Below are 130,951 nucleotides of genomic sequence, written 5' to 3'. Positions count from 1 at the left end.
GCACTAAGTCCATGTCCCAGGGAGCACAACAATCAGCCCTGCTTTGATGTAAGCCTTGGGTGCAGGTACTGTATATTGCAAGAGCCAAGAGTCTTATGCTATGTGAGTACAAGTAGGCCTTGACTTATGAGCGGTTGCTTAACGACCATTCAAAGTTATGACCTATCTGCAAAAAGGCAGTGATGACCTAGTTCCAAAGTTCCTGTGGTTGTTCCCCCAGCAGTCATGTGATCACACTTCAGGCACTCAGCAGCACTGTCCATTTACAGCTGTTTGTAGCAACCACGCTTTACGACGGTATTGCTGAAAACTGAAAATTACTTCTGGTTTTTGGCCCAAACTGTGTCATAATGAACAACAGGTTCACTTCATGACCATGACGTTCAGTGTACGACCCTGGAGTTCAATTAATGACCACTACAAAAAATGTCATAAAATCTTCACAGTTTATGACCACCATGACATACAACTCTAATGGGCAGTCTCCGTTACGGTCTTATGTCAAGGACCATAAGCTTCCTCTGAACCTTTTGAATTCAGCTTGGCAAAGGTTTTGCTCCAGACTGGAGGGACCGGTGATAGGTGGTTGAAACCACCACTCTCTCCCTCTGTCTTGTCCCCTGCCTGGAAACCCTCATCCCTCTTCTGGTGATGTTTCAGAGGAAAATGAAGACAGGGAATTGCCAGGCACAAGAAATTGGGAACCAGGACTTGGTTCAAAATGAATATAAGTTTATTTCATGCTATGTCTAAACAAGAATCTGAATTACTAACTGTCAAGGCAAATTGGCAGTAGATAAGAGAACTCAGCAGAACTCAAGATGTGAGCATGAAGGGAGTCTAAACCGATGACACACTTGACGCCATCCTGAGGCTCAGCCTGGTCATCTCCTACAGCAGACATGTCAAACTTGCAACGTCACGTGACGTCGCGAGATGTATCAGGACTTGTTTTCCCATTACCGGCAATGGGGTGGGCGCGGCTTCTGGATGACGTATCCAGCCCGCGGGCTGGCAGTTTGACACCCCTGTCCTATAGGAAGCCACCCATCCTTGTTCTTAAACAGTCTTGCATCCTATAAATGAGGACAGCAGCATTTGCCAGCATCTTGCCTGTGACAGGATAGGGTTCACCAGGGCGGACCCAAAATTTTAAGGAGGGATACTTTTTGGTGGTTTAAGAACTGATGGAGAACACTTCAAGCCAGCCACAAGGATGAACTTAAACACAACTGTGTTATCAAAAAGTGTTGCTGAATTTTGAGGACTGTCAAAAGTCCCTTCAGCACCATCGTAACAGTCGCTGAACAACTTGTATTATAAAATCAATATCATTGAACAATCTTTTTGTTATTTCAACAAATTATCATTGGTAGTTTCACTGTTTTATTAGTTAGTACCTATAGGAATCTTTAAGTCACTTTAAATGTTCCTGTTGTGATGGGTAATGGGGTCATACATTATTACCGAAAGAAAAGCCACTTTTATCCAATTTTGGGTAATTTCTTCAGATTTGGGAAGCACGGTTGTAAAGGTTATTTCCTCTGTTCAGTGATTTTTCTGCTAACGTGACGCATGTGCACATGTTAACATACCTCTATAAACACACCACGTCCTTCTCAGCCCTATGTATCCTTGCCATTTTAAACTGAGTGTGCAAACAGTGCTCCTGTGGTTACATTAGCAAGCTTCGCACAATTAAGTAAATACATGAAAAAACCTCCAGAGATCATGATTCTCTTCCACTTTGTGATCTCTGCTCATTTCTACTGTTCTTTCCTTTGCAATATTCATTGTTATGAATCTTTATTATAGTTTATTAGTCAGCAGGAAGCAAATGCATCCATGCGGTAAATGTAACTCTGGATCAATGCTTTTCAACCTTGGCAACTTTAAGATGTGTGGATTTCAATGCCCAGAATTCCCCTGCCAGCATGAGTTAGACCTATGGGTTTAAAATAAATACAAAGAGCAGCATAGAAGAAATTTCAACTAAAAGGAATATTAGGAACAGAAAAGGCCAAGGTTAATGAGTCACAATAACGCTAGAGTCCCCTTAAAAATGAAACTAAAAAATTCAGAGTGAAATTCACAAAAAAAAAAGACTGTGGACTTCACTTACAAATCAGCCTCTGACAAACCCAGCAGGAATATATAATGATTAACTGGATACAGAGAAAACAAAGCATAAACTCCATCGAAAAGTCTAAGACAAAAATCAGTGGTAAAGTTGAGGTCAAGCCATGTTTGGCTAACCGTGATGAATTGTGTTCAGCTCCTCTTAGTGATGAACATAAAGATTATTTTATATGCATCCGTGCAGAGCTAAGCTAATTGTCCATAATCTCAAGATTATTGTCTGAAAGGGGAAAACGCTTTGCAAGATTGCCATTAGGTATCGCTCTTCTCACTAGACCCGAAAAGGAGAGGTTTCACGCAAGAGCAACTAAAGTGATGAAACTGGAGTAGGCAAGTCAAAGAGAGAGGGGCCAGAGGCTCGGAACATCGGGCGTGGTATACAAAACATGGGAAAAGCCATTCTTCCTCCTTTTTCACAATTCAAGGGAGAGTTAATTTATGCCATCAGATATGGTGACCATCCCTGGTGTACATGGATCTAAAGAAGAATTGGTCGTGGAGAATCAGGCCGTCCATAGCTACCACCCTTAATCATGGCACCTTCTTGAAAGTGGTGGGTTATTGTAAGCACTGTCTATAGGGGAGAAGACAGAAAGGGGTTGGCTGCTCTGGGGGAGCTGCTTAGCGGACCAGGTGGGCCCTTGGACGGTAGTCCTCCTTTCAGAATGTCCATGGAGGACTGTCAAAACAGACAGTGTTTGAAATCTCGCTGCAAGGACATCCCTGCTTTCTTCCTCCTGTTTATTTATTTATTTACTGTACTATCAAATTTATATTGCTGCCTGTTGTGTTTCGGGTTCGAATGAGCAGGAAAGATGCCAGGCATGTGAGTACAGGGTAACAGCAACTTTACTGATAACCATAACTGTACTGAGAGGTTTAGGGTGTACATGCACTCTTTATATACCATCATACTGTTCTGGACCAGCTCTCTTCTCCCAACCCCTAATTAAGAGACGAGTCTGGAAAGCGTCCAAGGCTAAAAGGCTTCTGCCAAGGTTTAATGACGCAGATAACAAAACACAAGAGCTTGTCTTCTCAAACGAAAAAGTTGCTTTCAGCAACTAGCCCCTCCCCAAACACTTCTTTTATAGAGAGCTCAGGGCGTGGTCTCCCTGTGCCTCCTCCCGAGGAGTCCCATAGTCTTTCTTTGTTTGTCCCTGCTCGTCTGCCTCCTACGTCGGGCGTCCTTGAACAGGGCCAGCTGTGGGTCATCATCCTCCGCACTCTCGGGCTCACACAGCTGAGAAGAGGTCCCCGGCTGAGGACTCTGCAAAGCCTCCAAATCATCATCAGCCGGTTCGTTTCTCTCCTCCCCCACATCTGAGTCCTCCGATACATCGGACCCACCGGCTGGCCCTGAGTCACAACACTATCCCGCACCGCAGGGCCCTTCCCTCGGGTCTGCCGATCCGGATGCGGTCGGGATGGGAACTGTTCGTGAAAAGCAGTCACCAACGCAGGGGCATGAACGGCGGTCGCGTCTTCCCATGTGAAGTCCTCCGGCCCGTACCCTTTCCACTCGATCAGGTACTGGAAGCGACCTTTCAGCCAGCGGGAATCCCTGATGCTGGCGACCTCGTACTCGGGGGTGCTGCCTCCATCACGAGTTCCTGATGGTGGAGGTTCCGCCTGGCGAAGTGGACAGGCCGGTCGTTCGGGGACCAGCAAGGACCGATGGAAGACGGGGTGCACGCGCAGGGAACGTGGCAGAGTTAAACGATAGGCGACCGGGTTGATGACGGCCTCGACTGGGAACGGTCCAAGGTAACGGTGGTCCAGCTTCCTCGCCGGCCGAGTGGATGGTAGGTTCCTGGTGGACAGCCAGACCCGATCCCCCACCGATAGTGGAGGCGTATCCCTTCTCGACCGATCGGCGAACCTCTTGTAGTCGGCCTTGGCCTTCTCCAGCTGCCGTCGCACCAACCGATGGATCGCCTGTAACTCCGCCATGAATTCGTTCGCTGCCGGCTCCGGTGAGTCCACGGGAGAAAGAGGGAAGAACCTGGGGTGATAACCCACGTTGGCCAAGAACGGTGTCATCTGCGTGGAGGTGTGTTGCGAGTTATTAAAGGCAAACTCGGCTATGGCCAAATAGTCCACCCAGTTGTCCTGCTGCAGGTTAACATAGCAGCGCAGATACTGCTCTAAGATGCCGATGACCTTCTCGGTACCCCCGTCGGTCTGAGGATGATGCGCGGACGAGAGGCAAACCTTAATGTCCAACGCCCGCATCAACTCCTGCCAGAAGCGGGCTGTAAACTGGGCCCCCCTATCGGAGACGACCCTGTCGGGAAGGCCGTGCAGCCGGAACACCTGTTGGATGAACATGCGACTAGTGGCGCGAGCTGACGGTAAGCCGCGACAGGGGATGAAGTGCGCCATCTTGGTCAACATGTCCACCACCACAAACACTGTCGTGAAGCCGGAGGATGGGGGTAGATCCGTCAGAAAGTCCATGGACACAGCCCCCCAGGGTCTCTTGGGCGTTGGCAAAGGCTGCAGTAAACCAGGCGGGGCCCCTGTCGCTGACTTGGCCTGCCTGCATGGGACGCAGGAGGTGACATAAGACTGGACATCGTGTCGGACTCGGGGCCACCAGAAAGTACGGGAGACCAGGTTCAGAGTCTTGAACAGGCCAAAATGCCCCGCAGCCGGGTTATCATGACATTGGCTGAGGACGAGTCCCCTGAGTGGCCCTCCTGGAACATAGAGCCGGTCACGATAATACAGGAGTCCATCCGTGACCGACCAAGGCGAATCTGGCCCCACCTCTTCCTTCCGCTGAGCCACCCACGCCTCCTGCTGCTGCGCCTCCCGGATCCGAGCCCGTATATCCACCGGCTCCCGTACCGCAGCGAAAGACTCGACGGGGATCACTGTCCTGGGCGGAAGCTTGTCTTCCACTCGGGTGTACTCGGGCTTCCTGGACAGAGCATCCGCTCTCTGGTTGTGCCCGCTTGGTATATATCGCACCCGAAAGTCAAACCTCGCAAAGAAGAGGGACCACCGGATCTGGCGTTGGTTCAAATTCCGAACGGTCTGCAGACTTTCCAGATTCTTGTGGTCCGTCCGGACCTCGATTTGATGCCGCGCCCCCTCCAGATGATGCCTCCAAGCCTCGAACGCCGCCTTGATGGCCAGCAGCTCCTTCTCCCAGATGGTATAGTTGCGCTCCGAGGGATTCAATTTCCGAGAGTGATACGCGCAAGGGAAAAGGGTACCGTTGGGCGTCGCTGCCTGGAGTAACACGGCCCCAATGGCAATGTCGGAGGCGTCCGCCTCCACGACAAACGGCCGTTGCGGGTCAGGATGCTTCAAGATGGGCTCCTTCATGAAGGCGTCCTTCAAAGCTTGGAACGCCTGTTGTTCGGGGGCGTTCCACTGGAACCGAGTCTTCTTCTGCAGGAGCCGGGTGAGGGGGGCTGTCAAGGCAGCAAAGCCAGGGATGAATGTCCGATAGTAGTTGGCAAATCCAAGAAGTCGCTGAACATCCTTCACGCGACGCGGGGGTTGCCAACTCTGCAACGACTCAACTTTACTTGGATCCATGGCGATGCCCTCGGGAGAAATGCGGTGGCCCAAGAAATCAATGGTCACCTGGTAGAACTGGCACTTCTCCAACTTGGCAAACAGCCGATGTTTCCGGAGGCGCTGCAGGACCTGACGGAGATGCTGATGATGCGCTTCACGCGATGGGGAGTAAATCAGGATGTCGTCCAGGTAAATCACAACAAACTGGTCCAACAGATCCCGAAAGATGTCGTTCATAAAATGCTGAAACACAGCGGGGGCGTTGGTCAGGCCAAACGGCATCACCGTGTACTCGAAATGTCCATAGCGAGTACCAAACGCTGTCTTCCACTCATCACCCGGCCGAACCCTGACGAGGTTGTACGCTCCACGCAGGTCCAGTTTCGTGAAGATCTTAGCCTCCCGGAGTCGGTCCAAGAGCTCGGGGATGAGGGGCAGCGGGTAGCGGTTACGCACCGTGATAGCGTTGAGTTTCCGGTAGTCACAGCAAAGCCGTAACTCGCCCGACTTCTTTTTGACGAAGAGCACGGGCGCAGACACTGGCGAGGACGAGGGCCGGATGAATCCACGAGCCAAGTTCTTTGTCAGGAAGTCCCGCAATGCGGCCAACTCGGGCTCCGACATGGAGTACAAACGCCCCACTGGGAGAGGCGCATCAGGGACTAGGTCAATGGAGCAGTCGTAGGGCCTGTGCGGGGGTAATTGGTCCGCCTCTGACTCGCTGAACACGTCAGCAAAGTCGGACAGTACGGGAGGCAAGGAAACCCCTGAGGAACCCTCCACCTGGCCGGCACAGATATGGCGGGTGTGGTCCACGCACTGCAAACTTGGGAAGGTGACCAAGTTCTGAGACCAATAGATCTGTGGATCATGCGCCCGGAGCCACGCCAGTCCCAAGACCACGGGGAAGTGCAGATCCGAAGTGACGTAAAACTGAATGGCCTCCACATGGGTACTGATGGCCATACACACGGGTTGCGTGGCGGCCGTGATAGGCCCGGACAGGAGCACTCGACCATCGATGGTCTCCACAAGCATGGGCGGATCCACCGGACACTGGGGAACAGCCCATTTGGCCACAAAGGCCGAATCCATAAAGTTAGTGGTAGCCCCAGAGTCAATTAAGGCATGGACCGGAATCCCCTCTGGCTTGCCAGGAAGGATCAGTCGTGCCTCCAAAATCAAATGCCGTGGAGGTTCACAGGCACCGTCGGAACGGCGTCGCTCGGCGTGATCGTTGTGGGTCGCCCGATCTTTCACACCGTCTAGATCGGGCTCGGGCCGTTTCCCGATAGCAAAGCAGGGGACTTTCTCGGAGCAGGCTTGGTCACTGACGCCCGCTGACGCTTCTTTGGGCAAGAAGCAGCCAAATGTCCAGGGTCCCCACAGTAAAAACACAACCCCTCCGATCGTCGTCTGTCCATTTCCGTCACCGATAGACGGGACCTGGCGGCACCCAGCTCCATTGGCTCCTCCCTCTGGACTGGGGCCTCACGCACAACAGGGGCGGCAGGGGTCTGTGGGGTGGCACGGCGACTCTTACGCTGCTGCAGCCGGGCATCGATCCGCAGACAAAGATGGATCAGCCCATTCAGATCTGAGGGAATGTCCACGCGGGCCAGCTCATCCAACATCTCCTCTGACAAGCCATCCTGAAAGGCATCCACGAGCGCAGCCTCATTCCAGGCGGAATCCTGGCTAAGCAGCCGGAAATCGCTGATATAGGCCTGTAGGGGGCGCTGACCCTGCCTCAAAGCTTTCAGACGTCGGGTGGCGGTCTGCGCCTTAATCGGGTCCTCGTACATGAGGCGCATATGGTCACAAAACCCCCCAAAGTTATCCAACAAAGGGCTAGGCTGTGCCAACAGAGGCGTGCCCCAACGAGCTGCATCTCCCGACAGAAGGCTCAACACGAATCCCACCTTATCTCGGTCAGTGGGGAAATCAGCTGCTCTCACGCTGATATAAAGCTGGCATTGTCCCAGGAAGGCAGGAAACAGTTCTGGTTTACCAGCAAACTTATCCGGCATAGCTAACTGACATTTCCTCCTGGGTGGGGGGGCAGCATGTACCTGAGCCTGCAGTTGTGCCACCTGAGTGGCCAGCAAGGTGAGTTGCTGGTTGAGCTGGGCATTCTCGGCAAGAAGCTGCTCCATCGTAGTATTAAGGGGTGAGTGGCTGAAAGCAAACTGTTCTGGACCAGCTCTCTTCTCCCAACCCCTAATTAAGAGACGAGTCTGGAAAGCGTCCAAGGCTAAAAGGCTTCTGCCAAGGTTTAATGACGCAGATAACAAAACACAAGAGCTTGTCTTCTCAAACGAAAAAGTTGCTTTCAGCAACTAGCCCCTCCCCAAACACTTCTTTTATAGAGAGCTCAGGGCGTGGTCTCCCTGTGCCTCCTCCCGAGGAGTCCCATAGTCTTTCTTTGTTTGTCCCTGCTCGTCTGCCTCCTACGTCGGGCGTCCTTGAACAGGGCCAGCTGTGGGTCATCATCCTCCGCACTCTCGGGCTCACACAGCTGAGAAGAGGTCCCCGGCTGAGGACTCTGCAAAGCCTCCAAATCATCATCAGCCGGTTCGTTTCCCTCCTCCCCCACATCTGAGTCCTCCGATACATCGGACCCGGCTGTCGGACCCACCGGCTGGCCCTGAGTCACAACACATACAACCAATCAGATTGAACCCACTATTCCCGCTATTTTGGTTCCCGCCTGAACTGTTAGAGCTCAGTACATGTGCTGGAGAACTGTTAGTTCTCAGTATGCAAGTGAATGGATGTTTTACCAAACCTCAATACATAACTCTGCCCATCTTGGAGATGTGACTCTGGGCAGTGTACAATAAAAAAAATTAGAACAAGTCTAAAATCTAAAATTAAACCTTCCTTCCTTCCTTCCCTCCCTCCCTCCCCCCTCCCTCCCTCCCTCCCTCCCTTCCTGAAAAGAAAGACAGAAAAGCTGCACACTATTTTCATTGGATCCATTCTGTGCACAAGTTCTTGTTTTTTCCAATCTACTCACCGTCCTCATCTCTCCACCATAGAGTCCAGTGCCCTGGTTTATTTTTTTAATTTATCCTCACCTTCCTAGCTAGTTATTTCATTGACATGTTTTTGTGAGAAACAAACATTCCAAGTGGGCCTTATTCATCATCTTCATCTGCAAAACTCCCCCCACCCAGGCATTTTGTTCCAGAAAATGTCCATAAAGACTATTCCATTTCAAATGAAAGAAGAAACCTGTGAGTCATTCAGCCACCAAGTGTTGGGTGTGACTTATGAATGAAGCTTAAGTAGTAACAATGTCAGGATGAGGGGCCAAAAACCAATGTGGGTAGCAGGGCAGTCATCCGAACTTGGTTGCGGCTGACTATGTCACCAGGTCCAGTAGAAGAGCAATTTTTTGCATCATTTCCTGGCTAGTCAGCTGCCCCTTTCAGAAGGGAGGAAAATCAAGCCAAAAGAATGCAGTGAGATCCCTCTGGAGCAAATCTAGAGCCTGGAGCAACCCTGACACTTATGTGAATGTCTGGAAGCATTCCTGAAACATCCTTTGAATCCATACCATCTCTGTCTTCTTCCCACTGTAATGGTTCCCAGAGTTCAAAAGGCACAACCCGTGCCATGTGTCAAGGCTGCACACCTTGTGGCTCAGGAGATCCATAGGGGGCCAGGTGCAAGATTCATCCCTAGAACTACAGAAGGCAGGGGGTTGACGTTGGCAGGAAACTTTTGGGGTTGGTAAACTGCTTTAGAACTTTTTGTGGTCAAACAAGTGCTACAAACACACTTCTGGTGCTGCCTCTGCAGAGATCTTAGAGGGCAGGAAATCAGCAAGAAAGGTGGTGTGTGTGTGTGTGTGTGAGAGAGAGAGAGAGAGAGAAAGAGAGAGAGAGAGAGAGAGAAAGGAGAGAGAAGTGAAGAAATGCTTGTTCTTTTCGTCTGCAAAGTTCTGTCTCTGTCTAAACAGTTAATGTGGATTAAATCTGCAGTGTGATGAGGAAGACCTTTCCCTCCCTTTCAAATTGTGGGAGCTACGGAGAAATTGGTTTCCCCCACCCTGACTAAAAGTAAGTAATAGAGAAGAACTGAGAGAGGGCTTTGTTCCAACCCAAGAGCAAGGCTGGGCAATGGCGGCCCCTTTATGACTTGTGGATTTCAATTCCCAGAATTCCCCAGCCAGCAAGAAGAAAGCCTTGGCCTTTCCTTGGCTCTCTAGCTGGAATTTTCTTCCAAGGGAGCTCCTCCAGATGTTCTTCTAACATTTTCTTCTTTGGGAATTGTAGGTCACCATTTGAGAAAAAGTGCTTGGGCTATAAGGGAATATTATTGTTTACATACCTTTTTTGGTTGTTGGTTTCTAAGGATTCAATTCAACACTGACTCTCTAAAAGTTGTAGTTAAATGAGTGGTTTAACTACTAACGATAACTATCTGATTTGTAAACAAGAAGTAGAAGATGTTATGACTGCAGTCTTGGTCCCAAAGGAACTTTCTTTCAAAAATGCAATTGGACAGAAGAAAGTCAAGTTGCCTTTTTGAAAGAAAGCACCTTTGGGACAACCATTTACTGGATGACTGAGAATCTCCAAAGACCGCAATCTTTTCCCCCTATTTTTAAATTAAGGAGTTATATATGAAGTGTATTAAGTTTGCGTGTGTACGAGGGAGAGATACTAACTATATTCGGGCATTTGTTCAACTTACATCTTTTGTTTGGGTTGAATTTTCAAGGCACCTTACAGCATAAAGCACGCCATAAACACAAGACAAGATGGGCCCGTGGCAAACAAGCACATCTGTAACATAAAATATATGTGATCAATAAACAAATGCTTGTCTGTAGAAATATTATGAAGTAAATCTTAATGGGGAAACACTGCAATTTAGTGACAGCAAAAAAGGCATCTGAGAAATACAAGGGGCACAGGAAGCATTCAGGACTTCAAGCAAATGAATTTAGAGATTACATGAAATGTTAGATAGACAACTAGTTGTCTTCTAAATGTGTTGAGCTTCAATTGCTTTCAAAATCCAGCAAATCTGTTAGGGAAGGAAGATACTACACGTACCTTACAACCATTCACTTAGTGACTGTTCAAAGTTACAACGGCCCTGAAAAAGTGACATACAACCGGTCCTCACACTTATGACCATCACAGCATTCCCACGGTCACATGATCAAGATTCAGGAGCTGGGCAATTGGCATGTATATACAATGGCTGTAGCATCCTGGTCATGTGATCACCATCTGGGGCCTTCACAGGTGGCTTCTGACAAGCAAAGTTAATGATAGAATCCAGATTTGCTAACAACTGTTTGATTTACCTAATTGTGTCGATTTGCTTAACAATCAGCAAGAAAGACTGTACAATTGGATGCAACTCACTTAAGAACCACCTTGCTTAGCAACAGAAATTCTGGTCCCAATTGCATTTGAAAGTCAAGGATTACCTCTATTCTCTAATAATTTAGTTTCAAATTACCAATATCTTGCAGTTACATAGCAATGTAGGATACCATACATTTCTAAAAATTGGTGTCCCTGAATTTGGGTGACAAGGCGACTTTGGGCCTGTTATTTTCTCCAAGCCCTAGCAAGAAGACAAGGACAATCTACCTATGAACTCTATTATCAAGAAAATGCCATGGGCTTGCCTGTGATCAAGACTGATCTGAAAGCAGCAATAAAACATTGCTCTGGGACCTGTAGCGATCCTGCCAGATTACCTTTGTTCACTCAATCTCATTCTCTTTGTATTGGTCAGAAATACATCCCAAAGTGAATAAGATAATTTATTTGGTAAATATGCTTAAAGGTAATGCAGAGCCTAGGAAAAGTGTGGTGTGACTGAAGATTTGAACTTAGGGCTCAGCCAAGATGCTTTTCCTGGCTAAAGAACAGAGAGAAAGTGTCAAGTCAAAGAATGAAGGGAGAAAAATATCACATTTTTCTTTCTCTCCTTACTTGGTAGGAAACATTAATTGCCTAGCTGAAACAAACTAAATCTATTGCCTGAAGCATCCAGTTCACTTTGTGTCATAGAAAGGCTGATTCTGTAACTCTCTACCCTGTTTTATCGACCTTTATTTTTTATAAATATACTTCCCTGGCAATGCCCTGTGTGTTTTGAAACAGCCTATATGATAGATCCAGTTCCATGTTTACATTCCTGAGGAAATGTTTTCTATTGATATAACAAGATTGCAAAAATGCCTGTTCTGAATGCTGAACCTTGGAGGAACTTCCCAACTAGAAATGGTGGGAATTTTGTGGATCAGTTATGGTGTTCAAGGAGATATTAGAAGGGGAACCATACTTAAAGCTTCCAACATCTGTTCTTATTCTCTTCCAATGAAAGAAGGCTATTTCAGAATGTGGAACTTGGGGAAAAAAAAAGAAGGCAGGTTACAGAATTGAAATTAAAGTTGCAGAATGTAAAGAAAAGCAACCTTTTCGGAATTAATCTTGCTTGCTATTTGCTGCGCGCAGCATTTCTACCTTCAAGCAGGAGGGTGAGAATTCAACAGACGCCATTTTGGAAACTGCATTGATGTGGCTCATTTAGATAAAGCTATTGTTTAAAATGCAGGATTATTAGCAAGAAACAAAGTATTACCAACTTGCTTGTTAGATGTTGGGGCCATTTTGTTTATTTTGTAGAGTAGTTCTCTAAAATGGTCTTCCAGGAAGTGCCAGAGGCTATTCGTGTTTAAAATCTATTTCAGAATGACACATTTGGAAGCAGTCATTTAGGCCATGGCTTACACCCACACCCACACTCTTAGGCATCAGTTAGTTGAGATAGTGTATTGCAAAGCTGTCAGAAGTCCAAAACCTTTAGCCTGCTTTCTGAAATTAGTAGTCCTTGACTTACAATGGCAGTGAAAAAAGTGACTTATGACTGTTTTCACACTTATGACCATTGCAGCATCCCCATGGTCATGTGATCAAAATCTGGGCACTTCGTGTCTCAGGGTCATATGATCCCCTTTTGCGACCTTCTGACAAGCAAAGTCACGCTGAAGCCAGATTCACTAAATGACTGCATGACTGACTTAACAACTGTGGTGACTTGCATAACAACTGTGACAAGAAAGGTCGTAAAATGGGACAAAATTCACTTAACAACTGTCTCACTGAGCAACAGAAATTTTGGGCTCAATTGTGGTCATAGGTTGAGGACTACTTATACTACCCCTTGAGGGATATCATGTTACTCCAGGACTGAAAAAAAGAATTGGTTGATATGAGAAAATGTGATTTCCAAGTATTGCCCCCATTCCACCAACTTAGTCTACCCACTGCAATATGACCTGCTCTGGGCAAGGGATTGTATTGCTGCTTCTAGCACCTGATAGTTAATTCAAGGAAGATCATGGATGATGGGTAATGTATTTTGTTACCAATTGGTTTCATTTTGCATTTATTTGTTTTCATTTCTAATTTCATGCGTTTTGCTGAAGATCTTACTTAGATGTTCAGAGTTCTGAACCTGGGCTCGTGACTTGATTGTATCTCGGTCTCTTCTCCTGTCTTTGCAGACATTATGGGTTGCTGCTGCAGTTTAGATTATGATGATGACTGGGCTATAGATGCTGAAATTTGTGAGGTGTGTCATTATCCTATTGATCCAGCCACCAAGCCACAGGTGAGAAATCTCACTCATTGCTCTGGTTTGTTCATTTGCACATTAATCTCATAACTCCTTTTTGAAAACGCGTTAGGGACCTATTGTATGCATGGGACACTGGACTGTATAAGTAGCGTTTCCTGACCTCGGCAGTTTTGACATGCCCATCTTAAAATGGCCAAGGTTGGAAACACTGGTATAAAGTCTCACGCCAAAACTCCCACATCCTAACTTGTATGTTCCAGCTTTATTTATTTTTTAAAAAAAACATGTTCTATCTCTGACCCAGTTGTACACCTGATTTCACAGCTGGCAGAATCAATTTTCATTTTAGTCAGATTAGGAAATATGGGGTGTCATAAGACTATCAGAGAATAATAATAATTTCATTTGGGTGAGGAGGAAGCATTTAAGTTCTGGCCTTCTTCCATCACATTTGAAAACAGTTTTACCTCACTTTTCACCTTTCTTGCAATTAAAGGATGTTTGATTTTAGCATTGTTTCTCCTGCAGAAACCCACTTTAAATGGTCCTGAGTTGCACACTCCTCTGTTGGTGGCCGAAGGGATTCTTCCTCCTAGTTCACCCCTTCAAGGTGAGTGTTTTATTTTCCTTTTGGCTTTGGATGTTGGCCAAGCTATGCAAAGACTATCTGGTTTTCTTAGCAATGCCATAAATCTGTGGCATCTGAGGATTGGTTGGCAAGTTCAGGGGTTGGGGGCAAACGTAGGGCAGAGAACAAAATAAGGGGACCACATCAGTTTATCAACAGGTGGGAGAGATTGCAGAAGTATGGCCCACATCTTAGAAAAACTATTGCTCAAATATATTCAGAAGAATATTCAGATGAATCTCTCCGATGCTTGATTCCTCTAACCATCCCCTCTAACCAATTGTTTCAGTTGTTTTAATTGGGTCAAATTTTGTTTCTTTTGTTAGTTCCTCAGAATTTGGGTGGCTGGTGGGTGTGTTTGAAAATATAAAAATATGATTCATAATGGCTGTCAGGAAAACAAAAGCAATTCCCAAGCAGAAGGCTTTCTCGCCCTTGCTTAGGTCTCCCCTCACTAATACAAGTCTCTACAGTATTACGGTAATATAATTCTTTGGCATGTCACAAGTCAGACTGGGCAGGAACTCAAGGACAATTCTGTACCTTTTTTATTATTATTTGCAAGCATACTCAAAGAGCTCATTTCTCTTCCAAATATTAATGAAAGATTGATGATTCCAGAATAAGCTTAAAAGATTACGGAATAAAGCTGGGGAAAAAACAAAGATAAACACACTTTCTATTTACAAACTTTGCTTTGGGCTCAAAGGATCTTTACCTTTGCCAAATTCTAATAGACTACCAGCAAGATAAGAGCCAAGCTGATTCAACCTCTCATTCTTTAGAACTGTGGCTAATCCTTGAGTCTGAACAAGATGTGTGTGCATGCATGTGCATTCATTCCTTCAGGTCAATTTTTGACATCTGATGACCACCTGGACAAGTCTTTGCGGTTTTTTAGCTATTTTTTCAAAAGTGGTTTGCCTCCTTCCTAGGGCTGAGAGAGACTGGCCCAAGGTCATCAGGCTGGCTTTGTGCCTAAGACAGGATGAGAAGTCACATTCTTCTGATTTCTATTCTGCTCCTTAACCTCTATACCAAACCATCTCTTGCTGGTTCCCAAAAGTCCTACAGTATTGTGGACTCTATGTTCTTCCATATAGAACCAAAGACATTTTTCTCATCTCATCTCTAGCCCTGCAAACCATGTTTACAACTGTTTACAATCTTTACAACTGTTGCTGCAATAATTTGTAATCAGTCAACAAAATAGCATTGTTTACATGCATACACATTGGTCCACAACCAATACATGTCTAATGTCACCAATAGCATTTTTAAAAATATTTTTCCATAAACTGATTAAAAAGCAAAAATGACAATAAACTTCCTTTATTTATTCCTTGGTCAAATATTAACTACTTGCTAAGCATTTAACTGATTCTCACGCTCTTTGCTTCTGTCATATACCACTCTTATTACTTTCAGAGGTTGATCAATTCCACATTCTATAACTGTTTGCTTTAGGATACACTTTCTCTAAATCAACAAATGCATAATAAAGTTCCTCACATTCATACATGCTTTAATGACTTGCTGAAAAGGACAACTCTGTTCAACCCTTGCCTAGAATAAAGCCACACTGCACTTTCTCAATTTCATTGATTGATAACTTGCATACTCATTCAGCTGGGCATCACCTTCCAAGGCAGAGTAATATCCCTGTAGTTTTGCAAATTTCTTACTACCATCCCTGGATATAAGGATAACAGCAGGATTTCTCCAGTCATAGACACAGTCTTCACATGTGTTTTAAATAAATTTTGCACAGATGATCCATAACCATATTTGAACACCTGTAGCCTTATTTTCCAACATACTCACGGCATTCGTGACTTTTTTTTTCCTTCTTATTGAATATTGATTGCATTTCTTTTTATTCCATTCTTCAACACATCACTTTCCGTTCCATATAAATATTTAAAATGCTCCTTCCAGCTTCCCCTCACTTCACTTTCACTCCATATGATTTCACCACTTTAAGTTTTAAATTGTTTCACTGTGTTAGAGGTTTCTTACTTAGCCCTCTTCACCCACTGAAAACAATATTTTGTGTAGGAGATGACCAGGCTGAGCTCGAGGGAGGGGCCAAACATTCCTAAGACACAAGCGCCATCCAAGTCCAGCTCACCTTGAATGCCTCTCTTACCTCCCATTCATTTCCCTTAACCGCCAGTTGGTCAAATTCTTGTAGACAGCTTAAGCTTGCAATAAATCTTTATATGAGCTACCTGAATCTCCTGAGTTCCTCGGCGCTTGGCATTTTGTTTCCTTTAGAATCCTTCCTTTTGGCTCCTTTAATTGTAAATGTTGTGCTTGAGTGTGTTGTTTGCAATTATTTTCTCTCTATATATATACTGCTCAAAAAAATAACGGGAACACAAGATAAGACATCCTACTATTAAATACAGTACATTGTGTTGTTTAAGTGTTCCCTTTATTTTTTTTGAGCAGTGTATTTATTTCTTGACTGATTTTTTTTCTGGCTGCCATCCTCTTCAATATACCTTTCTTCATCCCCATGTTGCATTCTCATAATATCTTTCCCCATGGTCTTCACACATGTTCATAGTCTTCTGCAACTATGTCCTTTCCTTCTATTCCTAGCAGCCTTTTCTCCGAATCCTGTTTTGTTTTCTAAAAATATGTCCATGCCCTTTTTAGATAAACTGGTGGTTGCCCTCTATGACTATGAATCAACTCATGAAGGCGATCTGCTGCTTCGAACCGGAGAACAGCTGAGGATAGTAGAAGAGTAAGCTGGTTTCTATTGTGGGGCACTATGTGGTTCATCAGCAAAAGGGATTAACTCTTCTGTCTGAAAACAGCTCAAGTTGCACTGAAGGCTTGCATTTCCACCAGGAAGAGCAGCTTCTAATCATGTTACTATCAGTAATATGGGCCCATGAGGATTTAGACGTACATTTATACTGTGAAAGGTTTCTAAGTGGGCTGTGAGATCCCTCAAAATTAATTTAGCTCAACTGATATAAAACTGCAAGAACTTGTAAGTATGTATATGTAAACATACACATGCATGCAAACACACACAAACACAAAACAAAACAATGTGAGAATTCCATGGTTTTCCCATGGTTGAATTCAGTCTCTGAGTAGGGACTTTTTACCAAGGCACACAAATTCATTTACTGCCTCTAATGTTTTGTATATGCATAAGTTGTGCAGTGTGTAAAAAAGGGGGTTGGGCTTTGTTTGGCAAGCTGCTATAGCCATCTTGATCTATTGGACACTTCTGCTCTCCCCAATGGGTACTCTGGTTCACTATCCTGGGTGGAAGGATGGTGGGGTTCCTTTTGATAAAACACATCACAAAAATTCATTGTGCAAATGTTATACTGTGATAATGGAAAGGATTTGTTTGGGGATGACTGGTGCCTGGCATCCAGCCGACATGGCTAAAGGAACACGAACTGGAAGAAGGAGGAATAGGGTTGTCCAAGCCTAAGTTGGGGTTCAATGTCTGCCTTTGTCTCTTGGGTAGGGATGGGATTGAAGAATAAGGAGATGGACAGACAATTCTTCTCTCTTTTAGGACAGGGGAATGGTGGAAAGCTCAGTCTCTCACCACAGGGCAAGTGGGCTATATACCATGCAACTTTGTCGCCAAGTTGAACACACTGGAACAAGAGCCGTGAGTAGCAAGAACTGTTCTTCTCCATGCCTGTAGCCACAGACAAGCTGTGTTTTTAAGGGTATCAAAACAGGTAAACCTTGATTTACAACCATTCATTTAGTGACCTATCAAAGTTACAATGGTGCTGAAAAATGTGACAACTGGTCCTTGAAATGTAGCATCATATAATTGTGTGATCATCATTTGCAACCTTTGTAGCCAGCTTTTGACAAGCAAAGTCAAGATCACGTGGTGCCTTACTTAACAACCATGGCAAAACAGATTGTAAAATCAGGTGTGATCACCTGATGCTTCATTTAACCATCACAGCACTTAACAACAAATCTTTGGGTTGTAATTATGGTAGTAAGTCAAGGACTGAGTGTAATGATAAGAGGCTTAAACCTCAATCCAAATCATCCTTACTCAAGTTCAGGCCAGTGGTAAATGAATGTATTGAAAAATCCGTCTAACTGTTGATTGCATTTAGAAATTTTCATTTGTTTCATTTTTATTTTCGCAGCAGAATATAAATGTTACTTATGCAGGTACTCTACTAAAGGAATGCATGTGCTTTTGTGTGTTTTATATAGTTTTCTGTGGAATAAAAACTTGTGTGTCTATTGTAGTTTTCTTTTTTTAAAAATGTAGGCATTCACGCAAATATATACAGCTGCTAAAGCCAAGTCCTTCTCTGTCAGCTCAACTCCTCTTCTCTAACCTGGTACCCAGTAAAAGGAGTAAAACATTCCTAATATGAACAGCAAATCTGAGTAGAGCTACAAAAGGGGAAAAATCTGCACATATCACAAGAGCACGTGAACAAATGGATTCAGGAAACTAGAGCCCTATCAGCCTGACGTCAATACCTGGGAAGAATCTGGAAAAGATAATCAAGCAACGAATCTGCAAACACCTACTGTAGAGGCAAACAAAGTCATAGCCAAAAGCCATCATTGGTTTGTCAAAAACAGATCATGCCAGACAAATCTTATTGCATTTTTTGACAAAGTGACAAAATTAGTGGGCCAGAGAAATGCTGTGGATATAATTTACTTGGACTTTAGTAAGACCTTTGATAAAGTAGACCACAACTTACTACTTCATAAGATAGAAAAATGTGGATTACACAGCATCACCACTGGATGGATTCATAATTAGCTGACCAACCGCACTCAACATGTAGTAGTCCTCAATGGAACTGCATCTATTGAGGGAAGTATGCGGTGGGGTATCCCCAAGAGGCCCCATACTCTTCAATATCTTCATGAATGATTTAGATGACTGGATAGAGGGGGGAACTCAGTAAATTTGCAGATGACACCAAGCTGGCAGGAATAGCTAACACTACAGAAGATAGGATCTTGACAGACGTGAACATTGGGCCCTGTCTAAGAAAATGAAATTTAATGGTAAAAAAAAAGTAAGGTTCTACATTTAGGCAAAGGGACGCAGTGGCTCAGTGGGTTAGGATGCTGAGCTTGTCGATCAGAAGGTCGGCAGTTTGGCGGGTCGAATCCCGAGTGCTGCGTAACAGAGTGAGCCAGGCGCTACTCGTCTCAGCTTCTGCCAACCTAGCAGTTCGAAAGCACGTAAAAATGCAAGTAGAAAAATAGGGACCACTACGGTGGGAAGGGAACAGCGTTCCGTGCGCTTTTGGCGTCTAGTCATGTCAGCCACATGACTACAGAGTCGTCCTCGGACAAGCGCTGACTCTTCGGCTTTGAAACGGAGATGAGCACCGGCCCTTAGAGTTGGAAACGACTAGCACGCATGTGCGGGGGAACCTTTACCTTTACCTTTACATTTAGGCAAGAAAAACCAAAGGGGTGTGTGTGTGTGTGTGTGTGTGCGCGTGTGTGTGCGTGCATGTGTGTGTGTATATATTAGTAACTGTGAGAGGGATCTTGGAGTCCTAATGGACAATCGCTTAAATATGAGCCAGCAGTGTGCTGCAGCTGCCAAAAAAACCAACACAGTGCTAGGCTGCATTAACAGAGATCAAGATCATGTGAAGTGTTAATACCATTTTATAACACCTTGGTAAGGCTACACTTGGAATACTGCATCCAGTTTTGGTCACCACGATGTAAAAAAGATGTTGAGACTCTAGAAAGAGTGCAGAGAAGAGCAACAAAGATGATCAGGGGACTGGAGGCTAAAACATAGAAAGAGCATGCAAAGTCGCGTGGTCGCACAGAGAGACAGACACTTGAGCTGGGTAGTATTTCTTTTATTCGGATCAGGAATGAATCTGAGACAAAGGGGTTTACCTGGTGTTTCTTATACCTGCCCAGGTGAATGATGGCCAATAGAATTGAACCTGGGCTTCCCGCCAGTGCATGTGGCCAATAGGTTTAAACCCTGGCTTCCCGCCAGAGCTGACCATGCCGGGGGCTGTCAAACTTGTTCCGTCCGGCTTTTCCCGCCTCAGCAGTTATCGCCTGGAGCTGTCCAGCCCCCTGCTGCGCTGGCATTTCCTGTGTATGCTAGCAGCATACACTACACCCCTTCCCCCATAGTGAGGATTTTCCTCTGTCATACCATCTCCAACTATATACACATATTTACAAAACATGGTTACAATGGATACACTTGTTGATCTGTTGCCCCCTTATGAACGTACATAGTCAGCGAGGTAGCTTGGCGCTTTGTGTGGCCTACTTGACCTTCTTGGTACATGTTCTTCCGGAGGTATGGTGGCGTGGCTATTCATTCCTTCCTGCAGCTCCTGTTGAGGAAGGTTGCTGTGTGTCTGTGTGTGTGATTTGCTGATTCCTGGTGACTGCCTGGTTTCTCTATCAGACTCCTGCCTGTACAGGGGTTGCCATTGCTCCCCCCCAACCATCCTCCTTGGTGAATGTGTTTGTATTGGCTTTTGTGTTGGATCATCCTCCTCACCCCCCAGTGTGTCCTCTGCCCCCCTTTCAGGAGTCCTTTTCCTCAGTTGATCCAGATGCCTTTTCCACAGGAGTCCCCCCTCCACCCTTACTCTGTAGGAAAGGGGCCCTGTTTGCTCTATAATTTCCCCTGGCACCCATGGATAACCCGTACTGTAGTTCCTGGCCCAAATGAGGTCCCCTGAGGTAAAATGTGTCTTGATGTTGGGGTTCCCCGTGTCTGCGGCTACTCTGTCTGGATGGAGCCTGTCTAAAGTTGTAATGAGGCGTCTCCCCCATCTGAGTTCCGCTGGGCTTTTGCCTGTGGCAGTGCAAGGTGTTGCGTGTTGGTGAAGGAGGAATGTGGCTAGTCTTTGCTTCCAATCTCCCTGTACTATGCGCTTGAGTGCATCTTTTGTTGTTCTCACGAATCGTTCTGCCAATCCATTACTGGCAGGGTGGAAAGGGGCCGAGGTGACGTGTCTAATCCCCAAGGTCCTCAGGAACACCTGGAAATCCGAGGAAGTAAATTGCGTTCCATTATCTGACACGATTACATCAGGCAACCCATGTGTAGCAAATATCCCCCTCAATGCTTGGATGGTCCCTGCTGATGTCATGCTGCTTACAGGTACCACCTCAAGCCATTTAGAATGACTATCCACAACTACCAGAAATGTGTGACCTTGGAATGGGCCAGCGTAGTCTATGTGCATCCTGGACCAGGGTGAGTGTGTTTCCTCCCACTTATGGACTGGTGCATGTGGTTGTTCTGGCCGTGTCCTTTGGCATGTGTAACACCCCGCTACCTGTGCTTCTATCTCCTTGTCCAACCCTGGCCACCACAGGTAACTCCTTGCTAGAGCCTTCATTCTTACTATCCCTGGGTGTCCTTCATGTAGTGATTGGAGAACTCTTTCCCTGAGCCTTGTGGGAATTATGACTCTGTTTCCCCACAAAAGGCACCCTTTGTGTGTGGACAGTTCAAACCTTCTTGAGAAGTAAGCAGTGAACTCTTGCCCTGGTGATTTGTCTTGCCACCCACTACTCACCCACGTATGAACCCTGCTCAGAACCTTGTCTTTTGGTGTCTCTGTGGCTATGTCCTTCGCGTTGAGGGGGCATTCTGGCAGTTCTTGGATTGCCAGGATTTGGGCATACGGTGCTCCCTGTCCATTAGGGGCAGTCTGCTGAGACCATCAGCATGCCCCATCTCCTTCCCTGGTCTGTGTATCAATTTACAAGAATATGCAGAGAGAAATATTGACCATCTTAGCATTCTAGGTGACAAAATCTGTGGTGTTTGTTTCTCTGTTGTGAATAGTCCTAATAAAGGTTTATGGTCTGTGAAGATTATGAAATCTCTGCCATACAGGTAATCATGAAATTTCTTTACTCCAGCAACCACTGCCAGTGCCTCCTTGTCTATCTGGGCGTAGTTCCGCTCTGCAGCTGACAGGGTTCTGGAGTAGTAGGCGATGGGAGCCTGAGTTCCATCCTCCTTGAGATGGCTGAGCACTGCTCCAATCCCATAAGGGGATGCATCGCACGCAAGACAGATTGGCTGATCTTCCCTGAAATGGGTGACAGTGGCATCGCTTGCTAACATGTTTTTTAGTGTTTGGAATGCTTTTGCATGTTTGTCAGTCCATTCCCAAGGCGCTTGCTTGTCAAGTAGCCTATGTAGGGGTTCTGCAATTGAGGCTTTGTGAGGCAGGAATGTGTGGTAGAAATTGAGGAGCCCCAAGATCGCCTGCAATTCAGGCTTGTTTTTGGGAGCAGGGGCTTCTTTGATTGCCCTCACCTTTGATGCAGATGGGTGGATGCCTTGAGCATCTATCCTGAACCCCAGGAATTCTGTCTCTGGGACCCCAATCCTGCACTTCTCCCTTTTGAGTTTGAGACCTGCCCCCCTGAACCTCTCAAGGACCGTCCTTAAACGGGTCGCCAGCACGTCCGGGGAGCTGGCTGCGATCAGGACGTCATCAAAATAAGGGCAAACCCCTGGTATTCCCTTAAGCGTCCTTTCCATCACCTCCTGAAATATCCCCGGCGCTACACTAACCCCAAACTGCAACCGGTCTACCCGGAACGCTCCCTTGTGAGTGATGATCGTTTGTGCTCTAGCAGCCCCTGGGTCTACCGGCAATTGCTGATAAGCTTGGGCGAGGTCCAATTTAGCGAACACCGACCCGCCTTGTAGGGACGCTAAGATGCTGCTGACTGCAGGGACCGGATAGGAATGGGCACTTAAAGCTCGCTTTATAGTCCCTTTATAATCAGCACAGATACGAATTTCCCCATTTGCTTTAATTGGAGTTACGATGGGAGTTTCCCAATCTGCTCCATCAACTGGTGTTAACACCCCCTGGTCTACCAGCTTATCCAATTCCCGCTCTATCTTTTGCTTTAACGCGAATGGAACACGCCTCGCCTTCATCCTTATGGGTTGTACCTGGGGATCTAGTCTAAATGAGATTGGGGGACCCGTGTACTTTCCCAACTGCCCATCGAACACGTCCGCGAATTCCTCGCAGACTGCTTCTAGGGACAAATGGCTCCGTGTCTGATTAATCCCTGTGATTTTGATGCCCAAGGCGTTAAACCACCCTAACCCCACAAGGCTAGTCCGCTGGCCCTCGACGACCAACACACTTAATTTACCCTTGAATCCCTTGTACTGCACCCACAATAACGCCTCCCCCCAGATTTTGATCGGTGAATTTTGAAAGTCAGAGAGGGTCAGTCTGGATGTCCTCAAGGGAACCCGTTGGCCGCTCCGCTTGCAAATGTCTAAAAACGTTCTGGCGGAGATGATGGATACGGCTGACCCTGAGTCCAGCTCCATCAAGCAGGGGACCCCTTGCAGCCTCACCCTCAGTTTTATTTTTCGGGCTAGCGCCGCAGGAGCCCCTGTTTTGAAAACGCCCGGCCGTCCCGACATGTGACTCACAGTCAGCCCCAGCGACCGCTTCCCAGTACCTGTGGCATACTGGAACTCGGCTTCCACCTCGTGTAGGCTGTCCCGCTGCTTGCTTCTGCAGACCGCCGCAATGTGCCCCGTCTTTCCGCACGACCGACACTTCGCCGACTTGAAACGGCAGGTAGATCGGGGATGCTGTCCTCCGCAGCTTGCACAACGGGTAGACCGGGAGCCGCTCGCGCCGCAGCCGGAGCACTGGGTAGACCGGGGCTGTCCGTAGCCGCTGTTCTGGGTAGACCGGGAGTTGCAGCCGCATTGCTGGGTAGACCGAGGGCGATTCGCGCTGTGGCCATGAGGCTGGGTAGACCGGGGTCCGCTCGTTCCGCATCTGCACTCCTGGTCTCTCTCGCCTGCCGTGGCTGGTCTCGGTTCTTTTCTGTTGTCTCGGTCGGGGTTGAGGGATCGCTGAGGTCGGTTGATGGCATCCACCTCCAGCTCTGCCCCGTCTGCGTCGGTGCCTCTTCTCACCTGGTGGATGGATCCGCCTTCCCTCGTCTCGGGCTCCTCGGCTGCATCCCAGGCTAGGAGTTCGTCTTGGACATCCCTCAGGGTCAGTTTCTGCTTAGCAAAAAGTTTCTGGTGCAGCTTCCTGTCCCTCACCCCACAAACGAGCCAATCCCGCAGCCTAATTTCTAGATTTTTGAAATTGCAGAGGCGAGCTGCCCGCCTCAGAGCTGCCATATACTGTTTGGCAGACTCACCTGGTCGCTGATCCCGTTTTTCAAAACGATACCACCAGGCGATCTCGGACGTCTCGGGCTTGAAATGTTCAGACAGCTTCGCCAGCAATTCGTTGTAGCCGACGGAGTGGATGTCATCAGGTGCGCAGAGACCGACCGCCAGCTGGTAGGTTTCTGTGCTGCAGCTGCAGAGCAGTACCGCCGCTCTCTGCCGGTCCTCCTTCACCCCGTTCGCCCTCAGGTAGCATTGTATCTGCCCCACGAAGGCTTCCCACTCCTCGGGGCGGCCGCTATTGAAAAGGGGATACTGACCCAGTTGTGTCATCCCGTCGTCTCGGTTGTCCTGCGTCTGGATCCGGGGCTGCCGATTGGATTCCGTCCGCGGCTAGCGTTGTCCGATGCAGAATCCCACCTTCGTCGCCAGTGCAAAGTCGCGTGGTCGCACAGAGAGACGGACACTTGAGCTGGGTAGTACTTCTTTTATTCGGATCAGGAATGAATCTGAGACAAAGGGGTTTACCTGGTGTTTCTTATACCTGCCCAGGTGAATGATGGCCAATAGAATTGAACCTGGGCTTCCCGCCAGTGCATGTGGCCAATAGGTTTAAACCCTGGCTTCCCGCCAGAGCTGACCATGCCGGGGGCTGTCAAACTTGTTCCGTCCGGCTTTTCCCGCCTCAGCGGTTATCGCCTGGAGCTGTCCAGCCCCCTGCTGCGCTGGCATTTCCTGTGTATGCTAGCAGCATACACTACAGAGCAGTTCCTGGAATTGGCTAGGTCTAGTTTAATGTAAAGAAGGAGTAGGGGTGGCATGATGGCAGTGTTCCAATATCTCAGGGGCTGCCACAAAGAAGAGGGAGTCAAGCTATTCTCCAAAGCACCTGAAGGCAGGACAAGAAGCAACGGATGGAAACTAATCAAGGACAGAAGCAACCTAGAACTAAGGAGAAGTTTCCTGACAGTTAGAATAATTAATCAGTGGAACAACCTGCCTCCAGAAGTTGTGAGTGCTCCAATACTGGAAGTTTTTAAGAAGAGATTGGACAATGGTTTGTTTGAAATGGTATAGAGCAGACATGTCAAACTTGCAACATCACATGACGTCATGCAACATATTGGGACAATTTTTCCATTGCCGGCAATGGGGTGGGCGTGGCTTCTGGATGACATGTCCAGCCCGCGGGCCGGCAATTTGACACCCCTGGTATAGGGCTTCCTGCCTGAGCAGGGGGTTGGATTAGAAGACCTCCAAAATCCCTTTCAAGAATCTTGAAAGATTGACTGAGATTTTCTCTTTCTCCTTCTTATATTCAAGAGGGTCAAGGCCAGATTAACTTGAGTTTCTCCTTCATGCCTGGCTCTGTTTCAGGCTAGGCTGACATTTTCCTTCTTTAAGGCCATCCTCATACTTTTCTACCCTACGGAAGTAGATGGTTCCTTTTTCACCGCAAGGCATCTGTCCACCAGAATCATTTTGGCTGATGAGATTTGAGGGCATGTTGTGGATACCACAAGGGAAATGGTCACAGGGACTTTGGTCTTTGTGGGAACCACACTGGAGGCCTGACTGCAAGATGTTCCACAGAAGCTAGACTTGGAGAGCATTTAGAGGCTATACAAAAAACACAACCTCCATCTAACCAAAACTAACCAAAGAGAGAAGCAACCTAGAACTAAGGAGAAACTTCCTGACAGTTAGAACAATTAACCAGTGGAACAACCTGCCTCCAGAAGCTGGAGGTTTTTAAGAAGAGATTGGACAGCCATTTGTCTGAAACGGTATAGGGTTTCCTGCCTTAGCAGGGGGCTGGACTAGATGTCTTCTTCTTCTTCTTCTTCTTCTTCTTCTTCTTCTTCTTCTTCTTCTTCTTCTTCTTCTTCTTCTTCTTCTTCTTCTTCTTCTCCTCATCATCATCATCATCATCATCATCCTCCTCCTCATCATCATAATATCATCATCATCCTCATCCTCTTGATCCATCAGGATTGTGGTCTAGTCACCACTGACAAGTACAATTCCTTGGGATGTTTACTTTCTCTGCTCTAAAGTTGAAGATTTTTCTCAGGGTAAAATGTTCTCAACTTAGTTCTTCAGGCGTTCTTGTGTTTTACTCTTCACCACTGTAATTGGGTCCCTCCTTCTTGTTGCTGCTTGTCCTCTTCTTCTCCTTCTTCCATCTTTCCCAACCATATGGACTTTCAAGAGAGCTGGGTATTCACCTAATATGTCCAAAATATAACAATTGAAGCTAGTCCTTTGTGCCTCAAATGTAAAATCTGGGCTGATTTGTTCAGTGATCCATTGGCTTGTTTTCTTGGTTGTTCATGACAAAAAATGACAAAAATATAAAGGGCAAAATTTACAGGTTGAAAAGATATTTACTGGGCAAATGGTAAATGGTTTTGTTCTTAAGGTAGATGGACTAATTTGGGAATGGTTTCTCAAGAAACAAAATATTTTGCCCTTTATATTTTTGGATTGTGTGACCCTACAGTTCTCTTCTTGTAAGCTCTCCTTTGTTCTTGTGGATCAATATAAATATATGAATTAAAATAGTATATTATATAAGCTGTAGTAGAAATATTTACTGTACGTCATTCTGGGAGTATTCATTTTGCAGAGTGGCCAAGAAAGGTTTCACATTAAAATGTAAATGTGGCTTTTTCTTCTGCAATAAACAATATCCTCACCTTGTTTCATTTTAAGGCAGAATAGCTGCGGTCGCTTACTTAAAACTATAGAACACACAATGGGCTGTGGATAAAACTCTGTAAACAGTGTGTCATTTCTTGCAGTTGGTTTTTCAAAGCCCTCGGCAGGAAGGATGCTGAGCGCCGCCTTCTCAGTGCTGGTAATACACATGGTGCTTTCCTCATTCGAGAGAGTGAATCCACCAAAGGTAATTTGTTTAGATCACCCTTTCCTCTGTATTAGGAAGATGACAAAGAGATTGGAGAGGCAAACTTAAAAGCAACTTTGGAAAAGTTTCATTGGGTGCCTTACATGATAGCAGTCTTCCAACATTTGAGTGCTGTCACAGAGAAGAGGGGGAGGGGTCGTCCTATTCTCCAAAGGACCTGAGGGCAGGACAAGAAGTAACTGATGAATTAATGAATTATAAACTCAGTTCACACGTTGTTTGGAAAATTAACATATGTATGTAAAGAATAAATATATATACTTAAATATAAATATAAATACTTAACAAACATTTAACACACACACACATACACACACACACACACACACACATATATATATATATATATATATATATATATATATATATGGGACGCGGTGGTTCAGTGAGTTAGGACGCTGAGCTTGTCGATCAGAAGGTCAGCAGTTTGGCGGGTCGAATCCCGAGTGCCGCGTAACAGAGTGAGCACCTGTTCCTCGTCCCAGCTTCTTCCAACCTAGCAGTTCGATATATACCGTATATATTCGATATTCTTTATATATAGTTCGATATATTCTTTATATATATATAAAGAAGTAAGTGGTGGAAGCTTATCTATGGCCAACTTGTCACAGTCACAACACAGCTAATTCACTACAGCCAACTTGCCACGACCAATTTGCCGCAGGACAACTTGCTGCAGGACAATTCAACAATTCAATGTAATCATGTTAAATGTAATGATTTTGTCACTCACATTTCGTTGGGTCCCTCATTTGGCATCCTTTCTTTAATGATTCTATTCCACAATTTCTTCAGTGTTAGTGAGTTGGCCATGGTGAGTTGTAGTAGACCCTGTCAAAGGGAGGTCCAACCTAGAATTGAGAAGAAATTTCCTGACAGCGAGAACAATTAATCAGTGGACTGCCATTTGTCAGAAATGGTACAGGGCAGGGGTCTGCCACCTTGACAACTTTAAGACTTGTGGACTTCAGCTCCCAGAATTCCTCAGCCAGCATTCTGGAAGCTGAAGTCCACAAGTCTTAAAGTTGCCAAGGTTACAGACCCCTGGTGTAGGGTCTTCTGCTTGGACAGGGGATTAGACTAGATTAAGGCCCCTTCTCTTATTGTAGCCCTCTTCCTACAATATACATCAGTTTGAACCCCTCTTCACTCCCAAGGCCTTTCTTAACTGTCCCCCAAATTTCATATTCTGGTTACTGCTTTGCAGATACCAATAAAGATTTCCCTTCTGTCTTTTATTGGGAAGACAGAGATGGAGGTGTTAAAAACTCCTCCACCTGAAATGGAAGCAGTTTCCCCCTATCAAAGATTTGAACATGTTGGGGTGAAAAGATATCAGAAAACAGAGATATTAAAAGGCCTCAAATTAGCAGAATTATGGGTAGTTGTCAACTTACAAACATTTGTTTAAAGACCATTGCAATAGCACTGGAAAAAGTATTTTATGATTGGTCCTCACATTTATGACCATTGTAGCATTCCCACGATCATGTGATCAGAATTCGGGTGCTTGGCAACCAGCATGTATTTACCACAGTTGCAGCATCCTAGCATTATGTGATGGCCGACTTCTGACAAGCAAAGTCAATGGGGGAAGATGGATCTGCTTAACAACTGCACAGTTCACTTCAAAACTGCAGTGATTTGCTTAACAACCATGGCAAAAAAGGTCATAAAATTGGGGGCAACTCACTTAACAACCATGTTGCTTAGCAAAGGAAATTTTGGTTCTAACTGTGGTTGTAAATGTGTGCCTTAGGCAACTGCTCAAAAATGTCAAGAAGGCAGCCACAACAAAAAGCGGGAAGACCTGCCCCATTTAATCCCATAAAAGGGATGGAGCTTTAATTGCTTCAGTGTGGCTGCTATTGGGCACCCACCTTTTTCACCAAAGGGAGAAGATTTTGTGAGCAAAAATGAGAAAAAAATATTAAAATGTATCCCCTTGAATGTAGCTCTTTTCCTACAATACGCATTTAGTTTGAACCCCTCTTGACTCCCAAGTCCTTTTTTACTTGTCCCAGCCAGGAAGGAAGCATTTTGGAGGAAGGAAAGTGATGCCTGCCTCTTTTGCTCTGAGAAAGGGACAGAAAAGTAACAAAATTCTGTTTCTCCCTAGGCTCCTTCTCCCTCTCTGTGCGAGATTTTGACCAGAACCAAGGAGAAGTTGTGAAGCACTATAAGATACGAAATATGGACAACGGCGGCTTCTACATCTCTCCTCGTATCACCTTTGACAGCTTGCACAGCCTGGTAGAATATTATACCAGTAAGGCTAAAGACACTGCTGGAGCCTCTTTTGGGTGGGACTGGGCTGTCCACTCTTCTCATACAGGGAGAGTTTGGGTCCCCCAAGGCCAAGGTCTCTGAGATACTAATGTAAGGGCTGTCAAGTGCCCCGTGATTCCTGTGGTTTTAGCACCTAATGCACTAACATAGTTGCTGTCCTGGGATTTGCACCATCCAGGGCAGTGTTTCTCAACCTCAGCAACTTTGAGATGTGCGGCCACATGACCACGGAGACGTCCTCGGACAAGCGCTGGCTCTTCGGCTTTGAAACAGAGATGAGCACTGGCCCCTAGAGTCGGAAACGACTTAGCACGCATGTGCGGGGAACCTTTACCTTTACCTTCATTCTAGAAGATGCTTTTTGATTTGTAAAAATGGCTCCACATACGAGAAGTTGCCCTTTCTGAGGATAGGGAGATGTTCTTGATGACCTTCCATGCCTCTCCACTCCTTGTGAAGCTCCAGTGTTATGTGCAGACATGGTCCAGCGCCATCCCTTTGGCCTACTTACTCTTCTCCTTTGCACCATCCTATTCATAGATAGCGCTGATGGGCTCTGCACCCGCCTAACCAAGCCCTGCCAAACTCAGAAGCCACAGAAGCCCTGGTGGCAGGATGAGTGGGAAGTGCCCAGGGAGAGCCTGAAGCTGGTGGAGAAATTGGGAGCAGGGCAATTTGGTGAAGTTTGGATGGGTAAGTGGGGTGTGGATTCATGCGTACTCTGCTCAGTCATGACTTTCAGCAATTCAAGAAGCTATACTTTCATTAGAAAAGACTGTTGTTGTTACTACTACTACTACTACACTACTACTACTATTACTATTTTATCCCATCTTTATCCTTTGTATATCCTTCTATGTAATCCTTCTTCGTCCTGCTTTCCCCATAACAACCACCCTGTGATGTGATGTGGGGCTGAGAGAGAGTGACTGGCCCAAAGTCATCCAGCTGGCTTTCATGCCTAAGGCGCAGTGGTGGGATTCAGCTGGTTTGCACCACTTCGGCAGCTAATTTTTTGTTGCCCAGGCCCAGAATGGACTTCCAGAAGTGGCATCCACACAGAGAACCGGTTGTTCACCTATTTGAATCCCACCACTGCTAAGGCGGGACTAGAACTCACCATTTCCTAGTGACTGGCCCAAAGTCACCCAGCCGGTTTTCATATCTAAAGTGGGACTAGAACTCACTGTCTTCTGTTGATTGGCCCAAAGTTACCCAGTCAGCTTTGGTGCCTAAGGAGGGACTAGAACTCACCACCTCCTGGTGATTGGCCCAAAGTCACCCAGCTGGCCTTGATGCCTAAGGCAGGACTAGAACTCATTGTCTCCTGTTTCCTAGCCTGGTGCCTTAACCACTGAACCAAACAGGCTCTCATGATACCAAAGATTAGTTTGGAAAGAGGCCATCTATACTTCCTGATATTTTTCAATTGACAATAAAGAACTTCGTGCAGGTGTTTAATATCCATTTTACGCACCAAATGTCACTGTCTTAATTTTACAATTTTACATAATTTTACATAGTGATGAAGTAGGATTTTTAGTATGGATCAGCTTTGCTGCTGAGCTTTTAATTTAGTTTCGATCACAGTACTGTATGTAAACATTAGCATTTGCTCTTTCCTGCAGCCTGAACTGCCACAAATTGTTTGTGGCAGGAAATGACTGCTGAAAAACAATGGTTGTCTTGGCATCACAATGTTAACCAGATCAGTTACAAACTTGGAGGCTACATTTGCAGAACGTGCTCGTTTTGGTTAGCTTCAATCTCAGGTAGCTTCTTCATGGCTTGTGTGAATCCAACTCAACTGATTATTGCGTGTAACAGGACATTGTGCAGGAAATGAGTCAATCTCATAACCAAGTGAAGTATGTTGTATGAATACAGCTGCTGGGTTCAAAGAGGCACGAAGGGCTCAGGACTTGTTGTGTCATCTGAATAGAGGCATCCATGTGGTTTGTGTGCTGAAAAGGTCAAGATGGCAGTCACAATCACGCAACTGAAGTCCTACTCTGTTTTTACATACACTGTGTAATACATGAAGAAAAATGCAGGGCTTCAGTTGCGTGGTCCTGCTCACACAAAATTGGCCATCAAGAGTTTGAAACAAGGCAGCATGTCGCCTGAAGCTTTCCTGACCCCCTTTCCGCACAAACAGGCCTGCTGCTAGATCAAAAGGGTGGAGAGGCTGCTTTGATGACCAGAAGAGCTTCGCCTTCAACTGTAGCATTATGTCCAGTGATGGGGAAATCAGGCTTAGCCCTGGACCCATATCTTCCCTCTCTCCCTCCACAGGCTACTATAATGGACACACAAAAGTGGCCATCAAGAGTTTGAAACAAGGCAGCATGTCGCCTGAAGCCTTCCTGGCTGAAGCCAACCTGATGAAGAAACTGCGCCATGCACGGCTGGTGAGGCTCTACGCAGTGGTGACTCAGAGGCCCATGTTCATCATTACAGAGTATATGGAAAAAGGTGCGCTTCTGAGAATGTTTCCTCCCATTTCACCTGGATGAAGTTTGGTTCTGACTTGGATGAGGGAAATTTTGCAGGTTTATTCTGATTCTATTAGGCTTTATTTTCTCAATGTGTTCCACATTTCATATTTTTTTCCAGGGAAAGTCTCTTCTCCTCTCCTCTCCTCTCCCCCTCCCTCCCCTCCCCTCCTTGGAGTCCTTTTGATATGTTGAGCAATCCATTCAAAGGTCATAAAAAGTGTTACTTTCTGAGCTCTGTTCTTCATCAAGGTGGCTGGGTGTGAGGGAGCGAAGGCTAGCGTGATCAATAAGATACATAAAGCATATATAAAAGGAAATTATTAGTGCAAACTGCAGCAATTTATATCCATTTCAGCATATGGAAGGTCTTCCTAATGGTAAGAGCTCCACAACAATGGAGCAGCCTACCTAGAGTCTCTGGGTTCTCCATCTCTGGAGGCTTTTAAGAAGAAGCTGGAGATCCATCTCCACTGGATGGCTTAAATAGTTTTCCTACACACTGCAGAGGATTGGACCAAATAATCCTTGGGGGGTCTTCCTGCTCTATGGTTCTTTCACTCTATGATCCTAAAAACCAAAAAAATATTATCAGAGTCTTTGGATGGAAAGTAGGAGATAACTGCAGATTTCAGAATAGCCTGTCTGGGGATGTGATGGTTACTCACTTCTGGACTAATCATCTAGCGCAGTGTTTGTCAACCTGGGCAACTTTAAGCTGTTGTGGGCTTCAATTGAAGTCCAGATACCTTAAAGTTGCTGAAGCTGACAAATGCTGCTCTAAGGGGCTTTCCATCATGGCTGAGTTTGTCACCAGTCATTGAGCTGACTATATTACTATAATATATAGTACGTACATAAAATTTTATTATATATAGATTAGAAATAAAGTGCAACAAATAATATTTCATTTTTACCCTCAGTTTCAGGAAACTCCTTTCTCCCTTCCAAGGATTGTCCAAATTGGGGCTCTACCACTTTGGTGGTAGCGGATAGGCAATCTTGGCTGATCTTGGAAAACTGATCAGGATTGGCCCCAATTAGAACCTGGTTGGGGGACAGCTAGGAAATCCCAGGACTTGTAAGCTGGATGGGAAGTTGAAACGTAGCTGCAGAAGATAAGACAATGGGAAACTATTTATATAATATTTCCAAGAAAAAGACATGGATATTTCCATAAACTTCTCAGGAACGGAGCTTGACATGACCCTAAATAAAACTGGTGAACATTTCAAGGGATCATTGCCAAACGTCAGTCCTCTCCCAGAGAAACACAATAGAACACAGAGGAGCCTTTTTATGAGGTCACCGACTAATATAGATAGTCCTTGATTGATGTCTACAATTGAGCCCAAAATTTCCATTGCTAAGCAAGATAATTGTAAAGTGATTTTTGCCCGGTTTTGCAACCTTTCTTGCCACAGTTGTTAAGCGAATCACTGCAGTTTTTAATTTTTAATTTAATTTAATTTAATTGGATTTATATACCGCCCTTTCCCGAAGGACTCAGGGCGGTTTACAGGGTAATTTAAAACAAGAAATACAAAAGTTAAAAACAATTAAAAATAATTACAACAGTCTCCCTGAAAAAAGTTAAAAAAAACCCAATTAAAATTAAAATTCTCAGCCTGGGCCAGAGAGCTCGAAGAATGAATTGTGTGGTTGTTAAATGAATCTGGCACTGACTTTGCTTATCAAAAGATTGCAAAAGGTGATCACATGGTCGGGGACACTGCAACTGTCTTAAATACATGCCAGTGCCAGTTGTCTGAATTTTGATTATGTGACCACCGGGATGTCGCAACAGTCATAAGTCAAGGACTTCCTGTAATACCAAGCAGGTCGCCCCAGAGCAAAGTACAACTACCTGGAAATCTGCATTGAATGGAGTTGGGTAGCTGCTTATCTATATGTCTGTCTGTCCATATCTCTCTCTCTCTCTCTCTCTCTCTCTCTCTCTCTCTCTCTCTCTCTCTCTCATCATCATCATCATCATCATTTCCCACCTTTATTATTATACCTACATAGACACCAACCATGGTAATCAAAACCAGGCCCCGTGAATGAACTGATAACTTCATTCACACATGATGTTGAACCAATGTTTTTTTAAACTATGGGTTGCTGAGTAAACCACCAAGGAAATGTTCACACATACAAAGCCAAAACTGAATGTCTTTGGGCTGCCTTTGCCTTGCTGAGACATCTGAGACAGGATGGAGAGCAACGCAACCAAGCCAGGAATGATGATAATTACCAATGGCAAACAGAGAACACCACCTTTGATCTTCCAGCACTTTTTCTCTGCCTCTTGCTGGGGGTATACAGCTAGTCCTTAACTTATGACCGTAATCGAGCCCAAAATTTGTGCTGTTAATTGAGACAGCTGTTAAGTGAATTTTGCTCCATTTTACAACCTTTCTTGTTAAGTGAATCACTGCAATTGTTAAGTTGGTAAATATGGTTGTTAAGTGACTCTGGCTTCCTCATTGACTTTGCCTGTCAGAAGGTCGCAAAAAGTAAACACGTGACCTTGGGGCACTGCAACAATCCTAAATATGAGTCAGTTTCCAAGTGGCCTAATTTTGACCGTGTGATCATGGGGATGCTACAAGGGTCATAAGTGTGAAAAACAGCCATAAGTCACTTTTTTCATTGCCGTTGTAACTTGGAATGGTTACTAAATGAACTGTTGCAAGTCGAGGACTGCCTGTAGTCTATTATTCCCCCTGTTCTTTCAGAGCCAGCTGAGTTATTTTGCAGAATTCCCTTTGCTCTAGATAGTTGGGCTTGGAAGAGATCTTGCAGGATTTGGCACAAGGCCAGGGAGAAAAGGAAGGAAATGAAAGGCGCTTGCAATTTAGCTAGCTACAAAAAGGAGCAAAGCCTTCCAGGATACAAAAATAGCTGGGGGATCTGGGAGGGGTTTCCTGCTAGCTATTCTCTCCATCTTCAGGAGGCTGCAGCAAACCTAGGCTCCCTCCAGCCCTGATTAGCCATCAGGCAGAAAAACAGCATGCTTAAGGGAAGGGAGGCACCATGGAGTACCCTCCAGCTATCCTGCCATTAACTCTCTCCTGGCCACAGTTAGCATTCAGCCTCCAAGGAGTCTTAATGTCTTGTCAACTAAACCATGGAACAGCCAAATGGCATCGTTGCTTAGGGCAGCGTTTCCCAACCTTAGGAACTTGAAGATGCGTGGACTTCAACTCCCAGAATTCCCCAGCCAGCTATGCTGGCTGGGGAATTCTGGGAGTTGAAGTCCACGCATCTTCAAGTTCCTAAGGTTGGGAAACACTGGCTTAGGATACCAATTGGCCTTCATCCAACTCTGGGCTCTTCTCTCTATGGATTAAGCTAGTGGTGGGCTCTTGTATTTGAACTTTATAGAGCACCAAGAGTAGCCCATTCCCTCTTCCATTCCAAAGCCAAAGGCTCAGATGTTCTGCATGTTTGACACCAACCCAGAGACTGATATACAGAACAGTAGACAGAATCCACATGGTGGACCTTTCTGCACAGGCAGTACTGAAGTGGCAAATCTTTTCCAAAATCCGCTGGGCATGAGGCAGATGATGAAGGGGGCAGCACAAGCTATATACAGTATACTATCTTCCCCATTAAGTCTAAAATACACACACCCAAGCTGCAGGAGGGCAGATGTGCAAACAGATTCTTTGGCCACCCATAGACCTGTGGGTGTGTGCTCTGATCGTTGCTGGGTTGGTATATTTCAGTTTAACTTTCTGTTCCTGAAAGTGCATTGGGCCAAACTTTCATTGCTCTGCGGCAGTTTTTTCTTTCCTCAAAGAATTTTCTTCCCCATGGGAGAAACAGCCCCTGTCTGCTTGGCTCTTGGACTTTCTGTGGTTCAGTTTCACCACCTGCCTGTTTTATCCCATCTAGTCCATTTCATCCACCCCACCCCACCCCATCATTTCACAAAAAGCTCCCAGATTTGATTTGCCAGGGGGATCTAGGATCCTTGCCCCGTGTGGCTAGTCCTTATTTAGTGACTTTTTACAGTTATGATGGTGATGGAAAAGTTATTTTACAACCATTTACCACCTTCATGATCCAGTAAAGCAAAGGACAGTTGAAATCAGATCATAAGCACAGTCACAGTTTCACTTACTGACCATTTTGCTTAACAAGTTGCTGGTTCCAATTTTGGTTGCTAAGCATGGAGTATCTGGACCCTAGCATGCAAAAGTGATAATGTTGTCGTTTTAAAGCATGTGGCAGACACTAGTGTCCAACAAATAAATCTCTTGTAAAAAAAAGTGTGTGGAAAAAAGTCTGCCGAAGGTGGGGGTGGGCGTCAAGAAAGTCAAGATGGCAGCCACAGTTTTATGATAGAAGCTCCAATCCTTTATGTGAGTTGTACAAATATGAAAAAGGGACAAGGTTTTCGCTGTGCAGTTGCAGAGCTTGACTTTTAAAATCATATCTGCACGTGCCAACAAATGATCCTTGAAGGGGAAAGATTGTAGTAACTGTTGCAGCATATGCTATGAGTAAATCAGCTTTTACAGTGACAGAATAAAATGCCCATATCTTAAAACTGGCCATCTCGGATGCCCATAGACATAGCCAAGCACTGGGACTAGCATGGGAGGGCTGGATATTCCACGTCTCGGGGAGCCATGTGCACCAAATCAGCCATGATGAAAAACTTTACTCTGCCTGCTGTTTGACCCTACAGTGTTCAGCCTTGGGGAATGCGGAATTCTTGCTGATTTATTACAGCTGACACCCAGATATACTAGCTGATATACTAGCTGATTTCCATCTCTTGGCTTTGGGCTGCCAGGGTTTCAAACACATCAGTGAGCATGATTTTACTCCGCTCAGCTCAAGAACTGGCAACTGGGTGGGGGTGGATGGCAAAATTTTCTGGCTCTTGTCTGTCCAAGGGACGGTCTAGCTTTTCTGCTACTCCACTTTCTTTCTGGAGTTTGAAAAGAAAACCAGAGATTTTCACTCTGGTTTAAGGCATCTGGAACATGGTCACATTTTTTTTCCTGTGAGATTTTGCTGCCCCAGCAGAAGAACTTGGCTTTGAATCAGAACTGAGAAGGCTAGATTAGGGGAAACACACACGCACGGGCACACACACGCATACGTGCAAACATTTGCTTACCCAAATTAAGGAGGATATTTTGGTCTCTTCCTAGGTTGGCAGAATAGATAGAGGAAGACATAAAAGGACATGGAAGAAAAGTGTTTTTACCCCTAAAACAGTGCTTCTAAATCTGAGATGCGAATTTCTACATCACCATCAGATAGCAGCAGAGGGATGCAGAACTTTTTGGCTCACTTGGCCCTCTATTGGCCATCTTGCATTTTACATCCTACTGCTGCTTCAGCTATAGTTTAATTATCCCTGAGGGGGATTTGGGCCACAAATCATAAAAGGGCCAAGTTTGAAGACCCCTGACCTTCCTTAAGATTTTGCCTGCCATTTTGTAGGGAAATAATGCTTCAAGGGCAACTTTTTTTAAAAAAAAATTAACCTTCTGAGCCAACTTCCCCCAGTGGATATCCAGCAGATGTATTGGCTCAGCATTATGGGAACTGTGGCGATTACATCTGGAGAATACCTTGTAGAGGTAATTTGACGTAGGACATAATGCAAAAACAGTTTTTTTTAAAGTTAATGGGTAATGCACAAAGTAGCAAAATAAAGAGATGTCCTCCTACCCCAATGCTGGATTAGATCTCCCCCCCTCTGCTGGGAATGATGACCAGAAGATTTTTTTCCCCCTTTGGAGCCATTTTAGAATCATGGTTTCTCCAGAGAAAGAACCTTCCTTTTTATTATTCTGGAAAGTACCAGCAAGACATCTCAGGCAGTCTTCTCCAACTTTTGTTCTCCAGATTTGCTGGACTATGAATCCTTGTCCATGCTGTCTGGGAATTCTGGGCACTGTTGTCAGGAACAAGAGTGTCCACAGGGTATGGTGTAAAAAAATAATAATCAAGATGGCTGTCACAACACAACTGAAGCTCCATCAACTTTTTAAACCACACCCTGCAGACACCCCTGATCGAGAACCAAATTGTTGAAGGATACATCAAATGGATGATTACAATTATTCCATGGGTGGGAAGAGTCACTTCGCTATGTTACCAGAGAAATTCTCTAGAACAGGGATGTCCAATCTTGGCAACTTTGTGGACTTCAACTTCCAGAATTCTTCAGCCGGTCTTGCTAAGACTCAGTTGTAAGACATCGCATAGCTCTCCATGGGATCTAACTGTGTAATGTTTGAGTGTAGCTTAGTTCATATTTGTATACTTAAACCACCACACAATCTACCATGTCCTGTTCCGGGTACTGCTGGGAATGAAAGGGATTTATACCCATCTATATGCAAACTATTTTCAAGCCATGTCTCTTTGAAGTATATCAAATTCAGCAATGTAATTTATAAAATCAGAATCTTGGAATTTAGCCTTCCAACCTGCAATATTCGTTGAGAGAACGCTTAGGGGTTTAAGGGCATCCAAATGTCGATCTGAGTTCCCAGCAGTCGCCATTCTTAGAGGCACTCCTGAGGAATGGTGGGAGCACAGATTTGTTGCTAAGGTCAACTACTGAATAGGCGAGTGCATTCTGTGAATCGGAGAGGGCAACATCAGTGTCAAAGATAGTCCCAGAGATAGCACAGGACTTGAAGCCAGGCTTTTGGCTCTGCCAGGTGCTGGAATGAGGGTTACCGGTTTGATCTTCAACATTCCCATCTATCCCCCATAAGGATATGCAGACGTTTTCTGGGGGAATGCAATAGGGGTACCATACTGTAGGTAAATGTTGGAAGCACATCTAGATTCAAAGAAAGCATAAAGTGAACTTTTCCTTCGGGGCCTTTGAAGTTAGAATTGTCTAAGTAGCAGCAATTTTAAGAGAGCAAGGAATCTAAGGAGAGTTTCTTCAACATAGAACAGCATCTTTAAAAGAATCTGGAAGAAAGGAAGGAAGGAAGGAAGGAAGGAAGGAAGGAAGGAAGGAAGGAAGGAAGGAAGGACTTGGCAACTTTAAGATGCATGGACTTGCTGGCTGGGCAATTCTGGGAGTTGAAGTCAACAAGTCTTAAAGTCAGGCTTGCTCGTCACATTTATGTGGTAAATGTGAATAACACAAGGGAATATTTTATAAGCTTTGGTGAAGATGTAAAAAAGTTAGAATATTTTAGATAAAACTGTATACACCAATTCTGAGGATTTTAAAAATCAATATACCCCTCCTCAGGGTACCGCCGGTTAAGGAATGCCGGCGGGTTATTCCCAGGGGAAGGGCATTCTCTGTGGGCGCGCCGGCCCTATGGAACCAACTTCCCACGGAACTAAGGACTGCCCCCGACCTTTGCTCATTTCGCCGGGACTTGAAAACCTGGTTCTTCGAGCTGTTTGGCCCAGACTGAGGGGTTTTAATTTAATTTAACTTAATTGGGTTTTAGTTTAACTTCAGGGACTGTAATTTAATTAACAGTTTTAATTGATTTTAATTTTGTATACTATGTGTTTTAATTTTCCCTGTAAACTGCCCTGAGTCCTATGGGAATATGGCGGTATATAAATTTAAATAATAAATAAATAATAAATAAATAAATATACAATTGAAATTGGAGACTTCTTTGGGGATTGATGGATAAATAGCTAGAAAAAAGTTATTGAACTTTGTTTTCATACAGTATATGACAACTGCAGTGAAATTATTATATGTACAAAAGGGGAAAGATTTGGCACAACTCACAATGGAGGAATGATTGGTGAGGATGATGAAGCTTGCAAAGATGGCTAAATTGACTTCCTTGATTAGAGAAAAAAAAATCTACATTTATGGCTGACAAGAAAACCCTTAAGAGACTTTTTGTGAGAAACAAAGTTGATTTTAATGATTAGAAAAAGAGATAACAGAAAATAGAGCTTATAGCTCTTGTAAGCATTACTAATTTTGTATTTGTGTACTTATAACTGAAGGGGCACTGAGCATATTTTGACTGATGATTTCCCCTTCTTCTTTCTAGGCAACCTGGTAGATTTTCTCAAAGCTGCAGAAGGCACTAAATTAACAATTTATAAACTGCTAGACATGTCAGCACAGGTATGAACAAAATAATACAAGGGGGTGAGAAGATATAAGCAGACAGAATGGCTGAAGAGGAGCAAACAGTGAAAATGCCTTTTATTGGGGGTGGGGGTGTTAATGGGTAGAAAACCCATTTTTAGGCATGAAAAGAAATGGTAGAAACAGCTTCTGCTGAACCAGGGAATTTAGTTGGCTGTAGCTAGAATCTCTTTAGAACAACAATCCCACAAGATCCTTAAAAAGAGATCTAAGGTAGAAAAGTAAGGAGAAACTTTTTGATAGTGAGAACAATTGATCAGTGGAACAGCTGGCCTCCAGAACTATCACTCTTCTAACAAGAGATTGGAAAGCTATTTTACTGGGATGGTATGAAGCCCCTGCCTTGAGCAGGGGATTGGACTGGAAGACCCCTGAAGACCATCCAGCCTTATGATTCTATGTTCTACGGTATGGTGTGTGCATTATTCATTTTCATTTCTGGGCTGGCCAAAAGCCTTGACTTTTCCAGGGAGCGTTTGCTGCGAGCATGTCCACCTAGTGATCTTCAGGCTAGGCCATTATCCAATTCAGTTTGTTAATTGAAGAAACCAGCCAAACCTATTGTCTGGAACAAATGTGTCCTGAGAGTCACAAAGGCTGCAGGTTAAAACAAAAACAGGCCTTGCTCATGAATGCCTCACGTTTGGCTGCCTACCTCGGAGCAAAAGAAAGAGGAGGAGGATTCAGAGGGATGTATGTATGTATGTATGTATGTATGTATGTATGTATGTGTATATAAATAAATGCTGTTTTTTTCAGCCTGTCTTACAGCAGGATGGTTGTGAGGATTCATGGGAAAGGAAGCGAGTTACACTTGACCTGAGTGCTCGGGAGGAAAGCTAGGGTGGAAATGCAGCACAAAAGTATGTGATGTGTGTCTCCTCTTTGCCCACAAAGATAGCAGAAGGAATGGCCTTCCTGGAGAAGAAAAACTATATCCATCGTGACCTGCGGGCTGCCAATATCCTGGTGTCTGAAAGCCTCTGCTGCAAGATTGCAGATTTTGGGCTGGCCCGCCTTATGACGGACGACGAATACACTGCTCAAGAGGGTGGGTCTCTTCTGCCCCCTCGGCCTTGCCAAGCAAGCAAAGCTTCTTCCTTCTTTGGGGAGGGGGGGAGGGCTGCACGGAGGGTGTCGAAAAATTCAAAATGGCAGCTTCAAACACTCAATCCATTTTTTCGTGTGGGGTGCAATGCATGTCAAAAGGAGGGGGGGGGCTTTGATTGTGCATTCAAACTTTATTTATTTTATTTATTTAGTTTTCTATGCCGCCCTATTCCTGAAGGACTCAGGGCGGTTTACAGGGCAATATTTAAAAGACAATATAAATTAAGATAAAAATAGAATTAAAAAGAATTAAATTAATAATAGCCCAACAATAAAACAATGTAACCCCCTCAGTCCTCACTTTCTCAATCTTTTTTTTTTAAACTCCCTTAGAAACACTCTTGCTATGACTTCATTATTCTGAATGGGCAGATCAGGGTCCATGAATTATTCTGAAGATGGAATTGAGGTGAGGGTGGGAGGGAAGGAGTTAGGACAGATGACCTTATGCATAGGTACCACGCACACTGATTCCAAGTGTTTCTCAGCTCTGGCCACTTTAAAGTGTGTGGACCTCAACTCCCAGAATTCTGGAATTGAAGTCCACACAGCTTAAAATGGCCAAGGGTGAAAAATACTGGACCACAATTGATCCTTAGAATGCAGGTGTGTGATGCGCACCCAAGCTAGGTTAAAGGGTCAGAATCCTTTCTCCAGAAAAAAATCTCTGTAATGTGCTGGTCATCAACAAAAGTCTGATTTTTACAGATGATGAACATTTCTGATGATGTGTACATCAAGGACATGTGGCGTAAAATGCTGGCATTCCAGAGTGTGCAGCTCCTTCTTGTGGCCGATGCAATGAAAGTTACTAGTTTTCCTCTTGGGAAAAATTAGTCTTTCTTTTTCAGCCTTCCAACTCTCCTGATAGGCTGAAACTCAGTTTCTGAATTCACAACCCACAGAGCTAAGGGAGTTCTGGGAACTGGAATCCAGAGGAAACAGGTGGGTCTACTCTGCACCAAGATATCATTCTTACCCTCTTAAGATTTCTTCCTTCAGGAGCAAAGTTTCCAATTAAATGGACAGCCCCCGAGGCCATCAATTATGGAACATTCACCATCAAATCAGATGTCTGGTCATTTGGGATTCTACTGACTGAGATCATCACTTATGGCCGGATCCCTTACCCAGGTCAGTAAGTAGCAATCTATTTCCATTTGTGATCCATACAAAATAAGTTTGCCTTTGTCTAAGGCAGGGTTTCTCAAACTTGGCAGCTTTAAGATTTGTGGACTTCAACTCCCAGAATTCCTTAGCCAGTCACAGTTGCTAGTGAATTCTGCAAGAAGTCCACACATCTTAATTGCTGAGCTGAGAAACTCTGCTGCAAGGTAAAGAGTCTGGGAGAAGCATCGCCACATCTTTTGGGGGGTGCTTTATGTTGCAACCTTTGTGGCGGGAACTGCCTCACCTGGACCCCAATCCCCATTCTTATTTGCTGCTTCTCTTCTGGCTGCAGGAATGAGCAATCCAGAAGTCATCCAAAACCTGGAACGAGGGTACCGGATGCCGCAACCGGACAACTGCCCAGAAGAGCTGTACAAACTGATGCTGCAATGTTGGAAGGATAACCCAGAGCAACGCCCCACTTTTGAGTTCCTCAAAGGGGTCCTGGAGGACTTTTTCACTGCCACGGAAGGACAATATGAGCAGCAGGTGTGAAGATGGCCTCAAGCCAGGATCCATGGTACACTATTCTCACAACCAACAGAAAAGATGCTCTTTTGAAGACTTTGCCCTGCATCCAACATGGCGGGGGTAGGGGGGTAGGATGGAGAAGAAGGGCTTATTGGGGACTCCAATGACTTCCTGAGTTCCTTATCTCCGGCAAACCCCCCTTTTTTCGAAAGGAAAAGAAAACCAACATTCAAAGGTGCCCAGAAGAACTGAGATGGAGAGTTCTCACACATGCTCAGCAGGCCGAAGCTAGCCTTTTACTATTATTATTACTTTTTGCTTCAGCTGTTCTGTAGATGGCACATGCCCCTGGTATACTGTAGGTAGTCCTCGGCTTATGATCATGCTGAACCTGGCAATTGCGATTGTGACAGTCGTAAAGCAAATGACCAGACCTGTTTTTATGGCCCATTTTGCAGCGGCCTTAAAGCAAAAACTGGTCATTAAGCAAATCTATTTTTGCTACGGGACATTTTTTTCCAGAAATTTTAAGTAAAACGCTGGTTTTTCAGCAAAACCATTGTAAATGGAGGTCATGTGTCTTTGAGGGAGGGGCAACATCAGAACTTCAAATCTAAGTCATAAGTAGCTTTTTTTGGGGGGGGGGTCTGTTGTAACTTCGAGTGGTCGCTAAGAGACCAGTTGTAAGTTGAGGACTAGCTGTACAAATAAAGAACCATTGGAAGGCTGTTTCTTAAGGCAACGGTCCTCGAGGGCATTGGCTTTTCTGGGGTTGCAACCAGTCTTGGAAGCTGAACAAAGACAATACAAAGTGATTCTGGGATGTGGTCAAAAAAGTCAAGACGGTGGTCACAATTGCGGTGGAAACTCTGCCTTTATTTTTGCGGTGACACCCATGAAAAAAAAGAGAGCTTAGCTTGCACTATTGTGGCTGCCATTTTGACTTTTTCTGACCACACCTTGGATCTGACAAAGAGAAAGGAAGGTGGAGGAGGAAGGAAGGTAATTTACAGGTTCCTCTAAGAGAGGTTATTTTAAAACCATTGTTTCTTGAACAAGCCATAACTTGGGTTCACACATGACCTTAAATTGTGGCTTCCAAAACCACAGCACAGGTAGGAAATTACATAATTTGATCTGTTCTATATGCACACAAGCTTAATACATATAAGTTATACATGCAAAATTCTGTGTTTTTTCAATTGTATGATTTAGATTAAAATTCCTAATGAGGGTTTTTTTTTCCCAAAAGAACAAAACGTGCAGTAAATTTAATCAGAATAGGTCAAAAAAACAGCGCCCGGAGCAGGGGTAGCTTAAAAAACGAAGGGCAGATCATTCTAAGATTTAAAAAAGGGCTCGTTTCGAAATGTTCAGTTAAAATAAGAGCAGCGAATGAAACTTAAACTTGCTAAATCCAAATTGAATCTTTAAAAAAACTTTGATGCGGAATTTGTGTGAATTTTAATAAAGGCGCAGCGCGGGTTTTGAAAAGCAGAAGATGCTCATGTTTCCCCGCTATTCTCACGTTGCTTGCTCGGGGGGGGGGAGGAGGGGGGGCTTCGCAGGGGATCCAACCAGAGGAATGTTCCCCCTACATGTGAAAATGGTCCTAGCCCAGTGGTAGGCAACCTCGGCTCTTTTATGACTCATGGACTTCAACTCCCAGAATTCCTGAGCCAGCCAAGCTGGCTCAGGAATTCTGGGAGTTGAAGTCCATGAGTCATAAAAGAGCCGAGGTTGCCTACCCCTGGCCTAGCCCATCCTAAACACACCCCTCTATTTCTCCTCCTGCAACAGTGGTACGGCCGAAGCAACTCCTCGCTGCTCGATCTAACTTGTTGTCGCGAAAGGCTCCGCCCCCTTCAGACTCCCCATTGGCCTTTAGAGGGATACCTCCGCTTCTGATAGGCTGGCGGGAGGGGAAAGGGGTGGCGGAGGGCCTCCCTCTCCTCCCTTGCCCAGGCGGGCTCGGTTGCGTGGCGGGACTCAGGTCCAGGCTTGAGGCGCCGTCGGGACGCGGCGCGGCGCGGCGGCGGTGGAAAATGGCGCTGACTCAGGGGACCAAGCGGAAAGTCTGCTACTATTACGACGGTGAGTTGAGGGTCTCCGCGTTTGGAGGGCGGGGCTTAGGGAGGAAGAGGAGGGACCGGGGAGGGGGGCGGTCGGAGAAGGGGGGGACTACACCTCCCATCATCCACAGCGCTCCTCCGGGACTGCTGCTGCTGCGTCTCCTCCTCAACTCCCGGAGCGGGCAGCTGCTTCGGGAGTGGTAATCTTCCCCGAGCGGGCGAGCCTTGCTGGCCTCGACTCCATCTCCCATGCTTCCCAGCCGGAGGCGGACCAGGAGGGGGAGGGGCGGGGGGAAAGCCGGATCGGGGAGATGGGCAGGCCGTGTTGACCGTGGGGGAGATGGGGAAGAAAAAGAGGCTGATGGAGGATGGAGCTCTCGGCACAACAGCCCTGCGAGGTCGGACAGGCTGAGCGTCGGAGGGAGGGAGGGAGGGGCGCCCTGCCTGACCAGAGGACTCCCCCCCCCCACCACCCTTCCTTGTGGACCTGGAGATTGGCGGGCTTGGCTAAAAGCCTGGCGAAGCCGGCCCGGATTTGCACCCTCGCCTGGCAGGTGGAAGGAGGTGGCTGTCGACCGTGCAGGGCTCCGCGGCGGAGGAGGCTGCGAAGGAAGTTCGGCAAGCGCCTCCTCGGCCCCTTGCGCGCCTGCCAGGGAGACTCGGGGCTGGGGGATGGAAGGTGGGGAGAGGGTGTTGGGGCAGTGGGGAAGAAGCCTCAGGAGCAGGGGGTCTTCAAACGTGGCCCTCTTATGACTTGTGGCAGGGGTCTTCAAACTTGGCCCTTTTATGATTTGTGGACTTCAACTCCCAGAATTCCTCAGCCAGCGTGCCTGGCTGAGGAATTCTGGGAGTTGAAGTCCACAAGTCATAAAAGGACCACGTTTGAAGATCCCTGACTTGTGGACTTCCACTCCCGGCATTCCTCAGCCAGGGCCAACTTTGAAGACCCCCTGCTCAAGCGGGAGCCCTGATGTAAGGAGGGGAACTGCCCAGTTGCAGAGATCAGAGCAGGCTTCCATCAGAGGGGGAAACAACAACAATAACAACAACAACAACAACAACATACCTCGCAGACAGTTGATTTTAAGCGTAGGGAATTCCTATCCTGGCTTTGTCTGGACTCTGTCCTTTCCCTCCACCAGCAGCAACCGTGGACGTTGGATACTTTCTCAGGATTATTCTTTGGGCACCTGTTGAAGTATATCCGTAAATGCTTATATGAAAAGAAATGACTTGGCATTTAATATGCAGCTCACAATATAGCCTTGGAGGGTAGGCTAGGCCTGGCGTGAGAGAGCCTAGTGGCCCCAAGTAACTTTCATGGCTGATTCCAAGGGAGGCTCCCAGTCGTGATCCAACACCGTACGCTGGAAAGGCTCTTATCAAGCCGACTGGAGGAGTCTTCCTATTCGCTGTAAGCGTGTAAGATCGCTTCTGTTTGCAAGCTCAGGATGTAAAGAGGGAGGGAGCCAGGGCAGCCATTGAGAGAAGGAGCGCTGGATGGGATGTTTCAAGAAGCCAAGGGGCAGCTGGTAGCATGTGGTTGGTAGGGAATGAGATGGATTAGTGCTCTTCAAGAGTATTGGAAAACAACCTGGAGGTTTCACAGGGCTGAAAAAGTGAGGAGGGAGCTGGGCCTGGACAGAGGAGGAAGTTGGTAGAAAATGGAGGAAAGGTTGTTGGTTTTACCATTGTGGCAAAACCTTAGAAGGCTCAGGTTCCAGGGACCATTGTCCTACTCCTACTCTTGGACCTGTGGTGATTGGGGTGGGAGGGGCAGCTTTGTGTTCTCAACTAGTTTTCTGGATGAGAATAGGTCTGAGTTGGACTCTAGGGCTTCCCCAGCTTCTTAAGCTAAATTCTGACTTGAGTGATCTCCATTTCTTTGTCTTCTCTGGCCTCAGAGCTGAAGATATTTCTCCTTGGAAAAGATTCCTGGTCCTTTCTCGGGTCACATATTCCTTTTGTCACCATAGCAATCCCTATTTCTCATGTTAGCTTGGGAAAATTGGCGTGTTTCTAGAAGGGGAATTGGCTTGCTGGGAATCACTTCTTCATCTCAGCCTTCATGGATAGAGTTTTCAAAGAGATGCTGGGCCTTGTTTGCCAGGAAGGCCGGCCATTTTCCAGGGCAAATATGTAATCTCACACAGTTGACATTTGCTTCAGGCTATTTGCTTCTTAGGATCCAAAGCAGCTTGCAGCTTTTCTGTGTCTCCAGAAGGATGTTCTCAACTGGACCAAAGGTCCATCTAGAGTAGGGATAGTCATCTTGTAGAGGTTTAAAAGTAATGAGTGGTTTTCTGGCTTTTGGGTAGGAAATGTTTGAAAACAATAATGTAAACTCTAAAATAGGATCTCTTTTTTTCTGTGTGCATGTATAAATAACTGTAAGAGCAAGGAACCCATTCCCAAAGCTCTCTTCAAAAATCTGTACATTGTGGTTCCATCTATGATTATGATATGGCCCTGTACTTCTATAACAGTAATACAGGTAGTCCTCAGCTTATGACCATAATGGAGCCTGCCCATTATGGTTGTGATACCCATCATGTGATGGAGCCATTTTGCAGCAATTGTTAAGTGAACCTATTTTTTGCTATGGAGTGGTTTTGCAGAAAATGGAGAAGTAAATGCCAATTTTTGGCAAAATGTCATAAAACATGGTCATATGACTGCAGGACGCTAAATGTGGGCCACTTGCCAAGTGCCCCAAATGTCACAAGACTGGGGGTTGATCACCATAACTTTGGAACCAGGTCCTAATTACCCCTGGGTATGAAACTCAGTGGCTGGTCATAAGATATATATGTGTAAGTCAAGTAATCCAGGCATTTATCAGGGGTGTCAAACTCAATTTCATTGAGGGCCGCATCAGCATTGCGGTTGCCCTCAGGGGGCCGGGTGGGTGTGGCCTGGGTGGGCGTGGCCTACTGGGTGGGCGTGGCTAGAGTGCGTATGGCCTACTGGGTGGGCGTGGCCAGCTCTACATCGTTTGCGTCAAGGGTGCCTCTGGGGGCCTGGGCAGGAGTGGGACAGATCTGAGGGTCTCTGGCAGAAGGAGGGTCTCTGGGCCAGGGCCAAGGCAGTGGGGGCCGTTCCCTCACTGTTTCCAGGATGGCTTCGCGGGCCGCATGAAGCCACTTTGCGGGCCGGATCCGGCCCCCGGGCCTTGTGTTTGACATGTCTGCTGTATATGGTGGCCCATTCCAGACTTAAAAACTTTTTCATTTTCCTTTCTCTTTGGTGGTGTCAGGGATTTTGTTGCTGCAGAAGCAGTATGTTGATTTTTTTCCCCTCCTTGTTCTAAATGTTGTGAGGCAAACAGGAGTGAGGAGAGTCACAGAGGGTTTTTGATTGCCTCTTGAAAGAGTAAGGTAATGTTTCTCAAACTTGGCAACTTTAAGATGTGTGGATTTCAATTCCCACAATTAATGGCTGGCTGGGGAGTTCTGGGAGTTGAAGTTCACACAACTTGAAGTTGTCAAGCTTGAAAAATACTGAATTAGGGTGTGAAAGTGGCCCTACAGTTGGGCCACCCATCTATCTCTGGCACAGAGGGCTTTGCTTAACTTACTTAGCACTCTTTTACAGATAATCATAAACTTACGACCATTTGTTTAACAACCATTCAAAGTCAACAACAGTAGCTGAGAAAAATTGCTTATAATCAGCCTTGCACTTATGATTGGTCCTTGCAGCATCCCCGCTGTCATGTGAATTTTCACTTGCAAGCTTCCCAAGGGGGTTCTGACAAGCAAAGTCAGTGGGGGAAGACAAGTTTGCTTAATGACCACACAATTTATGTAATGATCACTGTAAAAAGGTTGTAAGATCAAATGTAACTTATTTGATGAGTGTATTGCTTGGTGACAGAAATTCCAGTCCCAACAGTAGTTGACTACCTGTACCCTCTTCCACTCAGAGGTACATTGCTAACTCAATTCTCCAACTGAAGGACTTTCTAGAGCTGTGGACTTCTTCCAAGATTCTCAGCAGTGGCTGTATTATTGGCTGTGGGATTTTGGATGGTCTGGAAGCTTTAAAAAATATCCTGTGTGTTTCACTTATATTGTCTTTTGGTATGGAGTGAGGTTTACTCATAAAGTGAGGGAGGGTTCAGCCTGCTTAGTATTTTGATGGAGATGACCAAAAGATCCAAGGTTTATAGTTTCCAGTGGGGGAGGTCAAAGGAGATTCCTTGAAAGAAACGTTGACAAATGACTTCTGTTGTTGCCAAGAAAATAGTGTGGAGATTTCCATGAAATTCAGTAGAGCTGAGTCCAACTTAAGGAATTCTTTACATGTCTACAGCTGCAAAGGGAAGCTGATACAGGCCACTGCTTATGATTGACAATGTCATATTGTATGGAAGTGTTGTGTGTTGGGGTCCATCCCAATCCTCTTGCCAAATTCTTATATTCCTGGTACAGTAGTAGCCAAAATTGTGGAAACCTTTTGGGAAAAGTGTATTTTTGAGGTTTGATGGCTAATAACACCACTTTTTTTTGGAGTAGTACCATAAAATTATATATCAATGGAAAGATAATTTAATCAAGAATGTAATGCAACATAGTTTCTTCAATTATCTGTACTGTATTCTAGGAAAGGTTATAGCCAAATAACCAGAAAAGGGAAGCACAACTTGCTTAGGTTGATATCAGGTAGCTTTCCTTCATCTGATTGTAGCCAGTGAGTGTGAGTGTTTAGAGAGCCAATCAGGTGTCATCTTGTTTTGGCAATGAGCCAATCAGATCACAGTAGGATTCAGTTATTGATGTCATGTATTGAAGCTGGGAGGAGGACATTCGTCAGTGTGTTGTGTGATCGCTATCAAGTTGGTTGGGTTTTTCCCCCCTTTCATTTAGCAAGCTTGTAAAACATAATAAAATTAAAGTAATGGTGCAAAGAGTTGACTGGTTGCCCAGAAATCGATGTAAAATAGTATTAAGTGAACAAGGCTACAGTTATAAAGAAATTAGAACAGGGGTGTCAAACTCAATTTCATTGAGGGCCGCATCAGCATTGCGGTTGCCCTCAGGGGGCCGGGTGGGTATGGCCTACTGGGTGGGCGTGGCTAGAGTGCATATGGCCTACTGGGTGGGCGTGGCCAGCTCTACATCATTCACATCAAGGGTGCCTATGGGGGCCTGGGCAGGAGTGGGACAGATCTGAGGGTCTCTAGCAGAAGGAGGGTCTCTAGGCCAGGGCCAAGGCAGTGGGGGCCATTCCCTCACTGTTTCCAGGATGGCTTCGCGGGCCACATGAGACCACTTTGCGGGCCGGATCCAGCCCCCGGGCCTTGTGTTTGACATGTCTGAATTAGAAGAAAAATTGGTGGAAACTTTAACCAAAGGTGGCATTTCTACTGTATATTTTTCCCAAAAGGTTTCCACAATTTTGGCCACTACTTTATAACACTTTTCTGAAACGTGTCTGTTCTCTGAGGGTGCCAAGGAAGGCCTTTTCTCCCGCTGCTTTCTGTAAAAGATGGAAAACTTGGAGCAGTTGGTAGTTGAACCCTGACCCTTAGCTGAGAAAAGCTGAACCAGAGGGTCTTAAAATGCTTTAAGGGGGCCTGATTGACACTTTAGGCCACAACATGAGTTCTGTCTGGTTTATTGAATAAAGCAAAGTTCACACAAGGTGGAAATCAAAACAGAGCTAATTGTATTACAACTTACTATGTTTATTCATTTGAATAGCATAAATGTTTGGAGGAACACTACTTGGGGATTTGGCATGCTGCTTCTGCTTTTTGTATGATGGCTATTGCTGGGCGATGTTTTGGAGAAAACCAAGATCATGGCATCCGGCCCTCTCAATTCCTGGCAAATAGATGGGGAAGAAATGGAGGTAGTGACAGATTTTATTTTCCTGGGCTCCAAGATCACCGCAGACGGGGACTGCAGCCAAGAAATTAAAAGACGCTTGCTCCTGGGGAGGAAAGCTATGGCAAATCTAGACAGCACACTAAAAAGCAGAGACATCACCCTGTCAACAAAAGTGCGTATAGTCAAGGCTATGGTCTTCCCAGTTGCAATGTATGGCAGTGAAAGTTGGACCATAAGAAAGGCTGAGCGCCAAAGAATTGAAGCCTTTGAACTATGGTGCTGGAGAAGACTCCTGCGAGTCCCTTGGACTGCAAGGCGATCAAACCGGTCAGTCCTAGAGGAGATCAACCCTGACTGCTCTTTAGAAGGCCAGATCCTGAAGTTGAAACTCAAATACTTTGGCCACCTAATGAGAAGGAAGGACTCGCTGGAGAAGAGCCTAATGCTGGGAAAGGCTGAGGGCAAGAGAAGAACGGGACGACAGAGAATGAGGTGGCTGGATGGAGTCACTGAAGCAGTAGGCATGAGCTTAAATGGACTCCAGAAGATGGTAGAGGACAGGAAGGCTTGGAGGAACGTTGTCCATGGGGTCGCGATGGGTCGGACACGACTTCACAACTAACAACAACAACAACACTGCCCTGGTGGAAATTTGCTTTTATTTAATTGAATTTTGCAAGTTTGGGGCATGGTTGAAGAGATTTTTACTTGTACTGGATTCTGCACAACGAAATTGTGAGTTGAATCGGAACCCGTGCTACCAGCAATCAGTGTCTCTGTAACATGTGATGGCACCTCTGCCATGAACAAAGGGTATGTGCATGTGGGCCATCGGAATTCCTTTGCTCTGCAGTTTTCCTTTTGAAGGATCCTTTTGGGGAGCTGGCCTACACCCCATTTTCATCCCACTTGCAGTGGAATTCAGGAGGGTTAAGAAGCTGCCTTGCTGAACATCTTCACTCAAGAACAATATTTCTCAACCATGTCAACTTTAAGATATGTGGACTTCAGCTCCCAGAATTCCCTAGCCTTGGCGGGGTTATTCTGGGGGGTGAAGTCCACACTTCATAAGCTTGCTCAAAGAAATGGTCCTTTCTTAGTCTGGTCACTGGAAACCTTTTAAACTGGGGACTGAAGCTGTACCTGTACACCGATTAGAATTAGATCTTGCTTTGATGATGTTACCTAGTTAAGTAATGAAATGTCTGCAAGAAAACAGTCAAGCTCAGAGAGCACCAAGGGTCCCACAGTTCAACCCTTTTATAGGAACAGATCTTTTAACTCAAAACTCCTGTATTCCTCCTTCCCCTCCTTTCTATGTCCATTCTTAAATACCTTTCTAACATTTTATATGGTTGACATTGTAATGATGTTGTACTCCCCTCCCCCCTCTTTTCTTTGTCTCTTAGGGGACATTGGAAACTATTATTATGGTCAAGGTCACCCCATGAAGCCTCACAGGATCAGGATGACTCACAACCTTCTTCTCAACTATGGTCTTTACAGAAAAATGGAAATCTATGTAAGTTTTTTTTAAAAAAAACATTAAATTCTTCACCCACTGTTACTGACTAGGTTAGGGGTAGGCAACCTCGGCTCTTTTATGACTTGTGGACTTCAACTCCCAGAATGCCTGAGCCAGCCACGCTGAGGGGAAAGGGAGAGGTTTCCAAGCTGAGCCATGCTGGCTCAGGAATTCTGGGAGTTGAAGTCCACGAGTCATAAAAAAGCCAAGGTTGCCTACTCCTGGCCTAGGCTGCTTTATAACTCGTGGACTTCAACTCCCAGAATTCCTGAGCCAGCCACACTGAGGGGAAAGGGAAAGGTTTCCAAGCTGAGCCATGCTGGCTCAGGAATTCTGGGAGTTGGAGTCCACAAGTCATAAAAGAGCCGAGGTTGCCTACCCCTGGACTAGGTCCTGTGGTTCAGGAAGAAGGAGAACTACTGCAAGGGAGGGTTCCCCCCCCCCCCAGCCACCCCAGCTGGTCCAGAGGATGCTTTGTTTGACAGTATCAGAGAAGAAAATTGCACTGCCCTTATTCCGGTCCTGCTGGAGGCAGCGATCAAGAAGGACCAGTGGGTTTTGCTCCCACCTAGGGTTGAATCCTGACTGGGAGGGCTCCTGATCATCTCTTTATTTGAGGCTGTTTGCAGCTGCTGCTCAAGCACCCTTTTCCATAACCTCAACAAAGTCAGAACTATGCTTGAACAATGTTCAGAAGTGGCGGCCTTACCAAGTTGTCCTCCCTTCTGTCATTTCAGCGACCTTACAAAGCAAGTGCTGAGGAGATGACAAAATACCACAGTGATGATTACATCAAATTTCTGCGGTCAATTCGCCCAGATAACATGTCTGAATACAGCAAGCAGATGCAGCGATGTGAGTGAAAGCGGAGGGCGTTAATGTTTGCTTGGAAATCCTCAGACATGCTTGGCTAAAAACGGCCCCCTCAGTGGGTTTTTAGGTGGGGGGAGGAAAGGTTAAACCAGGCTTATGGCAGTAAGGATGGATGATATTGCAACTGCAGTATCTTATCCATCAACCCTTAAATGAGGCTTCTGATCCCAGTTGGGAAAAGCCTGGCCTGACATACAATGTATGGTTGCTTTCAGGTGGGATAACAAATTATGGCTTCATTCTCAGACTAGCCCCAACAAGCTTTTGGTGTTGCTGGGACCTGCCACCTATTTGTGGATGAGAAGAGAAAATTAGCAATTCTCTTGTTTTCAATACATTTGCAATTCCAAGTTACCAAGGATAACTTGTTAATATCCACCATTGGTGTGCCAGGGAAAGTTTGGTCAGTCATGCAAAAACAAGGAATAGCTCCTTCTTATAACATTTATTGCGTGAATTGAGTTAAAGCTGGAGAAACGTTGAGTGCAGTAAAAATGTTCATCCTTCTACCCAAGGCAATGTTTCTCAACCGCAGCAACTTTAAGCTCTATGGATTTCAACTCCCAGAATTCCCCAGCCAGCACGATGGACTACCCTACTGCCCTGGGATTTCCTAGTGGTCTCCTGCTGAAGTACTAACAGTCTTGAACCCCGAGCTTTGAAGCGCCAATGTGGCGTTCTGCAAAGCCCTTAAACCTCTCAGTTTGCTAGAGCTCCATCAGGTGGCGCCACCTCCTAGCATTGTTAAATGCCAGTGGACAGCTTGAACAAATCTGACGTCTCACTTTCATTAATGAGCAGCGTATGTTCCTCTTTTTCTGCAGGCAATGTTTCTAAATGCAGTTGCTCACTTTTTGCCTCGCATCCTAGATCACACGAACTCCAGTGGAAGGACAGCTTTATTGCACACATGGCTCACAAATTACATATTTATCAAATTTAGAGACTGAGCAACTCTGGGTGATGTGCAGTGAAATCTCTACTTCTCCTCTGTTGCTCTGGTGTTCTTTTTTCAAATTCTGCTATATCTATTTCTCTTTTTGGCTGAAATCATTGACACGTTGTGATTAAGCCAGGGCTTCTCCTGTTGCTTTCTTTTTCAAGTCAATGTTGGAGAAGATTGCCCTGTGTTTGACGGACTGTTTGAGTTCTGCCAACTTTCTACAGGAGGCTCTGTTGGTAAGTAGCAATCACAGTTTTAAAAATAAAAACCTCAAAGGATGTACTAACGGCACTGCTTGTTCTGCTGAGGACCTCAGTCCCATTAAGGAATTGCAGGCCATGTGTTCTGACATCCGATTCCTGCTCTTCGGAGGCCAGGCAACAATGTGCAACGTTGCTTTGAACTTGAAATATCCATTTGAATGCAAACTATTTCAGACAGTTTTGAAAAATGTCAGGAGGATATTGATGGATCCTTGGTGGAGCAGTGGGCTAATGCCTCCTTAAGTAACACCAGCTGCCTGCAATTAGTGCAGGTTCGCATCCCACCAGGCTCAAGGTTGACTCAGCCTTCCATCCTTCCGAGGTAGGTAAAATGAGGACCCAGATTGTTGGGGGCAATTAAGCTGACTTTGTAATAATGCCGCTTGGGGTGTGTGTGAAAGCCCTAATAAGCAGGCATATACATAGAATGAAGGCTACTGCTAAGTTTGTAAGCCGCCCTGAGTCTTCGGAGAAGGGCGGGATATAAATGGAATTAAAATAAAAATAATAAATAAATAAATACAGGTACCCCACATCTTAGAATCACAACTGGGACCAGAATTTCTGTTGCCAAGCAAGGTGGTGGTTAAAGTGAGTCACGACCAATTTCATGCCCTTTTTTGTCATAGTTAAGCAGATCTCTGTAGTTAAATGAATCACATGGTTTTTAAGCGAATCCGGCCTTTCCCATTGACTTTGCTTGTGGGAAACCAGCTGGAAAGGTGGTGAATAGTGATCACATGACCCCGGCGTGCTAAACCATCATAAATACATTCCTGATTGCCAACCCCCAAATTTTGATCATGTGATCGTGAGGATGGTGTGAGGACCTGTCATAAGTTACTTTTTTTTCAGTGTCATTGTAACTTTGAACAGTTGATTCTAAATCAAAGACTGCCTCTTGTCCCCTTGAGCTCACAAAAGCTTATGTCTTTTAAGAAAATTTGCTAGTTGGAAAAGTGGCTATCAAAATCCTGATTTTTTTTATCCTCCTATTAAACATTTTGCTAAAGCATCTGTTTTGAGCTTGAGACATTCTGTTCCATGCTCAGATCACTTTCAAAATGCTCAAAACAGCTGTTTCCACACAGAAATGAAGTGTTTTGGATTCAGAATAACACATCCAAATGTTTTGTACATTCCACATGATAAGTTCACGGATGAAGGTTTCTAGAGAATGTTTTTTCTCATGCTTCCATGAATAGTCATCTCAGAATAGTGTTTGTATAGATCTGGATAAATATTTAGGAGTTTATGGATCCTTGAATCCAGAGCAAATTCCTTTGGTGTCTGCCAGCTTCTCTGCCTTTTCTGATTTTGATCTTTTTAGATTATTTTAATTAAAAAAATAATCTAGAAAATAATGGGAAGCTAGAACATGAAGTATAATGATGTCCTCTGGTATCGTAATTTATAAAGACACCTGTGATCCACATACTTGTTCTCTGAGCAGACCTAGAAATTAAAAATGGCTGATGGCAGCTATCATGCTAGTCTCTGAAAGTATGTCCGCCTCCTGAGAAAAAACCAACTTGGGTCACTTGGGGCAATAAAGGCCATACTGGCTGGCTAAAGAAGGGAGGAGCAATGGGTGTTTTGCCCATGGGTCTCCTTGATAGCCATTTTGTGAGAGTGCCCACAGCTGTTGTGTTCTCAAGTTGCCCACCTGCCCAAAAGAGTTGGTATTCTCAAAACAGGGAGAAATGGAAAGATTGGTCTCTTTACATTTTGTTGTTGTTCAGTTGATAAGTTGTGTCTGACTCTTTGTGACCCCGTGGACTATAGTAAGCCAGCCCCCACTCCCCCCGCCCTCCACTGTGTCCTGGAATCTGCCCAAACTCATGACCACTGCCTCGATGACACCATCCCATCCTCTGCTGTCCCCTTCTTTTTACCACTACTCATGTTTCATGAACGTGAATTATACATGACGATGTTGCCCTGAAGTGGGGGAGGTTGTGTGGCATGTGCCCTGCATCCCCTGCCTTTGCCATGATGCATAACAAGGGATGACCAGGAGTGCTACTTTTGTTGTCTTGGAAGGAAGGCAAAGCCCCAGCATTGGGAATCTTGTTTAATCCAGTCTGTAGCTCTCCGTCAGAACTTGCTCCTCTTAAAAAAAAAATCAGGTTTTGGAGGAGACTGTGACCAACATGGTTGGACCTGCCTCGGTAGCACATTTTGAGAACATGTGAGCTGGGGAAGCTGATTTGAGGGTAGCGTGCATGTGCGTTTAGATGACTGCATGAATCTCAAAGGGTGTAATGGGGTTATAGTAATTTTGTACATTACAAATGGGGTTTTGTAATTTGCACATCTGTTTTGGAGAGTAGCATTTTATCATGAGTTACATAGTTATAACGGTTGCACCTGCAGCATAATGGTTGGAAATAAGTGATTGAAATCTTGGGGGGTCAAGTAATACAGAAGGGCAGTTATTGTGAAAATGTCCAGTTCTTACTTACAGAAGCCTAACATCATCCATCTGGCTTCAGCAGGATGGAGAGGGAGTCACTCTGTGCAACCCACATTCTGGGTTCTTGTAAGTGTATACAGTCAGTCCTCAGTTTATGACCAGTTGCTTAATGACGGCTTGAAGTTATGAACCCCCAAAAAGGGATGACCAGAGTTTAAAGTTCTGACGGCTACCCTTCATGCCATGGTCACATGATTCTGTGGATGCTCGGCTACAAGCTAGCATTTACAACTGATCATGATTTACAATGTTTTTTCCCCTGAAACTGGGGTTTACTTCTGGTTTCCAGCAAAAAAAACTTCCATTGGGAACAATGGGTTTACCTGATGACTCTTGTGTAAGTTTAGTGACTGCTGCAAAAAATATCGTAAAATCAGGCATAGTCACATGACTCACTTAATGACCAGCATGTCTTACAACTTTATTCTGGACTCAGTTACAATTCTAACTCGAGGACTACCTATAGCATGGTTTTCCTTGGTTGCCAATTCTGGGTGTTTTGTGCCAACCCAAAGGATTTCCAACTGCTGGACTGGCAGCCTCCCCTTTGTCCTTGATAATGGGGACTCTGCAGGTTGTCCTCCCAGCACCTCTAAATGGTACCGATGGAAGAGAATATGTGTAGCTCAGGGTTGAACCGTGGAGTCCTTGGTGCTCTCTTGGTTTTCTTACAGACATTTCATTACCAAACTACATAACATCATCAGTGCACTCTGGATGGGCCTGGCTGTGATGGCTGCTTTGTCATCTCTGCTCTCTCACTGGTTTGAATTTTTCTTCCCAGCAAGCGCCGTGAAACTAAACAAGCAGCAGACGGACATTGCCGTGAACTGGGCTGGAGGCTTGCATCATGCCAAGAAATCAGAGGCTTCTGGCTTCTGTTATGTCAATGACATCGTCCTGGCTATCTTAGAATTGCTAAAGTATGTGAAACTGCCACTTTATATTCTGGACCTAAATGAAATCCTCATCTTTATACCAAGATTTCTCAATCATTCCCATTTTAGGACTTCAACTCCCAGAATTCCTGGCTGGGAAATTTTGGGAGTTGAAGTCTACACAATGGCCAAGGTCGAGAAACTGTGCTTTATACTGTGGATCTAAGTGAAATCTTCACCTTGTCAAAAATATATTCATCCTATGCAGGAAAAGCTGCTTGGATAGGGAAATCTCTGAGGTGTTTGACAGCTTTGCTCTTGTTTTAACCATCATGAAGGGAATTAACGTATGAGACAGCTGGAGAGGTACAGATTTGAATAGGCAAGTCCAAGAAGCACTATTTGGTCCGATCATGGCTTTCAGTGAGCAATTAGAGGAATCCCTAGCATTTTGCAGAATCTGAGCCCGGTGTGAAACTGAGTCCTGATGGATAGGATGCTTTGAATTAGAGACAGCTTTGTGATGCAGTTTTGTTCTCCTGCCATTCTGGTGGCCAAAAGGGAGGCTCCTCATGGTGTTTCAGGAATCCCTCCTTTTAAAAGGATCCACCCTGACACCCAACAGCCTGGGTGCGAAATGTGGAACCAACATCCTTGGCAGCTACTCAGCTTCCCTAAGAGGTGGGTTGATGACAGTAATTATTTCTAGAAATGAAGGAAGAGGAGACATCTCCCCATGTAAGATTCAAACACACACAATGTATTCAGCACTCTGGCAGTGTAATTTTCAGCAGTTAAGGATGCCCTTAGGATGCCCTCTCTGGCTGCTGAGTCCACCTTTCCTGGCCCCTTGGTATTATCCCGGGAAGCCCATTTGAAACTTCACCAGGCTGCCGATCATACAAACTTACTTACTTCTCAACAAGGGCTACTGTGTCTTTGGGAACTGAATTTTAAAACTTGCTAATTTTGAGTTTACTTTGGGGGGATGCCTGGGTTCCTCGTGGCTGAACTTTGTTTTTGAGGTGCCAGCCTGACATCCCTTTGCAACCTCAGGTACCACCAGAGAGTGTTGTATGTTGACATCGACATCCACCATGGCGATGGTGTGGAGGAAGCTTTCTACACCACAGACCGTGTCATGACAGCGTCCTTCCATAAGTATGGGGAATATTTCCCAGGAACTGGGGATCTGCGGGTGAGAATGGGAATTTGAGATACATCTTCCTTCTTTTTTGTTGGCTCACAAACTTTCCAGGCCCTGTTAGCAACAGAGCTTTCTTTGCATGATCTCCTCTCCTTCTAAAACAAGATTTGGGTTCTCTGGGTCAGAGGTCCTAACACACCTATTCCCAGATTGAAAAGTTTAATGCAACAGAATTTATGTCGCAATGTTATCAAATGGAAGAGAGCGGATAATCTCATTAGTGTTATTGACTCTTCCTATAACTGAAATAGGGACGCGGTGGCTCAGTGGGTTAGGACGCTGAGCTTGTCGATCAGAAGGTCGGCAGTTTGGCGGGTCGAATCCCGAGTGCCGCGTAGCAGAGTGAGCGCCTGTTACGCGTCCCAGCTTCTGCCAACCTAGCAGTTCGAAAGCACGTAAAAATGCAAGTAGAAAAATAGGGACCACTACGGTGGGAAGGTAACAGCGTTCCGTGCGCCTTTGGCGTCTAGTCATGCCGGCCACATGACCACGGAGACGTCCTCGGACAAGCGCTGGCTCTTCGGCTTTGAAACGGAGATGAGCACCGGCCCCTAGAGTCGGAAACGACTAGCACGCATGTGCGGGGGAACCTTTACCTTTATAACTGAAATAAGCTCTGATGATAATATCTGGCTGATTTTGTTTAACCTCAAAAGCTATGTCAATTAGATCCAGAAATCCCAGATCTGTGGTCTAGATTGAAAGATATCCCAGAAATTTTCCCAAAATTACATGAGCGACTCCATTAGTAGTCGACATTGACTTGAAAAGGACAACGCCTTGATCAAAGAACTTGTCTTTCTCATCTGCTTCTTCGAGTGCAGTCTTTTGTACACTAGGGAGAGGCAGAGTATGGCCTTTGGCCTAGAAAAAGCTCTGCATGCTTCCAGGATTGTGCAAAATGTTTCCAGTTTAAAATTTTATTTATTCTATGACTGCCCTTCTCAGCCAAGTGACACTGGGTAGCTTACAATTCTAAAACAATAAAACACGGAGAGTTGAAATGCTGTTTTGAGCTTGAAACAATTCAAATGTGAAACTTTCTTAACATTGTTCCATTCCTCTTCCTGTGTATTTATTGATTATTAGATTCAAGGTCAGCTCTTTAAAGATGGGCTCTGATCTGGGTCTCCCTAGGGCAGGGGTAGGCAACCTTGGCTCTTTTATGACTAGTGGACTTCAACTCCCAGAATTCCTGACCCAGCTGCTGGCTTTGGAATTCTGGGAGTTGAAGTCCACTAGTCATAAAAGAGCCAAGGTTGCCTACCCCTGTCCCAGGGATAGTCTTGACACCTTAACCCGGTGTTTCTCAAACTTGGCAATTTTAAGATGTGTAGACATCCAACTCCCAGAATTCCTCAGCCAGCATGTTGTGTTAAAGTTCACACGTCTTAAAAGTTGGCTGGGGAATTCTGGGAGTTAAAGTCTATGCATCTTAACGTTGCTAAGGTTGAAAAAACACTGCCTTAACCGCTACATCAAACGGGCTCTCCTTTCCATGGAAAACTACATTGGCTAAGAAATACATTGTTTTGGCTTAAGAAGAAATTGAGGGAACCAAGGTCACACCCTGCAAAGCATAATGTGAATCGTAGAACACTCACTCTGTCAAGATCTCTCCCTCTCTCCCCCCCCTGAAAATAGCTTCCTGTTACAGCAACAAAGAATGACTAGATAGGGAACATTTGGGCACCATTTGGCAAAATCTCACTCATTGGGGAAGAAGAGCCCATGTGTTACTCTTTGCCCTTCCTCCCTCATCTGGGATCAGATGAGCCGGTTGGCATACTTGTTGAATCTGTCTTATTCCTTTTGATTCAGCAGCAGCTCATTCCCTCCCCCCAGTCCTCTTCTGAGCTGTCCTGGGCAGAACAAGATGGCTGACTCTCCTGCTTTGGGGAGGTGTCATTGGGAAATGCCTTGGCTCTAAAGGAGCCAAGGGAGCTTGTGGACAACCCCTTTGGGGGGGGGTTCTGGGTAACGTGAGAAGGGTGTGCCACTGTTGGGCTGCAGGGCCTCTGCGAGCTTCAGAATGCCAACAGTCCCTGACTTGGGCATCCTCTGAAGGTGGCCCCAGCTGGTATTTCAGATGCCATCTTTTCTTCTTCCTAAGGATATTGGTGCGGGCAAAGGAAAATATTATGCTGTCAACTACCCTCTCCGGGATGGGATCGATGATGAGTCTTATGAAGCCATTTTCAAGCCGGTAAATCTCTTAGTCCTTGAATGCTTCCAGTTCATTTTGCAGGTGCTGCAGTTGCCTTGCTAAGCTTTGCAGGCCTGCAGATTGTGGAGAACGTGTGAGCTTCTAGCCAGGGCGATTGGAGGATCCTTGATGTCCTCTGCAACCTAGAGGAGCAGGGAGGGGGTGGGAGAACCTGAGCTTTCAGGGATGAAAGAGCAGGCTTCAGGCTACCTGCTCAGCACTGACAAGCCCTTGGTCTCCTTCAGGTGCTGTTGGTGGGAGGAGGTGGGAGCCTCGTCCCTGCTCTGCATGGAAGCATGACATGAGCTCTGGGTGGCTTCCATTGAGGAATAGGCTTTGCTGAAGGCATTGGGCTGGCTTTTCCTTCTCTGCCAGACGTTGTGCTGAAAGGGAAGTGGTCCTGGTGGTGACCCTTCTGGTTCTGTGCATTTGCTACATTGTTACCGTGCTCAGGTGTTTGTTTTTGAATGGCTAGGTGATGTCTAAAGTGATGGAGACATTCCAGCCAAGTGCCGTTGCACTGCAGTGTGGCTCGGATTCCTTATCGGGGGACAGGTTGGGTTGTTTTAATCTGACCATTAAAGGTAAGAGGGATTTCTTGGAGCGGGTGGTGGTGACTTATTCAGGGTGTCCCCAGGATGCTTGGCTGGTCAAAATCAGCTGCGTGTCCTCTGAGGGACCGCTCAGTGTTTTGCGGGATTGCAGGGGAATCTTTAACGGCTGGATATTTGTGTCTTACGGCACAATGAGAATCCAGGGTTCTCTTTAACACAAGGTGCTCTGCAATGCATCTCCCCCCCCCCTTCTTTCGTGGCTCGCTTGGGTTGTTTGGCTCCTTCATAATTTTGCTGATCTGTTGCTAAACGGGAGCTCACTTCCAGCAGACTGATGCTCTTCCTTCCCCCAGGTCATGCCAAGTGCGTGGAGTTTATCAAAAGCTTTAATTTGCCCATGCTGATGCTGGGAGGTGGTGGTTACACGATCCGTAATGTGGCCCGGTGTTGGACATACGAGACGGCTGTGGCATTGAACACAGAGATCCCGAATGGTACGGAGGACTCTTGGCTAGCTCACCTGGGGAGGGGGGCATGGACAGGTCCTCAGGGTGTCCCAACAGCAAGGTGAATGAGGGCAGCTGCTGAGCTGCTAGAGAGTTACAGAGCCAAGCATCTGAAAACCAGCCAGCCCTGGGGCTTGGGTGAGTCTCTGGTTGATCTATACACTTAGAAGATGGGTTTAAGGCTTGCCTTGCACCAGTATTTGTGGTGGAATCTGGTGCTGAGTTGCAGGAGGGGGGGGGGGTCTTTCACAAGGAGCTAAGAGACAAATCAGCCTTTAATTCTTGGTATGCAGAAAGAGGCCCTGGAGGGATCATCCCTAAAAGGTAACAGGATTTATCTGATAGTTCTGCAACATAGTGTGATTTAGTCTGGCAAGATTCTGGTCTATGAGTGAACAGCAATAAAAAAACTGTTCTGAGCAATTCATTTTTGGTTCCTTGTGCCTGAGTCTTGATGCTAAGAGAATTGTAGTGTTAATTAAGAAATGCATAGTAATTGCCAGTGGACATCGTTTTAGGTTTATTTGTTAATTTTACAGGAGCGAAAGTGCATTTTGTGTAATCTCCAGTTTTCTGGCAACGTCAGCCTTCTGTTTTGGTTGGTCTGGGAAGGAGTGCCAAGTCCCCAAAGAAGCTTTTACGATCACGTGATTATTTGAGTTTGCACTTTGTTCAGTGCCATTTTGAAGCCGTGGCTTTCCTCCTTCTTTTGAATTGCCATGATACAGTTTAACACCCTAACCTCCATGTCTTTGAACCCTTCCGTAGAGCTTCCTTACAATGATTACTTTGAATACTTTGGGCCGGATTTCAAACTCCACATCAGCCCTTCCAACATGACCAACCAAAACACCAATGAATACCTGGAAAAGATAAAGTAAGTCCGTGCATTTATTTATTTTTTTTGGGGAGAGGGGGTAGATTTCTACTGAAGGACTTCTGCTTGACTTTTGATTACTTTGTCTGCAGGCAACGTCTCTTTGAGAACCTGAGGATGCTCCCCCATGCCCCTGGAGTGCAGATGCAGCCAATTCCAGAGGATGCCGTGCCGGAGGAGAGTGGCGATGAAGAAGAGGAAGATCCTGACAAACGGATTTCCAGTGAGTGCCAGGCCCAGAGGAATTGCCAACAGAGGGGGCCTCTCTTTCAGCTGAGGGCTTAGGAAGATGCCTCTCGAATAAGTACTGAATATTACTTTTCCTTCCACCATCCCTCCTTTTTATCTTCCTCTGCTCCATCTGTATTTGAATGTATTTAGGTCTCAGGGGAAGAGGTTTGAAAATTGGACTGTTCTTTTACTACCTTCTAGGCCAGGGTTTCTCAAGCTTGGCAGCTTTAAGATGTGTGGACTTCAGCTCCCAGAATTCCCCTGCCAGCAAGTCCATGCATCCTAAAGTTGTCAAGGTTAAGTTGTCCTTCCTTCCTCCCTCCCTCCCTCCCGACTCTTTCAAGCATGCTGTTTTATGTTGAAGGAACTCTCCTCGGATTCCTTCCTCTTCTACCATTGAGTCTTCATTTATCTTCCACAGCCTGCTTGATCCTCTTCAGTCCCAGTTTCAGCAGCTCAGTTGGGACAACATGCTCTTGAGTTCTGAATGACATTCTGGTGGCCAAGTCTTAAATCTGACTTTAAGAGCTAATTCTTTTGGACTGAATGGCCACGTTTAATATGCTTGGCCACCAGATACTGCTATCTAGCTTACGATCCCTGGGGATCATTCACTCTGTATTGGACTGGTTTCAGTCTTGTATAGCATCCCATTGCTACACAAGATTGCTGCACAGATGTCCATTGTGGCATTTCTGGGAATTTACAACAGAAAATCAAACTTTTTTTTTCTTTCTCCTTAATTATTCCTGGTGTCCTGTTTCATAATCAGGACATTTGGTATCATAATTTTGCTGGCGATAGTCATCTCTGTTGGTCTTCGATGACTGCGCAGGGCCCACTACAATACAGTGTCTTCTAGTGCTTCATCCTGGATGCCCTTCAGTATCCATGTTCCATCCTTCAAGTGAATATGGATAAGATGAAGATTTGAATTTTGGCCAATTATTTTTTCTAGTTGTCTATAGTGTTTGTCTAGTGTTTGCTTCCAGAGTTCCTTAATTGACTCAGTTTTGTCCACCTTTAGGTTTGATTGATGACCAACTAACTCTGCCCCCATTTCTCAGTCTTACCGCAAGGGTAGCTAAGTTTTATTTGATGGATACTAATAGGAACTGGCTGTTTCTGGGGTAGCAGGCTGCAGCTTTATTGATTTGTGTCTCTGTTGTTTCATGCTTCAGTTACAGTAATTGTTGACTGGCATGCACTCCTGATTCCTCCTTTGCCCAGAGGGGTGCCAACTGGGACCTTCCACACTTCTCTTGCACTTCTTTGACACAGCCAGACTCTTCACTGGATCCAAACTTGATCCCAAGCCCAGATTCAATTGCAGGGGTGGAGTTTTAGCCCTCTGATTACAATCTTCTATTCTGCCCTATTTCTTCCCAACACTGTCCTGTTTGCTCCATATGCTCCCTTGGCAGTTTTCTCTGCTGATCTGGCCCTCAGGCTCTAGAACTAGCGTCCTCTTTCCCTCTGCCTTTGTGTTAGCTTAATGGCTTTTCAAAGGGATTTAAAGACCTTTTTATTTGACTAGGAAGTTACTCTGTTGTTGTTGTTAGCTGCGAAGTCGTGTCCGACCCATCACGACCCAATGGACAACGTTCCTCCAGGCCTTCCTGTCCTCTACCATCTTGTGGAGTCCATTCAAGCTCACGCCTCCTGCTTCAGTGACTCCATCCAGCCACCTCATTCTCTGTCGTCCCCTTCTTCTCTTGCCCTCGATCTTTCCCAGCATGAGGCTCTTCTCCAGTGAGTCCTTCCTTCTCATTAGGTGGCCAAAGTATTTGAGTTTTAGCTTCAGGATCTGGCCTTCTAAAGAGCAGTCAGGGTTGATCGCCTTGCCGTCCAAGGGACTCGCAGGAGTCTTCTCCAGCACCAGAGTTCAAAGGCTTCAATTCTTTGGCGCTCAGCCTTTCTTATGGTCCAGCTTTCACTGCCATACATTGCAACTGGGAAGACCATAGCCTTGACTATATGCACTTTAGGAAGTTACTCTGGAGTCTGTTTATTCCACCCTCTTCTTGTTAGTGGTGAAGTTCTCAGGCTAGTACCTGTTTTAGACTGAAAGTGCATATATACTCGAGGTCCGGTAGGGAATTGCTTTAAATCGCTATAGGGGTTGTGCTTGCATTTATTTTAGCTGTGAATAGTTGCTTCCTTGGATTTGTTGTTAGCTTGGGGATTATTTATCCTGGATGGAATTTTTGTGATTACTGAGTCATTTTGACTTACCCTTGGGAAAAGTGTATAACCAATAAAAAATATAATAATCATTTTTTTTATTGCAATGGATGTTTTAAAACGTTATGCCTTATAAAACGCAGAGTCTTTATGGATGGTCAGTATTATTACTGGTAGTGTTATTATCCTGCCTTTTTATTTTTATCTAGCTATCTCATGGTGATAAACATACCTAATACTTCTTCCTCCTCCTATTTTCCTCACAACAACAACCTTGCAAGGTGGGTTGGGTCGAGAGAGAGGGACTGGCCTAGAATCAACCAACTGGCTTTCGTGCCAAAGGCAGGACTAGAACTCAGAGACTCCCGATGATTGGCCCAAAGTCTCCCAACCAGGTTTCATGCCCTTGGGAACTGTGCACTAAACTGACTCTTAGTTTAGGCTTTAAATTAGGATTTTTGATCTCAGGGTCATGTTGCAATTCCTACCCTGCCCTTGTGTGCTTTGTTGACCCTCATCTTTCCTTTTGGGAAAGTCAGTTTTGGCCAATGCATTGATGGACATCTAAAGGCGAGACTTACTTTTTGAATAAAAAATAGAATAATCCTAGCCTTCCTCCTCCTTTGTATGAAATGTAAAGCCGCTAATATCCCTTTTTGCTTCTCTTCCCCTCACAGTTCGCTCTTCAGACAAGAGAATCGCCTGTGAAGAGGAATTCTCGGACTCGGAGGACGAAGGGGAAGGGGGTCGCAAAAATATTGCCAATTTCAAAAAGGCTAAACGGTCAAAAACAGAAGAAGAGGAGAAGGAGGAGGAGAAGAAAGGTAACAGTTATTTAATTGTAGGGGAGGACTTTTTGTCCTGCCCGATTGGTAGAATGTGCTTATTAGGAAGAAAAAAAATCAAATTAGTGGCAGAGCTGACTTTTCCAGCAAGACCTCTAATCTCCCATCCAGTAAGAACTCGCCCTGCTTTGCCCTGCAGAAATGCCATGCTTGGGGCTTTACATCACACTGCTGACCCTCGACCTGTGTTCTGGCCTCCTGGACTAAAACTGTGTGGTTGTACTACCTTGAGGTGCTGATTGTTTTTAAGCCGGGACAAGTTATCACCTCTATATTGTAATCCTATTAGGAGTACAAGTAATTCTTGATTTTACGATCGTAATGGAGCCTGCCCATACATCTGCCCCCAAATAATACAATTACAAGAAAGCTTGAAGAAACAAAACATTATGAAAATGAAGCAGTTTTCCCCATTTTATATTACTATTTACCTGTTAGGTTAGAGTACTAATGTAATCTCTTCAATCAGCACTGGCTTTCCAGTTAGTCTTTGATACCTCCTGGTGCCCATATGAATTCCACAGCTATAAAGGCTGAAATTGTTGATTTTCACAAGGGGGAAAAAAACAACCCACAGGATCAACTAGCCAAATTGTTGCCTTTCTGCCATAATAGCCTTAGCAAATGGTTAGGGAGGATGGTCAATTTTGGGTGTGATGCACAAGGACACCCACAGCATGTTAAAGGATCTCTGTGTATGTATGTCTACCCTATAACTGAGAGAAACAGGGTTATATGTTCCTTCCTGCAGAAGTACACGAGGAGGAGAAGAGAAAAGAAGAGCCAGCAGAGGCCAAAAGGTGAGAGACCCTGGAAGGGGGAAGGCAGTTAGGTGTCACCTCTGGAAATGTCTTTCTGTAGCTTCCAGACTTGGTTCCTCCTCCTCCTCCTCCTCTAAATGAAGCCTTTTCACACGTGCGTGAAAGCGCTGACTTCCCTGTGGCTATGCTGACACTGTTTGTGCAAAAAGAAAGCTGGAGATTTGGGTTGGCAGCTTCTCTCAGGCTGGTTTGGGCATTACAAAAGACAGAGATCCATTCCTGATGTGAGCAGAGAGAGAGAGAGAGAGAGAGAGAGAGAGAGAGAGAGAGAGAGCAGTAACTTTAGAAGTGAGAATTGCCTTTTTCCCCCCTGACATTTTCCTAAGCTAACAGGCCCCTAACAGCCCCCTTCATTTCTCCAACAGCATAAAGGAAGAGGTGAAATCCACCTAAGAAACGTTGGGACAGCTGGGGAACACCACGCCTCCCTGGTTCTCTGATTCAGCACTCTGGTTCCCTCCCTATTCCACAAGATTTGTATTTTATATGTTTCTGTTGATTTTCTATAAGTCTAGGGGGGACTTGAGACCTGGCTGCCCTTCCCTGGGAGAGCTGCCAGGAGGGTCTGAATAGGCTTATCCCAGGGAGTGCCGTTTACGAGATTCCTGCTTCTCGCCTCCCTCTTGCTTTTGCATTGGGGAGATTTGCGTGTTTCCTTTTGGAAAGCAAACCCCAAACTTCCCTTTGCTTTGTCCTTCCTTCTCTTTTTTAAAGGATGACTCTTCTCTTGGAGAAGATAAGTTTTTCAGGGGAAGCTGGTCATCCGTTCTCCTTTTCTTTTACTAGTTTAATGAGCTAGGATACAGCCATAAAACTCTGGAAGAGTTATTGGGGGGAGGGAGGGGGATAGGGGATAGGTGGAGCCCAGAATTCCAAACAGTCTTACCCATCTACAAGCCTCGGAAGGGTCGATCCCTTTTGAGCAACCATGAATGTAAACCATGGTTTAATTCCCCAACCCCACTTCAGACATCCCTCTAGGGATATCAGCCCCAGATTTGCAGGGGAGGCTCTGATCTCATCCTGCTTGTAATAGGAAAAAAAAATCAGGGGTCCTCCCTTTGGAGCCAGGAGTGGATATTGATGTCTCCATTGGTGATGCCATCTGAGTTTTGTGATCCCCTATCCCCTTTTTAAAATTGTCTGGGGGCTTTTGCTTATGAATTGGCACACAAGCCTCGAGGGGCCCTTAGGAAAACCACCCTGTTATGGGATGGTTTTATAGAAGGGCATCTTCCTAAAACGGAAACCAGCCCAAACCTGCCTCCTGACTTCGTAAGATTTCCAGGAGGCAGCATTGGCTCCAATAGGCTTGCAGGTGGGGTGGGAGTTTGCCAGGGAACCCAAGAAGTGAGAGATAGAACAGAATGTCACTGTTTGGGGTTGACCCCAGCAATGCTGCTAATTTTGCCATGTCACTCTTTCGGGGGGGGGGGAAGGTGGAGCTTTATTATTTTTTTAAGCCTTTTAGTCGCTTGGATGCAATTGCCCTCCAGTTGTTCTTACTCTTTAATACTTGTATTGGTGAAATGAAAGATCATTGTATTTGTGTGTTCTACGGGGTGGGATGGGAAGATTTATATATATACACACACACACACACACACACACACACATATATATATATATATTGTGTTTTTTAAGAGAAAAGTTTTTATTTTCATTTTTGCAGGGAAAAAAATCTTTGTAATAAAATGGGTCTGTTTTTCTGTTTTTGACGGTGAATTCTTACAGCATAGATCTCCCAAAGTATGGAACAGCACATTTGAATATTCTCCAAGATTTCTTTTGCTCTGGGATACTACCTCAGTGGGACAAAGGATTGCTGCACAGGGCCGGCCTAGTGCTCATGACTCACATGCAACAGACTCATTTTCAAGGCTTTTCGCCTTTCCCACGCCAGAAAAGTCCTTCCTTGAAGATGATACAGCCTAGAATTTAGTACATGTATCCAGGGAGGGCGCAGTAGATGGTGGGAATAATCAAGATGGAAGGATCTATGTAAGTAATGTGTGGACGACAGGGAGGTGCACCTGGGTAATAGCATGGACTCCCCTTAGGGGAGAAAAGGGTTGCTGACAACATAGATGCTACATGCTTCTAGACACAAAGGCTTAAAACAGCTGGGTGGGCAGAGGTTCTGGGTTCTAGCATCAAACCTGGGGAACTGTAACGTGGCCTTCTCAGCTGTGGCACATTCTGGAACACTCCAAAGAGGCAGCGCAGTTTACCAATTGTGCCAAACTGGCTTACTTAAAACTCTGGCATGTAAAACCAGCTTGCATATACATGTTTCTTTGTACCTAAATAGGAGGATTCTGCCTGACCACAGCCTTGTGCACAGAATGCCACCATTCCATCATTTCAATGCCTCCAGCTTTTGACATGTTTCCTATGCGCTGCTTGCCACATGTGTTGTGTATCATCAGTTTTACTTGTGGAACATGGTTCTTGGAAAGGTGCTCAGAGCCAGGCATTTTCCATTTTCTGTCGTGAAATTGACCTGATTGACTACACTGAGCAGAGCACTCAGGAAATCATAGGACCTGTTCTTTGCTTCTCCGGAGGAAACATAGTGGTGCACACTTGTCTATGCTGCGGAACAGCTGAAATGGGACTAAAAAAAGGTGCAAAAGCAGTATGTATCTATGAACACTGGAACAGATTGTGTGCTCACAAAGGCTCAGTATGTCTTGGCCCATGCTCCTGCAGCTATACCCAACACACCCCATATTTAAGCTTTTGTTCTGGCTGCTCACTGGCTGCTGCATCTACAGTAGATTTTTTTATTTTTTAAATGCAGAGCATTCAGAAAGACCAAGCAGTCAAGCGTGGCTAAGAAGCTGAACTAGGAGCAGGGTCAAGTCAAGATGCAACCTAGTGACGGGTTAGCCAACAGATTTGCTGTGAGAAAAAATGGGGGTGGGGGTCCAATTCAAGATTTTATATTGTCTTCAACCTCTGAGGAAATGGGATAGGAATCTAGTGATTCCCTGGAACTTCTATCATTTGAAGCCAATTTTCAACTGGAAGTGCATCCAAGATTGTCTGGAAGGAATGAGAAAATGCTTTTTTATGTCCATAGTTTCCACCCAACAACTGCATCACAAGGCCGGCACTTCTTTTCCACTTGCCTTAAGAGCAAAGCAACTGGGAAGGATGAAGGATAGTGAGAACCGCAGCTAAGAACACTTTTGGCACTTGCATCACCAGTTTACTTGAATCCCGGAAGGATTGCTGGCCTAATAAACAACTGTTTGCCAACCATTATCACCTATTCTCTAAAGACCAGGAATTGTTTTGTTCAAGGAGGGCACTGCAGCTGCTTCTCACAGCAGGTAACTAAAGGTCAGACGGCTTCACCAAATTCACCCTTGTCCCACTTGCTTCTCAAATGTGCCACGGGGCTAACATTGCTGTCGTCAGCACGGCGAGTGTCCAGATTCCCAGAGGTTAACCAAAGACCCTGAATGGCCTTTGAAATGGAAAGGTGATCCACCAGCAGCAGCGTGTGATTCTGTGAACTGCAAGGCTTAATTGTAACAGAATTCAAAAAAGATAAGATCTTTGGCAGGGCAAGTTGCTTTATTCAAAAAACCAAGCCCCAAAAACAAACTTCCTTTGATTTCATTGGAGGCTGCTGGGGTTGGAAGAATTAGCATGATCAGCCCTCCAAAATCTGATGTACTCCTGAAGCGTTGCACTACACCTATCACCCTCAGCCAACACATGCTATAGCTTGTCCTATCATGCTAAGGACACACAGAATGCTGATCAGCAAAACATTCTCTTTTCACTTGCTCACCGGCTCTTCCCTGAAGTCAGAAGGTTTGCAGAAATTGAGGCAAGAAGTCTTATAGAGAACTCTTATGATGAAACACACAAGAATGTTTAGCCATTCTTGTCCCCAATCAAGGCCTGGCAAGCCAATTGGAATAGGTGCTGAGCTCAAGACAAAAATAACAAATTTGATGCTGCTTGATAACCTATCTTGCTTTCTAGAGTCTCACCCCCCACAGCCTTTTGTATTTCTCAGCCCCATGACCTGTGCAGTGGGTAGTGAAAACCATACACCAACACAATCTTTTGGCACTTATCTGTCTCCCACCACTATCATAGGAAGCCTACAACCAGTGAGTTTTGAGTGGTTGGTTCCTACGGCTACAACTGCCTGCCTGCCTGCCTCCATCTTAGGCAGGAGAAACAAGGACTGCTGCCTCATATGGTGATTAGCAGGCACCTCTCCCTGATCTAAGATGAGTTAAAATGGCTGCCAGACCATATTCCAGCCCTAGATTCACTCTCAGAGAAACGCTGTTATTTTCCCCCAACCCAGCTGCAGTTTTGAAAAGAATCCACTGAAGTGCTTTCAACATCTGGAGCCATTTGCGTGCAGCACAGAACACCCTATGAAGCCCACCCTATAATCCACCTGGCGATTCCAACAAGATTTACTGGCATCCATTCAGACATACCGGGCCAACCTTTACCTGCTAACTAGGGTTGGGAAGTTCTGCCTGAAAAGAGAAGCATGCAGAGGTGAAAAGGCTGCTGATTGGAGAAAAAACAGCCTCTGCTGCTTGCCTGGCCCCTGCTCATTGAGCAATGAGGAACACCCCATGAATGCAACTGAAGGTACAGATAGATTTGTGTCTTGCAGGAATTCTTACTCCTTACAAGAGTGCTCCCCAATAAGGCTCTTAATAGCCTATGAAAGAAAGCAGCACGCATGATTAAACTCCCAAGTGCCTCCACCCAGATCTGAAGCTTAGGGCTTCTAAGGAAATTTGTCAGGGTAGGTTCTGCCTGTCTCCTGGCGTGTAATTTGAATGCACTAATGGAGTAAATATACCTGGCTGTGATGGGCACAAGCCATTTCTCCTTGGCCTCAATTCTGGGGGATACAAGTGCCCTCCAAATGCAGTTCAACTTCCCTTGAAGAATTGGATGGTACAGAAAGAGAAATCAGCACTTCAAGGGAAAAGGGTATCTGGGAAATAGGCAGCTGCCCGATTACTGGCCGCTTGGCCAACTACTAGAGAAAAGGACCCAAACTCCGATCCGTAAAGGGGTCACCATTTATTCTTTTCAAATGTTACAATAAGACCCATACAACTTTTGTTTAGGAGTTAGAAAACTGCAGATCAGAAGTAGGGTCATTAAAAAATTATTTACAAAGACAAGGAAACGAAAATTTAAAGTCACATCATACAGCCAACCCTCAACCCTCTCCCACCCCCTCCCCCAGGGGTTGCCCCCCCCATCCCTAAATAAACCCGAAGTAGTTCTCCCTCTGATGTCAAATTAAACGCAGTGGACTTACGCGTTTTATGGTTTAAAGCCAAGAGCAAAACATTATAAAAAACTAACCAGATTAGCTTTTTAAACGGTTGTTTCTATAAAAAGCACAAAATACTTTTAAATGAAGTCAGAACCAGGAATGTAAACCAAGAGATAGAGAATATCCGTTTTGAAAAACGGCTCCGTTGTTGCTGGCTTGTTGGTCTTTTTGGAGAAAAAAGAAGAGCTGCATCTGAAGATTAGTAGAAACCGAAGGGTCTGAGGAAAAAGAACTTGGTGTTAATAGCTGGTCTCATTAAATGGAGCAAGTTCCAGTTTCTGTCCAGGATCAGTCATCTCTCCATATAGTTTTAAGAGGGGCTTTAGAACTCCTGCTTGAGGGGCAGTGCTGCCCACCGGGCCAAGCCAGTTTTTATTTTCTTTCTTTTTTTTTCTCTTCACTGTGGGGGGACACTGGAGAGACAAAGCTTGCCAGCTCAACGCAAAAGGCCTGTGTGTATGAGGGCGTGTGTGGCATGTAGTCAAGGCAGCAGTTCTGTGGGGTTGTTGGGATTGGAAGGATGGCACAGACAAGTCTCTTTCTGGTGGTGAGCTAAGCCAACTCTATTCTTCCTGCTCAGCAGCAGTGTCAGCCGCGGCACTAGGCTCCACCTTCGCAGATTCTGAGGTCTCATCTGGCTTTACATCCCCCTGGCTCTCACTGGAAGGCGGCTGCTGTGGCTGTTCCTCCTCCTTCGCTGGCTCCTCACTGCCATCTTGCCGCTTGGCCGCGGTCGGTTGATTGTCGGGAGCCGAGGCTGCGGCAGGGGTTTCCTCGGGGGCTGCTGTCTCCTCTTGGGGCGCATTGGCCTGCTCGCCCTCCTTGGTGGCGGCAGTGGCTGACTGGTCCTCAGTCTCCGCTGCTTCGGCTTTCCCCTGCTGCTCCTCGGTGGGAGAGGAGACGGCCGACGCGTCTCCCGTTTCCTTTTTGGCTTTCCGGAAGGAAATGCCGCTCAGCTTGAAGGATTTTTTGAACGAGAACCGTTTCTTCTTCTTGGGGGTCTGCTTGGAAGCGTTGGTGGAAGCAGCTCCGTCAGGTTTGGCTTCACCCTCGGCCACTGGGGCTGGCTCAATGGCATCTCCACTGCCCGTCTGGGCCTTGGCAGGCTCCTTGGGGGGCTCTGCTGAGCCACTGTCATTCAGGGAGCTCACCTCCCCATCGGCTTTAGGGGACACATCCCCATTGACTTTCACATGGCCGTTTTCCTGGAGGAGTGAACAAAAGGTACACCAAAGTTACAGCTCTGAAAAAGGGAGAAGCTCACCATCTGTGAATCCCATCCAGCTGACAAAATGCCCCCGCCCCCAATTGCACAAGGTGAAAACCCACATCCCATAGTCCCCCAAGAGCCACACACCGGCAATAGCACACAACCTTGACTGCCCTCACACAACAAGTAACTGAATTCATTTTTTGGGGTGGCACCCAGCCATTCAACCCAACCATTCAAAATGGCCCGGGGTTAACCCAATATACTGAGCAGCAGAAAAATTTTAACTAAGCTGGACCGGACCGCCAAGGGCTCAATTCTACGGGCTGAATGTATTTTTCCAAGACACCTGGCCACAAAACAGGTACTTTGGCTTTCCTTCCATCCACAGGTGCCACACTACAACTCCGATTATCCAACTAGTGCAGGGGTAGGCAACCTCGGCTCTTTTATGACTCATGGACTTCAACTCCCAGAATTCCTGAGCCAGCATAGCTGGCTCAGGAATTCTGGGAGTTGAAGTCCATGAGTCATAAAAGAGCCGAGGTTGCCTACCCCTGAACTAGTGAGATGATGTGCACTGATCAGACCGGGACCCGTCCCAGCTACTTGGCCAACCTTTCCCAGCGATCGCGCTCGGTTAAAAGACGGGGAGCAACGCTTTGGCCCCCCAATCCAGCTTTGGCTCTCTCCCTTTTCTGGGAGGCGGCCGAAACGGTCTCAAGGAAGCCAGCGTGTGGTGCGCCGCCGCTAGGGGGCGCCGCATTCCCGCCGAGGCCCGCCTGGGTTGCAGCGCCAACGATGCGCTCCGGGAGCGGGACGCGAATGTTGCAGGAGCGCCGCGGCGGCCGGGAATCCCCCACTGTGGGCAAAAAGGCGGGGAGTGTGTGGGGGGGGGCGCCTTTCTCTCCCGATGCAAAGCCGCGCCATTGGGCCGCTCGGTCCGACGGCGCTGGAGGGTTGCGTTTGGGGGCGGGAGGGACGGATGAATCCGAGCCACAGGGAGGGCCACGTTAGCAAAACCGCCCGTGGGTCCCTTCGAGGCCGAAGCGCCCCCAGTCCCGCCCCTCTTAGAAAGCCAGAGGTTCGGGGTTCCTTGCAAAAGGCGCGGAAATCAGGCGGGGCGGGGCTCTCCGCCGCCTCCCCGCCGTATGCACGGAGCGCGTCGGTAACCCGGGTGCGCAGCCCCCTCCCCTCCCCGCCGCCCCCGCCCCTCGCCCGGGGAATGCGCGCAATGCAGCGTCGGGATCCAGCGCGCCGGTCCTCCTTTGTTCCCCCGTCGGGAGGGAGAGCGCCGCGGGAGGGGGATGCGCTCCGTCTCCCGGGCTCAGCGTCGAACAAAAGGCGCGCCACGCCGCGGCCCCGGCTGGACGGTGGGAAGAGGCAGCGGAGCGGGCGCAGAGCGAGGTCCGGCGGGGTTCAGGCGAGCGCGGCGCCCGTCCCGAGAGGCTGCCGCGCCCAAGTCGGAGCCGGGCGGGCGGGCGGGGCAGCCCCGGCGGCGGCGGCAGCGGCAGCGCGGGGAACAATGGCAGTTGGCCGGGCGCCCGCCCCAGACCCACCTGGCCGTTGGACTTGGAGGGCGAGGCGTCGCCGGCGGCGTCCTGGGCCATCACGTCCCCCTTGGCGGCCTTGGAGCTGTGGCTGCCCATGGTGGCGCGGCTGCTGGCGAGAGGGGCACGGCGGCGGCGGAGGCAGAAGGGCGCAGGCGGCGATCAGGGCAGGGCGAGACGGAGAGGAGCCCCGGCCGCCTGGAGGGACGCTACGCGCTCAGGCCACCCCAGGAGGCGCCGCGCTCCGGGCGTCGCTGGCTCGCTTGGCTTCCTTTGGCTCGGCCGTTGCCGTCTCGGCGCAACTCCCCGCGCGCGCGCCTGCCTTGCACTGAGCCTGGTGCGCAAAAGCGGCGGCTAATAAGGCTGCCGCACGCGCGGGGGCGGAGCCGGGCGCCCGAGTCCCGCCCGGAGGAGGCGCCGAGGGGCGGGGGGCTTCTCTCTCTCTCGGCTCGCGCTGGGGCGGGGGGCGCTGCAGGGCGCGGCCGTGGCGGACCCCGGAGACCCTCGCTGGGCAGCGCCGGAGCGGCCCTTGCGCGGCCTTTTCGGGAAGAAGCGCCCCGCGCCAGTGCGCTCGAGCATGTGCAGAGTGTGCTTGCTTCTCTCTCTCTCTCTCTCTCTCTCTCTCTCTCTCTCTCTCTCTCTCTCTCTCTCTCTCTCTCTCTCCGTTCTGGTGTAGCTCTTGTTAAATCAGGTTCGGGGTACGCAGTCCCCGACCGCCTGGGCCAGGGGTCATCAAACTTGGCCCTTTTTGTGACTTGTGGACTTCAACTCCCAGAATTCCTCAGCCAGCCATGGCTGGCTGAGGAATTCTGGGAGTTGAAGTCCACAAGTCACAAAAGGGCCAAGTTTGAAGACCCATGGCCTGGGCGCTCCCATCGGTTGACTTGGGAGAAGCGCCCCTCGGTCCCTCTTAGGATTCCGTTCCCCTTCCGTTGGCCGTGTGAAAACCCCTATGATGGGCACCTGCTGGGATCCCTCAGTGTTGACGCTCCTGTAAGGATGCTGATAAGATTTGCTTAACTTGGTTTGGTAAATGAAACGTGATCCGCTTGGGTTGACGCAACAGTTTGAAGTGTAAATTTTTTTTTAATTTTTATTTATTTTAATCCCATTTATATCCCGCCCTTCTCCGAAGACTCAGGGCGGCTTACAATCTAAGCACAAATCAAATGTGCTTAGCAATAGCCTTCATTCTATGTATATGCCTGCTTATTAGGGCTTTCGGGGGGGGGGCAAGCGGCTTTATTACAAAGTCAGCTTATTGCCCCCAACAATCTGGGTCCTCATTTTACCTACCTTGGAAGGCTGAGTCAACCTTGAGCCTGGTGGGATGCGAACCTGCACTAATTTTTAATTTTTATTTTTTTTTATTTTAATTCCATTTATATCCCACCCTTCTCCGAAGACTCAGGGTGGCTTACAAGCTTAGCAGTAGCCCTCATTCTATGTATATGCCTGCTTATTAGGGCTTTCACACCCCCCCCCCCCAAGCAGCATTATTACAAAGTCAGCTTATTGCCCCCAACAATCTGGGTCCTCATTTTACCTACCTCGGAAGGATGGAAGGCTGAGTCAACCTTGAGCCTGGTGGGATGCGAACCTGCACTAATTGCAGGCAGCTGGTGTTACTTAAGGAGGCATTAGCCCACTGCTCCACCAAGGCTCCAAATTATTGACAAGCCACGATGGTTGACTTTGCATAGCATCCTGAATTGAACACGTGCAAACTGTAGGATGGCTTAGCGTGATGCTTGTATCTTTAGGGCCAAAATTGCCTTTTTTTCAATGCGTGTTTGGCTTATTTTTCTTCCTGACTTAAATTTGGTGGTTCTGCATTCGGTTAAGGAAGTAAGTGTTGAGTTGCTGTTAGGACTTTATTTTTAGAATTGCACAAAATGCCAATTTGGTAGCACAGAACGTGGGATATGAATTTCTATTGGCTGATGGTAATTAGTATACCTCCATTGAGCGTGCAAAATGTACGGCTTTTGGTATCAGATCATCTCTTGAACAGCTGCTTTCAAAATAAGTGGATGAGATTAGATCTTTCATGGTTATTTGCCACCACAATAACAATAGATGAAAAAGCTGGAAAAAGTTAGTTAAGTTTAGGGTAGTGGATGTAGTTAGGCATAATGTGTGTGTTGTGTGTTGTGTTTTCCTTGATGTGCTCTTGTTGACTAATCACGCCCCATCCACACTCATATAGTGCTACCTTGGTACTCAACTGCTTTGGTATTGAACGCATTTGGATGTGAAAATTTTGTCCCGGTACTCATTGTTTGTTTGGTACTCAATGCACAAGGTAGAACTTGTTGATGTCGGCTGCCTTGTAATTCATTATATTATGGGAAAAATTGTTTGATACTCCTTGCTTTTGGTACTCATCGCGCCTCCCGGAACCATTTAATGAAAGTATCACTTTTTTTCCTGACTCCCATCCTGTGGATGCCCCTTAACCATTGCAAAAATGACAACGTATTAAAAAATTAAATATTTAAAGCATGCATTTTTTTTAAAAAAAATAAACATTTAAAAACTGCATTTAAACCTGCTATTTGATTGTTTCTGCCTGCAAGAGAAGAAGTCTTTTTTTCCCCTTGAAAAAACCAGCAAGAAGATTTAAGTGGGTGTAGCTTTCAAGTGTTAATTAAGGGAACTTCCTACAGCAGAGGCAGTATATCCCTAAATCTTCAATCCCCATTTGTGAGTTTCCTGGGTGCATGTGGCTGGTTGTGCTTAGAAGTGAGAATTTTTGCTTCTTGATTCAGCTACTCCTGGGCCCGCCTTTATACAATATTTACTCTCAGATTGTAAAATACTGTACTGCTTTCACTTTGAGTTGTTGTCAATTTCGTAGTAAGAATTTACTTGTCTGCACACAATACCTGAAGCCTCTTGGCAAGAATGCCCTGTTTTATTTCTGACCGGGGGTGGGGTTAGGGTGGGGGTATGAAATGGGGTGGGGGTTTAAGGAAGGGTTTAAGACTTGGTGAAGGTGAGAGAAAGATGACCTCACTGTGATTTAGTTGATTAGATTACCAGTGGAAACTGATTAACTTCCACCCCAAGGACAGGCTTGCAACACCAGACCCCTTTTCTTTGCAGAGGGGCACGTTAGGGCACAGGAGAGCCATGGAGCCGGCTGGCCATTTGTGGGGCTGACCCCTTTCTCTCTCCTGCTGCTGGGGCCTAGGTTGCCAGGGCAGAGAGCAGCTTTACCAGATCAAGGCCAGCTCCCAGAACTCAAACAATAGACGACCGACCGCTTATTGTTCTCCGTCAGATTGCAAGGCTGTGTTGTGTCTTGGGCTGGAAGAGAACTGTCGGGGTGAATTGAATTACTTTCCTCAGTTAGTTCCTTTCCATCGGAGTCCTTGGAGGTCCAACAGAAGAAGTGACTCTGGAGACTTTCTTCTGGCTTTCGAGAGGTGAAAGATGCTCGGGGTTGAGCTTCAGTAGGTTTCACAAGCTTTCCCCCTTCCTCAATATGTGTGTGTGTGTGTCTGTGTGTATGTATGTATGTATGTTTGTTTGTTTCCAGGGGCATCCATGGGGTGGGACTGAAAAAAAGTTGAGATGGTGGTCTTACCTGTGCAATCAAAGCCCTAGCCCCTTTTCCGTGCAACTCATGTAAAAAAGGAAGGTTTTGAGTGTGTGATTGCAGCCACCACCTTTTTGACCTATCCCGAGGCTAATGTTTCTTTTTTTATAATTAAAAGTTTTTTGAAAGATAAAAACTAATAGGAAGGAAGGAAGGAAGGATCTAAAAGTGCAAGAAAGAAAGTAAAAGAAAAATGGAAAAGAAAGAAAAAAGGTGCAAAGAAGTGGTTCTGATATTTACAGCATTTATGACTTATAAATTTACCTATTTCCCTATATTTACAACATGTCTCTCTTTTGTCTATAATCTGCCCTATCTGTTCATAAAACCCATAAATCATATGTTCATTTTTTTCATTTTATGCTAAAACTCCATAAGGGGTTTCCAGTAAGTATGTGGAGAGAAATTTTTAAATGTCCAATGCATTGTGATGTCATTGCACAAATGGCCAAATTGCCATTACTTATGTAAGAGGCAAATGACGTCATGATGGCATCTAACAGATCCCATTGGTATGTTTAATAACAAAGTATGTAATACATTAGTGGTTCTCAACCTTTTCTTTACCATAAAGGTAAAGGTAAAGGTTCCCCCACATATGCGTGCTAGTCGTTCTGACTCTAGAGGCCAGTGCTCATCTCCATTTCAAAGCCGAAGAGCCAGCGCTTGTCCGAGGCCGGCATGACTAGACGCCAAACGTGCACGGAACACTGTTACCTTCCCACCGTAGCGGTCCCTATTTTTCTACTTGCATTTTTACGTGCTTTTGAACTGCTAGGTTGGCAGAAGCTGGGACGAGTAACAGGAGCTCACTCTGTTATGCGGCACTTGGGATTTGACCCGCCAAACTGCCGACCTTCTGATTGACAAGCTCAGGGTCCTAACCCACTGAGCCACCGCGTCCCTTTACCATAGATCCGTTTTAAATACCTTTTTGTGGCCATGAACCATGGCCACGGACCCCCAAGACCTAACTCAAGATTTAAATCATAACATTTCTTCAAGCCTTTGTGGACTCCTGTGACGACACTGTGGGCCCCCAGAGGTCTGTGGACCACAGGTTGAGAACCACTGCAATACATCCTACATACAGTGTTTCTTAACTTTACCAATTTTACCATCTCCCAGAATTCCCCAGCCAGCATGAGAGTTAGTCCACCCATTTTAAAGTTGCCAAGGTTGAGAAACACTGCTATCCATGGTAAGGGGCTGGTGACATGAAGACAACAGAGGAAGACATGGCCCAAATGTCAGATGCTGTCAGACCTGCATACGCAGAAGAGGACACCATAAGCAACTTCACAAAGTGTGAACAACAACACAACACAACCTGCCAATGGGTTGAGGACATGTGCCATTCTACCTCCTTCAAGGGCAGCCTGGATCAAGTGCAGGAAAAACAAATCATCACCCCAGAAATTAAATGAAAATGAAAAATGACAAAACCACAAGCCGATGAAAAAGAGAGAATTTTGGAAGTGTAGGCATATGGATATATAATCATATATTTTATGGAGAATTATCAACAAGTTAAACATCTATATTCCTATTTAGAATGACATTTCTACAGAAGGGGGATTTTGAGAAGCATTATATGTGTGGCTAAAATGGGAGGGCAGATTTCAATACATTTATTCTTGTCAGGCCTTACAAAGTTGTTTGCATTTTTCCCCCAAAATAATTTCCCATATTTAGTTTGCCAGTAAAGAGCAGCTGAAAACAAAAAGTGAATTGACAAGAGGATTGTTGGACAATTTTGCCCAATTTCTTTAAATCCATTTAATCCCCAAAGAAGGGCAAATTAGGCATTGCAAGAGTACCAACAAAATCCAGACAGCTGATGGTGTACAAAAGTCTGCATTTAGTGAATTGGCTTGGTGCAAACATTGGATCAGCTTTAGGGTCAGTCCTTGAGGCAGTGTAATTCAACCTTGGCTACCTTAAGATGTGTGGACTTCAACTCCCAGAACTCCCCAGCCAATTTAATCCCAGAACAGGCTAATAATGATCATTTCTGCAGAGTAGTACGCAAAATGCCTCTGTGTCTGACTGGTGCAAGAGGAATCAAGATTTGAGCCATGTTTTTCAACCTCATTAAGTTTTAAGGTGTGTGGAACTCAACTCCCAGAATTCCCTAGCCAGCATGATTGCTGGGGAATTGTGCATACTGGCTGGGGAATTCTGGGAACTGAAGTGCACCCATTTTCAAGTTGCCAAGGTTGAGAAACACTGTTGTAGACCCCCTGGGAGAGCTGTGCCCGTCCCTGGTAGTCAAACATCTGGTGTCTCTGGCCTCCTGCTTTCTGCCACTCTCTAAATAACCGGTGGTATTTTCAGGCCAAAAGTGGTGGTGGTGGTGGGGAGCACCAACATTGGGTAGCTGGTAGAAGTAGAAGCTAAAGCCGCAAGCCTCCGTGCCCTGCCTTGTTGATTTATCGATTGAGCCTAAGCAACTTCCCCCAATGCCTGGCATTTTGACCACGTTGCCAGAGAGGAATGGGAACTGGCAAACAAATAAAAGAGACTTTCCATGTCATTTTAAAAATAGCAACAGAATTAGCTAATTACCGGGGAGCAAATTCCAGCCCATTGAAGTTGCAGGTCTCCCAAGAGGAGGGCTGGGGGGTGGGGGGCAAGGAAACAAAAGTCCAGCAGGGCTGGAGGTGGAGAAACACAATGGCTCCTCCCAACTGTCTTGGCCCACCCCCAAATCTGGTTTGATTTTTGGATTAAGAGCTGGGGGTGTGGGGGACGCGGAGGCCTCTCCTTAGCTAATGATCTTTTGCAGAATCCTTCCTGCTGAGTGTGAGAAATACAATTTATTTTGCCCTTCATCATGCTAAAACCATTCCACCTGGGGTTGTTTTTTTTTAATGAGCTGGTTCCAGTCCTTATCATCTTTAGGCTGGCATTGTGGAGTAAAGAGGCATTGTTTAATTCTGAATCCTCTTTGAGATGAGATACTGCCAGCTCCACTTGGCAGGTTCTCATGTTCAAGGACTGGGGGGGGGGTCTGCAAGGGGTGGCCAAAAGGAATTAAAATGGGGATCAAAGCACTTAAAAACAAGTATGATACCCAGCTTTTTCTTTCCACCCCGAACCAACCCAGTGATGCCCTCAATGTGATGTCCCGTTGCCTGGAAGCGGTCCGGGTTTGGATGGGGAGAAACAGGCTTCGTCTCAATCCTGCCAAGACTGAGTGGCTGTGCATACCGGCATCTCAGACTAACCAATCTTTTCCATCGTTAACTATGGGGGGGTGAGGTGTTACCCCCCGTTGATAGGGCCCGCAACTTGGGTGTCCTCCTGGATTCACGGCTCAGTTTGGAAGATCATATAGGAGCCGTAGCCAGGGGGGCTTTTGCCCAGGTTCGCCTGGTGCGCCAGTTACGGCCCTATCTGGACCGAGATGCCCTACGCACAGTCATCCATGCGCTCATGACCTCCCGGCTAGACTACTGCAATGCTCTCTACATGGGGCTGCCCCTGAGGACCACTCGGAGGCTTCAGCTGGTGCAGAATGCAGCCGCACGAGTTGTGATGGGAGTCTCCCGATACTCCCATGTAACACCTCCGCGAGCTGCATTGGCTTCCAGTTGCCCTCCGGGTGAGATTCAAGGTGCTGGTGATGACCTATAAAGCCCTAAATGGCATGGGCCCGGATTATCTAAGGGAGCACCAGCTGCCAGCGTCAATTTCCCATCCTGTGCGCTCCCACAGGGAGGGCCTCCTTAGGGTACCGCCAGTCAAGGATTGCCGACGGGCGATCCACAGGGGGAGGGCGTTCTCTGTGGGGCGCCTGCCCTATGGAATCAACTGCCAACAGAACTCCGGACTGCCCCCGACCTTCGTTCATTTCGCCGGGACCTCAAAACCTGGCTCTTTGAGCTATCTGGTCTGGACTGAGGGGTTTAATATTTTTAAATTGTGATTTAATTTTTGCGGCTAGACTTAATTTAATTTATTTTAATTTTATATTGGATTGTTTTTAAATTTTGCCTTGTAAACCGCCCTGAGTCCTTTGGGAATAGGGCGGTATATAAACCGAATAAATAAATAAAATAAATAAATAAGTAGAGCTTCAGTTTCACCATCGCAGCTGCCATCTTGACTTTTTTGCCTCCCCCTCCCTGTGGCTACTCCTGTTTAGAACAACACTGGAGGTAGCACGGAGAGATATTTTTTGGAGCCTTCCATTATCATGATTTCTTGTTCCTAAAATTCCTTTCTCTTTTCTTCATGTTTTCTAGTTTGGGCTATCTTCGCATGAGGCTTCTCACCCAGCTACTGAATTAGCCAATTGCTGGCATTGACACAATATACTGAGCAAGCTAATTCAGGGATGTCCAACCTTGGCAACTTTAACACCGGTAGACTTCAACTCCCAGAATTTCCCAACCGGCTATGTCAGAACTGAAGAAGCTTCTTGGATGAGAAGCGAAATGTTGTCGAGGGAAAAAACCCAAGAAAGTTGCCTTTTGGGAAGGTACCTTTGGGATTCCCATGGTTATTAAGAAAACACAAGTTCTAAGGAATTTCTGGAATGAGGGTGATCCGGATCCGGACCGCGAAGTGGTTTCATGCGGCCCACGAAGCCATCCTGGAAACAGTGAGGGAACGGCCCCCACTGCCTTGGCCCTGGCCCAGAGACCCTCCTCCTGCCAGAGACCCTCAGATCTGTCCCACTCCTGCCCAGGCCCCCATAGGCACCCTTGATGCAAACGAGGTAGAGCTGGCCACGCCCACCCAGTAGGCCATACGCACTCTAGCCACACCCACCCAGTAGGCCACGCCCACCCAGGCCACACCCACCCGGCCCCTTGAGGGCAACTGCAATGCTGATGTGGCCCTCAATGAAATTGAGTTTGACACCCTTGCCCTAAACGCTGAAGATGTTACCTAGCCTGGTAATGAAACGTTCGGTGGCCAACCCACAAGCTGGGAGAACGAACATTCACCCTCATCTTACACCCAAGCTACAGATATTCACCACTATTGCAAATTTATATAGTAGTAGTAGTAGTAGTAGTAGTAGTAGTAGTAGTAGAGTTGGAAGGGACCTTGGAAACCCTATACCATTTCAGACAAAACTTCCAGTGTTGGAGCATTCACAACTTCTGGAGGCAAGTAGTTCCACTGGTTAATTGTTCTAACAGGAAATTTCTCCTTAGTTCCAGGTTGCTTCTCTCCTTGATTAGTTTCCATCCATTTCTGGAACCTTAGTAGGGTTGGGACCAATTTCACTTCAGGGGGAATGATATTCCACAGGAAATTTAGTGCCGCCCCCCTGGGCTAGATTGGTTTGGTCAATTTAATTGACCAGAATCAAGGATCATCTAGCCCAGACATGTCAAACTTGCGATGTCACGTGACGTCACGCAGCGTATCGGGATGTGGGTGCAGCTTCTGGATGACGCATCCGGCCCGCGGGCCGGCAGTTTGACACCCCTGATCTAGCCCAATTGTTCCTTCCAGGTAGACTGAAATCCCAAGCTCTTTAAAGCAGCTGCATCTTTTTTTTTACCCCAGAAGCCTGAGAAAAATTGAGTGATCTTTATTAAGGTTTGTAGGGGGTCCAAAGCATGTCTTCTGAATCTTTTTTAAAGCAGGCAGAGTTTTATTATTCAGAGCCATTAGTAGTCCTTTCTGGCAAATTTCCAAACAGATCTTTCCTCTCGCCCTTGGGATGATGTATTTCGAGAGCATTTGGCAAGGCCATAACTTCTCCTGTCTGTGCCTGGGGCAGGGCAGACTCCCCACCCACACAATGTCTAGAAGCCAATGTTGGGCTGTTAAGAATAGACGTGAAATACTAAGGGAACATCAGCTGAGATTTCCATTTTTTTTTGTAGATCAGAGAATCATTCCACGTTTTTTGAGCATTTTTGAGGCATTCCTTTTCACCATCTGGTGGAAGCAGAGTTAAAGCAGCCATTTCACACAACCCCTAAAATAGCCCCATCCCCAGCAGTGCCTGGCTTCATTGCCTTCTGTCCTTTTGTACTTGCAGGTCAGTGTGGTTCAGCAAAGGTCCCTTGCAAGATTAATTAGCAGCTTCCTCCTTGCTATTTCAACCCTTTTTACTGCTTCTGTTGGGACAGCAGGTGGAATGGTGAACAATTTGATTATTGCTCCTTAACTAACCCCTCTTAATGCTCTTTTTAAGTCAGGTCTCCCTCCTGGAGAGGAGAGCACTCAATGTTCTTTTCCCCCCCTCTTGCTTCTTCTTTTTAAATGTTATAATAGCACTTGGAAAGAGTTTTCTTTTTATTAAAGGTACAGTAGACCTCCAGGAAATTCCAAGGCTGTTTTCCAGTCTACACCAAAAGAAACTGCAGGTAGTCCTTGACTTACAACCAGTTGCTTAGTGACCATTTAATTTAATTTAATTTATTGAATTTATATACCGTCCTTTCCCGAAGGACTCAGGGCAGTTTACAGGGTATAATTTTAAAACATTAATACAAAAATTAAGACCAATTTAAAAAAGATTAAACTAAGTCCCTGCAACATGTAAAACCCCAGTTAAAACCCAATTAAAACTCAGCCTGAGTCGGAAAGCTCGAAGAGCCAGGTCTTCAGGTCTCGGCGGAATGATCGAAGGTCGGGGGCGGTCCTAAGCTCCGCAGGCAGCTGGTTCCAGAGGGCAGGCGCCCCCACAGAGAAGGCCCTCCCCCTGGATGTCATCCGCCGGCATTCTTTGACCGGCGGCACCCTGAGAAGACCCTCCCTGTGGGAGCGCACAGGACGAAGGGAGCTTGATGCCGGCAGCAGGTGTTCCCTCAAATATCCTGGACCCAAGCCATATAGGGCTTTATAGGTCATCACCAGCACCTTGAATCTCACCCAGAGGGCAACCGGAAGCCAATGCAGCTCGCGGAGTAGAGGTGTTACATGGGAGTAACGGGAAACTCCCATCACAACTCGCGCGGCTGCATTTTGTACCAATTGAAGCCTCCGAGTGGTCCTCAAGGGCAGCCCCATGTAGAGAGCGTTGCAGTAGTCTAAACGGGAGGTCACGAGCGCATGAGTGACTGTGCGTAGGGCATCTCGGTCCAGGTAGGGTCGCAACTGGCGCACCAGGCGAACCTGGGCAAAAGCTCCCCTGGTCACGGCTCCTATATGATCATCAAAACTGAGCCGTGAATCCAGGAGGACACCCAAGTTGCGAGCCCTATCAACGGGGGGTATATTTTGAAGTTTCTTAGTGACCCCAGAAGTGATGCCTACTGATGACCCGGTTTCAAATTCTGACACGGCCCCATCAGCCACATCCTGTATGTGCATTTTGGTCACTCAGCAACTGGCCCACAAATCAAGTTGTGGTCTGTGGTCCTGTGACTGCGACTTACAGTGGTTTTGCCAGAAACCGGAATTTACTTCTGGTTTCTAGTCAAAACCAACAGGTAGTAAACAGTGGGTTTGCTTTCCCCACTTCTCTTACTATTTGTGAGTATCTGACAGAGACAAGAAATCAAAGGGTAACGAAAAGAATCAAGTGAAGCTAGATAATCACAGGTAGTCCTTGTTTTATGACCATTGGTTTAGTGACCATTGAAAAAAGTGATTTATGACCAGTCCTCACAGTTATGACCATTGCAATGTCCCTGCAGTCATGTGATTGTGATTCGGGGGCATGACAATCAGCATGTATTTACTTTTTAAAATTATTTACATTCCACTTTGATTTTATTTATTAGTTATTTTTATTTTATTTGTTATTTTATTTATTATGTTATTTTATTTATTATTTTTATTTTATTTATATTTATCTTTATAAATAACTCAAGCAGCAAACACATCTAACACACTTCCCTCCTCTTCTTTTCCATACAACTGAAACCCTGAAAAGTGAGTTGGGTTGAAAAACGGTGTGACTGGCCCAAAGTCACCCAGCTGGAAATAATAATAATAATAATATTAATATTAATAATAATATTAATAATAATAATAATAATAATAATAATAATAATAATAATAATAATAATAATAATAATAATAATAATAATAAAGTTGGAAGGGACCTTGGAGGTCATCTAGTCCAACCCCCTGCTCAGGCAGGAAACCCCATACCATTTCGGACAAATGGCTGTCCAGTCTCTTCTTAAAAACCTCCAGTGTTGGAGCATTCACCACTTCTGGAGGCAGGTGGTTCCACTGGTTAATTGTCCTCACTGTCAGGAAACTTCTCCTTAAATCTAGGTTGCTTCTCTCCTTGGATTAGTTTCCATCTGTTGCTTCTTGTCCTGCTTTCAGGCGCTTTGGAGAATAGCTTGACTCCCTCTTCTTTGTGGCAGCCCCTGAGATATTGGAACACTGCTAGTGTGTCACATCTCATCCTTCTCTTCATTAAACTAGATGTACCCAATTCCAGCAACCATTCACAGCTAAAGTAGAACTTGAACTCACAGTCTCCTGCTTTCTCACCCGGTGCCTGCATGCAGCATCTTGGGGTGACGTGATCTCCATTTGCTACCTTCCAGCTGACTTCTGGCAAGCAAAATCAATGCGGGAAGCTGGATTCAATAACGAATACATGATTCGCTTAATTTCTGTGGCAAAAAGGTCGTAAAATTGGGCATTTTCACTTAATGACTGCATCACTTAGCAATGGAAGTTCCAGTCCCAGTTGTGGTCATAGGTTGAGGACTACCTGTACTTTAAATATAGTTTCAGTGCAAAAACAGTGTCAAGTTCCCATCCACCATGGAGTTTAAGCCCATCTAGATTAAGTTCAGATCCACTCGTATCTAAAGGCTATAGGTAACCACACAGAATTTGATCTCTGAAGAAATTAGGCCCTTGTGGGGTTTAGCTCACTATAGCAGCTGAAACAGGAACCCTCCTTGTCCAATTATTTGTATTTTAGCTGATGGGAGATCCCTTGTGAGAGCTGGTCATTGTCTCTGCTGAATCTAAGCAGACTCAAGTCAGCAGGATGGAACTCAATGGAACTTGCTCTCAAAGCAGCCCGTAAAGCTGTCCTATAAAGTTAATTGTGTGGTTTTATTAGGGATCTGTTTGTTTTGGTTGTCTGTGGTTTATGGTGGCATTTTTAACTGATGCTGTACTCCTTCGAATACAAATGAGAAAAAAAGCAAGATTCCCCCCCCCCCGCCCCTTTCTCTCTCTCTTTCTCTTTCCCCTCTTACCCGACTTTGGCCATTAGGGGACTGGCAAAACCATCTCTTCTGTTTCAACTTTTATTACTGGATCATCAGGAAAAGGCCACAGGAGGATGCAAAGGTCATTTTTGGAACCATTCCCCTTTAGGACAACCATATCTAGCTTGCAAAGCCTTGAATGATGCTAGATGGCAGCAAAGAACATTTCCTGTTAAGGTTTGCTGCCATCTTGTGGTCATCTGGATTGTTGTAGTCCAGATGTGGTAGCCCAGCACTGTCCCACTGAGCCTCTAAAGTGGGTTTATCCAGGCTGTTGGCCTTTTTGTATGATTGGGTGCATTCAAAACTTACTTTGGGCCAGGAGGAAAATTAAATTTGATTTCATTTCATCTGCATTGAAATGTCATTCACATTTACTATAGCTAGCAGAATCACTTTCCAGTCTAAGCAATTTAAGGCTTCACCCTGAAAAGGGCAAATACATTCTTCTGTAGGTTAATTTCCTGCAGGGCCCAAGGAATTCACTTTGTTTTGTGGTCCTGGGATCCCTGAGGAAAAGTGGAATAGAGCACCAGCTTTTGTGTGTACAATAGAGCACCAGGTTTTCAAGCCCAAAGTCCCAGACTGAATGTTGCATATGTCCTGAGAAAGTTGGGAAAGAATCTTATGCCTTGAAAACCCAGGGAGCTGCTATCTGTGTAAGTAGGTCAGTCTTTCTTCAAGTTGGTGGCTCCTGTTCATTTAGGGTTGCAACTCCAAGAGTTCCCAGCCAAAATCCATAGATTGTTGGAGTTGCAGTTTCACTATGATATAGAGGAGGAGGAGGAGGAGGAGGAGGAGGAGGAGGAGGAGGAGGAGGAGGAGGAGAAGAAGAAGAAGAAGAAGAAGAAGAAGAAGAAGAAGAAGGAAGAAGGAAGAAGGAAGAAGAAGAAGAAGAAGAAGAAGAAGAAGAAGAAGAAGAAGAAGAAGAAGAAGAAGAAGAAGAAGAAGAAGAAGAAGAAGAAGAAGAAGAAGAAGAAGAAGAAGAAGAAGAAGAAGACTGTGATGACTTCAGAGACATTTGAGGCATGGAAAATGTGAGCTGGCTACCTTCCCTCTGTCCTTCATTATTCAGAAGATGAAAGCAACCTTTTCATCCAGCATTGATGTCAATGGATGCAACATCCAAGAGACACAATTGATGGCCAGTTCAAAGAAAGGGAGGGAAGGAGTGAGGACGCAGGTGGGGCCATAAAGGCTCTGCTTCTCTATGGCCAAAGGTTACAACTACAAAGACTAGCTTGTCCAGGACACCCGGAGGAGGCTGGAAGTGGGGGAGAGTAGCGCTGCCTCGGGATGCTTCATTTCTCTTCAGGGCTTCCTAAGGAGGACACAGCTTTTCAAAGCAGCTTCCACCGTGGGCATAGTCATCTCTTGTTTGACACAATCATTAGGGTCTCTGGTTGATCAGTCTGTGGCCATGCGTATTTGCAAATCTGCCGTGCGTCCCAGTGGTCATAACAATTATTATTACTCAAGGACTACAAAATTATGATTACATGATACAGTTCGTGACATCATGACACAAATGTCACAGGTTAATTAAGCAGCCCTTTGAAACAGAAGTGCCACCATACGGGAAGTGTCTGAAGGGCAGACGAAATCCTTCCAAAGGATTCCAAATATTTTTTGGGGGAAAATCTTTGAAGTAGGTGTTTTTTTATGATTTATTTTTATTTATACAGTAGTTACATGTTATCTGACTCCTAATGAGTCTGGGCAGTTCACCGATTCAAAACATGAAACACGAGATCAAATTAATCTGTAATAGTAAAAGAAGAATAAAAGAGGGTGAGTACGACAAAAAATGGTTAAGAACAAACAACCTTGCAATCCAAGAGAGTTTCATTCATTCTTGCCAAGGGCCTCATTGATGTCTCCTGCTTGGAATTAAAATATTACCCAAGAGGTGGATGAAAATGCAGGGAACTTTATCTTGCAATGAACACATTGCACAAGAAACAGATATACGAACATTAGAATTCGACTAGATTGGAAGGAGACTTTAAGGAAGAACAATAGATGGTTAGCAAGGTGTGTCAATGAAGCCAATCCCTTTTCATGTATTTTCCAAAGGAAATAAAGTTAAGGAAGGGGGGAAAAAAGCAAGGAACAGAGAAGTAAAAGAGAGGAAAGAATAGAAGAAAACGAAGGAAGACAATCAAGGAATTAATTCCCTTCTTGATTTAGAACAGTGTTTCTCAACCTCAACAATTTGAAGATGTGTGGACCTCAACTCCCAGAATTCCCCAGGCAGCAGGGGAATTCTGGGAGTTGAGATCTACTCATCTTAAACTTGCTGAGATTGAGAAACATTGCCTTAAACCATGCACCCCTTACATCAATTGAACACAGTCATTTTGTACCCTACACCGCAAAAACCATTATTATTATTAGCCTATTGTGGCTTTAGAACTTTTAATGGTGACAGGAGAATTCTGATAGTTGACGTCCACTCTTCTTAAAGTTGCTCAGGTTGAGAAAAGGAAGTCTAGAAGGTCATTTTAAGAAGGCAGGGCACATTCTGCAGCTTTTTTCTGTGGGGGTCAGCAAGGCAGATGTGCCTCGGTGCAAACAGCCCCATCCTGGGGGTAGGAGGAGGCTGAGCTTTGTCTTTTATCTCAAGTCCTCCCTGGGACCTGGACTCACCAGGTTGCCAATGGACTTGCCTTCCCATAAGCAGATGGCTGCCAGCCCTGAGAGATAGAAAGAGAAAGAAGGAGAGAGAAAGAACAAAGAAAGAGAAAGGCAGAAAGAGAAAAAGAAAGAAAGAGGCAGAAAGAATATGTGTGTGTGTGTGTGTGTGTGAGAGAGAGAGAGAGAGAGAGAGATTGACTTTTAGCTGGCAGCCAAAGGGAAGGGAAGTCAGGTCAAGAGGGCATTAGTCTCTCTTGGCCTTTGGCCACTGGCCCTCTTCCTCCCCCCCCCTGCCCCCGAAGTCTGTGGCTGCGGCTGCACAGTCAGCTTTTGGCAGGCGCAGAGCAGAAGATGGAGTTGGTTTCAGAGCCTCATTAAAAGACAAGCGGACAAGGAAAACAAAAGGCATTTTCAGGCCAAATGGCACTTTTCCCACCAGGGCCTTGGCAAAGCTGCCACAAGGACTTCTGGGTGCATCTCCTGCAGCTCGGCAATGCATCCCATCTCTTCCGGGGGATGGGTGGCTCTTGGGGCCCACCAGTCAGCAGTGGTCCCAGTTTGGAAGAAGGCAGAGGAAAGTCACTCAGCCAGAATTCTCTTGGCACACCAACCCTTCTCTGGGCACCTTTAGAGTGGTAGATTCATGCATTGAAGCTGACAATCCTTTTCCTGAAGCCAGAGCTGGATTTGGCCCCAGAGGACCATCTGATCATATTTTGATGCTTTGCTATGAGATTCACGCCAGTTACTTAATGGGTCGGAATGAATCCACTTTCTAGCTTTGAAAACTCTGCCCCCCTGAACTACAAGCTAACCAAATGAGCTGAATTGGCAGCCCCTGCTACCACATAAAAAGCCACTACTGCTAACGGAGATTAGTGCTGGCCAAGCACTGCAGAACTTAAGATTTTCTTTAGAAAGGAACCTGGTAAACATGAGTGCAGCTGGTGGGTGGGCTTCTCCATTGCTCTGGGGCAGGATTGTGTCATCTCTTTTAGACTTGACCACACTCGACCTTCTAATGGCATACAGTGGCCACACTCCAAACAGTGAGCGTGACCAGGAGAAAAAGTTAATCTAGTTTAATTAAAAGTCAATCTGGTTAATTAAATAAAATTGCTAAAATTATCCTCCATTTATTCAATAGCTTTCCCAGTCTGCATCACATGAAAAGTTATGATTTGATGATAATTTTGCTTCCAGAGATGGGATCAATCTTGATTGGAGCCTATAAGTCTCCTTCCACCCTTGTTCCAGGCCTTTATTTATATCCTTGAATTCCAGGATTTTCTTATCCAACCAGGAAAAAAAAACACAGTGTTGAGTTAAACAGTTCTTGGAGCAGCGCAAATGATTGACAAATGGATGAAACTGTAAATCAGTAACAAGTAAATACAACAATAGATTCTTGAACTGTCATGGCTCTAACCTGAACTGCCAGTCTCCCATCAATTCCTCACCATATCTTCAGTGCAGCACTGATGACATTGCCTGATTGTGGAATGAAATGTCTGCAAGAAAACAACCAATCTTGGAGAGCACCAAGGACCCTAAAATTCCTCACCTTCCCAGTTCTGAAAACAGCAAAGAATTTTGAGGGGCTCCAAACCTCTGCACTGTGGCCATTTTGGAGAACAAAATATTTTTGTAAAACGTGACAACTTTTGTCTGCTAATCCTGATTTTGTGCACTGGAAATACCTGATCTGTTTTCTCTTCCTCCTAGAAAATTCCTCAAAAAAAACCACAAAAAAACAAAAACAAAAAAACAGCACAACACCAAGGAAGGGAGATCGTGCATTTCTCGAGGACCTCTGGGGAGAGATGTGTGGTACGTAGTACATTTAATAGAACAGAGAGAGAGAGAGATCTCCATTGCCTATCAAATGGTGTCACATGGCACTTAGCTCCTGTGGGCTGCCAGCCTAGATGGGCTTCAGGGTCAACTTGTGTGACCAAGAGGAGCTGGGATCAGACTTGATGGTTTCCAGTGATGTACATCCCAGTAGGACACCATTTACCAACCTTGACAACTCCTGGGAGTTGAAGTTCACGCATCTTAAAGGTCTGAAGGTTGGGAAACCCTGCAGGAGATCAGAGGCAGTGGGTCAGCTAAGGTCCAGAAACAAAATATCTAGATAACCAAAGCAATGAATAAACTCCAAAATTTGGAGTCACCAGTTATCTCTGAAGACAGATGCAGAGCAATATTTGGGTGAAAAGGCAGGGTTTGTGCCCTGTCACTAGACATGATTCTTGTCTTCAGCTCTGACTTGGAGAAAAGGCTCGGCTACCAGTGAAATCAAGAAGCTAGACGTCCCTTAGTTCTAAACACTGACCTCCCCTGATGTAGTCACTCTGGCCTGCAGACAATATCCATGTTTTTGCAAAGGCACCAAGTAGGTGTTCTCCACTTGTTTCAGCTCTGAATCTCAACTTTGGAAAGGCTGTGGTGTCTCAACTCTCCTCTGCCCAGTAGGTTTAAAATGGCCATAAAGAGGAGGCAGTGTGTCCAATGCAGTCAGTAGGAACTAGCAAGTTTTGTCCCTTTCAGTGTCATCCACCACATTGTCAAAAAAGTGTGTTTGGAAGAAAAGAAAAAACACCACTTGAACACTAAACATATAAAGGTGACCAAGATGTCTTGCTGTGACCTGAGGCTGAGAGGGCCACATCGCGTGGTCAGAAGAGAAAGAGATGGCCTTGGGATACCTTCATGCTGTGCTCAGGGGAGTAAGGAACAGCCCTAACAGTCTTCTCAGATTAAACTGTACCAGCTGCACCAGTTGTGTGCACATTCTAAATCCAGATTAGCAAACAGTTTGCATTACATGTACCCAAAGAAGCCACTGATATTATGGTTTAACCTGATAGCCTGGTTCACACAACATATCAACACCCCCCTCCCTGAAAAAACAACAACCCCAAAACCCTCATTTTAGTCCAGACTGGCAAGTTGTGTGAACTCAGTTAAAACAGCAGCCTCTGTTTTGATCCCATTGGAGATCACTCATCCAGGAAAAAAGGAGGATGTTTCCAGCAATCCAGCTCTGAGCATCTGCGGCCAGAGAAAATAATCCTCCGATGTTCTGTCCACGAAGACAGGCCTCTCCCCCCATCCCCCAGTCCCAAATGTGACACTGCAATCTATGGGACCCTTTCTCCCTCTGAGTCAATGTGTCTTTTTGTTGCCCTACTGGAGTTTGAAGCCTGTGCGCCAGCAGAGACAATGCCCGGCATTGTTTCTTTTCAGCAGCATCTGACGGCCCCAGAAAAGCAGGGCGGGGGGGGGGGAGAGAGAGAGAGAGAGAGAGAGAAAGCTGGCCTGTGCTGAGAAAGAAGGATGTGGGGGAGAGGAGAGGAAAGGCTGAGATAGAATCCTCCCACTAAGTGAGGCAAGGAAGGGAGCAGGTAGCCAGGAATGGGTCATTTCTGGGCAACCAGGCATGAGGCTGAGAAAGCCAACTCAGAAGCAGCCTTCAAAGCAAGCTATACATGTTGGCCAGCAACTGTCTATGCAAGATATCTCCCTCCCTCCCTCCCTTTCTTCTCCTTTCTTTATTCCACATTCTTCCTTCCTCCTTTCCTCCTTTGCTTTTCTTTATTCCACTTCTTCCTTCCTTCCTTCCTTCCTTCCTTCCTTCCTTCCTTCCTTCCTTCCTTCCTTCCTTCCTTCCTTCCTTCCTTCCTTCCTTCCTTCCTTCCTTCTCCCCCTTTCTTGGCCTTTCTTTATTCCACATTTATTCTTCCTTCCTTCCCCACCCCTCCCCATTTATTTGGAAATGCAGATCCACATATTTTATTCGTTTGCTAGATTGATCTCTGCCCCCCCCACACAATTTCTCCCCACAACTGCCCTGTGGCTTGCTCGCAATAGCTTCTGCCTTTTAACCCAACGTGTTAAGGAGAAAGGGGCTGCCAAACTCCTGTCCTCCTGCCAGCTTCTGTGACTGAGGATCAAGATTGCTGTCCTTAGTCTTCCACAGGAGCCTCACTATTATACGCCCTGGAATCATCAGGAAACGCAAAGGGACATAACCACAAGATTTGGGCAACAGGGATTTAAGTATTTCGTGGACAGAGCTCTAGAAGAATCCGCGCTGAAACAACATGCTGAGAGTTTAGGACTGACGTGGTCTCTCGGTGCTTACTATAGACCAGGGGTAGGCAACCTTGGCTCTTTTATGACTCGTGGACTTCAACTCCCAGAATTCCTGAGCCAGCATGGCTCAGCTTGGAAACCTCTCCCTTTCCCCTCAGCATGGCTGGCTCAGGAATTCTGGGAGTTGAAGTCCACGAGTCATAAAAGAGCCAAGGTTGCCTACCCCTGCTATAGACGATGACAGCGCTCCATCTTGGATGAGCATAAGATCAGAACACCAACAAGATTTCTGCTTCTCATCTAGGTTGGGATCAAGTTCCAACCAGCCCAATCTGCTCCTTTGCACTGGATCATCCTCTGAAATGGGCCAAGAGGCCAAAGTTCTTGAGAACCTTTTCTGACCTGACTCCCTTCCAAAGAGCTGGGACTTGCACTCCCAGGTCTCCTCGCTGACCATTGATATTGGCAAGGGTGCCAGGGCAGGGAAGCCTCATCCCTGGCTTTGGTGTGTGTCTCCTGCCTCCTTTGCCTTGTTCCAAGCAAGCCACCTTGACTGTTGTGAGCAATTCTAGAACTCCTGAAAAGAAGCGACACTCACGTTCTTGCGTGGCATCATGTCAATGCGGTACATTAAGTCTGCTGCATCGAGCCAATGGTGTGCAGTGGAGGTTGGTTCTGTTCCTCTGTTCCTCCTGGCATTAGATTACAGTAATCTGGTCAGTATCACACCTGTTCTTACCTGCACATCAACTGGAGATTATTTTTTATAGGCTGCCTAGAGTCACTGACAGTGAATGCGCGGTCCTATAAATTCTATAAATAAATAAATAAGATATGCGCTATGGAAAAGATCTAGATTCTGCTGCTGCGTGAGTCTTCTTTCCTATGCTAAACCCTCAAGGCTCAGATTGTAGGAAAAGTCAAGAGTGCAGGCCCCGGGCTTTTGCTTAGGCAAAGCTGGAACCAGCAGACATGCCTCTGCCCCACTTCTCCCCCCTACCAGGCACATTTCATGGTAATGGGCTGTTAATTTTAAAGCCTAATTAGTTGGGCTCCCGGTGTCAAAGTCGTTAACCTTTGCACTGCTGTTTCTCAAACCAGAACATTTCTTTTTTCTTTTTCTTTTTTTTAACCCTCACAATTTTTACTTTGCATTACTCCAAAAATCAGCATTCTGGTTCCACTTTAGCTATGAGGGCAAAGAGGGGTGGTGGGTTTTTTTTTTGTTGCTTTTTCAGGGTGTCCCACAGGGAGACGGTCAAAAAAGTCAAAATGGCAGGCGCAGCCATGTGATTGGAGCCCCGCCTCTTTTTATGTACAAAGCATATAAAAAGCAGAGGACCTCATCCCCCTGTGGACACCCCGGACTTCTGGATTACCTGTTTTGAGGTGCTGTGAAATCCTGGTTTTCCTTTAGAAAGGCAGAAGAGAGCCACGGAGCATATGCAGATTGCAGTTTCCTTGCTCAAAGAGGTATAGCTGACTCCCTGGGATTAAGAAAAAGAAGGGGGAAGGTGAAAAAAATGGGACTTTTTGACTCACAGCCTTTATGCCAGGGTTTCCAAAACTTGGCAACTTTAAGACATGGACTTCAACTCCCAGGATTTCCCAGCCAGCGAGGGGAATTCTGGGAGTTGAAGTCCACGTCTTTAAAGTTGCCGAGGTTTAGAAACCCTGCTTTATGCCATTCCAGGAATTGCACAGACATCAGACTATGACTCTGCATTACCTATGACTTTCCAATTGAAATTTCTCCCAAACAGAGATTAAAATTCCCCTTCACAAAACGAAACTGAAAATCCTCTGTCAAGTCTTCAGTTGCTGTTGGCAGTTTAAATGTTGTGTGGAACTTTTTTGAGAGGTTGCTGGTAAGTCTTCTGCTTTTCTGGAAAGAAGACAACTCAAGTTGAAAGCAAACACACTTTCTAAATTTGGCGGAAAAGCAAAGTCTCAGTCAGCCCCAGGCCAAGCTAATGTAGGTAGTCCTTGACTTATAACCACAACTAAGCCTAGAATTTCTGTTGCTAAGCAAGAGAGTTAAGTGAGTTTGGGCCCATTTCACAACCTTTCTTGCCATGGTTGTTAAGTAAACCAGTGCAATTGTGATTAACATGGTTGTGAAATGAGTCTAGCTTCCCCATTGACTTTGCTTGTCAGAAAGTCACAAAAGGTGAATCACAGGACTCCAGGGACACTGCAACCATCAGGCCAATTCCCAAGCATCTGAATGTTGATCACATGACCACAGGGATGCTGCCATGGTCATAAGTGTCATAAGTCATTTTCCCCCCACCAAATGAATGGTTGTAAGTCAAGGACTACCTATAATTATTTGGAGAGAGAGAGGAAGACACAGCCAGTGAGTAAGAAAGCATGTCGGTAGTCCTTGATAGATGACCTAATAGTGACTGTTCAAAGTTGTGACACACAATATTCATGGTTGCAAAGGGAAGAGATACTTCACAAGATGCTATCCTTCACTCTAGATACCCTCAACTTAGAGATGTCTTGGATACTTCATCTGCCTGAATTGGGCCCACCCCCTGGTGTCCCTGGGTGAGCTGTGTGGACTTTTATCATGTGGTCATGCCCGCCACCTGGCTTCTTTTGACACCTGCTCTGAACACACCCAACCGATTTTTGTTGCAAGGTGAACTTAGGCCACTATAAAAATGGGCGAGAATAGCTAAGATTAGTGAAAAAAATGGGGAGATGAAAGCCTCCCGTTTTTAAAACAAGTCAGAACCAAATATTGCCACTGTGAGCGGGTCTCCATGAAAACACAGCCTCTAAACATGCATTATACAGACCTTACCAGTATCCGCTTTTTTGGACTGCTTCTCCATTAGCTGAATCAAGCTGGCTTCCAGAAACCCCAGACCATTTTGCTTAGTCTGATCTGGACTTACGAACAGTGAACCAGTTATGATTTGACAAGCCCATGGTTGAACCTTGGCTGTACTTTGATCTCCGAGAAACTGTCCCCAGCTTAGGTCTCTAGATTGCAACTCCCTGCATCCTTGAAATGGGTTTTTGAAGGACGAGGCTGGGCTTTCAGCCTTAAATTGGAGATCTGATTGACCAAGGTCAATCTTAAGATGTTAGAATGTGCAGATGAGAAATGTCCACCCCTTAAGAGCTGCCTTCCAAGACTTACTTTCATCCAGGTATCTGCAAGATTTGGTAAAAAACAACAACAACACAAGTCAACGTTTCTGTTTATTGGTCTAGGACAGGGGTAGGCAACCGTGGCTCTTTTATGACTCGTGGACTTCAACTCCCAGAATTCCTGAGCCAGCCATGCCTTGGTGGAGCAGTGGGCTAATGCCTCCTTAAGTAACAGCAGCTGCCTGCAATTAGTGCAGGTTCGCAGCCCACCAGGCTCAAGGTTGACTCAGCCTTCCATCCTTCCGAGGTAGGTAAAATGAGGACCCAGATTGTTGGGGGCAATAAGCTGACTTTGTAATAATGCCGCTTGGGGGGGGGGCGAAAGCCCTAATAAGCAGGCATATACATAGAATGAAGGCTATTGCTAAGCACATTGGTTTGTGCTTAAATTGTAAGCCGCCCTGAGTCTTTGGAGAAGGGCGGGATATAAATGGGATTAAAAAAAAAAAGAGCCACAGTTGCCTACCCATGGTCTAGGACAGGGGTCGGCAACCTCGGCTCTTTTATGACTCGTGGACTTCAACTACCAGAATTCCTGAGCCAGCTATGCTGGCTCAGGAATTCTGGGAGTTGAAGTCCACGAGTCATAAAAGAGCCGAGGTTGCCGACCCCTGGTCTAGGAGGAAGGCCTTCTCTGCTGTTGCCCTTTGGAACACCTTACTTCCAGAGATGAGGTGAGCTCCCCGTCTTCTGGCTTTCGGGAAGGTGGTTGAGATCTAGCTCTGCCAATTTGCATGGGGGGGGGGAAGAGTGTGATGCTACCCTGGGGATGGCTGGTAGCTTGAGGGCACTCCCCATGCCTAGTTACCGTTTTTCACTTTCTGAACTTTTAATTTTGGTGCTGACTTCTAACTCTTTAAGTTTCAACATGTTTTTCATCTGTGACTTTAGTCAGGTGTTTCCATTGCTTTATTACCCTCTTGTAAACTGCCTTTAAGTGTTCTTTAAGTGAGATGGGTGGTGTGGAAATTTAATAAACAAATAAAATGTGCACATAAAGAACAGATGGTGCTTCAACTGCACCATTATCCTGGCTTTTTTGACCACACCCTGTGGACACCCCTGGATTCATTCCATCTTTTTTTTTTGCCCCTTCTAAGATGTTTCTTGCCAGGTTTTTCTGAACAGCGAGGCTGATTTCTCCAAAACGTCCTGTGCTGTGGTTTGTTAGTTTCTAAGAATAATGTTCTTGGAAATAAAGATTGTGCTGAAAACTGATGCTTCCCTTTCCAGCCCGGCAGCTTCTTCTTTAATGTTTGGGTTTTGTTTGTTTTTTTAAATAAAAATAAAAATAAAATAAAATAAATATCTAGACATTTAAATTAGGTGGAGACTGGGAGGCACCAGAAATGCTTCTACAGATGTGCAAGAGATTTGGGCACCACGTTGAGTTCCTCTGCCAGAAGATTCCTGCATAAACAATGCCTCTTCCCAAGGCAGCCTGTCTTGGCCAATTCAAGGAATGAAAAAGTGTCTCAAGCAGGTTCCTAATTTAGCAAGCAGTTTGCTTCACTCCCCCTAACAATTGCGGCATGCAATTATGGGCTGGGGATTAACCTAGTTTAGAGTGATCCGTTTTAAGGCGATGAGGCAGGTAAAATAGTAGATCATTGGATGAGTCACTTTGAAAACTTCCTGCTGCCTCATGAGAAGCAGCCCTGGATTTCATGTCACCTTCAGGTAATATATTTCGATTTGTGGGGTTAATAATCTCATTGTTTGTGTCAAAGCCCAAAGCACTAGGCCAGATTTGCTTTTCAGGACAACAAAGGGGCTGTTTCCCAACACGCTTCTCTCACCCGTTAGGTTTTTTCCCACCCATACAGCTTGGAAGATAATATTAACTCTGCTCTGGTTTGGGAGATAGAAGTGTGAAACAAGATTTCATTTGAGGAAAGATAAGTTTCAAGGGCGAGGTGATTCAAAGGAGGAGGAGAAGAGGGCTTGGCATGACACTCTGCAAAAAAGCACAGGATGCCTTGGAAAAAGGGCTTGTCCGTGGGGGCTCCCCATCAGAAAGGGGCTCACAATCCACAAGGTGGTAGGCGGGGCATCATAAGAGAAGCCGGCCCCTTTGGCACATGCGTGATCCTGACGGTCCACCCGCTGTCTTGCAGATTTTCACTCATCTGCATAGATTCCCCTGTATTGATTCAACCATGAAGCTCGTATGAGGCCACTCAATTTCTCTGCATTTGAGAAGAGGTCATTAAGCCAGTATGTCCTTCCAAAATAGTCTTTCTGAACTTTGGTCACTTTAAGAGGTATGGACTTCAACTCCCAGAATTCCCTAGTTCAAAAACATTGCTCCAGAAGGTGTTTTAAACATGCCTAGAAGTACATTTGGCATTACTCCTGACACATGTCACCTTGATGTCAGTCAGTGGTGTACCAACAGACTACAGACATTTATCACCAATAGAAGAGAAAATTTGTAGTTCAGGGTTGAATTGTGGGGACCTTGGTACTCTCTTGAGCAGGCTTTCTTGCAGATGTGATAGCTGTGGTAACGCAGTGGTGAGAATGCAGCACTGCAGGTTAACTGCTCACAGCCAGGAGTTCGATTCTGACCAGCTCAAGGTTGACTCAGCCTTCCATCCTTCCGAGGTCGATAACATGAGGATTCGGATTGTTGGGATTGTAAACTGCTTAGAGAGGGCTGGAAAGCACATGGGACGGTATATAAGTGCCATTGCTATTGCTAGGTAACATCATCAGAGCTAGAAGGGAATGGGGTTTGTGCTTTTCTTTTCTAGCACTGATTTTATCTAGTGGGGTAATGAAGCTTCTGCAAGAAAACACCCAAACCCAGCATCAAGCACCTCACAAAAGAGCCTTGGTGGAGCAGTGGGCTAATGCCTCCTTAAGTAACACCAGCTGCCTGCAATTAGTGCAGGTTCGAGTCCCACCAGGCTCAAGGTTGACTCAGCCTTCCATCCTTCCCAGGTAGGTAAAATGAGGACCCAGATTGTTGGGGGCAATTAAGCTGACTTTGTAATAATGCCGCTTGGGGGTGTGTGTGAAAGCCCTAATAAGCAGGTACATACATAGAATGAAGGCTATTGCTAAGCTTGTAAGCCGCCCTGAGTCTTCGGAGAAGGGCGGGATATAAATGGAATTAAAATAAATAAAATAAATAAATGAAAAATTTGTCAAGGGTCTCTCTGTCTCTCTCTGTCTCTCTGTCTCTCTGTCTCTCTCTCTCTCTCTCACACACACACACTGTTGCAGCCAAACATCTCTTTAAATCAGGCCCCCTTTTGATGCTGCCACACCAAATCATGGGGAACTGGGCAGCTGTTCCACGGGGAGGTCTCTTCAGATGGATCTGCCCAGCTTCAAAGGGAAATGCGCTTGGAAAACATGCCATTTTCCTCCCAAGAGAAATTCCACTGAAAAGTCCTTCTCCTTTCTCGTTCCCTCCTTGTCTCAGCCCTGGGTGCCAGGAGCAGCAAAGGCAAGAGTGGAAGCAGTGAAGAAGAGTTCCTGAGCTGCGAATTTCTCCGATGGAGACCTGATAGCAGAAAAGCTTTTGCTAGCACCAGCAAGACTTGTCTCTCGAGGGTGCTCTGAAGGTAGGGGAAGGAAAGTCAAGATGGTGGCTGCCATGGTGCCATTGTTACTCTGTCGGGCTTGTAGATCCATCAAGATGGCAAATGTGAGACACATAAAAAGTCGGAGGTGGGACCTCTGATGGCACCACTGCAGCCACCATCTTGAATGTTTTGACCACAACTCTGCAAACATCTTCATGGCTTTCCCTCCCTCCAACTTTTGGTGCTCCCCAAGAATTGGGGAAGGCCTGGCATTTGGGCGCAGAGGACAGGGAGCCCTGAGCTCCAGCTGCCAAAATATCCATGGTCCTGAGTACCAGCAGTCTGATGCCAAAATTGGGGGCAACATTGCTAGGCTGGTCTCAAGAGGCTTTGCCCTTGGCTGAGCCTTGCCACGGCCTTCTGGCTCTTGCAGCAAAGGGAGAGTGGCAGTGAGGGTGGCAGCTCTGAGGGTGGGCTGGTGTGGGATGAGGATGACGTGCCTCGCTGTCCTCAAGTCGGCATCTCTCAAGAGGGCTGTGTCAGCCTTGGGAGAAATGTGAAGAGAGCTCCACCTATATTACACATCTTCCTTTCCATTTTGAAAAAAAAAGTGTCTTTTGAAATAAATTTCCATCCCGTGTGATGATTAAAAGGAGAGTTTTCAAGCCATCTGCTCAGGATTTTCCAATGCTTTTTTAGACGTCACATTGTAAAAAGAAAGAAAGGGTATTTGTTTGCCTGGTTGTGACTGCCATCTTGACTTTTTTTACCCTTCTCTGCAGACACCCCTGCTTGGAATAGATCTCACTGGGAGAAGGAACCAGCCTTTTTCTGGGGTTGATGCCTTTCAGTTGTGACACTCCCTCCAGAGGCCAGCCTGGCTTGAGTGACCCTCCATGAGATGGCAGAGACCTTCCAATTAGACAAGCCTTCAAAAGTGGCACTGAATGTGTAGCCCTAACATGGCCGTCGTTGAAAGAGATCAGCTAAATATTTTGACTGTTGTGCTGCATTTTTCGCTTCTAGCTGCTACTTCTCCTTGTGTTGTGAGGAAGAATTATTTTTCCACCGTTCAGTCTTTGACTTCTTGAAGACCACTTCACATCTCCAGGAGAGAAAAACCTTAAAACTGAAATGCCTGAAATTTTACACCTGCAAAACTCCATTCCTCCATAGAGGCTCCTCCATAATATTGCCCATGTGAAGTGTAGCAGTGGTGGATTGGAAATTCCCTGGTTTTCAGAGCTTGGCTCCCAATTTGCTTTAAGGAATCTTTTAGCCCCTCCCCTCTCCATCCCACCCACTCCCTCCCCCTGCTTGGCCGTTCTTGAGTTTCACGGCAAACTTTGCTGCAGCTCTGCTAATGAAACCCAAAGCCACCATGGCTATATTAATCCCAGACCCCTCTCTTTTTGCACGCACACACCGCCATTCCCAGCCAGTTCTGCCAACGTCAATGACACAGCCATCTTGGCCAAGAAGACATGCGTGACTGTAGCTATGGTAACAGCTGCTGTTCATACCCTGGGATGGCCAAAGACGGAAGAAAAAGAGCAAAGTTGACGAAGGAAGGAAGGAAGGAAGTTATGTTGCCATCCATAACTTCAGGCAAAATGGATGTCATTTAGGAGACCAAGTGAAAGGCTTTGGCACAAAAAAGATAATCAAAGCCACCAGTATCAAAGCTGAGTTTCAGAAGCCATCTTCTTTTTTTATCAGGTCTAAGATGGTTCATTCCACTTATTTCTTTTTTTTCAACTTCCCATCAGCAGTATGACAACCCTGGCCGCTACTATGCCTGGGAATCATCTCCTCGGTGACCCGCCAGTGTCTTTTGAAAACTTGCTCACAAAGATAATTTGAATTTAAGTCTCAATTAACATTTAACATTAAGTCTCAATTAACGTTTTTGCAAAGTGAAGGGTCTACTCTCTCTCTCCCCCCCCCCCCGCCTTAGAAGGTTTCTGGGGCCCCCATGGATTCCCGAGTGTGCTTAAAACAGAATGCTAGGCAACTGACTCTTCGTCTGAACATGTCTTCCGCAAAGAAATCAATAAAGATAAGCTGGAAAGGATGGGGGGGAGCATCCTGTAATGCTGGAAAGGTTACTAGACAACGTCTTCTGTAGGATGCCTCTTGGTAAACACACTTATGACTGGTGACCTGGCAGCTATTTTGGGATCAGGCCAGCCCCCCAAGGAAGCCCTCTGAAGGGTTGTCCTACAAGGTGCTCTCAGAATGATGCTCCTGAAACCAAGCAGAGCCAGTTCTTTCCTTTCTCCTCTCTCCATATCCAGTAGTAGCAGCTGGAAGAGTGCAAGTTACACGTTAGGGGTGAGAGGTTACCTAGCTCCAGATTTCGGTCTGCTAAGACCAGAGCTCCCTCCAAAATGAGGAAGGTTTCACCATCAGCATCTATTCCCTTGGCAAAACTGATGAGACCACTGGTGCAGGAAAATAAGACCCCTGGGCTCGGGATAAATTGTGGGGGGCAGCCTCTCTGAGAGTGGGGAAAAAAAACCCAGAAACCAAACCTGTACGAAGTAATCAATATTGTCGAAAGGCATCTAGTACAACATTCATGTGCAGAAGAAGATGGAGTAGCTGTGACTCTAGACTGGTGTTTTTCAACCTTGGCCACTTTTAAGACATGTGGACCTCAACTCCCAGAATTCCCCAGCCAGCCATACTGGCTGAGGAATTCTGGGACTTGAAGTCTACACCTCTTAAAGTGGCCAAGGGTCAGAAGTACTATTTTGGAAGGAAATACTAAATACTAAATACTTAATGACCTCTTCTCAAATGCAGAGAAATCAAGTGGGCCTCATAACTTTTTATTTAGAAAATTTATATCGCTGCCTACTTGCACCTGGCGCCTCAAGGTGGCTTACAGGATATGAAAGCACAATATCAACGAAATAAAAATAATAAAAGACAAAATAATAAAATAATAACCCCCACCCCACTGACAACACACACTCATACCAGACATTTAATAGTCTCCATCCCGCTCTGGGTTCCTCAGGCTCGCTGGCAGAACCACGTCTTCAGGGCCTTCTGAAACAGTGTTGGAGTGGAGGCCATTCTAATTTCTAGAGGGATGATATTCCAGAAGGATATGGGCTTTATGGGCATCATGGGTGAACTGATACAGGGGGATCCATGCAGGTGAGTCAAAATCTGCAAGACAGTGGGTGGAACATCAGGATTACCTACGTACAAAAAGGGCAGGCTTCTCTCATCCAGAACAACTCCCTGTCCTCAGAAAGGGCAGCTTCTCATGTGTGGAGCCATTTTTATAAATCGACAAGCTTCCTCTAGAACAGGGGTGTCAAACCGCCGGCCTGCAGGCCAGTGGCATTTTGCGGAGGCCACACCCACCCCAGCTCTGGCAATGCGAAAAAAGTTGCGATACGTCGTGACATGTCACGTGATGTGGCCAGTTTGACATCCATGCTCTAGAACAGTGCTTCTCAATCTCAACAACTTTTAAGATGTGTGAAATTTAGCTCCCAGAATTCCCTAGCCAAGCCATACTAGCTGGAGGATTCTGGGAGTTGAAGTCCACCCATCTTAACGTTCCAAGGTTGAGAAGCACTGCATTAGAGGGTGCAAAGTTTAGATCAATGTTTCTTAGCCTCAGGAACTTCAACATGCATGGGCTTCAACTCCCAGAATTCCCCAGCCAGCATGCTGAGAGTTGAAGACCACACATTAAAGTTGCCCAGGTTAAGAAACCCTCTCCTTGTTGAGCTTTACTTTGAAACTGCTGTGGCTGTTGGTACCCGTCCCCCAAAGGCACCCATCCTTCAAAGGTGGGGTAGGTGGGGAACTGGGCAAAAGGCGATGGGATGGTGGAGGAGAACTAGCAAACTGCTGAAAGTAGGAAAGGGAAACGCTGGTAGCCAGCAAGTTTCTTGGAGAGGTGGAAAAGAAGGAAAATAGCCTCTAGACCACTGAAGTCTGGCGAGCTGCATCTCTTTGTTCCTTTTATTAGGGCCACAAAGGTCCAGCTTGTTTGCTTAAATGCTTGAGCGCATCGGCTGCTGTGACAGCATCACATTGTCTGTGCAGCTAACTTTTAACCCTCAGCACTCTTTTATCATCATCATCATCATCTGCTGCTGCTTTTCTGCCTTGGCCCAACTGGAAGAAAGAAGACCCAGCCAAGAACTCCAATGGAAGAAAGGCAGGGCCTGATCCTTACCATGGTTCTCCCATCCCAGGGAATTCACCAGGATGGCCTGTCTTGGGGATTATGTGGAAAACCTGCAAAGCTTCCGAAATGGGAGGCCATCACTGGGTGGGGTGAGGGCAAAGCATATTTATTGGGCCAAAGGAGCTATGCCGCTGGGCAGCCAACCTGGGGGCCACATGTTGGGGGACACTGTGGACTGGGGAGCAGCTGTGGAGGTTTATGGACAGCTCAGATGCAGGGACATCCACAGAGGGCTGTTAGAAAGTCAAGATGGCAGCCATGACTGCACAATTACAGCCCGCAAGGCAGTTCATGGCTGACATCTTGACTTTTATACACACCTCCCCCCCCACACACACCGTGGACCTTTCTATTACTCCTCAGGGTCTCACTCTGAAATTGAAAATGGAGAAAGTGTGTCACTAACATCATGTGTGGATTGAGGATATCAGTGGCAAGGGGCTTGTGTGACTGGCAAGGACCCATCCCTCAAGAGGTTCCTTCAAAGTAAAGTTGATTATCTGCTGCCCCAGGAGCCCAAAACACTAAAACCTGTATCTCATTGAGGGCTGTTTCCGGAGGGTCATTCAGGAGGAGGTGAAGGTGAGATCACACGTAACTCTGCAGGTAGCCCAGGATACCAGGGGCATCAAGTGATGTAGCCCCCATCTCAGGAAAAACGTTTGGAAACTGTAATGTCAAGGTATTGCTTTTAAAGGCAATATTTCCCTTCCTTCCTTCCTTCCTTCCTTCCTTCCTTCCTTCCTTCCTTCCTTCCTTCCTTCCTTCCTTCCCTCCCTCCCTCCCTCCCTCCCTCCCTCTCTCCCTCTCCTATATTTAGCTTCACTGATCAGGCTGCATAAATAAATGGATTTCTTTCATTGTTACCTCTGAGGCTCTCTGTTCATTTATTTATTAGTCACATTTATAGACCGCCCACTCAAAATGAGTTTGAGGTACACAGACTGAAAACATGAAGTGTCAAAACAGTCAGAAGATGTCTTCATTGCTTAGATTTTAGATAGAATTAGAACTTAGATTGTTTAGAACAGGGGTCCCCAACCCCTGGTCTGTGGACCGGTACTGGGCCGCAGCATGCCAGCAACTGGTCCACACAAACAAGCAAAGCCACATCCGTGGGATTCAGGCAGCACATAAAGCCACGCACCTCCGGTCCGTGGAAAAACCTTTCTCCATGGAACCGGTCCCTGGTGCCCAAAAGGTTGGGGACCCCGGTAGATGTGGAATTTTGAACAAGTAATATTATACTTCTGTCATTACAAAACTGCATCCATGCTAAACACATAACCAGACACAGAACACCAAGGAGCCTTGGTGGAGCAGTGGGCTAATACCTCCTTAAGTAACACCAGCTGCCTGCAATTAGTGCAGGTTCGCATCCCACCAGGCTCAAGGTTGACTCAGCCTTCCATCCTTCCGAGGTAGGTAAAATGAGGACCCAGATTGTTGGGGGCAATAAGCTGACTTTGTAATATGCCGCTTGGGGCCCCCCGAAAGCCCTAATAAGCAGGCATATACATAGAATGAAGGTTATTGCTAAGCACATTGGTTTGTGCTTAAATTGTAAGCTGCCCTGAGTCTTCGGAGAAGGGCGGGATATAAATGGGATTTAAAAAAAACCTTCTCAAGGAATGAAATGTAAGGCAAAAGGATGACTGAGTTTCAGGAACAAAACATAATTCTTTTCAGAAATAATTGCTTCCTTGATGCATATCCCAAATGCAGAAAAGAAGGAACACTGCTATTTTGCATTTTGCCAGTTTCTCAGTATGTCTGTATGTATGTATGCATTTGTTTATATACAATGATGAATTAAGGAGGACTTACAGCGGTTTACAACTCTACAGATAAACAGCCATACGTTTAAAACATTGGCGGCAAAAAAAGGAATGAATATTTACAGAAAATATAAAATCGTCAGTACCAGCACCAATAATTAAATTACGCAACTAAGTTACAAACCCAAACAATTAATTTGGAAATAAAAAGAGAAGATGGCGGCACTCAACTCATCTCCAAACATTCAATGGAAAAATTCAGTTTTAATCAACTTCAGGAATTCCAAGGTGATGCAAGATAAATAGAGAGCAGAGATACTTTTCTAGATATCCTTGTATGTGAAACTGAAATGATAAAAAATCTGGAGGGGCTGGAAACTTGGCAAGCGCCAAAGAAGCTGCCAGCAGATGTGTTGGGGCTCCAGATGTGTCTGAAGACCTGTTTGAAGCTCATGGTCTCAGCACATCTGGAAGGCCTCTGTTTTCTCTGCACTAATCTGTTCGCATTTTCAAATCCCCAGTGAATTTCTGGTCCCTTGTGCTGCCAAGGGCAGTTCAGCTGTTTAGGGCCTGTCCAGTGTGTGCTGTGTCCAGGTATCTGGGATGACTCTGACCCTGATTACATGGGAGTTTTACTTATTGTACAGGTTGCCACTGGCATTCCCCTTCTTTGCAACATTCCTGATTCAAAGCATGAACCTGCTACTTAAAAAAAATAGGACACTTTGCCCAGGAAGTGTCGGCTTTGTTGTTGTGATTATTGTGCAGCTGAGTGCCTGAGGGAGTAAATCCAGGGGACACCCTCGTTTTGTGTACTAATTACTATACATATATCTGCAAGCAGATATTTGTAGAAGCGGAGATAACTAAGTACTTCCCGTCTTCTTGCTGGAAAGGGGGCAGCACTCAGGTGTATAATTTGCCTGGGTGAGCACTCTGCGCACACCTGTGACCTCACTTTTCTGGGGATGGGGTGCCTATGATCGAGTCTTGTTCTTGTTCCTCCCTTATGGAAGTGCAGCTGAGTTATACATCTTCCAGGGCTCTGAACCCCCCTCCCCACCCTCCCTTGCAAACCCAGAATCCCTCAAAGAAAAGAGTTAATTGCACTCTTTTAATCTGCCCAGGGGCAGTTTTCCTTGCTTCCTGCTGGGAAGCTCCCAGGACTCCTGGAAAAGGGAAAAGAAGCTACTCAGCTTTGCCTGCCTGGAAGAGATTTGGGGGGAGGCAGCTGATACTTCTCCCTGCTCCCAGTCCCTGCCTTGCTTCCTTCCGGCCCCGCCTGCCTGCCTGCCTTCCCCTCCTCCCTGCCGGCTGTGTCTGCTGGTGGGAAAGGCCGCCTGGCATTGGGAGGCTTTGGCAGCAAAGCAGCTCAGCTGAAGAGGAAGCCTGCAGCACTCCAGTGACCCACTAACCTTCTTCTTCTGGGGGAAGAGCCTGCAACAAAGCAGCCAGCCTGTGAGGGCTCTGTCTCTCTCACACCGATCGCCTCCCTCGGGCACACATTCCCTTACATGCCTGCCTCAGCTTGTAAATCCCTCCTTCACACTGGCATTCCGCGGGGCTTCCCTCCTTTGCTCACATATGAGGATGTATGCACACTGCCAAGCCCTCCTCTCCCCCCCCCCATAGGCCCTACCCTTTCATATCCCTCCTCCCTCTCTCTCTCATACATACACACCAACACTCATTGACGTATGCAAATGGCACCAAGGCAAAGTGGCTGGGCACAGAGACAGCTGGGCGACCCGGGTTCACAATGGATCCCTTGGCTAAACTGCGCATCTGAAATGGCTGAGGATTTTGTGGGCCTTGCAGGGGACGCAATGCTCTTTTGTTGTTAAGCTCACCAGATGTCTCCTGCTTTGCAGGGAGCTTTGTGAAAATCTTGCAACAGGCTAAACTTAGCTATGTGAAAATCTCCTGAGCATCTCTGCAGAAGTTGATTCTAATTTACAAATGTCTTCATCAACCTCCGATGTTCTGGTTTTTTCCCCAGGTGCTTGCTTGCTGACAAACCTATCTTTATTTCTGACCCAGCAGTGCCTTCCTTCTGTCGCTGATTCATATCCTTACTTGCACACATAGCCTCCTTCTATTTTGCTCATACACAAACACACACATATCTCAGTCTAGTAAATTCGGACATTTCTTTTTAATTTTAATTTAATTTAATTTAATTTATTAATATTTCTATACCGCCCTTCTCCCAAAGGACTCAGGGCGGTGTACAGGGCAAGAATAAAACACAAAGATTTACAAAAGATAAAAGATAATTAAATACATGCCCAATTAAAAATACAGTTAATACATACTAAAAAACCCCAATAAAAATAGTAAAAAACCCCACCAATCCCCCCTCAGGCCAGGCCGGCTTGCTCGAACAAGTATGTTTTCAGATCGCGGCGAAAGGAGCGAAGATCGGGCGCCGTCCGGAGCTCAACCGGTAACTGGTTCCATAGCTCCGGGGCGCCCACAGAGAAGGATCTCCCCCTGGGGGCCACCAGTCGACATTCTCTGACCGGTGGCACCCTGAGGAGGCCCTCTCTGTGGGAACGCACAGGGCGGAGGGAAGTAAACGCCGGCAGCAGGTGTTCCCTAAGGTACTCCGGACCCATGCCATGTAGGGCTTTAAACACCATTAATAGCACCTTGAATCTCACCCGGAAGACAACTGGTAACCAATGCAGCTCACGGAGCAGAGGTGTGACATGGGAGTATCGGGAGACTCCCAACACAACTCTCGCGGCTGCATTCTGTACCAGTTGGAGCCTCCGGGTGGTCCTCAAGGGAAGCCCCATGTAGAGAGCGTTGCAGTAGTCTAGACGAGAGGTCACGAGCGCATGAGTGACCGTGCATAAATCATCCCGGCTTAGATAGGGCTGCAACTGGCGCACCAGGCGAACCTGGGCGAAAGCCCCCCTAGTCACAGCCACCATGTGATCTTTCAAGGTGAGCCGTGAATCTAGGAGGACTCCCAAGTTGCGAGCCCTATCTACGGGGGGTAATAATTCACCCCCCATAGAGAGAGATGGAATATCCGAATAGACCCGGGATGAAGGTATGCAAAGCCACTCGGTCTTGTCGGGGTTGAGTTGAAGTCTGTTCCTCCCCATCCAGACCTGAACCGCCTCCAGGCAACGGGACATCACGTTGAGGGCATCACTGGGGTGGTTTGGGGTCGAAAGAAAAAGCTGGGTATCATCAGCATACTGATGATACCCAACTCCAAAGCCACGAATGATCTCACCCAGCGGTTTCATGTAGATGTTGAACAGGAGAGGCGAGAGGACCGACCCCTGAGGAACTCCACAAACGAGAGACCTCGCGGTCGACCTCTGCCCTCCTGTCAACACCGACTGCGAGCGTCCCTGGAGATAGGAGGAGAACCACTGTAATACCGTGCCTCCCACTCCCAATCCCCTGAGACGCCGCAGCAGGATACCATGGTCGATGGTATCGAAAGCCGCTGAGAGGTCTAATAGGACTAGAACAGAGGAATGACCCCTGTCCCGAGCCCTCCAGAGATCATTCACCAGCGCGACCAATGCCGTCTCCGTGCTGTGCCCAGGCCTGAAACCCGATTGGTACGGGTCTAGATAATCCGCTTCATCCAGGACCAAAGGGAGCTGATGCGCCACCACACTCTCAACAACCTTCGCAAGAAAGCGAAAGTTGGAGACCGGACGAAAGTTGTTCAATACAGCTGGGTCCAAGGCAGGCTTCTTGAGGAGAGGCCTCACCACCGCCTCTTTCAAGACGGCAGGGAAGCTACCCTCACTCAAAGAAGCTGATATAACTGCTTGGAACCAGCTGCGTGTCCTCTCCCGGGCTGCATAAACCAGCCAGGAAGGGCACGGGTCCAATAAACATGTGGTGGAGCTCAGTCTCCCCATAATCCTGTCCACTTCCTCCGGAGTCACAGAATCAAACTCCTCCCAGGTGATATCGACAAGACCGCCCGTGTCCTGATCACCAGACTCTGCCCAGTCAGAGTCCAGACCGGTCCGAATCCGAGCGATTTTGTCCGACAGATAATTGTTAAACTCCTCGGCACGACCCTGCAAGGGTTCCTCCCTCACCTCTTGATTAAGGAGGGAGCGAGTCACCCTAAACAGGGCGGCCGGGCGATTATCTGCGGACGCGATAAGGGTAGCGAAGTGATTAGACCTCGCCACCCTTATCGCAGCGAGATAAGACCTAATGTAGGTTCTTAGTCGCAATCGGTCGGATTCGGATCGGCTGGACCTCCAACCACTCTCTAGGCCCCGTCTCCGACGCTTCATCTCCTGGAGCTCCGCGGAGAACCATGGAGCTCGATGGGATCTGCATCGGGTCAGGGGCCGCAAGGGTACAACTCGGTCAAGAGCCTCAGTGGCTGCCCTTTCCCAGGCTTCCACTAAGGCATCTGCCGAGCTGTGAGTGGGGGAGGCAGGTGGGGACCCCAGCGCTGCCTCCCCCACTCACAGCTTTGAAAGGGAGTCCTCCAAACCAGAATACCTATCAGCCTGCTGGCAGTTTATCTCTCTTGTTTATTTGGGGGGGGGCAGAATCAACAAGGAGTTAGCAATGCCTTCTCTTTGAAGCCTTCATTTCCTGTTACAGCATCATGGCTGATCAGCAGCCCTCAGATTCAAATTGGGCTTGTAGCCACCTCAGCTCCATTCTTGCCTGGCTGGGTGGACTTCTCAGCAGCTTTGAAGGCAGCACGCCCAGGGTCTCCCTCTTTCAAGATGGAGGGATGACCGCCTATCTCCTCTGGGGTTTGAATCAGCTGGATGGCCAGTCACCCCCACCCTGCTGCTCCACCCCATGCTCAAGGGTTTGACATCTGGGACAGAACAGGATGCCAAGGGTGACCTTCAGGGGGTTTCAGAAACCCAGCCCACCTACCTGTAGTGCATCGAGGAGTGACAGCTCCTAAGAAACTGGAAAGCCTCCCTCAAGCACCTGTCTTGGTGTCTTCCTGGAACCATCCATCATGTTTTCTCAGTCACAAATGGAAGCGATTAGCTCTTGTTTTCCTGCTTCCCAACCTAGCCTTGTGCTTGGCGATTTCCTTGGCCAGGATGATCTCCCATCTGGCCTGTTGAGCTTTCTGAGATCAGCTAAAATTGGCCAGGTGCTATTCCCCAGGTGGCATAACAGATTTCTTTGGCTAAGCTTGACTCCTCCTATGTCCATGCACACATCCAGGTAGTTTTCTTGGTGGACCACTTAGAAAAGCTGAAAAGATCTCCAGGATCCACCAATAAGGTCCATTTACTGAAGAAAGTAGGAAGCTCCCCCACCTGGGTGAAATGAACTCTGTAGTGAAATCCTGCTCAGATCCTCTTATGCTGAAGGGTTTTTTTCTTCCTGCTCTTCCTAACAGACTGATTGATCACCTTTGAGTGGGCTGGTCTGTCTCCACCTAACCATTGTTGATCCAACAACAAATTTGACTAAAAGGGTTAGATTGCTATAAGATTGTTTTTCATAGATTGTGGAAGAATCAGCTCTCACGTTAGGCAACAGCATGGAAGGTGGGGTCCTTGGTGCTCACTGGCTTGGTTGTTTTCTTCCAGACATTTCATTATCCATCTTAAGTAACATCTGGCTGAAGATCTTTCCTAGTTGGGTAATGCAACATCTGCAAGGAAACCACCAAGCTCAGAGAGCACCAAGGGCTCCACAGTCCGACCCTGAGTTACAAATATTATTTTTTATTGGTAATATGGAAAAGAATTTGCCACTGCCAGCTTCTGGGGTGTTTTTCAAATTCCCCATCTAGTCTATCATCCTCAGATTCTTATAGTCCTCCTATACAAGTTATGCTTAGGCTTGACAAATAACCTTTGCCTTGCTGGTCAGATCTAACATAAAGTTGTGGACTGCCAGTGACAGATTTCTGCTTGACTCTGAATATATCTCATTCGTTTTCAGAAAAATCATCCAAACCGAATAAACATTATTCATCATCTATAGTGCTCAAACACGCAATCCTCCAAAGAGTTCTGCTGGAGGGACACCCTCCCTGCTATTCCTCCTTAGACTAGCCCTGTGAGATAGATTGAGTTCAAGGTTTTCCTGGTGAACTTCATCAACCCCCATTTTTTTCTGCAAAGCATGTTGCTGCATGGGGAGCTTCAAAAAGAGACTCCTGAAACTAAGGGACTAATATTGGTCTTCTATGATTTTCCCAAACTGACACCCTCCAATTCTGTTGGATTTCAACTTCCATATTTCCCAGATGGGATGCTGGAATTAAGGTGTTGAAGTCCAACAGATCAAGTGGGGTGCAGATGCTGTCTATGCTTTTGGGCAAGTTTCTGCTGTTTCTTCCTTCATCTGGGCTGCCTGGCCAAGGGCTAAAGTCATCATGCTTGCCCCAGTAAATCTCCAATGGTTCTGCAGGGTCACCTCCTTGCTTTTCTGCAGCATATAACAATGTTATCTATGTCTCCTTTTAAGCAGTGGATTGTTCTGTGGGTTAACCATTACAGAGGATGGAAGGAGAACAAATTTTTTTGCTCTGACCAAAGAAATCTTCAGCAGAGTCATAGCTGATGATGTTCATTGCCAGAAGGAGACTGAGAAGATGGTCTGTAGGTGAGCTTAGCAACCCATCAGACATATTTGTCCAGCTCATTGTCCCCTTTTTCGATAACAGTGTGCAGAGTGGGGGAAAAAAAAGAAGTTAAAAAGAGTACAGGTAGTTGTCGACTTATGACAGTAATTGAGCCTGTCAATTATGGTTGTGGATGGTTGTAAAGCAGCTCATCACGAGACTGACCCAATTTTACAACATTTTTTGTGATGGTCATTAAGCAAATACCACAGCTGTTAAGCGAACCCATTTCTCACAATGAGTTGGTTTTAGACTGAAAACGGAAGGAAACACAGGTTTCTAGCAAGACCATAATAAATCATAGACACATGACCACAAAGTGCTGCTGCTGTAAATGTGGGCCAGTTGCCAAGTGCCCAATTGTGCAGGAGGGGGTGGTGATATCAGAACTTTGAAATTGGATCATAAGTAGCCTTTTTGGTGGTCCATCATAACTGGAATGGTCACTAAGAGATCTGTTAATAAGCTGAAGACTACCTGCAAGCCAAACAAATGAAAGGCACAAGAAATGAAAAAGAAAGGGCAGATTATACTAACACACTTCACTATATAACTCCATACTTTCTTGGAAGAATTAAAATAAAGGTGGACAGATTTGATGAAATCTTGAAACGAGAGAAGCGACAGTTTTAAAGAACAAATGACAATGCATTTCATTTTCCCTACTAAACACAATTAGCTTGATCTGATGCATTAATTTTCAGATCTTTACTCTGACTCATACTATCTGTTCAACATTTGCTGCGTATAATTTGGGATTTAAATCAATAACATGGTATCATCTGCCTGCAAGACTACATGTATATTCATTTCTCCACTAACCGGCCTCTAACATTGCAAGCATTCCTTATGCTTTTGTCCATAAATACGGTATCAAACATCCTTGTCTTATACCCTACTCAGGGTTGATCTATTCGCCAAGCATGCCTTTTATGCTCAGACGTACTTTAATTCCATCATTTATTACTCTTATCACGTTAGGCAACCAACCTTCAACTTCATATTTGCGTCAAACATTCCATAAGTCATTGTGATTCACTTCATCAGATGCTTCTTCTAAATCCACCAGCATATAGTAAATGGTCTTTCTCATATTCATATATTTCTCAAGGCTGTGCTGAAAAGAAAAAATCTGGTCTGCTCCGCTCTTGCCCACTATAAGATGTCATTGCATTTCCCAAATTTTATACCCTTCCAATCAGAATTCTGCCAAATAGCTTTCCAGGTGCAATTGCCGAACTATGACCATAAGAACTTCATATTCTCCTGTATTTTACTTTAGTTCTCTTATTCTTTTTTTTTTCTTCCAGGACTGACCTATATTTTGACTCCATTCATAATTTAATTTAAAATTCATTAAGGTAAAGGTAAAGGTTCCCCCGCACATGCGTGCTAGTCGTTTCCAACTCTAGGGGCCGGTGCTCATCTCCGTTTCAAAGCCGAAGAGCCAGCGCTTGTCCGAGGACGTCTCCGTGGTCATGTGGCCGGCATGACTAGACGCCAAAGGCGCACGGAACGCTGTTACCTTCCCACCGTAATGGTCCCTATTTTTCTACTTGCACTTTTACGTGCTTTCAAACTGCTAGGTTGGCAGAAGCTGGGACGAGTAACAGGCGCTCACTCTGCTACGCGGCACTCGGGATTCGACCCGCCAAACTGGCGACCTTCTGATCGACAAGCTCAGCGTCCTAACCCACTGAGCCACCGCGTCCCTTGATTCATTAGTAGTAGTTTAATCATTAGTAGTAGTTTAATTCATTAGTAGTAGTTTAAATTCATTAGTAGTAGTTTAATCAACAGTAAAATTGACACTTTGGCTCCTTTTCATGTATTCTGGACTTGATGCCTTCAAGTCAGCGTTGACTTCTGCCCGCTACCCCTGCAGTTTTTTTTTTGGCTTTTCAGAAGTTCTTTGCCATTGCCTGCTTCCTAGAGTTGAGCAAAAGTGACTGGCCCAAGGTCAATCAGCTGGATTCACATTTAAGATGAGATTAGAAATAGCTTTCCTTTACAAGATCAGGTCGGCTTCATTCAGATCTATGATGTTCCTCCATTTTCTCTTAGTCTGATGCGCAACATGTAGTTTTTACATTAATTCATGCTCTTTACCATTTCATCCTCTTGTTTTCCTAGTCATAGCTATTTACACAGCACAATCATCATGAGAAAATGATCTCCAGCACTCATCCTGACCTGGATCAATTGACATTTCCCCATCATGATTTTGCATAAAAGCGAGAAGGTGTAGAAAACATTGGCAGTTTTTAGATATACTTGTGCCATATGCTATATGGTTTGGATCCAAGACCAGGATGTGGCTTTTGTGTCTTGCTGATGAATTGTCCAAACATTGGATGTTGTAGGAACTGGGATACAGGAACAGATGAGCCAGCACCAGGGAACTTTGTATCTTTTTTTTTATTTACTTATTCGATTTCTATAGCTGTCAATGATTCTGGGAGGTTTAAAATTCAAAAAATACGCAATTTTAAAAAAAAGCATTTAGAACAAAAAAAAGGTATAGAAAGCTAAATAAAAATATCCAAAAATAAATATGCATAGCTGTTGAGATACTTGGCCAGTTGGCCTGGAAACGGGGCGCTTAGCACATTCAGCGCTAAAGAACTCAGTCCAGTTTTTAGAGTTTTATCAAAGACCAAGGATGTTTGGGCCAGTCTAATCTACGAGGGAGGAAATTCCACAGAGCAGGGGCTACTGCAGAAGAGGCCCGTGTTCTAGTTTAAAAAGGGAAATGGATGTATAGCAAAAGAGGTTTCTGAAGAAGGTCCTTAATCAAAGAGCAACTGGGCCAGGGGGGGGGGCTGCAAAAGGGATGGTGGCTGTGATTGTACAGTTGACTGTGCCATGTTCACTTCCCCCTTCCCCCCATGGACATTCCTGGTTCACATATTATCCTGATAAGATGTGTTTGAGCTCCACCACTGTGTAAAATCAGCCATAAAGATTTGCAAGCATGCTGGAGAGGATAGCAGAACCAGCTGGCTTTCTCCAAGTAAACCAGAGAGAGAAGCACAGAAAAAGGAGAGGATGAAACATCTACCTCTATCTTCTGCAATGCTCCAATCCCTTTTTCAAAGCTTGTGGCTGTACCTCTGTCCATCCTCAGGTCCCAAGCAGGCTTTCCTTGCTGAACTCCCCAGATCTCTGTGGCTGGGCATTTTCCTGCCCTCTGAACACTGGGAATCCGAATGGTATGACCTTGGCCGGCTACATAGCTTGAATAATAATTTTTTTCCCTCCCCCTGTCCTCTCCTTTCCCCCTCCCTGCACCAGACAGAGTTTTTCCTCCTCCTCCCTGTGCAATCTCATTCCCAGGGTCACAGCAGGCTGCACGGCCTCTGTATTTATAGCAATGGGCCTCCCCCCCCTGCCCCCCTCCGCAACCGCCAGGCACAACAGAGGCACCAGATGGGGCCTGTTTTTGGCACGTGCTCTGGGGGATGCAAGGGGAGGCGATCGCCCATGTCTCTTGGGGAAAGAGTCCCTCCCCTGTTGTTGGACATCACACGCACAGCTCCAAATTCACACAGGACGCAGAGCTGACACATCCTTTGGTCTTAACCCACTTTGGAAGATTTAATCAGTCCCTTTTCCTAATCCATGATACCGGTATTCTTTGAACTCAAGCTTTTCAAACAGAGAAAAGAAGAAAGAAAGAAGAAAGAAAGAAAGAAAGAAAGAAAGAAAGAAAGAAAGAAAGAAAGAAAGAAAGAAAGAAAGAAAGAGAAAGAAAGAAAGAAAGAAAGAAAGAAAGAAAGAAAGAAAGAAAGAAAGAAAGAAAGAAAGAAAGAAAGAAAGAAAGAAAGAGAAAGAATTTTACATATATGAGAGTCCTCTATCCCGAAATACTATCAAAGGCCAAGGAGATGGAGAAGCAGCCAGACAATTCATTTGCCAAAGACTACATTGCATTCTTGATTGTGGGCAAGGGGGTCTTGCAAAGGACAGGATCTATTTCTTCCTGTTTTACAGATGTCCGTTTGCACCATTTTGTTCAGATCTGCCTTATGCCAAGGGCAATGACTCTTTGTAACTAAGCTGCATAAAAATGAGTTGAGGGAAAGGGCTCCATAAAACTATTTACTGTATTTCACGGAGTAATTTGTTTCATAGAAAAATGAAAAGGGGGATGATTTGTCTATGACCACGTTTGCACACCCTAGTAACCCATAAGTCATGGCTTATTTTGAGCAAGCAGGCAGTTTGTGAACTCTTGTGTCTTTTCATATGTCTCCTCCTGTTTTTCTTGCCATCGTTGTATTACTTACTTTTATATCATGTCAAGCAATTTTATCCTGCTAGAACATAGAATAACAGAATTGGAAGGGACTTTGGAGATCTCCTGCTCAAGCAGGAGACCCTATAATACCATCTCAGACAAATGGTTGTCTAGTCTCTTGTTGAAAACCAGTGATGGAACACCCATAACTGTTCTGTTGATTAATTACTCTCACTCTCAGAAAATTTCTCCTTAGTTCTAGGTTGCTTCTCTCTTTGATAAGTGTTCACCAATAATTTCTTGTCCTGCCTTCAGGTGCTTTGGAGAATAGGTCAACCCCCTCTTCTCTGTGAGAGTCCCTTAAGTACTGGAAGACTGCTGTCATATTACCCTTGTTGTTGTTGTCCGTGGACAATCTGACAAGACTGGAGAAGAACCATACATAACATGTGTCAGTCTGTAACTTTAACCCCACTACGGGATTAAAAGACCAGACCTCATAGCCTTTGCTGGCCGGCCTTCTGACTCTCAGCCACTCACCCTGTGTGAACACCAAGTGAGAGCTGTATTGAAGGCTGTGAATCCCAGCAAAGCCACAGGCCCAGATGGGGTGCTGGAGGTAGTGGTCAGGAATTGTGCCGACCAATTAGCAGGGGTCCTGACAAGGATTTTTAACATCTCCTTGCAAACGGAATGTGTACCATCGTGCTTGAAAGCAGCTACCATTGTCCCAGTCCCCAAGAAAACTGCAGTTGAGTGCCTGAATGACTACAGACCTATTGCATTAACGTCTGTAGTCATGAAATGCTTCGAAAGATTGGTTCTCCAACATCTTAGGACATGCCTCCCACTGGACTTTGATAAACATCAATTTGCCTACAGGGGAAATAGGTCGACAGACGATGCCATAGCTACTGCTTTACACTCTGTAGCAAGTCATCTCGAGAAACCTGGAAGTTATGTCAGGATGCTTTTTGTTGACTACAGCTCGGCTTTCAACACCATTTTGCTGAGCATTCTCATCGAGAAGCTGACTGACTTGAAATTCTCCCCCGCCATCTGCGATTGGATTCAAGACTTTCTTAGGGATCGGTTACAAACAGTGAGGATCGGGTCTGCTTTGTCCACCCCCCTGAAGCTTTGCACCGGCACGCCACAGGGCTGTGTGCTTAGCCCTACCTGTACTTATGATTGTGTATCATCTGACCCATCCACTGCGATAATCAAGTTCGCAGATGATACAACTGTGGTGGGTCTTATTACAGGTGGGGATGAGACAGAATATAGGGCGGAGGTACAAAAACTATCCATATGGTGTAGTAACAACAACTTGCACCTAAACATTGGCAAGACGAAAGAGATGGTGTTAGACTTCCGGAGAAAAAAGGAGGAACCTGCCCCACTTTACATCGGGGAGGACTGTGTGGAGAGAGTTTCCTCCTTTAAATTTCTGGGAGTCTACCTCTGTGAAGATCTGACCTGGAAAGTTAACACAACCCAGGTGGCTAGAAAGGCCCAACAGAGGCTTCACTTTCTTAGGGTCTTGCGGAAGAACAGGATAGAACAACGGCTAATGACCCTCTTTTACCGGTCTACTATAGAGAGCGTCCTCTCGTATGGTATTGTGGTTTGGTATGCTGGTCTGACAGCCGCGGACAGGAAAGTATTACAGAGGGTAGTGAGCACAGCACAAGACATTGTGGGCTGTTCCCTGACAACACTGGATGACATCGCCAGGGCTCATTGCCTTGGAAGAGTGAGGAAGATTCTCAGGGATGACTCACACCCTGGACGGTATCTCTTTACTCTCCTACCATCCAGTAGGAGATATAGGAGCAGGGGTTTTTTTGTCATAGAACGGTCAGAACGGAGTTCCGGCACCTTTTTACAGAAAAAGCACTGTATAGGAGTATAGCCAGCCGTACCAACAGGCTGAAAAATAGCTTTTATCCATGGGCTGTTAGGCTTTTAAATGGGATATAATCTCTGTGAACTTATGCAGACTTGGGAGGCCGGTGTGTGGTGTAGTTGGTTCACATGGTGTGGTAGGATGGAGGGTTTGTTGTCACTGTGTGTTGGGGGGAGAGAGCACGGGGGGAGGCTCAGCTAATCTCAATGTACACATGTTGTACTTTGACAATAAAGGTTTATTAATTATCTTTGAGGGCAGCCCCATGTAGACCACCATACTGTAGTAGTCCAGACAGAAGGTGATTAAGGGGAATAAAAAAAAAGATTGGAATGATCAGGCAGCAGCAGTTCTAGTAGCAGACGATGTTTGAAATGCTCTGTGCATGGCACTAGGATTCTACAGGAAATGGGTCTTCCTTCCTTCCTTCCTTCCTTCCTTCCTTCCTTCCTTCCTTCCTTCCTTCCTTCCTTCCTTCCTTCCTTCCTTCCTTCCTTTTTCCTAATTTCTATAACTGCCCACCTCAGCCAAGTAACTCTCGGCAGTTTACAATTCTAAAACCGTTAAAACAAATATCTCCAAAAAAAGGGTAAATACAGACAGCAGCTGGGACAGTGAACCAAGTAACAGTAAATCCAAGAAATGAGGCCTTTAACATGCTGTGACCTCCTGGCCCAGCTTCCTTTTCACATTGGACTGGCATCTGCCACCTTAAACTGCAGGAAGTTCCTGCCATCTCTATAAATGTCATCACCAGGCCAACAGCGACCTGTTGTCGTGACCTGGTGTGGTGGGGGCATGTGTTGTCAAAAAAGTCAAGATGGCAGCTGCAATGATGCAATTAAGGGCATCGTATTGACTTTTTTGATCCCTCAATAGACAGCCCAGTCTGGGCACCTGTTTTTCATCCAGTTCTTCAAGTCCACTTTTTATTTTATTTTTTTATTTTAATTCCATTTATATCCCGCCCTTCTCCGAAGACTCAGGGCGGCTTACAAGCTTAGCAGTAGCCTTCATTCTATGTATATGCCTGCTTATTAGGGCTTTCACACACACCCCAAGCGGCATTATTACAAAGTCAGCTTAATTGCCCCCAACAATCTGGGTCCTCATTTTACCTACCTCGGAAGGATGGAAGGCTGAGTCAACCTTGAGCCTGGTGGGATGCGAACCTGCACTAATTGCAGGCAGCTGGTGTTACTTAAGGAGGCATTAGAACTGGGGCAAAAGAGCATTCTTGGCTGGATTCTGTTTTGGGTTCTGCTTGCAGGCTGGCATCCAAAGTTGAGCAAAAGATCCAGGCAGCCTTGACCAGTCAAGTTCTCTGGGTGCTCCTAAAGAAATGAGAACCAGTAGCTGATGCCTTGGACTATCTGCCAAAGATTGGCATGATCCACACTAGGAATACGTCAATACAGATGTGGGGAAGTCCACACAGCCAAGATGGAAAAACATTGACCTACATCATTGCAGCTGACATTTTGGTTGTTTTGACCTCTGATGACAGGCCCTGGCGAAAGCAATTCAGGCCAGCCCCAGACTCCAAAGATGATTGAGCGCTCTTGTGAAGCAAGGATAAATATCAGCCAAAATGTTGTTGTTGTTAGCTGCGAAGTCGTGTCCGACCCATCGCGACCCTATGGACAACATTCCTCCAGGCCTTCCTGTCTTCTACCATCTTCTGGAGTCCATTTAAGCTCACGCCTACTGCTTCAGTGACTCCATCCAGCCACCTCATTCTCTGTCGTCCCCTTCTTCTCTTGCCCTCAATCTTTCCCAGCATTAGGCTCTTCTCCAGTGAGTCCTTCCTTCTCATTAGGTGGCCAAAGTATTTGAGTTTTAGCTTCAGGATCTGGCCTTCTAAAGAGCAGTCAGGATTGATCTCCTCTAGGACTGACCGGTTTGATCGCCTTGCAGTCCAAGGGACTCGCAGGAGTCTTCTCCAGCACCATAGTTCAAAGGCCTCAATTCTTTGGCGCTCAGCCTTTCTTATGGTCCAACTTTCACTGCCATACATTGCAACTGGGAAGACCATAGCCTTGACTATACGCACTTTTGTTGACAGGGTGATGTCTCTGCTTTTTAGTGTGCTGTCTAGATTTGCCATGGCTTTCCTCCCCAGGAGCAAGCGTCTTTTAATTTCTTGGCTACAGTCCCCATCTGCAGTGATCTTGGAGCCCAGGAAAACAAAATCTGTCACTACCTCCATTTCTTCCCCATCTATTTGCCAGGAATTGAGAGGGCCAGTTGCCATGATCTTGGTTTTCTTAATGTTAAGTTTCAACCCAAGTTTTGCACTCTCCTTCTTCACCCGCAACAAGAGGCTCTTTAGTTCTTCTTCACTTTCTGCCATTAGAGTGGTATCATCTGCGTATCTTAGGTTGTTGATATTTCTTCCGGCAATCTTAATTCCAACTTTTGATTCATCTAGCCCTGCCTTTCTCATGATGTGCTCTGCATATAAGTTAAATAGGCAGGGCGACAGTATACAGCCTTGCCGGACTCCTTTCCCAATTTTGAACCAATCAGTGGTTCCGTGTCCAGTTCTCACTGTTGCTTCTTGACCCGCATATAGGTTTCTCAAGAGACAAATAAGATGGTCTGGTACTCCCATCTCTTTAAGAACTTGCCACAGTTTGTTATGATCCACACAATCAAAGGCTTTAGCATAGTCAATGAAGCAGAAGTAGATGTTTTTCTGGAACTCCCTAGCTTTCTCCATGATCCAGCGTATGTTGGCAATTTGATCTCTAGTTCCTCTGCCTCTTCGAAATCCTGCCTGTACTTCTGGTAGTTCTCGATCCACATACTGCTGAAGTCTAGCTTGTAGGATTTTAAGCATGACTTTACTAGCATGAGAAATGAGTGCAATGGTGCGATAGTTTGAACATTCTTTGGCACTGCCTTTCTTTGGAATTGGAATGTAAACTGATCTTTTCCAATCCTGTGGCCACTGTTGAGTTTTCCAAATTTGCTGGCAAATTGAGTGTAGCACTTTTACTGCACTGTCTTTTAAGATTTTGAATAGCTCAGCTGGAATACTGTCACCTCCACTAGCTTTGTTGTTGCTCAGCTTTTCTAAGGCCCACTTCACCTCACATTCTAGGATGTCTGGCTCGAGGTCAGTGACCACATCATTGTGATTATCTGGGACGTTAAGCTCATTCTTGTATAGTTCTTCTGTGTAATTTTGCCACCTCTTCTTAATCTCTTCTGCCTCTGTTAGGTCCCTGCCATTTTGGTCCTTTATCATGCCCATTTTTGCATGAAACGTTCCTTTCATTTCTCCAATTTTCTTGAAAAGATCTCTGGTCCTCCCTATTCTATTGTTTTCTTCTATTTCTTTGCACTGTTCATTTAAGAAGGCATTCTTATCTCTTCTAGCTATTCAGCCAAAATGAAGTTGGTGCAAAGGTGTCACCAAAGGCAGCAGCAAAAACATCACCCCTATTTCAGTTAAAATAGAACCCCAAGAGCTATTTCAGTAATTGTGGTTTCTGGGGTCATTGACATCAACAGGCAGAAAGAAGAAACCAATTCCATTCACCACGGGGTGTCTTGTGAACTAAGCTTCACAAACGATTTCTTCAGCAGAGACAGGTCTCCCCTTGCGGCTAAACCCAGCACCAGCATGACCTGGCATCTTCTTGGTCCTGCCATGACCCCTTGATGTTGCCTTCATATCCTCCCCAGCCCTTAAATGAGGCGACTTAAGTCATCCTTATCCGAGCTGGTATGAAAGTACTTTTCCCCTTAAGCCAAACTGCCTCTAATGACAGCTGCACAGTGTGTAACGTCTGTCCCATTTTGTCACACAATCCATCGGTCAGGAAACCAGGAGGGGGTGAGATCTGAATGCGGCTTCTTGATGTGGACTGAGGCAGGCATCTGCTGCCTCCTCTGCTTCCTTGACTGAAGCCATTCTGCAACTGACATCCTTAAGAAGCTGGCAGGGTGTAGCATTGTCCCGATAGTCCTCTGGATTTGCACAACAGTGGTAGAGCCAGAATTTTTAGGAGGGCCAGTTTGGTTGTAGTGCAGGGGTAGGCAACCTTGGCTCTTTTATGACTCGTGGACTTCAACTCCCAGAATTCCTGAGCCAGCTGTGCTAACTCAGGAATTCTGGGAGTTGAAGTCCATGAGTCATAAAAGAGCCAAGGTTGCCTACCCCGGTCTAGTGGTTAAGGCATCAGGCTAGAAAACAAGAGACTCTGAATTCACATCCCACCTTAGGCATGAACGTCAGCTGGATAACTTTGAGCCAGTCCCTCTCTCAACCCAACCCACTTCACAGGGTTGTTGTTGTGGGGAAAATAGAAGAACAGTGTATTGGCTGCCTTGAGTTATTTGTAAAAATAATAAAGGTGGGAAAAGGAAGGAAGGAAGGAAGGAAGGAAGGAAGGAAGGAAGGAAGGAAGGAAGGAAGGAAGGAAGGAAGGAAGGAAGGAAGGAAGGCATCCCTTGGCCTTCCTCTATTGCTGCATGCAAGGGATTCTTTGCGCCAGCACATCTTAGCTTGTACAGGAACATAAGATGCAAAGATTCCAGCATTTCTACACAAGGTTGGAAGCAGTTAGTGACTAAAAGGTTCAAGGGAGAATGGGCATAATTGTGCCCTAAAGCCAGACTGTTCGTTCAGTAACGCTGGACTTTGGACCCAGTTTGCTTCCAGGTCCAGTTTAATGTGACTCATAGTCGCTCATCTCTGGATCTATTATTGTAATACGCTCTACATGGGGCTGCCCTTGAAGAGTATCCTGAAGGTTCAACTGGTGAAGAATGCAGTGATGTTGGCAGTTACAGTATGTGTACTTCCAGAACAGCACAGGTTACACCTGTGCTCCACAAGCTGCATTGGTTGCCAGTTTGCTTCCAGGTCCAATTTAAGATGCTGATTTTGATCTTTAAAGCCCTTCCTGGCAGGGACCCAGGTTATCTATGGAACTGTCTTCTCCCCCATTACATCAGTATCAGGCAAAGAAGGCATGCTGTGGGTTCCATCTGGTAGGGCCCTACGTTTGGTGGGTCCCAGGATGTGGACCTTGCATCCATGGCACCCACCCTATGGAGCAGTCTTTTCAACCCAAATTAGGTTTACTGCATCTCTGCTGATGTTCAGGAGGTCCCTCAAGATCTGGTTATGTCATTGGATCTGGGGGTTCTAGAGTACCAGTAACGAAGGAAAGGAGAAAGAGATTATAAATACATGTGATCCTTCTGACCCAGCTCTTTATGAATCCATTTTTGTTTTTTAGTTTAACTTTATTTAGCTGGGATTATGACTGAATGGATGCTGGAGGATGGACAAAGGTGAAAATTTAGCATAGGTGGGAATTGGACAGGTGCTGCATGAACTGAATCAGATCAGATTAGATCAGACAATGTTTTCCAAACCTGGCAATTTTAAGATGTGTGGATTCCCAGAATTCTCCAACTAGGGGAATTCTGGGAGTTGAACTCTACACATCTTAGTTGTCAAGTTAGAAAAACAGATAAGAGACCTGCAGCCAGAGTGACCCTATTCCCACTGCAGCAATGTGACAGAGCTGTTTTCCTCACTGGCTGAGGATGACTTAAGCCAGGAGCATCAATGGCTCTGCTTCTCATGCTCTGGGCATATGAAGTCAAGATAGCCCCATCTGGCAGTGAGCCAAATCAGAGGTGATAAAAAGGAGGAGGATGGGCAATGAAGGCAATGCAAGACAGCTCAGAATGTCAAAAGGGCACTGCCTGAGCCTGAGTGAACAGAAACTACTAAACGGGTAGGTATCCTGATCAGAGACCAGCCACCCTCTTTTGTCCTACATCTCAAAATCTTAGCGCACCTTGTTAAAAAGTTGGGTAAAGGCTGCTTGGAGCTGTATTTTGGAAGGGAAAGGTTCAGGTGCAAGATTGATGCCATAGCAATTAGACAGAGGCCACAATCAAGGTGCAGAAGCATTAGGGGAACCTGGAAAAGGAGAGAGAAAAAAAGCTCAAGATGGTGGCCAAGACCATGTCAGTCATGATGGTCAAAGACACACTGCAGGGCAAGATGCACTGCAACACCCATAAACAGGGCAGGGCTTTAGTAGCCTGGTTGGGGCCACCATCTTGCCTTTTATTAACTTCTCTCTGGGTACCCTTGAAAGTGAGGAATGTGAACTCGCTTTCTCCCATCGGGCACTGCTTTGGGTCTGTTCAACCATGAGTCCAATCGTCCCCAACCCAGAAAACCCTTGCTGGGCTGAGGAGAGCTGCACTCCGGCCCATCTGGAGAGCGAGAGGCTGTGGAAGTTGGAAGTACATCAGTGATCCTTTTTCCATCGGATGCTAACCTTCTTTTTGTGAGATTTTCCAAGTCCAAAGGCGTCACAGCGCATTTGTGGCGATTGGATAAATCACAGTGGGATGCTTTTCTAACACAGACGGTTTTTGAGCCATGACTTGAAATCCAGCGTAGCTGGTTCAGGCAACGTATTTTAATCTTCCAGATTCTGGGAAGGAAGCTGTTGGAATCAGCCAGACAACTTTTTTTGGGTGTCTCTTGAAGAAAATGAGGCTGTGAACAAAGGAGAGGACAAAACAAACAGCTGCAGACAGTGAGCGGAGCTCTTGACTGGTTGAGCCTGTTCCTCTACTTCCCAGCAGGCCTGGCCTCCCGTCTGCTTGTACTTTTGCACTTTGAGCTCTGTGGGCAAATGGGTGGGGAGAGATCCAGACTGGCTCATAATTTTCTTTGTCTTCTGGAGGAGTGTCCTGTGTTTGTCTGACCTTAGCTATCTGACAATGAGATCTAGAAACTTCTTTCATAGAAAGTAAAGCTGCAGGGGTTCAAAAACGGTCAAAATAAAAACACAAACTGTACCAGACAGGTATTGTACACGGGGAAGGGGTGTTGCAAGTGAAAACATAACAGTCATAGCATCATTGCGCAAATGGTGAGAGTTAATTGTGTGATGCAAAACTGCCCCATTGCATTATTCCCACCAGTTGTGCAATTTATTATTAATCTATTTATTAAACGAATTTATATAGCCGCTCAACTCATACACAGTGACGCCAGACGATGTATAATATTACAAATCCACAGTTAAAAACCCACAATTTAAATCTTCCATCCTTTGGAGATGACAGCAAAATAATACAAGCCACTTGTTTATCTCCAAATGGGGTCTCTAGGCCCCCTGATAAACCATGTCTTTAAGGAAAAGCAACAGGATGGGGGCCAATGCTATCTCTGGAGGAATGATGTTCCACAGTGAAGGAGCCACCACACAGAAGTCCCTTTTCCTAGGTCCCACCAGATGTATTTCCTTGATAGTTGGCCTGCCTTCCTGCTCTGGTGGGCTGGTTAGATGTAATTGGGAAGAGGCAGTCCATCAAATAACCTGACCCCAAACCATACAGGGCTTTAAAAGTGATAACCAGCACCTTGAATTGCACCCAGAATCCAAATGGCAACCAGTGCAGTTCCTGCAAAAAGAGTGCATGTACAAATATGGACTTGCACAAGACCATCCTGAGTACTTCATTTTGAGGCAGCTGAAATTTCCGAATGTTCTTCAAGGGCAGCCCCATGTATTCCAATGGGTCCAGTAGCAGCATCTGAAAACAATCGTCTTTTACTTACAGTCATAGTTGGGACCAGAATTTCCACTGCTAAGTGGTTGTTGATTGAATCACAACTGATTTTATGAACTTTTCTGTCATGATTGTTAAGTGAATCACTGCAGTGATTAAGAGACTCATATGGTCATTGAGCTTGCTTGCTGGTACCAGAGAAGGCCACAAACAGAAATCACATAATTTCAGGATGCTGCAACCATCACAAATGAATGCCAGTTGTCAAGTGCCAAATTTTGATTGTGTGATCACAGGAACGCTGCAACACTCATTATTTTGACTGTTCATAAGTCACTTTTCTTCAGCGCTGCTGTCACTTTGAATGGTTGCTAAACAAATGGTTATAAGTTGAGGCATACCAGTATGCCCACACAGGGGTGGTTGAAAAACAAACATGCTCCACACACAAAAAGAATGGCACCTGGATCACAGAAGTGCAGCCCCTGCACTGCACCTTTTACGTACTTCTTGGCTGATTTTAATGTTGATGCTGAAGGTTTTTAATGCATTTGGTGTTCTTATTGTTTTTTTTATACATGGGTATATTGTTATAAGTCACCCAGAATCACTTGACAATGAGATGGGTGACATATAAATAATAAATAATAAGATAACAAGATAAGATTACCTTTATTGTCACTTTTTCTGTGAACACACTGGCACACATTAAAAATGAAATTCTGATGCCTGCTCTCAAAAAATATAATCTTCTCAATAACATACATTCAGTATCTCATAAAGATGAAGTGAAAATAGAATTTTAGAAATTTCTGTAAATTTATTAAAAAGAAAAAACTGAAATATCACATTGACATAGGTAACCCCTAACCCTTTGCAGCAACACTTGAAATTTAGCTCAGGTGCCTCCCATTTCTCTTGATCATTGCTGCCATGTTTTACACCTTGACTGGAGACGATCTGTGGTAAATTAAATTGATTGGACATGATTTGGAAAGGCACACACCTCTCTATAGAAGGCCCCATAGCTGACAAAGCATACTGTAGCAGAGCAAAAGCCAAGAGATCAAAAGAACTGCCTGCAGAGGTCAAAGACAGGTTTATTGCAAGGCACAGATCTGGGGAAGGCTACAATAAAATTTCTGCTGCACTAAAGGTTCCTAAGAGCATAGTGGCCTCCATAATTCTCAAATTGAAGAAGTTTGGCACAACTAGGACTCTTCCAAGAGCTGATCCCCCGGTTAAACTGAGCAATCGGGGGAGAAGGGCCTTAGTGAGATGACCAAGGACCTGATGGTCACTCTGGCTGAGCTCCAGAGATCCTGTGTGGAGACAGGACAGAGTTCCAGAAGGACAACGATCACTGCAGCCCACTACCAATCTGGGCTTTATAGCAGAGTGGCTAGACCAGGGGTGTCAAACTCAATTTCATTGAGGGCCGCATCAGCATTGCGGTTGGCCTCAGGGGGCCGGGTGGGTATGGCCTGGGTGGGTATGGCCTACTGGGTGGGCGTGACTAGAGTGCGTATGGCCTACTGGGTGGGCGTGGCCAACTCTACATCGTTGGCATCAAGGGTGCCTATGGGGGCCTGGGCAGGAGTGGGACAGATCTGAGGGTCTCTGGCAGGAAGAGGGTCTCTGGGCCAGGGCCAAGGCAGTGGGGGCCGTTCCCTCACTGTTTCCAGGATGGCTTCACGGGCCACATGGAACCACTTTGTGGGCTGCATCCGGCCCCCGGGCCTTGTGTATGACATGTCTGGGCTAGACAGAAGCCTCTCCTCAGTGCAAAATGCATAAAAGCACTCTTGGTGTTTGCAAAAAAGCACCTGAAGGATTCTCAGACTGTGAAGAGCAAAATTCACAGCTTGAGCTTGAGAAGATATACAAGGAAGAATGGCAGAAAATCTCCCAATCCAGGTACGCAAAGCTTGTGTCATACCCCAAAAGACTTGAGGCTGTAATTGCTTCAACAAAGTACTGAATTAAGGGCCTGAATACTTATGCCAATGTGATATTTCATTTTTTTTCCGTTTTAATAAATTTACAGACATTTCTAAAATTCTGTTTTCACTTTGTCATTATGGGGTGCTGAGTGTGGATTAATGAGGAGAAAAGAAAATGAATTTTAACAACTATAGAATCAGTCTTCAGCATAGAAAAATTGACAAAAGAGAAGGGCGTCTGAATACTTTCTGAATGCACTGTACATACCTATAAACATACATGCACATACATATACAGATACACATACGTATGCTACACACACACATATACATACACACAAACAAATACATTAATCACAGACCATTTAGAATAAAAGGTAAAGGTAAAGTTTCCCCCGCACATGCATGCTAGTTGTTTCCGACTCTAGGGGCCGGTGCTCATCTCCATTTCAAAGCCAAAGAGCCAGCGCTTGTCCAAGGACATCTCCGTGGTCATGTGGCTGGCATGACTAGACGCCAAAGGCGCACGGAACGCTGTTACCTTCCCACCGTAGTGGTCCCTATTTTTCTACTTGCATTTTTACGTGCTTTTGAACTGCTAGGTTGGCAGAAGCTGGGACGAGTAACAGGCGCTCAATCTGTTACGCGGCACTCGGGATTTGACCCGCCAAACTGCCGACCTTCTGATCGACAAGCTCAGCGTCCTAACCCACTGAGCCACCGCGTCCCTTTAGAATACATAGCGGGGAAAAAGAACCTCAGCAAGGTTGATGCTCTGTCTATGGCATAAAGCTATTACAGAATCTAGTGGTTCTGCTTCGGATACCGTGAACCCTTCTCCCAGAAGGTAACAAAGAAAACCGGCCATGGAGAGGATGTGTAGCATCCCAGACAATACTACGGACCCTGGTCAAGCAGACTTGAACTACCAGTAATAACAATAATAAGTGGAATAGGGCATCGATTGGGGGTGGAGGTGGTGCCAACAGACTCTTGACCATTTTGACCACCTTGCAGGTATCCTGGCGGGCAGCTACTTGCAGCTTCCTTTGCAGACCCTCCTTTTTGACTCCAGCCCTTCCTCCCCACTGCTAGGCTTCCTTGGCAAGATAAGGGAGATGTTGGATGCTGCCCCTATTTGCATCGCTGCTAGACAGAAGGGGAGGCTTCTCGGCTTGCAATGTATGTTTTGAACACACATGTACACACACACACACACACACACACACACACAGAGAGAGAGAGAGAGAGAGAGAGAGAATTGAGGCAAGACCCAAGGGATCTCTGAGGCTGCACAAAGGTCTCTCTTTCCTTCCTCTTTGCTGCTTCTTTGGGCTTTGCTGCGGTTGCCAGGGCAACCCTGCATTGGCCAGGGCTGGGCCCCAAATCAGCGGCT

General features: G+C 46.0%; 3 protein-coding genes across 4 annotated transcripts; 2 read left to right on the top strand and 1 right to left on the bottom strand.

Moving 5' to 3' along the window:
- Positions 1–13,221: 13,221 nt before the first annotated feature.
- LCK (LCK proto-oncogene, Src family tyrosine kinase) lies at positions 13,222–43,287 on the top strand (the record flags this gene model as incomplete). Its single annotated transcript, XM_081334424.1, has 12 exons — positions 13,222–13,323; positions 13,819–13,900; positions 16,583–16,673; positions 17,472–17,570; positions 26,891–26,994; positions 29,138–29,287; positions 29,848–30,000; positions 31,603–31,782; positions 39,836–39,912; positions 40,834–40,987; positions 42,049–42,180; positions 42,509–43,287. 12 exons carry the CDS (start codon positions 13,222–13,224, stop codon positions 42,709–42,711), a joined length of 1,527 nt encoding a protein of 508 aa, XP_081190550.1. The 3' UTR covers positions 42,712–43,287.
- A 1,339-nt stretch (positions 43,288–44,626) lies between these two features.
- Positions 44,627–68,695, top strand: HDAC1 (histone deacetylase 1). 2 transcript variants are annotated; one of them, XM_081335318.1, is made up of 14 exons: positions 44,627–44,781; positions 52,003–52,115; positions 52,856–52,973; positions 54,096–54,170; positions 57,458–57,596; positions 58,608–58,749; positions 60,872–60,964; positions 61,440–61,548; positions 61,872–62,012; positions 62,793–62,901; positions 62,994–63,124; positions 65,994–66,140; positions 66,913–66,961; positions 67,348–68,695. In XM_081335318.1, exons 1-14 carry the CDS (start codon positions 44,733–44,735, stop codon positions 67,373–67,375), a joined length of 1,443 nt encoding a protein of 480 aa, XP_081191444.1. In that variant the 5' UTR covers positions 44,627–44,732; the 3' UTR covers positions 67,376–68,695. The 2 variants fall into 2 exon arrangements, with proteins under 2 accessions (XP_081191444.1, XP_081191445.1); XM_081335319.1 differs by lacking the exons at positions 66,913–66,961; positions 67,348–68,695 and having other exon boundaries at positions 62,994–63,205; positions 65,994–66,108.
- A 599-nt stretch (positions 68,696–69,294) lies between these two features.
- MARCKSL1 (MARCKS like 1) lies at positions 69,295–75,393 on the bottom strand. The gene is made up of 2 exons (XM_081335321.1): positions 75,093–75,393; positions 69,295–73,528 (listed from the first exon to the last, which is right to left on the bottom strand). Exons 1-2 carry the CDS (start codon positions 75,180–75,182, stop codon positions 72,887–72,889), a joined length of 732 nt encoding a protein of 243 aa, XP_081191447.1. The 5' UTR covers positions 75,183–75,393; the 3' UTR covers positions 69,295–72,886.
- Between the last annotated feature and the right edge of the window lie 55,558 nt (positions 75,394–130,951).

Source organism: Vipera berus (assembly GCF_964194415.1).
Source record: "Vipera berus genome assembly, chromosome: 9".
In the NCBI taxonomy this organism is placed as follows: domain Eukaryota; kingdom Metazoa; phylum Chordata; class Lepidosauria; order Squamata; family Viperidae; genus Vipera; species Vipera berus.
Note: the sequence above shows the minus strand (reverse complement) of the source record. Positions and strands in the feature narration are given on the sequence as shown.

Coding starts and splice junctions, on each gene's coding strand:
- HDAC1 (XM_081335318.1), top strand. CDS start 44,733: ATGGCGCTGACTCAGGGGACCAAGCGGAAAGTCTGCTACTATTACGAC. Junction 60,965..61,439: donor ATGAAGCCATTTTCAAGCCG/GTAAATCTCTTA, acceptor TTGAATGGCTAG/GTGATGTCTAAAGTGATGGA. Junction 61,549..61,871: donor TTTTAATCTGACCATTAAAG/GTAAGAGGGATT, acceptor TCCTTCCCCCAG/GTCATGCCAAGTGCGTGGAG.
- MARCKSL1 (XM_081335321.1), bottom strand. CDS start 75,182: ATGGGCAGCCACAGCTCCAAGGCCGCCAAGGGGGACGTGATGGCCCAG. Junction 73,529..75,092: donor CCTCCAAGTCCAACGGCCAG/GTGGGTCTGGGG, acceptor TCACTCCTCCAG/GAAAACGGCCATGTGAAAGT.